The 116,915-nt window shown below is 39.3% G+C and overlaps 1 protein-coding gene across 1 annotated transcript; it reads right to left on the bottom strand.

Annotated features, from left to right (window-relative positions):
- Window positions 1–12,572: 12,572 nt before the first annotated feature.
- CEP162 (centrosomal protein 162) lies at window positions 12,573–105,602 on the bottom strand. Its single transcript, XM_068985367.1, has 26 exons — window positions 105,509–105,602; window positions 96,655–96,766; window positions 92,600–92,746; window positions 92,090–92,270; window positions 90,814–90,881; window positions 78,459–78,574; window positions 77,323–77,353; window positions 73,511–73,627; window positions 61,404–61,595; window positions 60,774–60,855; window positions 54,377–54,659; window positions 53,260–53,521; window positions 49,965–50,098; window positions 49,482–49,709; window positions 48,802–48,942; window positions 44,239–44,351; window positions 42,218–42,323; window positions 36,876–37,002; window positions 35,861–36,024; window positions 34,515–34,619; window positions 30,293–30,505; window positions 28,523–29,172; window positions 24,712–24,853; window positions 23,514–23,612; window positions 18,154–18,288; window positions 12,573–13,160 (listed from the first exon to the last, which is right to left on the bottom strand). The coding sequence occupies exons 1-26, from the start codon at window positions 105,563–105,565 to the stop codon at window positions 12,957–12,959; spliced, it is 4,209 nt and encodes a 1,402-aa protein (XP_068841468.1). The 5' UTR covers window positions 105,566–105,602; the 3' UTR covers window positions 12,573–12,956.
- Between the last annotated feature and the right edge of the window lie 11,313 nt (window positions 105,603–116,915).

Genomic DNA, 116,915 nt, shown 5'->3' with positions numbered 1-116,915 from the left:
GAGGAGGTGATCCGATAATTTGTGGACTTTTGACTTTGTATTCACATGAGGCTGGAAATACCCAAAATTATATAAACTAGAGGCTGCCCCCTGGTTCTTGTTATAACATTCCCCCAGGTCTGTACCTCCCACTCAACCCTTAATTGAATCCAGCTTATGTCAGGAGCTTGAATATCTCCCAGGATATCAGGAGACCTGATATGGTCACTGTGGCCAAATTTATAGTGCTTTGCTAAAACAACTCAAACCTGGAGACAGCCCCCACACCCCATGCCCCAAGATGAGTACCTTATATGACAATCCCATCCCCCAAATGTATGGAAGGTTGTCAGCTGAGTAAAGGGAAGTGCCTTCTGGGTCCCTGTGTTAGTGTGACTGTGATTGGTCACACTGCTGTGTCATTGGCTAGTGAACAAGGAGAATGCTATTTGCCAGGCTGTCTGTTTTCTTGGCAGATGTGTGGGTGATGGTTGTGTGGCTAGTGTGTAGCCTTTGAGTTGGGTTGGTGAATGGGTTATAAATACACCATCAACAGACATTCCAGGTGGCTTGGTGCAACTCAAGACTTATTTCATGAAGGAATTAAATCTGCACACTGTTTTGGAAATGACTTTGTTTTGCACAGTCATGTTGCATGCCTGGCCAGCTACTAATCTCTGGGTGGCATTTTCATATGGACTTTTGTTTACCACCTGTCTTGCTTAAACTAAAAAATAAATACATTCATTGCACCATAATTTTCTCTGGTTCTTTGTTTTCACATGTCCAATTTTTCATTTTATTTAAAAACAGCTCCACATTTATAATGCCTCCTAATTTCTGTCATCTCTAGGATCCTAGTGAGTGGTATGAGTCATGTAACAAATTTCTTTTAGGATTTATTCCACCAAAAGAAATCCCTTTCCCATAATGTCTTTTGAGGAAAATAGTATTCTTTAAGACTCAAAGCATGGGACATTTCTTATACATTCTTGCAAAAAGAAACTTCCTGTTTTCACTAAAGAGTGCTGATTTTAATGGCTTTTATGAATGTGAATATTATTATTCATAATTTAAGTAATTGAATCTAAATCACTGTTATCTATTACTAAGATGCAAAACTATTTAAGTGGCTTTTTAGTTAAAAGTAGATTTATTAGAAGACTGACGGATATTTAAAAGATAGAAAAATATCCATGGCTGTATACCATTGTTCTTACTGACTGAATGTAAGGAATGGTGAAGGGTCTAAGATTTGAGCCCTCTTTCAAGCTTACAAGTATCATGACACAGTTCTGTGGAAGCTGGCAGAAGGCACAAGGCTCCTGGGTCAGAGACAAAGAACTTCATGGCGGCATAGCAAGCAGCATGTGCTTTGTGTTCAGGTTGGTTCCTGAGTCCATTTGCTGTTGTAACAAAGGACCACTCACTCAGTGACTTAAAGAAACCCACATCTATTCTCTTACAGTTCTCAAGTGCGGAAGTGCGAGATCAGTGACAGTGGGCTAGAATCAAGGTGTCATCAGGGCTGTGTTCCATATGGAGGCTCTAGCGAAGGATCCATTTCTTGTCTTTTTCAGCTTCCAGAGGCTGTTCACATTTTTTGGCTTCTGGCCCTGTATCACTGTCACCTCTCTTTCCGCTTTACCTCTCTGTCTCTGAACATCCTGGCCTCTCTCCTATAAGAGCTTTGTAATAACGCTGGATCACCCACAGTAGTCTCTCATCTCAAGATTCTTAATCACATCCACAAAGTCCTTTTCACCATGCAAGGTACTATATGCATAGGTTCTAGGGATTAAGAATGGACATGTTTGGCGGGGGGAGAGCATTATCCTACCACATTCTCCTCTGTGACCCCAAAGATTCATGCAAAATATATCTGTCTTACCCCCAACATCCTCTAAAATCTCAATAATTACATCATCAAATCAAAGTCCAATATTTAGTCTATATAGTATCAGCTCAAGGGTCCCAAATAGCATCACCTTATTCATCTAAATCAGGTATGGCTGAGACCCTGGGTAGGATCCAAGACATGAAAACAGCCTAAATGTCCATCAACAGAGGATTGGATAAAGAAGACGTGGTATATTCACACACACATGTACACACAATGGAATATTACTCAGCCATAAAAAAGAACGAAGTAATGCCATTTGCAGCAACATGGGTGGACCTAGAAATTATCATACTGAGTGAAGTAAGAAAAGGACAGATATCATATGACATTGCTTATATGTTGACTCTTAAAAGATGATTCAAATGAACTTATCTCAAAACGTAAACAGATTCACAGACTTAGGAAGCAAACTTATGATTACCAAATGGGAAAGATGGGGAGAGAGATAAATTAGGAGTTTGGGATTAACATATATACACTATTGTATATAAAATAGATAATCAACAAGGACCTACTGTGTAGCACAGGGAACTTTACTCAATATTCTGTAATGACCATTGAATTTTATATGTAAGATCTAATTTATTTATATAAGTTATGTTTAGTTCTTTAAAAAATTGATCTTTTATCTTGATATCCTGATTTCTATTATGTTTTTTATGATTTATGTTTAATGATTTCATCAAACTTATTTTATGTTCTCTTTTAGATTGTTTCATAATTTCAGACTCTGGAATAGTGATCATCCTGGCTTTGAGGATTAGCTACTTCTTCCTCATGCCAATTATTTACTTCTGTTTTTTGTCTTGTGTATATTATATGCATGGATGCATGGGGAGCATAGTGTGAGCTCTTCAGCATGTATTGTTTTTTCCTATGGTTATCTCACACATTCTAGCTTACAAAAGTTTCCCTAGAGAACAATTTGTATTGCTTATCCTAAGGCCCCAAATGATTTGATCAATCTGAAATTGTTAAGATTTTGCTTGAGAATTCCTGAATCATAAAGAGAGTATATCCATTTGAATTCCACATCCACATGAAGCATGGGCTTGGAGTTTAGATTTTTTATGGGAGACTTTGATTTTTTTCCTGGAGATCCTGGCAGCACCAATTGCTTCATCTTTTTCCTGTGTCTGCATGTAGAGTTCATTGAGTCTCCCTTTCAATGAAGAGGCAGCTCTTTTATGCAGGGAGTTTCCCAGGTGCTTCCCAAGTGGCTCAGTGGTAAAGAATCTGCCAATGCAGGAGACACAGGAGATGCAGAAGACTCAAGTTCAATCCTTGGATCAGGAAGATCTCCTGGAGGAGGGAACGGCAACCCTTCTTGCTTGGAAAATCCCATGGAAGGAGGAGCCTAGTGGGCTACAGTCCATAGGGTCTCAAAGGGTCAGACACGACTGCGTGATTGAGCATGCAAATCCGGGGGTGGTTCTATAAAGGAAGGCTCTACATCTGGTGTGAACTCCCCTTTTTATTTCTAAATGGACAGTGTAGCCCTATTCACTATGCAGATTAAAACCTCTTTCCTCCAGGGTATTGTGGCATCAACTTAAAAGCTTGCTTTTCTGGCTTTAAGTGTCCTTTTTATTAATACATGTCACCTGCGAACTTCTCCTTCATATTTAGCTCTATATTATTTTTATTGTATTTTATCCAGGATAACTATTAATAAAAATTTTACTTAAAAGGGATTCAAATTAGTTTAGTTCACCTTGTGTCCAGAACTGAAAGCCTCAGTTCTAGAGTATGAGCTTGATTCTTCTTAAAAGTACACGCCAGCATGTTTCTCTGGTGAACATCTTTATGTTGTCATCTATTTACCCACAAGTTTGCCTATTTCCTTGGATATATTAATGGAATTATTTTATAGTTTTTATTGTTATCTCTTTGCATCATCTGTGAGTTTGCATTAATTGTTTAATGTTTCTTATTCTCGTATTATCTATCATACAGTCTTGACACTTTTCACATCTAGAAATTTTTGTTACATGGCAGACATTGTGAGTGAAAAATCCTTTGATGCATCGTATGTTATCTTCTGTGAAAGAAATTTCTCCCCTTTCTTCCTATGAGCCAGCCAGAGTGAGGGGCTATCATCTTACTCCAGTTGAGGCGAGTCAGGACTGAACTTTTTTTCTTAAAACAGCTTTGGGGTATATTTGGCAAAATAATTTTCACATATGTAAAACATACAATTTAATTCATTTGACATAAGAATATCCCCAAGAAACAATTACCACATTCAAGACAGTGAACACACCCATCACCCCCAAAAGTTTTCTGTCATTTTGTAATCCCTCTCTTCCCATCTCTTGCCCTGGAAACCACTGATCTGCTTTCTATCACTGTATATTGGCTTGCGTTTTCAAGATACTTGTATGAATGGATTCAAGCAGTATCTACTCTATTTTGTCTGACTGTTTTCATTCAGTGTAATTATTTTGAGATTCATCCCTGTTGTATTAGTAGCTTATTATTATTATTTGCTGAGTAGTGTTTAAAGGAAAGGAAAGGAAAGTGAAGTCGCTCAGTCATGTCCGACTCTTTGCGACCCCATGGACTGTAGCCTACCAGGCTCCTCTGTCCATGGGATTTTCCAGGCAATAGTACTAGAATTGATTGCCATTTCCTTCTCTAAAACATTTGAAAGTGAAAGTCACTCAGTGGTGACTGACTCTTTGCAGCCCCATGGACTATACGGTCCATGGAATTTTCCAGGCCAGAATACTGGAGTGGGTAGCTTTTCCCTTCTCCAGGGGATCTTCCCAACCCAGGGATTGAACCCAGGTTTCATGCACTGCAGGCAGATTCTTTACCAGCTGAGTGCTGAGTTATTGCTGAGTAGTTTATTGTGAGTAGTGTTTGGATAGACCATAATTTGTTAATTAATTCTCTTGTTGATGGATATGAGGTTATTTATAATTTTGGCTACTATAAAGAAAACTGCAGTGAATATTTGGTTACAAGTCTTTCTATGGACATATGCTTTTATTTTCTAAAGCACCTAGAAGAGGAATATCTGGGTCATATCTTAGATGTTTATCTTTTTAAAGAAACTGCTTATCAGTTTTCTAAAATGTTTAAATGTTACTGTGAATTCCTTGTAGTTTATATGAATTCTTATTTATTCACTTATTGATTTACTTCATTGCCAACATTTTGCAAGGTCAGTCTTATTAATTTTCTAGTATGTGTGTATAATAGTATCTCACTGTGGTTTTTAGTTGCATTTCACTAATGACTAATAAGCCCCCCTGGTGGCTCAGATGGTAAAGAATCTGACCTGCAGTGCTGGTGATCCTGGTTCAGTCCCTGGGTTGGAAAGATCCCCTGGAGGAGGAAATGGCAGTCCACTCGTTTCTTGCCTGAAAAATTCCATTCAGCATCTTTTCATGTGCTTATTATCCGTCTGGATATCTTTCTGAGGGGTGTTGTCATACTGGGGTGTTTGCTTTATTATTGAGTTTTGAGAGTTCTTTATTCTCAATATAAATTCTTTTTCAGAGTGACTTCATTTCTCCTTTAAATGGATCATACTTCTGGTGTTATAGCAAAGAAATATTTGCCAAACCCAAGTGATAAAAGTTTAATCCTATTTTTTTTAGAAGTTTTATAGTTTTAGATTTTCTATTTAGATCTGTAATCCATTTTGAGTTAATCTTTGTGTACATAGAAAAGTATAGATTGAAATTCTTTTTTGTTTTGGCATATGGATACCTAATTGTTGCAGCACTATTTGTTGAAAAAAAATCCTTTCTCCACAATTGCCTTTGCACTGATACTGAAAATCAGTTGCCCATATATGTATTGGTTTAGTTCTGGACCATACTTCTTGATTACTGTAGCTTCAAAAATTCTTAAAATCAGATTGTTTAAGTCCTCCAACTTTGTTTTTCTTATTCAAAGTTGTTCTGGGTACTTGGGATCCTTTGCATTTTTATTTGAATTTAGGATCAGTTTTTAAATTCCCTTCCTTACATACAATTCTACCAAAATTCCACCCATTTCTTTGATCATCTCCAAAACCACATTTTCCAAAAAAGGCTTTCCAGATCCCAAGCGAAAGGAGTTTCTCTTTCTTCTGTGCACCATTCACACTTCATCATACTTTTATTTCACTTATTCATATTTGGCTACATGTATTTGTCTGATCTCCCCTGCCATATAGTAAACCTCTCAAGATCCAGGAATCTTGGCTTTGTTCCCTCTGTCTGCTGAAAACCTAATTTTATACTTTGCAGGAGTGAGTCTGACACTGAGATGTCTGTGAAGACATCTAGCTCATTTCCTGCCTGTTGTCAAGTAATCTGACAGATTTAGAATAGTTTTTTCTATTGTTACCTCCAAGATGGCTCATTCTTTATTATTTCTATTGATACTAATGCAATTTTAAAGAAAAATAAGATAATTGTTTTCCAAATATCAAATATACTATATTTGACTTGTGGTGCTAGTTATATGCAGCTTAACAATTGTCTTAACAATCTACTTATTGTTCACATTCTCCCTATTCATTGAACTTTTGGGAAAATGCTCATCCATAAAGACATCAATGATATCTTTGGCTGCCAAGGGCAGGGGTACCTCACCTCAGACCTACTGTGTTTCTAGTGGTTCCCTCCAATCCTACTCTAGCCCTCCACTGGGGGAACTGCAGTTAAAAGCCTGTTATTTCTCAGGAAGAGTTTCTGTAGGAAGTATAATCATGTCCTTTTTATGGGGATGTTCAGTCTAGAGATTTGGCAGCAGAGGAATAGGTTTAACTTTCTTTGTAGAGCCTAAACTTTTCCGTACTTATTAGGAACATATACAATGAGGAAATTGTTTTAGCACCTAACAAATTAGCAGCATAATGATATGCTTGGGAAAATTAGCTTTCCTATTACATGCAGGCATTATGTTGGTGTGACAGTCACCTTAGTAATGTTTTCTCTGTAAGCAATTTAAGATTTAAGACACTGAAGAAAGGCTTTTTGTTTTCTTCCTTAGTCTTTTCACATTCATTGCATCTGGTGAGATCATATGAACCCCATTTATTTGCAGCCCAGCACTAATCTTTTTCAAAGGATCACATGTTTGAAAGGATAGTACCCAATTCACTGGAAGATAGAAATCCTTTTAGAGTTTTGTCCTAGAGTAAAAACTTGGTTAGTGGTTAAAGAAAATTCATATTAAAATCTTAAATACAATGATATAACATTTCAAAAAATGATGAACTTAGTTGATTCCATTAAACACTACAGCAGTTAAGCCTGTTTCTGCAGCATACTTGCAAAGATTCCCTCTTGATCAGAGTCCTTGAGAGGCCCCTGCAATCATTGTCAATATCATCATTATCGTTATGGATTTGATTCCTTTAGAAGATTCTAGGAAAATAAAGAAATGGGTAGGGGATGTGTGTGTGTATATACAGTGAGAACAATGATCAGACATTTGATGTAGGCATGGCAAACGAAGGAAGTGGTGGGAACGAGACGATCAAGGAGGAAGGGAGCAAACCTGTTTGAAGATCAGCAGGTTGGTATGAATAAGGGGAGTGTGGTGGGCAGAATAATGTCCCTCCCTTCCCCACAAGGTAGCCAGCTGTGAAAATGTTACTGTACATGGCAAAGGGGACTACAGATATTTTAGGGAAAAAATCCAAGAGGATTTCTATCTTCTAATAAATTGCCTTTTAAACGCATGATGCTTTGTTAAAGATTAGTGCTGGGCTGCAAATAAACAGCGGAGAAGGCAATGACACCCCACTCCAGTCCTCTTGCCTGGAAAATCCCATGGGCAGAGGAGCGTGGTAGGCTGCAGTCCATGGGGTCGCTGAGGGTCAGACATGACTGAGCGACTTCACTTTCACTTTTCACTTTAATGCATTGGAGAAAGAAATGGCAACCCACTCCAGTGTTCTTGCCTAGAGAATCCCAGGGACGGCGGAGCCTGATGGGCTGCTGTCTATGGGGTCGCACAAAGTCGGACACGACTGAAGTGACTTAGCAGCAGCAGCAAATAAACAGGGTTCATATACTCACCAGATGTAACGAATGTGGAAAGATTAAGGAAGAAAAAACAAACACGCCATTCATAAGTGTCTTGAGCCTTACATTGCTCACAAGAGGAATCATTACCCAAGGTGAGTGTCACATAAACCCTGAGTGTGATGGGAAAAGGGGATCCTGAGAGGAGATGGTGAGAAGAGTAGCCTGGATTATCCTGCAGGGGGGCCTAATCTAATCACCTGGGTCCTTAAAAGAGGAGAACACATCCCAGCTGAGCTTAGAGTCAGAGGGGGACATAATCTTGGAAGAATATACCGAGAGGATGCAAGCTTGCTGGCAGTGAAGGTGGAGGAAGTGAGGGCACAAGCCAAGGAATGTGAGTGGCCTCTGAGAACCAGAAAAAGCAAGGAAATATTCTCTCCTAGAGCCTCCAGGAGGAGCACACCCTGCTGATACCTGGATTTTAGCCAGACGAGAACTGTGTTGGATCCCTGACCTCCAGAAGGGTGAGGTGAGAAATCCATGCTGGCTGAAGGCATTAGGTTTGTGTAATTTGCTACAGCAGTAGTAGAAAACTAACTTAGGGAAGATCTGTGTAAGAGGTGGAGATGGTCTGATGGAGAGGGAGGCTGGGGTGAGGATTCTGGTGCAGGGGGATCACGGGGCGCTGAGGCAGAGCTGGCAGTGCTGTCTCGCAGACTATTTGGAGTGAGAACATTGGAGTAGAGGAATAGAATAAACCTCTACCAGAAAAATAAGTGAAACGGTGACAGGGCTTCTGTGGTGGTGGATGTGGGAGCGGAAAAGGACAGATTGATACGAGCCTTATTTTGAAGAAATTGGCTACAGGTTTAATAACTCCACACTGTGGAGTTAGTCAATGTATAAACTGAGTGTGCGCGTCCTCTCAAAATTCTCATGTTGAAACCCTGTTTCCCAGTGTTAGGAGGCAGGGCCTTTGGGACGTAAATAGGATTAAGTGAGGTCCTGAGAGTGGATCCCTCCGGAATAATAGAATCAGTGTTCTTATAAGGGTCTCAAGAGAGCTTGTGTCTCTCTGCCCTCGGTCATATGAGGATACAATGAGAAGTCTGCTGTCTTCCAGTGAGGAATCACCAACACCCTGATCTCAGACTTAGCCTCCAGAGCTTGAGGAATATGCTCGTTGTATTACGCTACCCAATTTATGGTAATCTGTTACAGCATCCCAGGTTGACAAAGATGGTCAAGGATGCCTTAGAGTTTGGAACTGACTGGAGAATGTTGAAACCCAGGGCAGTGGGCAACTGGTTTCAGGGAGAGATGTAAAGGAGTTGGTTTCAAACACAATTGACTTTCTGAGGACACTGGGTAACTTGGGCAGGAACTGGGAACAGGGGCTGGCACCCAGGAGAAAGGAACAGTAGAGATGCAGACCCAGGGTTACCCTGCTGGTAGCAGTAGTTGTGCTGTACGAGAGTAGCTGTGATCTCTGGGGGTTGACGGGAGCAAAGGGTTGCAATGTAGATGAAGGTCCAAGGACAACAGAAGGTGATAAATTTACTAAGCCCCTATTATGTGTGAGGAACTAGGCTCCTATGAAGGTTCTGACCCCAAGTCAGGGGAGTAAGCACCTGCTTGATCTCATGAGTGCTCCTTGCGCATGGCCAGGATGATGAGCAAAACAGGTAAGATGTGGGCATGCAAATATCTTTGGTCATTTACACTTCCTGACGCTGATGGGAAAAAACCAACCAGGATCATCAGTCCACTCAGGCTTCTCCAATGAGCAGGCTCAGTTTAACCCTTTTGTAAACAGTTCTTCTCTAATGACTTTTACCTGCCTCACAAATCCAAGTTCCTTCCAGACCTTTCTCCAGGGAGTTACATATGCCCTCTGCATCAGGTCTTCTTACTGTAATATCAATTACCCTATGGCAGGGGACACTGGAAGGCCACCGAAAGGGTTTATGTTCAGGGCAGGCTTCCTGAGACTAGGTCACTGGGTCAGATTCCTGCCGTGTTCTTGCCTCTTCATTTCTGTGCTCCAAGGAGGCACACCTGGTACAATTACCACCGCCCACCCTTTTTCCCACGAAGTCTAGCCTCTTGCTACTGAATTTACTAACAACCCATTTTATTCCACTGATGGAACGTGGTGCCTTTCCTCTGTAGGACCTGATTATGCTACTCTTCAAATGTATTTCTTACGACAGTCCTATAAAGTAGGCCTTGATGGGAAAAATTCCTATTTGCACTATTTAGGTGATCGTGATTGAAGCTTTCAACAAACCCAGACCTACTTTGCTTTCAGTTCAGTCGCGTCTGACTTTGTGATCCCATAGACTGCAATGTGCCAGGCTTCCCTGTCTATCACCAACTCCTGGAGCTTGTTCAAACTCATGTCCTTTGGGTCAGTGATGCCATCTAACCATCTCATCCTCTGTTGTCCCCTTCTCCTGCCTTCAATCTTTCCCAGCATCAGGGTCTTTTCCAGTGAGTCAGTTCTTCGCATCAGCTGTCCAAAGCACTGGAGTTTCAACTTGAGCATCAGTCCTTCCAATACTTTGCTTTAGAGAGGAGGAAATAGGTTTGGACCAGGAACTACTAGCTGGACAGGTGCTTTACAGTCCATGGAATTCTCCAGGCTGGAATACTGGAGTGGGTAGCCTTTCCCTTCTCCAGAGGATCTTCCCAACCCAGGGATCAAACCCAGGTCTCCTGCATTGCCGGTAGATTCTTTACCAACTGAGCTATTAGGGAAGCCCATTCATCGCTAATGGGTTCTTCAAAGCAGGACAGCCATTGAATAACGTTGAATGTGTTTAATCTTGGATAAATTAAAATGACTTGTTAAATAAGGTGCCTGTAGATTTTGAACCTCCCCAATTAGCACCCTTAGGTTTGGCCACCATCTTCTTGGTATTTAGTCACTGATTTAGAATTTTTCCAGTATGGAATGGAACCCTAATATTAAAGCCTGGATTTCTGAAGGTCAATGGGTAGAGCTAGTTATGGAATACTGTGGGCTAAGTAATAGATCTGATCATAAACCTCTCTGCTCACACAAAAGCAATGGTGTGAGCAGCAACCTTGAATCTTGAGCAGAATCTTGAATTTTGTCCTTCCTGGAGGGTCAGCAAGCCTGTGGATGCAGGTGTCTTATGACATTGTGAGGGGATAGAACTGGTGGAAGAGAACTGATAATCTCTGGAGTTTGAATTTTCATAAAAGCCTTTCTTTTTGTCAAGATGGTGTAAATGTGTCCACCTGTGTTCTCATCCTAGACCCTCAGTGCAAAAACTAAGGGCTGAGATATTGTCTCTGAGGTTTCTGGTTGTAACTAACAGTTCTGATAGTGCATACGGACCTTTACTCTGTAAATGAAATTGAAGCTGTCACATGTGCAGCTTATTCCAAAACATGGAGTCCTCATCAAAACAGGATGTACCTTCTCTGGAACTGATAATGTTTGATGTCTGTACTACTTGTGTTTCAGAATCAGCCATGCTTGTGCTTAGAATGAGTAGCCCATGGAGAGTCAGTCAAAAAGACAAAGGGAAGGTACAGTTATAAATGAATAGGTGTGCAGATAAAAAGTATACAAAACACACTCAAGTAATAACCAAAATAGTTTATAACTTACAACTCTTTCACAAAAAAAAACAGCAAACTATAATTAATGCTTTCTACCCTCAGGAAAAGGACATTACAAATGCTGGACATCAAGACATTAACTGTATTCCTTATATTTAATTTCCACATTTCACATTTAATACCTATAAGTTTGCCAAGTTCTACTTCACATGTCCTTTATAAAATACTTCACTTTGTAATGATTATTGTAGAATTGCCTTGCTGGCATGTGGTCACTGGGCACTTAGAATGTGGCTGGTTCAAACTGAGATGTGCTATAAATGGAAAACTTACCTGATTTTGGAAACTTAGGATAAAAAAAGAATGTACAATCCCAATTTTTATATTATTTTAGATATATTACATAAATTACCAAAATTCATTTGTTTCTTCTTCCCTTTTTAAATGTGGCTATAAAATGTTTAAAGTGACATGGGGCTCACAGGATCCTCCTATTGGACAGCAGTGAGCCAGAACATGACGCAGGATACAGCATGCTTGGGGTTGGTGCATGGGGATGACCCACTGAGATGTTATGGGGAGGGAGGCGGGAGGGGGGTTCATGTTTGGGAACACATGTAAGAATCAAAGATTTTAAAATTAAAAAAATAAAATAAAATAAAAAGAACATCTGAAAACAAAGCAGCCACCAGGGAAAGACCCAGCTACAGCTTTCATGTACCAGCATCTCACGTGCCTACTATCTGCTTTTGAAATGGAACTGTGAAGTAAGAGAATAATCTGGCTACTTTTATGCATGCTTTTAATTTCTTTAGTGAACATATATTTCCTTCTTAAAGGAAGTAAAAATGTTACATTCTGTTTATCACCTTAGAGTTACGAAAGAGGGACTGGCATTTGAGACATTCACACACAGTGAATAAATCAAATTCCCCTATTACTTGTGATATATTCCTTGCACCTTGTATCAGGTACAAAATGAGGCACCTAGAGGTAGGAGTGGAAATCTGGGAGAACACGAGAGCTCACTACCTGTCCGCAAGTTTCAACTCTAATCAGAATGAACCTGAGGCACCATTACACTGGTGACTGTCTGAGCCACTGTGCTCACACTGCCCCCCGTTTCTGTGAGAAAGAGGAGCTGTTCTTCTGGGTGAGAATTAGAAATACACACCTAGTCAATAATGGCCAAGTATCTGCAATTTTGTTTTCCTCCCATAGCTGGTGTGTAAGTGAGGCCTTTTGCAATAAATATCACCCATTCTATCATCTGCCATAAAGGGACTTGTCTGTAAATTATTTAAAATGTTGATGACTAATTTTTTCCAGTAAAATACATCATTAATGCTGCTCTTATTTTCCCCTAGCTGGTAAAATATGATTTATTTTGAAATGTTGTTGTGTTCCAGCAACATACTGGAACACTTTTTTCAAAAGCCTCCTTCTATAGGGACCCCAACCATCTTCAGGCCTCTCTGTGACGTCACGTGACATGTGAGTTTCTACTAATACTCTGGTGCATTCACTTCTGCCAAAGCAACTGGCACGACCACCCCCTGCTGGTGCAGCTCTCGGAGAACATCCAAGATCGAATCTAACTCCGTTCGGAACTTGTCCAGCTCCCGATTCTTCAGCTGTGCAAGTCTTTTCCATTTCTCAATTTCTTTGTTTTGCTCGGTTTCTACTACTTGGTGTGTCTGCTGTATTATCTGCAAATTAAAAATACCACATTACTGTTAGAGTTTATCATGGGGGTAGTGAGCCTCGAACAGCTTCTAGGAGCTCAACTGGGCCAATGCTGACAAGGGTAATCTGGCAAGCTATGTATCAGAGGGGATGGGGCAGAGGGAGAGGAGCCTTGCCTAACAGGCCCCACTGGATCAATAAAGGCTTATAAGCAAAGAGTAAGTGGGAATTTTAGTATCTAATTCTGATAGGGAGTTAAGTTTAAAGTTTTTCATTTTAAGCCTGGGTTGGGGGCAGGGCAGGATACCATTTAAAACATTTAATACTCTGGAATGAATTCAGACATCCCTAAAATCCTGTTCTTAAGAACTGTACTTGAGATGCAATCAAGACAGTTTTAATGCAATATGTCAACACTAATGAATCATACGTTGACACCTATCACGTGCCAGTCTTGGCTTTAAGTCTTACATATGTTAACGTTTAATCTTGTAACACACTAGGAGATATTCTATATATCCATCTTCATTTAACAGGTAGGGAAAGAGAGTCACAAAAAAGTAAAAAAAAAAGAGGCCACTGAAGGCAGAGTTAGAATTCACACACAGGCAGGCTGGCCCCAGGGCTCCTGCTCTTAACTACCCATACTAGACTGCCTTGTTTATGCAGATCAGTGTTTTTCAGCTGTGAAATAAGTACCTTGTCCAGTACCTTACAATACTGTTCTTATAATTTTATTAATAAAATACCTTACCAGAAGGGAAATGTTAATCACAGACATTACAAACCACACAAAGCTAGACATAAAAAAAATAACTGGTTACGGCAACAAAACCAACAATGTTTCCAGACATTATACATCCTGAACCTCTGCAAGAAAAATTTTAATTCTGCCTGGCTGTAGAATAATTATTTCATAATTTATTAATGAAATAAAAGAATTTGAGACATTGTATAAATAGGTGCTTGAGTTATGGGGAATACAAAATGCTGTATGAATTTTCAATCCATTATTTTGATGTCGCATATATTAAAACTTGGCATTTAATGATTTGTCAATTATATTCAGACATAACTGACATAACATTGTACAAGTTTAAGGTATACAATTAAAAGACGCTAACTCCTTGGAACAAAAGTTATGACTAACCTAGACAGCATATTAAAAAGCAGAGACACTACTTTGCCAACAAAGGTCTGTCTAGTCAAGGCTGTAGTTTTTCCAGTAGTCATGTATAGATGTGAGAGTTGGACTATAAAGAAAGCTGAGTGCCGAAGAACTGATGCTTTTGAACTGTGGTGTTGGAGAAGACTCTTGAGAGTCCCTGCAAGGAGATCCAACCAGTCTATCCTAAAGGAGATCAGCCCTGGGTGTTCATTGGAAGGACTGATGTTGAAGCTGAAGCTCCATTACTTTGCCACCTGATGTGGAGAGCTGACTCATTTGAAAAGACCCTGATGCTGGGAAAAATTGAAGGCAGGAGGAGAAGCAGACAACAGAGGATGAGATGGTTGGATGGTATCACCGACTCAGTGGACATGAGTTTGGGTAAACTCTGGGAGTTGGTGATGGACAGGGAGGCCTAGCGTGCTGCAGTCCATGGGGTCACAAATAGTCGAACACAACTGAGCAGACAAATACTCTTTTTGATATGTCCCCATGTGGGTTTGACTTGCATTTCCCTCATAATTAGTGATGTTGAGTATCTTTTCATATAGCTGTGGGGCCTTTAAATATCTTCTTTGGAACAACGTCTATTCAGATCCTTTGCCTAGTTTTTAAATTAGTTTTTTTTTTGCTATTGAGTTGTATGAGTCACAGCTTGCCTTTCCATCATGTTGATTACTTCCTGGGTTGTGCAGATGCTTTTTTAGTTTGATGTGGTCTCATTTGCTTATACAGTTTATTTTGTTGCTTGTGCTTTAGGTATCACATCCAAAAGGGATCTATGACAGACACGTATCAGCAAACTTTCACCCTGTGTTTTATTCTAAGAATTTAATGGTTTCTGGTCTTTAATCCATTTAGAGTAATTTTTGTGAATGGTATAAGACAGGGATCTGGTTTGTCTTTTGCATGTAAATATTACATTTCCCAAGAACTATTTATAATGAAAAGTGTCTTTTCTCCACTGAGTATTCTTGGCTCCCTTATCAAATATGTATACATGGATTTATTTCTGGGTTCTAGATTCTATTCCTTTGGGTTATGTGTTTGCCAGGACCATACTGTTTTGATTACCTCAGCTTTGTAATATAGTTTGAAAAGGAAATGGAGATACCTCCTGCTTTGTTGTTCTTCCTTAGGATTGCTTTGACTCTGGTCTTTGTGGTTCCATACAAATTTCATAATGCTTTTTCTGTTAGTATAAAAAATGCCACTGGAATCTTGACATAGATCACAGTGAATCTACAGATGGCTTTGGACATTTTACAGTATCAATTCTTATAAATCATGAACACTGAATACCTTTGTCTTTAATTTCTTTCATCGATGCCTTATAGTTATCAACATACAGATCTTTTACCTCCTTGGATAGATTAATTTTCAAGTATTTTCTTCTTTTTGATATTATTATAAATGGAATTATTTTATTCTTCAGATAATTTGTTGTTAGTATATAGAAGCAGTACTGACTTTTGTTTTGTATACCAATTTTGGTATCAGAGAACTTTACTAAACTCGCTGACTAACCAGCAGGTTTTAGGTAGACTCTTTATGATTTTCTCTATATTAAATAATGTCATTCACAAATAGAGACAATTTCATTCTTTGCCTGACTGCTCTGGCTAAGGCTTCTAATACTATGTTGAGTAAGAGTGTGAGAATGAGCATCCTTCTCTTGTTTCTGATCTTAGAGGAAAAGCTTCCAACTTGTCACTATTGATTTTGATGATAACTGAAAGGCAACCCACTCCAGTATTCTTGCCTGGAGAATTCCATGGACAGAGGAGTCTGGTGGGCTACAGTCCATGGGGTCACAAAGAGTTGGACATGACTGAGAGACTAACACACACACATGTGGTCCTGTTATATATGGCCTTTATCATGTTGAAGTATGTTATTTTTATACCTAATTTGTTGAGAGTTTTTATCAAGAATGGGTGTGTGTGTTAAATGTTTTTTCTATATTGATTGAGATGTGTGTGTGTGCTTAGTTGTGTCCAACTCTGTGCAGTCCCATGGACTGTAGCCTGCCAGGCTCGTCTGCCCATGAGATTTTCCAGGCAAGAATACTGGAGTGGGGTGCTATTTCCTACTCCAGGAGATCTTCTCACCCAGGGATTGACCCTGTGTCTCTTGTGTCTCCTGCATTGGCAGGAAGATTCTTCACCACTAGTGCCACCTTGGAAGCCCTGCCTAAGATGATATGATTTTTATCTTCAGTTAGAATCTGAAAAAGAGTATGTGTATATGTATAAATGAATCACTTTGCTGTAAACCAGAAACTAACACAACATTGTAAATCAACTACTCCAATAGAAAACAGAACAGAACAATGAAGTCAAAAGATTGCTCTAGCACCACATATAGTGAAACCTTTGCATTTTCTAGTGGAGACTTGCTTCCTAGATTAGTAGAGATGTTTGTAAGAAGCTACATGGTAGTAGTTTTTTTGGTCTTGTGGTTTTTTTTTCCAGAACTGAAATTATGGAAGAAATTTAGTATTTTCAGTCAGGTGTGAAAGGGACCCTTTAAACCTGTGGTTTTCCTTGCTATTTGGAAGCTGCCCTCAGTTCTGAGTTTGCAATTTTATTGGAGTAGTTGATTTATAATGTTGTGTTAGTTTCAGGTGTACTGAAAGTCATTCACTCATACCTATACAAATATTCTTTCTTTTTCAGATTTTTTTTCTATATAGGTTACTACAGAATACTGAGAAGAATTCTCTGTGCTATACAGTAGGTCCCTATTGGTTATATATGCAGTGGTGTGCCTACGGTAATCCCTAATTTATCCCTCTCTTATATCACATTTCCCCTTTGGTAACCATAAGTTTGTTTTTGAAAGTCTGTTTTGTAAATACGTTCATTTGTATCATTTTTTTAGATTCCACATACAAGCAATATAGTAAGATATCTTTCTCTGACTTGCTTCACTTGGTATGATAATCTCTAGGTTCATCAGTGTTGTTGCAAATGGTATTACTTTGTTCTTTCTCATGGCTGAGTAATATTCCATTGTATGTATGTACCATATCTTCTTTATCCATTCCTCTGTTGATGGACATTTAGGTTGCTTCCCTATCTTGGCTATTGTAAACAGTGCTGCAATGAACACACGGGTGCATGTAGCTTTTTGAACTATGGTTTTCTTCAGATATATGCCCAGGAGTGGGATTGCTGGGTCATATGGTATTTCAGTGTTTAGCTTTTTAAGGAACCTCCCTACTGTTCTCCAGAGTGGTTGTGCCAATTTACATTCCCAGTAATAGCACGTGAGAGTCCCCTTTTCTCCACACCCTTTCCAGCACTTACTGTGTGTACACTTTTTCATGATGGCCATTCTGGTAAGAGGCGCTATCTCACTGCAGATTTGATTTGCATTTCTTTGGTTATTAGTGATGCTGAGCATCTTTTCTTTCCTTTTTGGCCATCTGAATATGTTCTTTGACGAAGTATCTATTTAGATCTTCTGCCAATGTTTGATTGTCTTGCTTTTTTGATACAGAGCTGTATGAGCTGTTTACTGAAATGACTTAAATATGTAACATGGTTTCCAAGAGTTCTATTCCCAGGGTAAAATGCCTATCTTTTAGGCATTCATCAATAATTAAGAACATAATACAAAAGCTGTTTCTCTATTTTTCTAGATATAAGGTAAACCAATCTTCAGGTATTTGAGAATTAGTCTTATTTTCTCTTAAAAGCTATACATTTATTTATAATAAAACCAATATATGATGAAAACATTCTGAAAGAAGTAATCTGTTAGGGATGACAAAAACATAGTAAACTGGAAGTACTTAAATGTGAAGAACTGTACAAATATGTAAATGTGATTTACTAATTTACCTGCTGAAGCTCCTGTTCTCTTTGCTCATGTCTCATTTCCATCTGTTTGATTTTCTTTTCTAAGACCATAAAATGTTTCATCTCCGGTGTATGATTTTCTTTGGCTTCTCTCAATTCTTCCAAGAGTTTTGTAATCTAAAGTTGAGATATGGGGCATTCATGTCAATGTACAGCAAAACCACTACAATAATGTAAAGTAATTAGCCTTCAATTAAAATAATTTAATTTATATTTTAAAAAAGAGACATAAAATAAATGGGAAATTATAACAAGGAAATAATTCATTTTCCACTGGCAATCATTAGAAGTAAGAACATTCACTGCATATTCTTTGTATAAAATTTCTTTAGACCAGAGCCTTCTTGTTAACATCAAAGGTATCTGGAGTTGTTAGAATAATAGCTTTCATTTCTTTAGTCCAGAAAGTAAAGGCTCATCCTAGCCCTGAACTGACCTCATATTTGAAAAGGTTCCAGATGAGTGGACCACTTTCTCCCTCCCAGGTATGCAGGCTGGCTGTAGTGCTCAAAATTAAGTTGGGCACTTTCTTTGATGTATTCAGCCTTGCTACAAAGTATATGTTAATAGTGTGACTACTTTTTGGATTAAATAATACATTTAAAGCACACAGAGAGTTGAATAAATATGTCAACCTCCTATAATTCTATTCGTAATTCTCTTCTAGTGCTTATCATCTTCTAACTTATAATGATTCATCCCACATGGGAACATACACATATGAACAGAGATAAGTAAGTGCTGAACTCCTTCTGTGCTGGCTGTGTCTTAGGCTCTGGAGTGCACAGACCCTGTCCTCACAGAGGTGACAGTCTAGCACAGCACCTCCTTTTTCACGTCATGGACCAGAAAAAAAAAAGGTAAAATTTTTATGGCACCAGGGAGTGAAATGGAGGTGATATGAGGGATCTCTATATTGCACTTCATAAAGCAATAGCACTCTTTATACCATATAATTACAATAACCTGCCAACTGTTATCAAAATGAAAAATAATTAACAAGCAAATGAAAATGGATAAAGTTAACAATCATGTTTTACAAGCAACCATCTAGTACCTAAAAACACCAATAATACTTAAAAAAAAAAGAACCAATATACTCTTCTGAGGTTAGTTTAAAAAATGTGAAAATATAAGCAAATTAAATCAGTTGCAAATCTAAATAGTTTAAATGTAGGCCATCCTGGATATCACCAGTGACCAAATAAATAAACAGACCTTAATGGGGATGACTTACAGAAAGGCTGGGAAGATGTTGTACGTACCACACCATGGTGGGCAAAAAAATCTTGTCTAAAAACAAAATTGTAAAAAACAAACCCCTGCAAACAAAAACTACCCCAAAACAAAACAAGCAATGATTATTGAACTAAGAAAGTTGTCAGAGGCACTGTCATACATGTATTAGTCAAATATCACTTCATCCTCTACAAACATCTTAATGATTGAAAACTGACTGAGTTTGTTTTTAGACTGTCTTTCCAGTCACCATTATCTTGTGACCACAGGTAACCCATTCTGGGTACACCAGGAAAGTTCTAGTCTAGAGGAAGGAGCAGGTGAGTGAATGACATGATATGCTGCGGTGCAGAGACATGTGTGCACAGTAAGGTGGTGAGTGAGGGACACGTATCCTGAAGGAGAGGTGGCCGCAGGATTCTCAATCGGAGGCAGGTGTGTCTGAACTGAGTCTCAAAGGATAAGCAGTAATGAGTTATGGCAGTATGGTGGGCTGGGCGCTATGCTAAGTACTTTACAAATGTTGAGTCAGCTGATCTTTTTAATCAGAATTTATATTTGTTTATGGTCTCATTACCCAAACAAAATATAAGCTCCATGCTGGTGCTGCTGCTAAGTGTCCAACTTAGCTTTCAGTCGTGTCCAACTCTGTGCGACTCCATAGACGGCAGCTCACCAGGCTCCCCCGTCCCTGGGATTCTCCAGGCAAGAACACTGGAGTGGGTTGCCATTTCCTTCTCCAATGCATGAAAGTGAAAAGTGAAAGTGAAGTCGCTTAGTTGTGTCTGACTCTTCGCGACCCCATGGACTGCAGCCTACCAGGCTCCTCCGTCCATGGGATTTTCCAGGCAATAGTACTGGAGTGGGGTGCCATTGCCTTCTCCGGATAAGCTCCATGAGAACTGGGATTTTGTCTTTGTTCTCTTCAGTTTTCCTAGCTCCTACAGCTGTGCACAGCAGAGAGTAGGTGCTTAACGATTATCCATGAATAAATCAATGGAGTCACCTCTCAAAGATTAAACATTTGTTTGTAAATAACATAAATTCAGAGACTTGGTTCTAGACAAAGAATAGAGATAACGTTCCTTCATTTGTACCTCTTACAAAGCACCTTTAAGAGTATAATTAAAGTTGAGTCTTTAAAAAAATTCTTATGTTTTAGTGAATTTTTAGTGAGTATGTCCATTGGAGGCAACTGGATACGTAAGGAAAGACGCATGATCAAAAGTGTTTCCTGCTTTAAAACACACACGCACGCACACACACACACACACACACACACACACACACAAACACAAATCTCAATATCCCTGGGACCAAACAACATCCAAAATGTATACTGTCTAAAGTTCTTATCATATCCACTTGCTAAATAATCCAAACACCTAAAAAAAAAACAAAGGTGTGAGGTTAAAAAAAAATGCTTCCTGCTACTTGAACACTACAGAAAACCCTGGCAACAACCTGAATGTCCAATGACAGGGGACTGGTGAAAAAGTAAAGTAACCGAGAGCCTTGAACCTGGAGCCAGAGGCCCTGAGTCCTATGCTGGTATTTCAGTTATGGCCTGGTAACCTCAGTTTACTTTAACCACCTGATGAGAGAACCAACTCATTGGCTGGGAAAGATTGAAGGCAAGAGGAAAAGGGGACAACAGAGGATGAGATGGCTGGACGGCATCACTGACTCAATGGATATGAGCTTGAGCAAACTCAGGAGATAGTGAAGGACAGGGAAGCCTGGCGTGCAGCAGTTGATGGGGTCACAAAGAGTCGGACGTGACTTAGGGACTGAACAACCACCACCACCTCAGGTAAGTTATTTCATTTTTCTTACCATCAGTTTCTTCGTGTATAAAATGGGAATCACAGTATTGACTCTTTTTGAGTTATTGTGAGAACCACACGGAACACTTAAAACAGTGCCTACTGCTACTGCTACTGCTAAGTCGCTTCAGTTGTGTTCGACTCTGTGCCACCCCATAGACGGTGGCCTACCAGGCTCCCCCGTCCCTGGGATTCACCAGGCAAGAACACTGGAGTGGGTTGCCATTTCCTTCTCCAATGCATGAAAGTGAAAAGTGAAAGTGAAGTCGCTCAGTAGTGTCTGACTAGTAGCGACCCCATGGATTGCAGCCTACCAGGCTCCTCTGTCCACGGGATTTTCCAGGCAAAAGTACTGGAGTGAGGTGCCATAAACAGTACCTAGTATATAGGAAACCCTTAATAAACAGTAACTATCATTATTACAATTTTGACTCCTATTATAAAATGTAGGTTCAAGTAAACATTTAGCCATACAGTGATCATAAGCCACCCCTGGTACTGTGGATACAGGCTAGGAAATAGCTTCACTTAGGTATGGAAATCAAACTAGAAATCCCGCCCAACTATACTCTATCAGTGGCATCCCTCTTGCCCCAACTTCAGAGCTCAGGCAGTGGCGCTGCCCATAAACAGACCCTGAAAGCAAGCCCAACGCAGCCAAGGATACGACCAGCAGACACACCCAGAGACCCAAGCTGAGCTGACTGGTGAAGAACCATCTCTGCCAAAGCAAACCTGACTCAAATGCACAGAGAATCAATGTGGGAATCAAGGGTCACAAAAAAATCCGGGTAAATATGACACTATTAAAGGAACCTAAAAAGGTCCAACAACTGACTTGAACTATGTTGAAAAAATTGAAATTACTCAGTGTTTTCTTATAGCTCTATGAAACTGCTTTAAAAAACAAGCAGTCAAAAACCAGAATTCACCACTTTTGATACATACACAGAGTGCTTTCACTCAAGGCCATGGTGCAGTACACGACAGCAACACATTTCTTAAACACCCAGAGAATCCAGTCAATATATGAGACAACGATTTTCAAGCATTGGCTAATAGCAGTGCAGGACTGCAATTCATGAGAGAGGGGAAACAAACAAGATGAGCTCTATGGCGACCTAGTGTGTTGGCTGGAGGCAATTTTGGAGTCACTAGAAACAGTAATCTGAGTAATTCCTGGAGCTTACACAGGCTAGAAACGGTTCATGTTCCCACTGGCCTGAGACGAAATGGTTCATAACACACAGGCCATCAGAGAGGACCTTTAGAGGGTTATTAGAGGTGGGATAAATAAGCTCTGTAAAACAGCTATTGTAAGTACAGTCCATATCAAAAGGCGGATTGTCATTAGCTTTATTCAGGAAACGAAGTGATTTCCTTAGTCTTCTAGTTAAACACCTTGGAAATCATGCGTTACAGCTTTTCTATTTTCAAAATATTTAGCTATTTCCAAACTAAGAACACGGTAACTTGACCAAAATTGATCTTCCTCTTCATCTGGCAAACATGAACACATATTTCCTTTTACTGCTTTCCTAAAAATGTTACTTCAGGTCTGTGAGGTTCTGTAAGTTTATTACTTATACAACAAAGTTTATGTATATTTTCAACAGTGAAAAGTATACAGAGTGTTCAACTACAGTCCTTCAGCTCCTAGAACAAGATGTTTAAGTGGATAGTTGTGTGACTGTGGAGTAGTTTACATTAATTTTTCCATGATGCAATTCAGTTTTAAGTTTTGCTTTTATCATGTGATTTAATAAGCCCTCGAATAATTTTTTAAAAATGATGTATAAGCTTCAAAGAACAGAATGCACAGTTTATCTGACTTTTCATACTTTCTAGAATCAAAAGGATCTCAGAGTAGTCAAAATGGTGAGTTTCCAGAAAGCCCTATTTCCTGTAATGGTATTGTTCTTGATGATCCAGCATTACTGTCATAATGATTTACTTACCTTTTTCTTAACTAAATAATCTTACTACTTTTTGCAGAAATGGCCTTAACTATACAATTTTACCTCCTAAAAAATCAAAACAACCAAACCAAACCTGCCCCATTTCCCCACTCCCCAGAAAATCTTAAAAAATACAAACATAAATAATTTAATTGATATTTGAGCTTCATATGGGGACATATTAATATCTTCTTGACATGACAGACATTTCTGAGTTATCTCCATTTGTACATTTAAATTAAAAAATTATGCAGGACTCTATGATTGAAATGGCTGAGAAGCTTATGTTAGCTAGCCCAATACTTTGGCTATTTCTTACCTCTTTTTGTAGGATTTCTTCTCGAACTTGAGAAACTACAAGAGACTCTTGCTTACTCTGCAGCTCATTGACTTGATTTTGAAAATGTTTTATAAGTACCTAGGAAATTATGTTAGCAGTACTGTGTTAGTCACGTTTTTCCATGAACATTTGAAAAATATAGGAAAGTGAACTAATGACCTTTGTATGTGTTAAACAAATTAAAAGGATCCTATTTTAAAATTGCCTGAATCTAACAATAGTGTTTTTACATAAAAGAAAATTTACAGTAATTTCATATCTCATATCTTGTCCATGCTTAAACTTCCACAACTGATGGATTTCTTTTTAATGAAGATGCTGTTAAATTATTATGGGTGGGAGAGGTGGTCATGAGAGAATTATTTCATGAAGTCCCCCCTTCTACCCAGCTTGGTTTTTAGAATTAAAACCTACAAAAAAGATGAAGAGCACATGGAACATTCATATATTCTTCAACTTGAATTATCCACTGCTAGTGTTTTGCCATATTTGCTTTCTTTTCCTTTTTCTTAGATACCTCATTTGAAAGTAAGTTGAAAGTTCTGTTTTAATGATTTTTTTTCAATTTGCGAAAGCCACAGAAGACAGGCCACATAGCTGACACTGGTAAATATCAGAAGCTGACATATATACTATCCAAGAAGGACAACACCCTTGAGCAAACGCAGATGAACTGTCAGCACGCCCTGTCATAATTCTCAGACGACTATGCTTCATATTGACTAGAATTATGTGCATGTCTCTGTGCATTACTTTATCCCCCATGCCTGAATGGCTAGGAAACATTATTTAATGCAAAACAGGAAAGAAGAGTGACTTGTCAGTTTGGACTTCGGGTGAAGGGAGATGGTTCAACACAGGCTCAAGTGCTAAGGTCCTAATCACATTCAATTTATCCCTGAACCACTTATTACAACCTACTTAGGAGAAAGACTATTTGAGAAATACAGGGACAAAATTGCAAAAACACTTATTTTGATGTATAACAGTAAAGTTGAATAGTTAAACACATGTATGGTAAGGGTGTCAACTCCTATTAAAAAAAAAAAAGCAATGATAATTTCTCATTTCTATCACCAACCTCAAGCAGTGAAGTTAAGTACTTCCAGATACACTGGCAACGATCTTGAAAAAAAAAAAAATCACATTACAGTCAAAGTTTATTAAAGTCACCTACCTCCTGAGTTGCTATTTTACGATTTAGTTCAGCTACTTTGGAAAAAGAATTTTCAACTGCATTTTGGCAAAGGAGTTTCTCTACTTCCCTCTGATAAGATGCTTTCAGAGATGTGATGTGTGCTGCAGTTTCTTCCTTGAATCTTTAGAGCAAATTAAAGAAAACCACACATAAAAGTGGTTCTTCAACCTCTAATTCAGTTAGCCTATAAACAGTATAAGCCTGGAGATTAAAGAAGCAAACAGAGAGAAGGCACCAGTATCTACTGCACTGTGCTCGGTGCTTTGGACATTACTGCCTAGGAATTCTTACAGCCACTCCATGAGCTTGCTCTTATTTACTCAGTTTTATAAAGGCAAACTTGAGTGCGGGAAAGAGTGATACGTCTGCGCTCCTAGGTCAGTAAATTGTAGAGCTGGGGTTTGAGCCCAGCAGAGCTGGACACCACCACCAGCCTGGGGCACTCTGAGAGAAACAAAGGCTCTAAATGTTGTCTGGATTTAAGGCAAAGAGCTTGTTATTTTACCTTTTAAGATAAATTCAGATTTATTGCCCCAATTCTTTAGATTCTCAAATGCTTTGTCTCTAGGCAACACTCACCAGTTTTTGGCCCATGCATAACTTCACAGCTAGCTCCAGGTTGTGCGAATAAAATGATCTTTATGGTAATTCTTAGGACATAAGGTAGTCTGAACCTAATTGGACCATTAAATGTGAGAGACTGCTCATTTGTCTCTGTGACAAAATTTATGCATTCAGCGGCAGTTCAGTAAATGGCAAAGTTATGACTAAAAAGCGGGACATTTCTTACAGATAAACATTTCCTCTATTATTGGAAAAATTATTAAAAAATGACACAATTTTATTGAAAGCAGATATTTGGCAATCACTGTTGATACTTATTAATATGGCAATTCCCAAACTATAAACAAACATATCAGTTGCTTATTTGACTATATGAATACTTCTTCACTGAAACACTGTTATTAGGGTCCTAGGACAAGCATAAAAGTCTAAAGTACCCATGATATAACTGAACTATAGTAAAAAACAGCCAAAAGAAGAGAGGTTACTTTTCACGTCTCCAGTTCAGAGCTATCTAAGAAACAGACTAACAACACTAAAAAATTATGTCTAGGAAAATTTACAGGAAAATCTGAATTTTAAATTATCTTTGGAGATGTCACATTGCTGACAAAGGTCCAGATAGTCAAAGCTATGGTTTTTCCAGTAGTATTGTATAGATGTGAGAGTTGGACCATAAAAAAGGCTGAGCACCAAAGAACTGATGCTTTCAAACTATGGTGCTGGAGAAGACTCTTCAGAGTCTCTTGGACAACAAGGAAATCAAACCAGTCAATCCTAAAAGAAATCAACCCTGAATATTCATTGGAAGGACTGATGCTGAAGCTCCAATACTTTGGCCACCTGATGTGAAGAGCTGACTCATTTGAAAAGACCCTGATACTGGGAAAGATGGAGGGCAGGAGGAGAAGGGGATGACAGAGGATGAGATGGTTAGATGGCATCACCGGCTCAATGGACATGAATCTGAGCAAACTCCAGGAGATAGTGAAGGAAAGGGAAGCCTGGTGTGCTGCAGTCCATGGGGTCACAGAGAGTCAGACGTGACTGAATGACTAAACAACACGATTCTTTTCAACTGGCTTCATTACTACTACCATATTCAGGACAAAGAATCAAGGTTTCAATCTGGAAGTGATACGACTGCCATGATGGCTCAATCAGATGTGGCTGCCTAACAATCAATAAGCATTTGTTAGGTGCTTCTTCTGCTTATTCTCCCTGCACTCTGCCAGGTCCTATCTCTTCCTTCATTCAGGCACTCGCTACTCATTCTGATGCTTCCAACTCTGCGTTCCTTAATTTAGTCAGGTGTGTGTGTGTGTGTTCAGTCATGTCCAACTCTTTGCAACCCCATGGATTATAGCCTGCCAGGCTCCTCTGTCTGTGGGATTTCCCAGGCAAGAACACTGGAGTCAGTTGCCCTTCCCTTTTCCAGGGCATATCCCAACCCAGGGATCAAACCTGTGTCTCCTGGAGTGGCAGGTGAATTCTTTACTATTGAGACATCTGGGAAGCCCTAGTCAAGTGTATTGAAATTCTAATCTCTGAAGGGCATAATGTTATATATTCTCAGTATGTTGTATAACTTCATAATTAGTATGTTACTTCACAAACATTAAACTACACATGTTTTATATACTCTAAACCTTACGTTGAACTTCATATTCAGACCTATTATTGCCTACAAGTTGCAAAAGTATAATCTTACATCAGTTCTCAAGAAGCTGTAAGGTGGTGTATGACAGTGCTTTCTTGGTACATAAGTTATACAGGAGTTGGAGGTGGGAGCAGGAAATTTCTAAGAAGCTCTGGGTAATATTTTTCCTAGAAAATGAAACATGAATGAGCAAAAGGCAGGGAAGAAACTTGGCAAGTAACACAACTCTTGATAGAGCATGATTAGAATGGTGATGGGACTTGAGATGCCAGGGACAGAAATTTAGTCTTGATGTTTGAGGCGAGTTGGGAGTCACTGGAGGACAGTGATTCAGACACAGGAGTACTAAAGAATATTAATGATTTTTAAGCAAGATGATCAGGGGAGGCAGAAACTGAAATCGGGGAGATCAGGGTGGGCCAACTGCCTAGTAAACCAAGCGTGTCACACTAATAAAAGGAGGAAGAAAGCAAAATAAGTATTATAAGGAAGCACCCCACAGACTGTCAACCCAAGGAATAAAGGTGGTAAAGCTGGGCCTGGAAATTGAAAACGTACGGTCACAGACACAGACAGGGATGCTGGAAGGGGGGATTACTTTACGTGCAAAAAGGAGAAAAGAAAAATTGAAATACTACTGATTCCAAGAGGAACAATCCAACAAATTTTCAGATTTAACATCTGAACTCAGGGAAGAAAATAAGACTTGAAAAGTAAAATCTAGGAGTCAGGTTCATAGAAGCCATAAAGAATGGATGAGTTTAGCAAAGAAGGAGCAGAGAACAGACAGTCAAAAGCCAACTTTGTAACAAAGTCAGATTTTTGAGGCAGGAGAATGAAAAAGATTCAGGAGTCATTTAAAAGCAGCAGAAAAGGAGCTTTAGTGAGAGCTGGTACGTCATGGAGACTGAGAGGAAACCCTTTCAGGAAAAGCAGTGCAATCCACACTGTCTCCACTGTGTCAACGGAGAAAACTCCACTGATTGAGAAACGTTCTCCAGAGACCAACATCAACAGTGTGAGGATGAGACCATGCTTAGAGCAAGCCAGGCGGAAATACGAGGAGGGGCGACCTGTGGGAAATCTGGTCCTGAAAGGCAGAAAGAGGACAAGAACTTGGTTTGATTGGGTGAAAAAGATGTGAGCCTGTAAGAAGGCTCAGGGGAGAGAGACAGGAGAAGACTGGGCAGGAAGGATGGGGTTCACATGAAGATTTCAGTTCATGAGAATCTCAGCTTGCAACAGGTAGGAGATCCAACCCTTAAACAGATCTACACTTAGCCATGTTATACAGCTTCTTAAAATTTGTCTTGTGAATTTGGTTCAAGGGGCTTCCCTGGTGGCTCAGATGGTAAAGAATCTGCCTGCAATGTGGGAGAACCAGGTTCGATCCACCGGGTCAGGGAAGATCTCCTGGAGAAGAAATGCCATGTTATACAGGTTCTTAAATTTTGGTTTGTGAATTTAGTTCAGGGTCAAACTAATTACCCAAGGAAATACATCTTAAGATTTTTAAATTTTTCTCTCTATGTCTCTACATACTGACAAATTCTTTTTTTTTTTTACCTTTTCATGGTGTTTTCAAATTGATTCACTGTAGCTTCAGATTTCATCTTCAGCTCATTCCCCTCCACAGTTAATCTTGCCACTTCATTTTTCAATCTGCAGTTTTCTTGTAAAACCTCTGAAACGTGGGAATCAGTAAAAGAATGTGGTTGGTAAAGTTTGCCCTCTAGGGTTCCAGAGGAGTCAGCATTTCCTTTGCCAGGGTGCAAACCATCTTTCTTCACCCTTTTGGCAGTCATTTCCTCTCGAGCCTTACAGTGCTGGTTAGAGAGCATCTTTCTTCTCTCCTTCTGAAGCCGCTCCACAGTTTTGGAAAGGTCCTGTATCTCTCTCCCCTTTGCAGCCAGCTCTTCATTGAGCCTAACCAGTTTAGCTTTAGAGTGAGCCTGTTCCACCTGGAACTCTATGGACTGGAAATCTTTATCATCCTTCTCAGTCTTCTTGAGTTCCAATTCAGCATTCTGACGTTTAAGAACATCTATTTCAGCTTCAAGGTTTCTTATGGTAATCTGATGGGCTTCCTTAATATCATCCAGTTCCTTCTCCAGTGCTTTAGCCCTTGAGGAGTTGTCCTGTTGGTTCTGGGCTGCCTCCTTCAATTTGCAAGCAAGTAACTGCTCCTGTTCCTCCAGTCTCTGCTCATACTGAATCTGCAGAAAAGAATCCATGCAACAACAGACCGCTGCTAAATGCTTCATTAGTTACCGAAGCCCTGAACTTTCCCAGGCTCTGCCTTTTCCTTCATTCAGAGACCCACCATATATTCTGATGCCTCCAAATCCATGCTCCTTGAGTCAGTCATATGTGTTGAAGTCCTAATCTTTGATGGGCATTCCATTACATATTCTCAATATATGATTATATAATTTCATAATGCTGTATGTTGTTTCATAACATTAAATCACACATTTTTGTATACTAAAACTTATTTTCAGTCTCACCATTACTGTGTACCCTTCTCTATGCAAACTGACAAACTAGTCTCCTGAGGATAAACAGGCAAAGCAGCCGGGGATACTAACGTCTATAAGAAATAGCACATTTTCAACGGCTTAACATCAATTTAGACATTTCACCTAAGTCAGACTAGAATTTGCATACTAGAGCTAAATTAACAAAATAACCTAACAGTCCAGGCCAAGGAGGGAGGCATGATAAGAATTTTGTTCATTCATTCAATGAATATTTATTGAGCTACAACTGCCGGCACTGTGTCAGATCCTACAGATAAATTCAGTTCCTGCATTCCAACAGTTCATAGCCTGGTGAGAGAGACATACCAAGTTTCAATGTCCTGTGGTAACTGGTAACGGGCCTATGAACACACGGCAGAGGGGATGAGGTACCAGAGTGTGTCTGGAGGCCTTGAGGGAGGGGGAGAAGACAGCAGAGAGAAAGCACATTCAAGTTCAGCCTTGAGGGGTGTGTGTAAATTTGGGGATAAGTGGAAATTGGGCTATTTCAGAAGAAGGAAGAGCACATGCGAAGGCAACTGAACACTTGATGTGCACTGGGAATCAGAAATGAAAGGAAGAAGTGGCCAAAAATGAGCAGGGGCAGAAGTGGGATGAGATACGGACTGGAAAAAGGAAAAAGTTGGGAAAATTTAGACAGATCAAAAGGGAGGGGTTGGAATTCATTTCTCTATTTGGTCTCTGCACCACTCCCCACTGCCCTACCCCAAGACATACTCTTCTGTCTCATTCTAAGAAGCTCTCAGCTCCCATGGCACACCTCAGAGCCCACCTCCATGGCTAACCTGGCACTTACCTTCATTTTCTGAAACTGCTGTTCCATGGTACGAAGGCTTTTCTTTGCTTCTTCATCTCTGCCCTCCAGATCAGCTTCTAGTTTTTTTATCCTTTTTTCCATAAACTCCACTGTATTTCTATCTGCTATATCACCAGCTGCTGATGCAGCCAGTATTAAAGCTGGCAAAGAATTGGGGTATCGTCTCTTTAGAATTCCTTCCATTTCCTTAACCTAGTGAAATATTGTAGTATGCATTTAAAGTCACAGATACATTAAAATTAAGCAGTTTAATGCACACATTTAGATTATATTAGCCATGTTTAGATTTCAAAGAGATGTTTATATCACATCTCAAGACTGAATCAAATGTACAGTAACACAAGTTTCAAATTTCTAATCTAGATTATCTGATTAAAAAACACTAGAGTATAATGTCTAATTTGATTGATTAATTTACAGAAACCCTCTTATATTTATTTGAAATAGATCTTGTGACTTCCTATTATACTCCTCAATCTAAATCTCTACCTCACTGGTAAAACAGGAAGAAAACAATACTGATTTCATGGTGTTCATGCAATTAAGTGAGGATTAGATGACATTTATCTCAGTGACGAGCAGAGTGGCCAGCATGTGAAGTGGGCCTGATAATGGTTTTATTATGATCTGGTCTCAAAAACCACCTTTCCTAAGGCAAAATAGATTGCTCAAAATCCTGTTCCTAGACTATCAGTCCTTCAGTTCAGTTCAGTTTAGTCGCTCAGTCGTGTCTAACTCTTTGTGATTCCATGAATCGCAGCACACCAGGCCTCCCTGTCCATCACCAACTCCCGGAGTTCACACAAACTCATGTCCATCGAGTCGGTGATGCCATCCAACCATCTCATCCTCTGTCGTCCCCTTCTCCTCCTGCCCCCAATCCCTCCCAGCATCAGGGTCTTTTCCAGTGAGTCAATTCTTCACATGAGGTGGCCAAAGTATTGGAGTTTCAGCCTCAGCATCAGTCCTTCCAATGAACACCCAGGACTGGTCTCCTTTAGGATGGACTGGTTGGATCTCCTTGCTGTCCAAGGGACTCTCAAGAGTCTTCTCCAACACCACAGTTCAAAAGCATCAATTCTTCGGCGCTCAGCCTTCTTCACAGTCCAACTCTCACATCCATACATTACCATAGGAAAAACCATAGCCTTGACTAGACCGACCTTTGTTGGCAAAGTAATATCTCTGCTTTTGAACATGCTATCTAGGTTGGTCATAACTTTCCTTCCAAGGAGTAAGTGTCTTTTAATTTAATGGTTGCAATCACCATCTTCAGTGATTTTGGGGCCCCCCAAAATAAAGTCTGACATTGTTTCCATTGTTTCCCCATCTACTTCCCATGAAGTGATGGGACCAGATGCCATGATCTTCGTTTTCTGAATGTTGAGCTTTAAGCCAACTTTCTCACTCTCCTCTTTCGCTTTCATCAAGAGGCTTTTTAGTTCCTTTTCACTTTCTGCCATAAGGGTGGTGTCATCTGCATATCTGAGGTTATTGATATTTCTCTCGCCCATCTTGATTCCAGCTTGTGTTTCTTCCAGTCCAGCATTTCTCATGATGTACTCTGCATAGAAGTTAAATAAGCAGGGTGACAATATACAGCCTTGATGTACTCCTTTTCCTATTTTGAACTAGTCTGTTGTTCCATGTCCAGTTCTAACTGTTGCTTCCTGACCTGCATATAGGTTTCTCAAAAGGCAGGTCAGGTGGTCTGGTATTCCCATCTCTTTCAGAATTTTCCACAGTTTATTGTGATTCACACAGTCAAAGGCTTTGGCATAGTCAATAAAGCAGAAATAGATGTTTTTCTGGAACTCTCTTGCTTTTTCCACGATCCAGTGGATGTTGGCAATTTGATCTCTGGTTCCTCTGCCTTTTCTAAAACCAGCTTGAACATCTGGAAGTTCACGGTTCACATATTGCTGAAGCCTGGCTTGGAGTAGGTTCTTAAAGGTAACACCATTTGCAAAGTTAACAGCAAATATTTCCATACCTGAAGACTGCTTCCACACTCTTAAATGTACACAGATATGTACATCGATATGTACATAAATGTACACAGATGTCAAGTGGAATATATCCAGATATAAATACTGATAATTTCATCTGCAAAATTTTCAGTTTTGCTTCCTCTGGTATTAAAAATCTAGATTAGATATAAGCATATAAAGGTATACACATATATATATTCATTATATGTATATTAAAAAGAGACCATATTTGCCAGAAAACAACAAAATTCTATAAAGCAATTATCCTTCAACTAAAATATAAATTAAAAAAGAAACTAGTTTTTAAAAATAGATTTAACATGTCTATAATTAATGTATTTATTTAAATGTTAAGCAGTGTTTTCAATCTGATTTTGATATTTTAAAATGTATACTACATTGCTGGTGGAAAACTAATTTTACTTCTATCTTCTTTAATCTGGCTTTTTAATATTCTTCTTTGGTCACTGTTATCAGTGTGGCTCTATTACACAATTAAAAAAAAAATCTCACTGGAAATTAAACTACTGAATATACCATTAAATAAGCATGAATGAATGCAGATAACCTGAAATTTTCACTATTAACATGCATACAATTAGCCCCACTTTTCCTTATGTACTATTTAGAAAAAAGGATGTTTTATTCTATAATCTATTTTAGAATGCAACTCAAAATGATTCTGAATATATTGTGATATACCTTGATTATAAAATATATATTAAGAACAATCATTAGGATAGAAACATCTGCTCATGGGAAGAGAATAGGATTTGAAATGCACCTGTAGCAAACTATACAAAATATTAATGCATAATATGTTAGAAAGCTCTAATCCGATAAACCAATAAATTTTTAATGAAAGTGCTAGTAAAAGAGGGAGGTTACTTTTATAAATGTTGCACTGCTGTCAATATGGGTCACCATTTCAAACACTAATTTTGTTTTTAAGCTGTTTAATTTTTTTACTCTTATATGTTTGGTTCCACAGTATTCTCTTAAAATTAAGTCATCTAGTGCTGAAGTGGTTCCTTTGGTCTTTTCTCGCAATTCTGGATGGCTTCTTCTACGTGGGCTAGTCTAAGTCTTAAGCACTGGGGGAAAAAAAGTCAAACAATCCTGGACTATAGTTATTTCAGAATATTTCTAGCTCTTCAAACCACCTCCTTCCTCCTTTTGTGGCCACTGAACCAAACTACCAAATCATACCTTTTAATCTAACAGGTCCGGTAAAATTAACAAAGTTAATTTTTTGCCCAGTTTTCCTTCTTCTTCTTCTTCTAAAATGGGGATAATATTCAGCCCAGCAATGACCTCACAGTTTCAGGTTTGTGATGGAATAATAGCTGTGTATCTAAGTGTCACAACTACAGCATGATGTGTCCTTATGAACAGGGCTGAAGTTCTAATTTTGTTTTAATATTTAGTTATGAATACAAACACTGCATTACAGATGGTTTTAAAAACTTAAGGAAAAGTTAATTAGTATTCCTGCTTACAAAATAACTATTTCAATGAAAAGGAAAAAACTTTATCCTAATAAGCGTCACTATACAGTTTTTGAAAAAAGTCTCCCAGCCACACTGACTGTGACATGAATATTTCTAAGTCCAAACAGTGACAGAGGAGCCTGACGGACTACAGTCCACAGGGTTGCAAAGAGTTGGACATGACTGAGTGTGCACACACACAAACAGTGTGAGCAAGAGCTCAAAGTTGTGGCCAGCTCTCTGGGAGGCTGGATGTTTGGTTTCCAGAGCATCCCACAAGACTTCCCAAGCGCTACTAACACACTCCCAACTGAAGGGTCTCCTACCCTGCCCTCCTCTCTCACCTATCCTTCTTCAGGAGAAAGGACCCTAGCTCTACACCCCGAGTGTCAAAGTTCTGTTTCTTTCTTCCTGGATGTCAAACAGAGTTGCGATGCAAACAACCTTTCATCAGTAGATCTACCACCTAACGAGACACATGACTTTAAAAATTTCTTTCTTCATAGAACTGCAGATTATATAAAATGATTTTGTTTCCTGCTTTTATTGTTACTTTGAATACTGTATTCAAAGTTGAAAGCAGAGGCAGTTCTATATTCAAATGAATGAATAACACTAAAAGTTTGCAAGCTGACTACACTGTATAGAAACTTCTAAAACAAAAAACAAAAATGCACTGTATATAAAATATCTTCATGAAAATTTACCCTGAACACATACCTGTCGCTCTAGATCCTGAATTTTTTTGGTATCAGCTGCTTTTTCTTTTAAACGTATCTTCTGCTGGATGGATGGGTTTCCAGATTCAGCTTTCAGCTTCTCAACCTACCAATAAGGAAAGACCATGTTAAGAAACATACGCTTGAAACACAGCAGGGAGACCTCAAGAGGGAAGCGTGATGGGAGTTCATTTCAGGGCGCTGTGCTGGAGACACAGAGAGCAAACAAGACAAGCCAGACGCCAGCTTTCATGGGGCTTATGTCCTAATGGAAGGAGAGCTCTGATGAGCTAATGAAGTAAATCAGTAACTTCTGAGCATAACAAGTACTACAAAGAAAATAAAGTGAAAGAATGAGAAAGAAAGAGTCAGGGGGGCAGGACTAGTAGCTATATTAGATAAAGAGGTCAGAAAGATCTTTCTGGGGAGTAGAAATCAGAGCTGAAACAAACAGTGAGACATGGGAAGAATGCAGGTCAGGTCTCTTCAGGCCAAAGTGACAGCATGCTCGGGAAGCAGAGGGAGGTCTGCTGTGGTTGGAGGAGAGTGACTGGGGAAGGGCAGTACAGATAGGGCTGGAGAGGCAGGGCGCATCCAGACCACGTGGGGAACCTCACAGGCTGTGATAAGGAGCTTGGATTTATCAGCATGCCCTGGTAATCGGAGGGGGTGGTCCAGGTACTGGTTCCCAATCCCCACAGATACTCAGATCCAAGGATGCTCAAGCTCCTTGTATAAAATGGTGTAGAGTTTTCATGTAACTCCTGTAAACTTTAAATCATCTCTACATTGGGCTTCCCTGGTGGCTCAGATAGTAAAGAATCTGCCCACAATGCAGGAGATTCGGGCTCAATCCCTGGGTTGGGAAGGTCCCTTGGAGAAGGAAATAGCAAACTCCAATATTTTCGCCTGGAGACTTCCATGGACAGAGGAGCCTGGCAGGGCACATACAGTCCATGGGGTCGCATCAGACACGACTGACCAACTTTCACTTTTTTCCTGTATACTTTAAATCATCTCTAGATTATCTGTAATACCTAAAACAACGTAAATGCTATGAAAATAGCTGCCACTGTGCAGCAAATTCTGCTTTTAGACATTCTGTTTTCTCTGAATATTTTTAATCCATGGTTGACTGAATCTGCTGGATAGGGAACTTGCGGGTACAGAGAGCTGCCTGTATTCTTAATCTAAAATAGACTACACAAATAAACACAAACCAAAGTCCACCCGACCACTGTAATTAAAAGAATTTCAAGCATATTGATTCAATGACACGAGCCTATGAAGAAGTGTTGAGGATAACAGGGGTCATCTATAGAAATACATTCTGAAATAATCTGTTACCTCAAGTTTCAGCTTCTCAATTTCTTCATTTGCTTCTTTAAGCCGAACTGCATCTTTATCTAGAAGTTCCTGATTTTCGGCATACCACTGTAACCTTTTTTGCAGACGACTGATTTCTTGTTTATGGGTTTCTTCTATAATTTTTATTTCATATAATTTTTCACCTATAAGATCAAGTAATTCAATAACTCGATTATAATTTTTCAAAATGTGGAAATAAACTAAATTAAAAGATTTTAAATGAAAACCAATGCCTCTCTAATGCAAGCACTATTAAGAAAGAGGCAAAAAACTTGTTTTTTTGTAAGGTTGTGTCCACTTTAGTGTATTAGTGAAGGAGGATGAAGACTGTGCTCATAGTCCACATCATCAAACTTGTAGCAAAGCTGGCATGTAGAAATTCTTGATTAACAGTTTTTCCAATGACTTTCGTTATAAAAGTAAAGTCGTTTCTATGAAAATAAATGTAGAATTCTGGGCCTCTCCATTTCTTTACCTATGAATCTGTCAGGACCCAGCTCAAATGTCACTCTTCTCTGAAATCCTCATTAGCATCCTCATGTTTATTTCTAACGTTAAACTTTTCTGCTTTCTTACTTTACTCTCCTTTGTTTTCCCTGGTGAGGTATGCCGTGTCCGTCTGTGTGTTTTCTACAACATAGTACAATGTTATTTGTTCGTTTGGCAAATATTTGAGAGCATATGTTTCAGACTCAGAGATAAAAAGAGGGACCATACCCTGAAAAGTCACAGTCTACCTGAGATGACTATAAACAACTAAGTATGTGATGCCACAAATTCAAAGTAATCCATGATTTTCTTTGATCTTGTAATCATTGATGCTAAAACCAATCAAATGCACATACCTATTAGTAACTAATATTTTAAAAGCTTCTAAAATTATAATACACTTCAAGGAATAGCATTTTGATTATACTATCCAACTGCTATTACTTAACTCAAGATGAGAACAGTTAAGAGTATACAGGTGAGACGTCTCAGTTCAGACTTTTACCTGTAGCGTAAGCAATCTGGTCTTTGGCTTGGTCTCTCTCTTTCTTCACTTTTTCCAAGTCTACTTCAAGAGCTTGTTTGTCCTGCTTTAGTCTTTTGATGTCTTCCAACAAACTGTTCTTTTCTTTCTTGATATTCATAAAAATACAGAAGCAAATTATTTCCAACCACAATCAATTGTAGAATAGTGTCTCTTTCACCCAATTCATCATAAAGATTGTTAATTGTTTTTCTTAAATTCCAGCTTGATTTTATCACTATTCCCCTTCCAGTGATACAAGCTCCCCAGAGCCTCCGAGCATCAGTTTTCATCACTTCACACAGCTTCCAGGCCCCTTCCAATCTCTTTTCTTACTGCTCCTGGGTTTCCCCACCCTCCTCACCAGGCTGCCTCTTCCACCCTCAGCACCTACAATCTGTTCTCCCAGGAACCAGAGGAACTGCCTTCAGGAGTCAGTTAGTATCGTTTCTTGGTCTGAAACTCTCTGGTGGCTCCCACCTCTTTTAGGGGAAACCTACAGCTCTTACCATGACCTTCAGCGTCACAGAACCCAGCCTTGCCCACTCCTCGGATGCATGGCCTGCATCTCCCCCTCCCACCGCATGCCTACAGAGACCTCCTAGCTGTTCTCTGAACCTGCCCAGCACGTTCCTGCCCCAAGGTATTGGCCCTTAGTGTTCCCTCTGCCCTCAGATAGCCAAGTGGCTCGCTCCTTCACTTTATCAGGATTTCTGCTCAAATGAGGTCCCAGGAAGGCCTTGTCTGGTCACTCTAAACTAGCAACCCCCACCCTGGTCCCCAGATGTACGGCTTTACTTTCCTCTCACGCACTCATCACCACCTGACATATTATGTATTTACTTGAAAGCAGAACTTTATTTTTATCATCCTTGTATCACAAAGGCAAAAACTATGCTTGACACGACAAGTTAAAGTCTCAATGTGCTGTACATGCCATACTCAACGGCCCTTACTCCTAGCTTTGACAGAGTCATATTTACCTTTCAAAGTGTAGTTCAAATGAGGCTCTCCCTGATAAACCCCACCCATGCATTCCCACAAACTTCCAGTGTGCCTGGAAGTACAGCATTTATTACTCTGTTTCATATGACACTGATCTGTATTACCTGCCTTTTCTCTTTATTAGGCTGAAAGCTCTCTGGGGATATCAAGACTGATTTTACTACTTGTTTACTTTATGGCACTAAGCACATGGCAGGTACTCAGTTAGTGCACACTCAACTGATAACTACTGAAGAAATTCCTGTATTCAAGGTGGTACATTTGGTACCACCTTGTTCAGTGCCTAGAGGAGAATTCTTAGAAACTTTGTATCATACTACCTTACAATTTAAAATCCAGGCTTATGAAGAAAATAAATCCACCCCTAAGGCCTTGTATTAATATAATCATGGTTTTAGCGGCATCATTTCACTGTTTAATCTTTTGTGTGATCTTCTGTGGATGTCTTTTCAGGAGAACGCTGAGTTTCTTCAAGAATTTACTGTGCGGACACTCGGAGGCCTCTGCTTATCTCTCTGACCCTCTTTCCCATCACTCTTGTCCTTACTCACCCACTCATTCCTCAGAGGCTTCCGAGGCACCATGTCCCTGTCTGGAAGGCTCGGTCTTTGTACAGTGAGTGGCTGCTCCTCCTCAGCATCTGACGCAGACACTACTTTCTCGGGAGCGCCTCCCCACTTGCTCACCCACACTGCTGAGAGCTGCCTAACCCCTGCCCTGCCTACCACTAGTCTCTGTTCTTATTTTTCTCAAAGAACTTAACCTCCATGTGCACCTATTTCTTGCTCACTTATTATCTGTCTTCCTTGGTTGAATACATGCTCCTAGTGAGCAAGGTACATGCCTGTCTTGTTTACCTGCCATTTTCCCACAGCCAAGAAGAGTTCCTAAGTGATTGCTGAGCTGCAGTCAGCCTCATCCTCCTCCTCATCATGGGAAACTAGAAGCAAAGGGCTCAAGATCTTTGCTTTCAGTATGTGCCCATCCATAGTTTACAAAGAACTGGCTCACATTTTACGACTATACTGCTCCTGCTGCTGCTTCTAAGTCACTTCAGTTGTGTCCGACTCTGTGTGACCCCATAGACGGCAGCCCACCAGGCTCCACTGTCCCTGGGATTCTCCAGGCAAGAACACTAGAGTGGGTTGCCATTTCCTTCTCCAATGCATGAAAGTGAAAAGTAAAAGTGAAGTCGTTCAGCCGTGTCCAACTCTTCGCGACTCCACGGACTGCAGCCCACCAGGATCCTCCGTCCATGGGATTTTCCAGCCAAGAGTGCTGGAGTGGGCTGCCATTGCCTTCTCCACGACTACACTAATGGGTATTAATTTTTAAGTAGGTTTGACATGAACATTATACTACAGATTTATCCCAGTATGACTTTTTGATCTAAAACTATTTAAACTCAGAAAACCAGAGTGAATGAAAATAAACACATAATGGCATTCCATCTTTTGGTATCTGCACAAATAACCACATCCCCAAATAACTTTTATCTTCAACTAACACTGACTTCTTTGAAGGTGTTCCTGCCTTTGGTACTTTCACCATGATGGGCTTGGATGTAGATTTTTACTTACGTATCCTGAGTAGGACTCACTATATTTCCTGAATTTGAGAATTCATCTTTCATAATTTTAAGAAAATTCTTGGCTACTACTTTATAAAAATACTTAATTACATATTATAGCATCTCTTATTTGTTATTTTCTATTTCTCTATTTCGTGTGTTTCACTCTAAGTTTTCTTAGATCTATCTTCCAGTTGACTACTTTCTTCTTAGTTATATCTGATCATCTATTTAACTTATCTACTTATTCTCTTTTTCTCTGAATTTCCCTGGTCTGTTTTGTTCCTTCCTCACATTGAATTTCTCACTTATTCTGTATATTTAATCATTTAAAATCTATTTAATTTACAGTCTACTCAATAATCCTACTGGGGTTTTAATCTTGTTTATTAAATCACCCCATGCCTACTCATGGTGGGCTGTTTCCCTGGATTTTGTAATTTTGCACTGCAAGAGTACTGTCAACATGATTTAATCTGTAGCAAAACTGTGTGAACTGGGTTAAGAGTGGACACCCTTAAGAGTGTTTTGCACGTGTTTCTTCTAGACACACTTAAGATGACTGCTGACTGAGGATCATTTTATGGTGTTTTTTTTTTTTTCCCCGATTGAGCATGACCCACCCTTGAAAGTGAAAGTGAAACTCACCTAGTCGTGTCCGACTCTTTGCAACCCCATGGACTGTGTAGTCCATGGAATTCTCCAGGCCAGAATACTGGAGTGGGGAGCCTTTCCCTTCTCCTGGGGACATTCCCAACCCAGGGATTGAACCCAGGTCTTGCACATTGCAGGCAGATTCTTTACTGGCTGAGCCACAAGGGAAGCCCAAGAATACTGGAGTGGGTAGCCTATCCCTTCTCCAGCAGATCTTCCCAACCCAGGAATTGAACTGGGGTCTCCTGCACTGCAGGCTGATTCTTTACCAACTGAGCTATGAGGGAAACCCAACCCACCTTTGAAGGTAGTGTCAATTCAAATACTAAAACACAAATGAAAGGAGAAGGGATGACATCTATACTGAATAATCAATAAAGCACTGAGAAGATAAGATCTTTTCCCCTTCTCTTTCTAGATACCAAGCTAAGAGAGAGCAGCTTTCTCGACATTTCAGTCCCTTCTGAAAGTGGGTGGATTTTTTTCCTAAAACACTTTTTTACTGAAGGATATGGCCCTGTGAAGTCCTGGGGTCCTATCTCCACTTTGTTGCTCAAGCTCAAGGTTCCTGGTTACTGAGCTGACAGCCTAGGAGCAATGCTTACTGCTAGCTCTGTATCCCTGTTCTATTCTGACCCCAGAAGTTCACTTTAGTTTCTTGGGAGTTGGGTTATGTAATTTACAAGATATTAATTATATTTTAGCCAGCATGTTCTGGTGATTTCAGTGGCAGTTTTGGTTTTCCATTTGTTCAAAAATGCGTCCAAAACCGCACTTTTAAAAGGTCACTAATAACAGCCTTCAAATGAAATTAATGCTGTGGTTTAAACCTTATCATGCTTTCCCAAGCCTTCATAAGCTACAACAATTTCTCTCTTAACTTGCTAGTTTTTGAGGCCCACTGATAAGTGAAGGTGTCCAATCATTTATTCTTTCTATTTATCTGCTTGCCTATCTAATCATTCTGTACCCACATGTATCTTAAGGAAGTTCTCCAATGGGTTCATCTTTGAAGCTACATTTCATATACTACAAAAACCTGTCAAACATCAATTACTGAACTATGGCATGTTTAAATTTCTGTGTAGCCTAACTTTATGTAATAAATTTCTAATTAGAAAGTGATATGCAGTTGGAATTATTCTAATGTGCATAATCGTTGAAATAGATTCGAAGTACTTAATGGGAGGGAGTGGGGAAAGCTAACTGCCCTTCCACAGGCGCTGTCTGTGGCAGTGGTTCTGAGTGTAACAGTGACTGGTGGGTGCTACAAGCATAGTTCTTGGTGACAGGAGTGATAAAAATCAAGCAATGCATGACACTGTTCTGCTACAGACAGAAATAATCTGCCCTAAATTCTCAAACTTTTCCCATTGGTAAACACTGCTTTAGGAAATTCTAGGCCATATGCTTTATAGTACAATTCAGTAAAAATAAAAAAATTATGTAGCAGATATTGCATTTCACTGCTCTGCCAGGCATATCAGATACAAATTCTTGCAGATATAGTCTCAGCCCCTCATAAGTGTACAGCCCACTTAGGAAGGCTGAGGAAAAGTCAACTCACTTTTTAAGGTGAATGATCACTTTCAAATTGTTTTCCTATTTCAGCCCTCCATTTTCAAAGAGTTTGTTTTGATTTGTTTTGAAGTTAGGTATGTACATGCATGCATGCTCAGCCACTTCAGTCATGTCCAACTATTGGTGACCCAACTATTGGTGACTGTAGCCCCTCAAGCTCCTCTGTCCATGGGATTCTCCAGGCAAGAATACTGGAGTGGGCTGCCATGCCCTCCTCCAGGGGATCTTCCCTAAATAAGGCTCTGCCTCTAACACGACTCCACATGATAAATGCCTGATGAGAGGCTGGATAATAAAAGATGCCTTCTGCAACCAGTATCACACTGTTTCCTCTATATTGAGGTTACAGGTATTTCAACGCTAATCTTAGGTATTTCCTAGTTTTTAATTGGTATGAAATTTATAAGCAGATTTATTCATAAGTTACAAAAACAAATGTTTCTTTTTTTCACACGTAAGGATTTTTATAACACACTTTCCTGTTGCTAATGGTTAAAATCCTTATGTACCTTACCTGTGCCGCCCGTAGTTCTGCTAACAGATCTGTAAAATTTTGATTTTTGGTGGGCTCTGAATCTTCAACTGCTTGAGACAGGAAACGACTTCTGTGCACCTGTTCTCTGATTTATTTTGAAAATAAATACATACATGTTTACAATGTCCTCCTTTCAGTACAAAATATTCGATTCTTAAAAATTAAAAACTCCTTGCACATCAAAACTGAGTCTCTGAAGATAAAACAGTTCATTTGCACTAAAGAATACAATACTGAAATGTTAGAAGCGGAGTATACTTTAAGGGAAATGTTTATGTATAATCTAAAAGAATTGAAACTCTAAGAGTATTGGTGTATTTGTAATAGAAAAATATTTCTTGCCAATTTTCAGAAAAAAGAAAATCAATGTCTGGGAAAGACTTACTGCATTGCATTTCCCCTGTGGGGTTCTGTACTCCTTGTCATATCACTCTAGATGCCTTTCTGAGAAACACAAATTGCCAATCATACCCATGGAAACTAACAAACAAAACCAAATACAATCTACTATTGGTTCCTTCAAGTCAGTTTTTCTTTTTCCAGAGAACATTATACAAGGAGTTTAGGAATCTGTATATGATCATCTAAGTCTAAAGAAACCATTTATTCCATTGTGGAAATTCATTTAGAGCCTAAGGTTTGGAGCCAAGAATAGATCTTCCCTTTTAGAAGCCAAGCAATATAAGATATAAAATTTTACATATTTTAAATAAATATAATTGTTTTATTGAAGCATATAAATATTTTATTGAAGCATCTGGGAAGAAAGCAGATGTAGAAGCCCTGAGGCATCAGAACTATGCAGATTATTAGCTTTGGCATGGGGGTCACACTTACCAGGAGAAAGGGGTGACCCTCCAGTTTATACAAAAGTGCCCTCAACTTGCCAACCTGTGTACTTTCTAGCTTTGTCTGCTACAAGGTGTGCCTTTTTCTACTGTGCATGAAAGATCAGTGTGAGCTAACAGCAGCCTTGTCTCTTATGCCCTAGATTATCTTACCAAAAAATGGAAGTAGTATGTAAATAAACATAATGTACATGACATTCACAGTCCAAGACGTTTCTTCGGACAGTAGTTCTATCTGAGATTTCAGGTGTTTAGGTGAAATGATGCACAGCTGGCAGTCACTTCCTAAAAGAAGACAGAACCCTAGCCTGCCCATGTTTGGTGGTTTAGCTCCTTCACTTAGTGTATTAAAGATGGACACAGCGACATCCCAAAGACCTTACAGTCTGCAGTATGACTGGTTCCTAAGTGACACAGCGCTCTGTCAGCCTGCCATGGTATGTTTGTTGTAATAACTCCCAGGTTCTCTTTCTCTGCAGAAATTTCCTTGCCAAACAGCAGCTCCTGCCCCCTGCCCCAGAGTATACCCACGAGCTGCTTCCTGGGGCCCACTTCATCCAGTGACAGACTGCCTTGAGGGGTTCAAAGGGCTGTTCTCCACTTGACTCAAGTAGGAACCAACTATGTAATGAAATCTGTTCTCCTGCATGTCCTGGTGAGAGTGGAATGAAGCCAGCCTCCAGCCAAAACCCAGTCTCACTGATTTTCCTGCTCACCATCCACCCCCATCCTCACCTCATCTCGCTTCTCTTGCCCCTTCTCCTAAGAGTTATCTTCCAGGAAAGCACCTCCACAAAGATCCCCATCTCAAGCTCTACTTGTATGCAATCTGACCTAACACAGTAAATAATACTGTAATTTATTATTATTATATTATCTAAGTATCTCAGGTTTAAAAGGAATAATTCAGTTTCCTGAAATCGATGTGAAACTCCAATACCAATCTATTAAAAATACTAAAGTATGTACTGATTATTGAACACCAAAGAGAATCCACTGAATATGAAAAATCTAAAAGTTACAAAACTGTGATTAAATCAGTGTACAACTTCTAAAATTTCTAAGTATAACTAAATGTATTATTAATATAATAATAAAATGCTTAGAAATAGTCAAAGTATATTTGATCTTAAGAATTTAAAAAGGACTTACTTTAAGGCAGCTAATTCACTGAATAAACTCTGGTTTTCCTTGAACATTTGCTCCTCATTTTTCTTGTTTTGTTCTTGGAGATCTTTTACTTGATTATACAATTTTTCATTTTCCTTTTTATAAACAAAAAATTACATTTTAGTTAAAAACCAGTAGTACTATAGTAAGTGTATTTGCTTGTAAAAGCTGTATCCTTTAAGCAATTTTAAAGGCTTTTCTTCAGTTTTTGAGTAAGCAAAATCTTTTTTAACTTTTTGTCGCAGAAGAAAATCTGTAAACCGAGACAGTTCTTTCTAAAATGTTCAAAATGATTAGTTGAAAAAAAATTCCCAAAGTCAAGAGCCCATCAGAGTAATGTACTGCATTTCACAGGAGTAGATAGGCCAGTGACTGCAGGAAGAACCATATCCTGACTTGTGTGCTGTTTGGGGCTGTTTGCATACTCTTTTTCCTGCTTTTGGCCCACCTTTCTGCAGTAAGGTAACTGGACGTAGCCACAGTGGGTATCCATGTTTGTTTCTGGAACTTTATGTGAGCAGGGAGTTAGAGACTGGGTGCTTCCAGAAGATCAGGGCAGTGAGTGTATAGACTAGAACCCAGTACAGCATCTGGCTTGAGTGAAAGAGGGACTCAAACAGTGAGGATAGTGGGGAAAGTACCTATCTGTGCTCAGATGCTCTGGCTTATTAACCTCTTTAGAATCAAGAAACTAATGAAAACCAAGGACCACTGAGGATCTCATGAAAACCAAGGACCACTGAGGATCTCATGAAAACCATGAACTGTCTCACCATGTCTGGCCCAGTGCCTGACACACAGTTTGTAGCTGATTTTCAGCAGAATTAATGAAACTCAGAAAAACACATACATACATAGACACATCAATTTCATGTTATCTTTATGGGAGTGGATGGTTGGCAAAATCATAGGCCTGTGAAATCCTCCTTTAAAACCTATGCTGTGTATATAGCAAGCTCAGAATGGCAGGGAGGGTTTGGAAGGTTCTAACTAACTCCAGGGTGGGGCATCCTGCAAAATCCATACTATTTCATTTATAGCTGGAGTATCTGGGGACTTCTCAGGTGGTTCAGTGGTTAAGATTCTGCCTGTGTTCCCAACACAGGGGCCCTGGGTTCAGTCCCTGGTCAGGGAACTAGATTCCACGGGCCGCAATGAAGAGTTCACACGCCACAACTAAAGATCACACGTGCTGCAGAGAAGGTCAAAGGTGCTGAGTGCCCCAACTGAGACCAGTGAAAATATAAATAAATAGTAAAAAGAAAAGCTAAAATTTCTGATGTGGTAATGCTTTCTTTGGATGTCCCCAGAATGAAAATGCTTGTTATTGTGAGGCTGGATGCTTAGGTTACAGTTGTCAAAAGAGAAAAAAGGAATGAGACAGAGGAAAAGGATAGAGAAGTTAAAAAAAAAAAAAAAGTGGTAGGGAGGAAACTAAGACAAGTCTCATGCGGCAACATCGCCAAACCTGCCCCAGCTGACTGTCAACACCACCAAGACTCCATTACCACAGAGAACAAATGTATGGCTTCTGCAGAACACACACATTTTCTCTCATTTAATTCATTTTTTATTTTTGCTCTCAAGGCATTGGCAATTGATTTCAGATTTACAGTTCTCAATATAGCATCAAAACTAGCCAATATTATCTATGGAAAAAAGAAAGATCCCCTGGAGAAGGGAGTGGCAACCCGCTCCTGTATTCTTGCCTGGAGAATCCCAAGGACAAAGGAGCCTGACAGGCTACAATCCCTGGGGCTGGAAAGAGTTGGACATGACTCAGTGACTAACAGTTTCATTTTCAAAGGAAAAAAAGAGTTTCTAAGGAAATCTGACTATTAGAATGAGTAACAGGCCAACATGCACTAACTGGTTACTGTGTGGAAGGCAGGAAGAGGTTGATCTGCAGTCTTATTTTAATTTCACAACCATTGTGAGACAGGTATTATTATCCTCATTTCACAGATGAGGAAACTGCCTGACAGAGGTAATGTGATTTGTTTTGCCAAGAAAATGCACTAGTCATAGCAAACACGCTTTTCCAACAACACAAGAAGACTCTACATATGGACATCACCAGATGGTCAACACCAAAATCAGACTGATTATATTCTTTGCAGCCAAAGATGGAGAAGCTCTATACAGTCAACAAAAATAAGACCAGGAGCTGACTGTGGCTCAGATCATGAACTCCTTATTACCAAATTCAGACTCAAATTGAAGAAACTAGGGAAAACTGCTAGACCATTCAGGTATGACCTAAATCAAATCCCTTATGATTATACAGTGGAAGTGAGAAATAGATTTAAGTGCCTAGATCTGATAGATAGAGTGCCTGATGAACTATGGAATGAGGTTCGTGACACAGTACAGGAGACAGGGATCAAGACCATCCCCATGGAAAAGAAATGCAAAAAAGCAAAATGGCTGTCTGGGGAGGCCTTACAAATAGCTGTGAAAAGAAGAGAGGTGAAAAGCAAAGGAGAAAAGGAAAGATATAAGCATCTGAATGCAGAGTTCCAGAGAATAGCAAGAAGAGATAAGAAAGCGTTCTTCAGCGATCAATGCAAAGAAATAGAGGAAAAGAACAGAATGGGAAAGACTAGAGATCTCTTCATGAAAATTAGAGATACCAAAGGAACATTTCATGCAAAGATGGGCTCGATAAAGGACAGAAATGGTATGGACCTAACAGAAGCAGAAGATATTAAAAAGAGGTGGCAAGAATACACAGAAGAACAGTACAAAAAAGATCTTAACGACCCAGAAAACCATGATGGTGTGATCACTAATCTAGAGCCAGACATCCTGGAATGTGAAGTCAAGTGGGCCTTGGAAAGCATTGCTACAAACAAAGCTAGTGGAGGTGATGGAATTCCAGTTGAGCTGTTTCAAATTCTGAAAGATAATGCTGTGAAAGTGCTGCACTCAATAGGCCAGCAAATTTGGAAAACTCAGCAGTGGCCACAGGACTGGAAAAGGTCAGTTTTCATTCCAATCCCAAAGAAAGGCAATGCAAAAGAATGCTCAAACTACCACACAATTGCACTCATCTCACATGCTAGTAAAGTAGTGCTCAAAATTCTCCAAGCCAGGCTTCAGCAATACGTGAACCGTGAACTCCCTGATGTTCAAGCTGGTTTTAGAAAAGGCAGAGGAACCAGAGATCAAATTGCCAACATCTGCTGGATCATTGAAAAAGCAAGAGAGTTCCAGAAAAACATCTATTTCTGCTTTATTGACTATGCCAAAGCCTTTGACTGTGTGAATCACAATAAACTGTGGAAAATTCTGAAAGAGATGGGAATACCAGACCACCTAACCTGCCTCTTGAGAAATCTGTATGCAGGTCAGGAAGCAGCAGTTAGAACTGGACATGGAACAACAGACTGATTCCAAATAGGAAAAGGAGTACGTCAAGGCTGTATATTGTCACCCTGCTTATTTAACTTATATGCAGAGTACATCATGAGAAATGCTGGACTGGAAGAAACACAAGCTGGAATCAAGATTGGCGAGAGAAATATCAATAACCTCAGATATGCAGATGACACCACCCTTATGGCAGAAAGTGAAGAGAAACTAAAAAGCCTCTTGATGAAAGTGAAAGTGAAGAGTGAGAAAGTCGGCTTAAAGCTCAACATTCAGAAAACAAAGATCATGGCATCCGGTCCCATCACTTCATGGGAAATAGATGGGGAAACAGTGGAAACAGTGTCAGACTTCATTTTGGGGGGCTCCAAAATCACTGTAGATGGTGATTGCAGCCATGAAATTAAAAGACACTTACTCCTTGGAAGAAAAGTTATGACCAACCTAGATAGTATATTCAAAAGCAGAGACATTACTTTGCCGACTAAGGTCCGTCTAGTCAAGGCTATGGTTTTTCCTGCGGTCATGTATGGATGTGAGAGTTGGACTGTGAAGAAGGCTGAACGCTGAAGAATTGATGCTTTTCAACTGTGGTGTTGGAAAAGACTCTTGAGAGTCCCTTGGACAGCAAGGAGATCCAACCAGTCCATTCTGAAGGAAATTGGCCCTGGGATTTCTTTGGAAGGAATGATGCTAAAGCTGAAACTCCAGTACTTTGGCCACCTCATGTGAAGAGTTGACTCATTGGAAAAGACTCTGATACTGGGAGGGATTGGGGGCAGGAGAAAAAGGGGACAACAGAGATGAGATGGCTGGATGGCATCACGGACTCGATGGATGTGAGTCTGAGTGAACTCCAGGAGTTGGTGATGGACAGGGAGGCCTGGCATGCTGCGATTCATGGGGTCGCAAAGAGTCGGACACGACTGAGCGAATGAACTGAACTGATAGAGCAGGTAGTGAAGCAAAATCTAAAATCAAGATTTTTTTGAATCCAAAACCCAAGCTCTTAACCACTTTAATTCTCCCCATAAGAAATGCCCAGACTAGTCAAATTATTACTTCCTTACATTGCCATTACCTGTCAAATGGACACAGAAATATTTTTAAAGGCCTTATTTTTAAAATCAAAGAATCTCAAGACAAACTTAACTTTGTGTTGAAGAGCCATACCTGCTGATATCCTTGAAGAAGCATCTCTTGTTCTTGTATTTCTTTTTGGATTTGCTTCAATTTTTCTTCAGTGACAGGATCAGTTGTTTCTCCCAAATGCAGCCACCTGTGTTTTTTCTTTGATTCTTCAAAGCTACTCAACTTAGAGAAAACGCAGGTATTGTTTCATTTGGGGAAGAAAATGATACAGTGAGAAGTGAGGAAGAACATCAGAAAACACCAGGTGTATAGACATAAGACTGTCTTATAAGCACACTAGAATTATCATAGCACCAACTACAATTAATTTACTACAGTGATGCTTTGTACTGATGGTTCTGATGGTGGAAGTAACTCAGAAATGCTACACAGTGTTACTTTCCTGAATCTAGAACTTCTATAGCTTTCTTTCTGAAACTGTTGTCTTCCCTGAAGGTCACAGTGAACCAAGTGATAAGTTTTCAAAAAGGACTGCTAACAAGAAAACTATCAAAACGAACCAATTTAACTTTTGATTTCCCCTCCAAGGATTTCATGTAGGCTCTTTTGTAAGGAGGCATTGTCAGGAACCATGTTCACGTTTATGCAGCAAATATATCAAGTCAAGAGGCCCCAGGGACAAGAAAATAACAATGCATTTAGCAAGGAGTTCAAGTTCTTTTTAATAAATAAAAGGAGAAATAGGACAATGTGTCTAGTACCTTGGCTTGAAGAATATAATTGTCTTGATTCAGCCTGAAGAGTTCCTTTTCCTGTTGTCTCTTTAGTTCCTCCATCTTATTTTCCAGCTCTTTCTCCTTTTCTGAGAAAGTGACTTTAATTTGTTCAATTAGGGCTTGGGCACCCTTCCATTTTTCCTCTGCTTCCTGAACTCTTTTAAACATAAGCAATTCTGTCTCCTTGTTACCACCATGGTATCCTGAAGAATCCTTTTAATGAAAAGCATTACTTCATTATATAGAGTTACATAGTAGATTCAGCATAGGTGGTTAGGGGAAAAAAACCCACAAAGAATAAAAATGACACATTTAACAATATTCTACTAATCAAGAAGATCAATACATGTTCAATAAAAGTGATGAGTATCCGTCAACACAAATTTCAAATATTTCATTTTTTACAATTGCTTCAATATATATAGAACATAAAACAGTATGAGTATTATTTTTAAATTTAATACCTACATTCTGAAACTGAACACAGGAGTCAGCTTCTGTGGGGCCCTCCGACGACTTAGGAGTAGCCAGCCAACTTTCAGTTTGGGGAGCTGGTTTACCCAAAGATGCAGGCTTGATCAGCTTTGTTGCAGGTAAGATTTCTAAATATTGTGAACAATGGATAAAAGCACCACAAATACAAACCATGTTGAGTGTGTATTCAGGCAATTATTTAACAATAAGTACTAATACAATGAGGACACCAAGACAAATGAGCATCTCAAAGGAGGCTAATGCCTAACAAACACTGCAAGGCATCTGTTTCATTGCACTTGAATTTCAGCCCATAATCAACATTCTATTCAATTTGACACAGAACGCTCACTGACCCAAGATTCATATTAAATGACAGTCCTCAATAAATGTGAGGAGAATGTGGATTAAGGTAATTTCAGGTTTTATTATTTTTCAATAAGTTATCATTTTAAATAGCAATAGCAAATAGCAATAGCAAATAGAAGTATTTAAACAATGAATCAAAGAGCAGCTGGATAATGAAATATTTCAGTTCAAAGTATGCTTTCAAAGCACAATTTTTATAAATAATGTGTATCAATATATAGTATCACTGGAATAATATAAATTTCACGCTAACCTCATAACAAGTAGTTTAAAATCTGATTAAAAATAAAATGATAAAACTGCTATAATACACCATTTATTAAATTAGAAAACATGTGGTTTATACACACACACACACATTCAGGTCAAATTTTCAGTTTTTAAGGTACCTTGTAAATCTTACAAAAAGAAGAAATAATTATAAGACTAATAAGTTATTCAGTTCATAATAAAAAAAATTAACAGAAATACCAAGAAGAGATCCTCAGGCCCATATTCTAATATTACAGATTCTGAACTGAATACTGCATAAACATGTACTTGATTGCCTTAGATGTAAATGAAACATCTGAAACTTAAATAATTTCTTCAAGATGCTAACTTTTTAAATGCAAGGTTGACTTTTTCATTGAAGTTAAAACACATGGTTATTGAAGATTTGGAAAACATAAAAAAGTCAAAAGAAACAACAAGTCCCCAATAGGACCTCACCCTGAGATTTCCTTCTACTCTCTTCCAGGCATGCCAGTTTTTCTCATATAGTAGTAATCATATTTAATTGGACTGTGTGTTGTGGAAGGTTTTCTGAAGAAAATTTCTTACACTGTTCATAAAGAAACAGTTTGAGTCATTGTAAAAGCAGGCATTAAACCTTCCAAGTCACTGGAGGTCCATTAACATGGCCAGTGGATGGTGTGTGATCTGCTAGCGTTGTGATTCTTCCAAGGACATGGCAGTCAAGAGTGACAAGTGGTTCTTGCTCAAGCTGCAGTCAGCCACCGCTTTGATGCCAGAATTGTTCTTTCCTGAGTTCTTAATTTTGGTCTCCCTAAGTAATTATTTTCAGTAACAGTTCATGGACAATATCTTTTTTCTTTATACATGAAAGAAAATTTACTTGGATATAAAATTCAAATGTGAAAAGTGCAGTGTTTGGAACTTATGAGCCCTTCTTGAAAAAACAATGGATTAAGAAAATTTAGTCAAATAAGAAACCAATCAAAATAATTCTAGAAAGTGATGGCTAAGGGACTGGTGAGAAGCATTCTGGTCCTTTAACAGCCAGAACCAAGACTAACACTCAAAAGCTGTGGGGAATTAGTTGCTAGAGAGAATATAATAGATATATCTTGAACAAGTAAAAATAAAACCAACAAAAATGAGCAGCAGGGATGTGAGTGGGGGTTTTATTACCTCATATTTCATAGAAGGGAAACTGATAATGTATAGAATTGAAAAATGTAGGTAAAAACAACAACACAGTTTTGGCAACCTTTCAGGGGTTTTCATAGTCTATTTTATTAAAATGATCTTCTGGGATATAATATTTCTTTGGAGGAAGTTTCTTTTTCTTCTTACCGATTTAAGTAAAACTAAATCTAATATTTATTTTAAAAGAACTTATGAAGTGTGATCTATTCTTATAAAATGTTTTGTTTGCTCGTTCACATGCTTGCCTTTCTTCTTCCTTCTAGTCATTTCACATAAAAGTAAGAGAAAACGAGACCCCAGATGTCTTAGAGGAAGGGACTAGAGGTCCACAGGTTGAGAACAGCAGGAAAGGATGCTTTGTTAAGCCAGCAATTACAATTCTGTGTCTCCAGAAGACCCGCCCTGACTGCTGTTCCCCTGCTGACACGGGTCAGCCCCAGCCTTTCCAGCTTACATGCCTGAGTTTCTGCAGTGAGTATGCACAAGCATAGACAGAAGAAAAGAATCTTTGACGCTGAAAGAATTTTAAATACAGTCAAAGTGGTCCTGAAATTGACAGTTGCAGGGAAAGGCAAGGGAAAACACTAGGCAGAAGCAAATTTTCCAATGAGGTTATTTCTCCTCTGACAACTATTGTTACCAGGTCACAATGATGGAACTGGTCACCTATTCGATTTAATCACACAGAAAAGGACAAAATGTTTCTGGCTCTATTGCTCTCCCTCCCCCAATGAAGTCCAAAGGCAACAGAAATGTGGGTCTAAGTCAAACATCTCTATTTCTTTTACTAGCATCATGGGCTTCTAAGTGGAAAATTACCCTTGCCTACTGCCAACATATTAAAAAATGACTGGATTAGGAAATAACTAGATTAGGAGGCACTGTGATGAGATGCGGGAGGAGCAGGGGGTAACAGAGGATGAGATGGTTGGATGGCATCACTGACTCAATGGACATGAGTCTGAACAACCTCTGGGAGTGGGTAATGGACAGGAAAGCCTGGTGTGCTGCAGTCCATGGGGTCGCAATGAGCTGGACACGACTGAGCGACTGAACTGAACTGAACTGAACTGTGACGTACAGAAGTAGGCATTCTGTGATCCAGAAAACATGTTGACTCTCCAAGTCTATACTGAACAAATACCCAGGTATTTCTGGATCAACCTTCATCTGGACATTGCCACTTGATTCTGAATTAACAGCTCTGCTCTGGCAAACATTTTGAATATTACAAAGCCAACCAGATGAGAAGGAGTTGGATTCTCCTATCTTATACTCACTTCCTATACTTTCTGGGTTTCTTTCAGGAAGACCTAGAACTAACGATGAAAAACCTCCTGAACTCAATAGAATTGAATCTTTCAGAAATGCAATGTAATACCTTCAAATTCATTTTTTTCTATTAATAAGGAAAGTTCATTGAAGGAGAAGGGAAACAAGGAAAGCAGAGAACAAGGAAAATAATATACTATAAGCATAGAATGATTACCTTTTTTCCTGCTTTGATTTGAGGCAAGAATTGATCTCAAATTTTTGTTCTTCATGATGTCCTTTGAAGTTTTCTTTTCAAGATTAGAAAATGTCTTGAATGGTGAACTGGGTTTGCCATACCCTGAACTCCTAACTGATGCATATAATCCACTCTGGGGTTTTCTTTTAAATAAAGGAGGTGCACTTTTGGCCTTCTTGTATGGTAGCTGTTTACTAGTTACAGTCCCTTCTTCTCCAGAATCGAGTTGAGATCTTAAAGTCTGCATACAAGTACAAATTCTTTAGTACTTAAATAAACTTCAACTACAGTTGCAAGTAAGATTAACAGGTAGCAAAATCATAGTGATAACTAAAGAACATAATTCACAGAAGGCAAACCATTATATTAAAGTTCTCTAAATTAAATTCATCAGAATTTTAATATTTGGAACCAACATTTTCAAAATCAAGAGTCAGACAAAGCAAAATAATAAAACAAAATAAGCCTGCCAAAAGCAACGAATGAACATGGAGGAAAGCAGAGAAGAACAAATTTTGAAATGACAAAAATCTTTTTTCTCCAGATCTCTCAATGTAAAAGTTTATTAGTACCCTGCCTTATTCTATAAGGTGATATAGTTCATGGTAAACACATAACTCAAAACTGTAAAATAAAAATGGAATGTTGTGGTCGTGGTCTGATTATATATAATCAGAATAAATCAAGAACAGAGAAAAAAGGAACAGTGGAATGTAAGTTTCTCAAGAGCCGTGAACAGCGTGTATACGAAATGTCAGCTTACCTACTTTTGTAGAACAGAGACTACTAGATGACTGTAAAGCACTAGAATGATGAGTACACGTAATTTTCTTCTGCTACTCACACTCTAGACTGTGCTTACTGAAAAAAGGAAAATATGAAGAACGGCTTCTAAAAGAGAGCTAATGCTACAGTGGTAGTTTTAAATTTGGGGACTGCAGAGTGCTATTATAGATACTTCTCAAAGATGTCCAGGATTTACGTGGAGGTCACTATGTAATCGATCCCACTAGCTTAGGAAATACATACTTCTCAACAGTATTTATGTAAGTTCATTTATCAGAATGTCAAATCAATTCAAATTATAAAAACTTACCTTATTTGTTTTGTCATCCTGAAGTAATAATGAAGGACCAATAGATATTTTTTTCTTCAAAATATCAAGGTACATTTTATCCATTTGTTCCTGCACAGGATTTACTCTTGGATAGGTATTTTCTGTAACTTCATTTGTTGCCTTTTCTAAAACTACATTCTCTTCATTTTTGTCCAAAAATTGGCTCACAGTTTGTGGTTCTTGAGATACAACATTTGGGTTAATCTTAAGGGGTAAAGGGCTAACAAATTCAGTTTCTTTATTCTCAGCCAGTTTCTTAGAGCTATAAAACAAAACAGGACACAGAGAATGAACCCTATATAAGTCCTCAAATATCAGTTTTATTAATACGTGTATATACATTATATTAAAACATATTTACATTAACATATAATATTAAATATCTTTAATATTTGTAAATGTTTAAATTAGGTTATTAAACATATTATTTACAATTCTGGTTAAGACAGTAAACTTACACAGCATCACATAATTGTTTAAAATAATAATTTCAATGCAGCATAAGGGACTTCATGGTTGACTCTGAGACCTACTTCAAAGGAAAGACAAACCAAACAACACTGAGATTGCTTTTGTTCAAGAAAAATTTAAAAATGAATTTCTAAATGGCCTTTTTGTAATATAGCTCATAACGTTAACATGCATTTTAGGCAGGAAAAATATTTTATACATTTCTAGCTTCCCTGGTAGCTCAGCTGGTAAAGAACCCTCCTGCAATGCAGAAGACCGTGGTTCAATTTTCAGCTGAGGAAGATCCCCTGGAGAAGGGATAGGCTTCCCATTCCAGTATTCTTGGGCTTCCCTAGTGGCTCAGCTGGTAAAGAATCCGCCTGCAATGCCAGAGACCTGGGTTTGATCCCCTTGGTTGGTAAGATCCCCTGAAGGAGCGCATGGCAACCCACTCCAGCATTCTTGCCTGGAGAATGTTCATGGGAGAATCTCCATGAACAGAGGAGCCTGGTGGGCTATAGTCCATGGGGTCATAAAGAGCCAGACATGACTGAGCAACTAAGTACACACACTGAAGAAATAAAGAAGTAACCTGATTATCATCATAATTGTTCCCTTTTCTTGCTGTGAACCGAATGAACTACATTTCATCACTGCCTTCAGTCTAGATGGGGCCAGACGCTAGTTCTCGTCTTTAGAATGTGAGTGCTATGATGACAAGAATCTAAAACAGGAAGCTTAGTCGTTGGGTTTTAGGTGGCAAGGAAACTGATACAGAGGCTGGAGAGGTAACAACCCGTGTTTTATGGTAACAGAACGTTTGCTAAACTGTCACCTACAACAGTTTATAAGGCAGACCACACGGATACCCAGTCGAGGGTACTAAGAAAATGGTAGGAGAGAACAGGCAGTTTTTAAGTGCCAGCTACCACTGACTACTTTTGACAAGATATTATGAGAAAAAAATAATTTCAAGATAGAATGGATTGGTTTGTTAAGAAGAAATCAGAGGGAACAAAGTCTGGACATTTAAGGTGTCTTAGGTTCACTCTCCGTGTCTAAACTCAAACAGTAAGATTCAGCATTACAAGATTCTGTGAACAAGCAAGATACCAATGAGAGCTTCTTGGTTGAAAAGAGTGACTCAGTCCCTTGGCAAATATATATTCTAAGTGTCATCTTCAAACTTAAGGTTATTGTTCCTAATAATATATTCAGACAGCTGCAACTGAGAGAGAAAAAAACAGAGGGAATAAGGAAGCAGACATCAAACAGATCTAAAACCTTTGTCTAGCAAAGAATGTTAAGTGTAGTTACTGGCACAGCGGACTAACTGGAACCAAGTACATCAGAAGCCTAATAAACTTTCTGAAGGAACTGTAATGACAAAGAAACCACAACTCTACTCAAAAAAAGAAAAAAGGCTAGAGACTTGTTTGGGAGCCTTAAAACCACCTGCAGGCAGAAAGTAGATGGAGAAACGAGTGCCTCCTCCAAGAAGGGCATATCCTCCCACTGAAAACCACTTCAGCTGAAGCCAATGGTGATGAAATACAAGACAAATTCTTCAAGGAGTGGAAGCAAGAGCTATATGAAACAGTAGAGTTACTTGGTAGTTCCGCCTTAAGAGGAGAATCATGGCCTAATTAAGGAAAATTCTTTACAAGGTCTTTCAGTGGATTTCAAAGTTGCATTACTGATGGCTATATTTTCTTCTCATACTTGTCCGTTCTGAATGGGAAGGGTGTGGGTAAGGAAGTAGTAACTTCTCTTTTTAATTCATTGATTAGCAGACAATGAGGAGCTACATTCAAACCTGACGGAGAGAAGTGTGCTTCACCAAGAAATACTGGCCTTTCAGATGGATACAGTCCTAGATGAGACTTTGGGCTATTTGCTGGGGAGGAGCTGAGTAGGTCTTTGTGTGAAGTAGGTCTTCCTATGAAAAGTGGAATGGATATTTCACAGAAGTGGAGATTCGCTAGATGCCTACCAAATGCATTTACTTTCTTTCTGGGTACACAAGTAAACCACATTTTCCACTCCTTTTGGACCTTGTTAGCTAGAGGTGCTAGTTCTTACCAATAGAATATGGACTAAAGTGATGTAACATTTCTGCTGAGGCAGTTAAAAGGAAGTGCCATCTTTTTTCTCTCCTTATAGACTCTTTACATGAAGCCAAGAGAAACTTAAAGCTGTGTGCTGATGACTGAAACAGCCTGGGTCCCTAAATGACTGTGGACGACAGTCCCACCCAACTCCACTGAGACACACGGAATTATGTTGTGAACAAGAAATTCATTTTTGATTATGTTAAACTACTAAAATTTCAAGGGTTTTTTTTCTGTTGTTATAGCGCCTAGAATTACTTATCCTAGTTTACTATAAAAAGTTTTTTTGATAAGTATACTAGGATTTATACTTATGCCTTGAATGTAAGTACACTTTTTTCAGCTCTTAAACACAAATGCAAAACTCCATACTAGAATTCACATTACTAAAATGGTGCTAACTAGAGCCAGATATCCTGGAATGTGAAATCAAGTGGGCCTTTGGAAGCATCACTACAAACAAAGCTAGTGGAGGTGATGGAATTCCAGTGGAGCTATTTCAAATTCTAGAAGATGATGCTGTGAAAGTGTTCAATATGCCAGCAAATTTGGTAAACTCAGCAGTGGCCAAAGGACTGGAAAAGGTCTGTTTTCATTCCAATCTCAAAGAAAGGCAATGCCACAGAATGCTCAAACTACCGCACAATTGTACTCATCTCACACATTAGTAATGTAATGCTTAAAATTCTCCAAGCCAGACTTCAGCAATACATGAACCATGAACTTCCAGATGTTCAAGCTGGATTTCGAAAAGGCAGAGGAACCAGAGATCAAATTGCCAACATCTGCTGGATCATGGAAAAGGCAAGAGAGTTTCAGGAAAACATCTGTTTCTGCTTTATTGACTATGTCAAAGCCTTTGACTGTTTGGATCCAAAATAAACTGGAAAATTCTGAAAGAGATGGGCATACCAGACCACCTACCTGACCTGCCTCTTGAGAAATCTGTATGCAGGTGAGGAAGCAACAGTTAGAACTGGACATGGAAAAACAGACTATTTCCAAATAGGAAAAGGAGTACATCAAGGCTGTATATTGTCACCCTGCTTATGTAACTTCTATGCAGAGTACATCATGAGAAACGCTGGGCTTGAAGAAGCACAAGCTGGAATCAAGATTGCCGGATATGCGGCAATACCAGATACGCGGACACCACCACCCTTAGGGCAAAAAGCGAGGAAGTGAAAGAGGAGAGTGAAAAAGTTGGCGTAAAGCTCAACATTCAGAAAACTAATGGCACAGTTCAAAAGCATCAATTCTTCAATGCTCAGCTTTCTTTATAGTCCAGATCTCACATCCATACATGACCACTGGAAAAACCAAAGCCTTCACTAGACAGACCTTTGTTGGCAAAGTAATGTCTCTGCTTTTCAATATGCTATCTAGGTTGGTCATAATTTCCTTCCATGGAGTAAGTGTCTTTTAATTTCATGGCTGCAATCACTATCTGCAGTGATTTTGGAGCTCCCCAAAATAAAGTCTGACACTGTTTCCACTGTTTCCCCATCCATTTGACACTAAGTGATGGGACCAGATACCATGATCTTAGTTTTCGGAATGTTTAGCTTTAAGCCAGCTTTTTCACTCTCCTCTTTCACTTTCATCAAGAGGCTTTTTAGTTCCTCTTCACTTTCTGCCATAAGGGTGGTGTCATGTGCATCTCTGAGGTTATTGATATTTCTCCCGGCAATTTTGATTCCAGCTTGTGCTTCTTCCAGCCCAGCATTTCTCAGGATGTACTCTGCATAGAAGTGAAATAAGCAGGGTGACAATATACAGCCTTGGCGTACTCCTCTTCCTATTTGGAACCAGTCTGTTGTTCCATGTCCAGTTCTAACTGTTGCTTCCTGACCTGCATATAGGTTTCTCAAGAGGCAGGTCAGGTGGTCTGGTATGCCCATCTCTTTCAGAATTTTCCACAGTTTATTGTGATCCACACAGGCAAAGGCTTTGGCATAGTCAATAAAGCAGAAATAGATGTTTTTCAACTCTCTTGCTTTTTCCATGATCCAGCGGATGTTGGTAATTTGATCTCTGGTTCCTCTGCCTTTTCTAAAACCAGCTTGACCATCTGGAAGTTCATGGTTCCCATATTGCTAAAGCCTGGCTTGGAGAATTTTGAGCATTACTTTACTAGCATGTGAGATGAGTGCAATTGTGCGGTAGTTTGAGCATTCAGTAACACTACCATAGCCCCAAACAGCAATGATTATGTGAGCACAACTGCCCTTTAAAACTATTAACTAGCACTGCAGATCCGTGGAAGAATCTAGACTTAGTATTCAAGTAGATGGGCTTCCCTAGTAGCCCAGTCAGTAAAGAATCTTCCTGCAATGTAGGAGACCAGGGTTCAACCCAAGGTCAGGAAGATCCCCTGGAGAAGGAAATGGAAACTCACTCCAGTATTCTTGTCTGAAAAATCCGATTGACAAAGGAGTCTGGCAAGCTACAGTCCACTGAGTCACAAGAGTTAGACATGACTTAGCAACAAAACCAGATGTTTTAGTATAAGCTACACTGAATTTTGTCTCAACTAGCACAAATGTAGGAAAAAGACCAAGAAATCACTGCAAGTGGATTTACATGATGAAGATGGAGTTCAAAGAGGGGCTCAAAAACTTGTTTGTTAAAACGTAAATGAACAAGTGAATACATGAACAGATGACAGGCTTTTCACAGAAACATTTTATGGAGATAAAAACCCGACAATCTGAGTATGTTCCGGGGTCATGGCCATGTGATCTTGAGAAATTAATTTAACCTCTTTAATCCCGAATTTCTTATCTATGAAATGAGGATGATAATGGACTAGACTTCATGGAATTGCTATAAGATTAAAGTCTGATAGGTAAAGAGTTTGTACAGCACCTAGTCCACAGTAAGCACTTGATTAAAATGTTAGCTGTTATTGTCATCATTGTCGTCTGGCTCCTGTGAGAGCTCTGCCAGTTACGTCTGCTTACTTCGGGTGCATCACTTGAATGGTGGGGATAAAGATGCTGACCTATTTGTTCTGAAGATCTCACGAGATACCAGATGTGACTCTCCTGGTGCTGCATGAATGCCAAGCTGTCATATGACAAGGTGACTGGGATGATTCTCTGTGCTGGTGAATGACAGCCAGGTCCTGAAAACTGTCATTACAATATGCTGGAGCTGGAGATTTTTGTGAAGCCCATTTCTCTTGTGACCCAAGATCTCACCCTGGGAGATGACAGCTAGTCCGTAACTCAGTGCAGAATTTACTGGTTTATAAAGAAGCGAGTAGATGACTCACATGCAGAATAAAATTCATGTTCACTCTCAGTGTTCGAATCAGCTGTCCCTGAGATATTTAGAGCTGCAGGGATTTTATTTTTCAGTGAAAAGCTTTAAGACTACCCATCTAATGGCAGCAACTTTTTAGTAGCAATTGTTTATTTTTTTATTTTAGAACTAGATGAATTTTGATAAACTGAGTAAAGATTAATAGGAAAAGAAAACAGGAATGACTCACAGGTAGACTCATACCAGCTACCTGTTAATCATTCACTAGGAATGGTTCAGTTCCGTTCAGTCGCTCAGTCACGTCCAACTCTTTGCAACCCCATGAAATGCAGCACAACAGGCCTCCCTGTCCATCACCATCTCCTGGAGTTTATCCAAACTCATGTCCATTGAGTTGGTGACACCATCTAACCATCTCATCCTCTGTCGTCTCCTTCTCCTCCTGCCCTCAATGGGAAAGTGATAGAACAAATGATTCTAGAAGTTTGCAGTGACAAAACAATAAACAAACAAACCAGCCTGCATGATCCATTCCAAGAAACTCATACCTGACAGATTGTAAATCAAAACCACTGACCCCAAAGGAATCTATTCGGATAGGCTTCATCAGCTCCTCTACTGTGGGCAGATCTGAGGGAAGAAAAGTTAAAACAGCAACCAAAAAGGTTATGGAAATTGCTTACTTTAACGCCTAATACCACCAAAATCACATTTTCTCTGATTGACATAGTTAACAAAATGATACGTATAATAATCCCAGGTTCCCACTGTAAACTTATTTGTACCAAAAAAACTTTGGTATTTATATTTGAAATATATATCTACTTTCATTCCCTCTAAGTATAGGTGTATGGATATATCTACAAACATTATTTATTTAGTTGATCCCCCCAAACTGTTCTCCATTAAAAAAAATAACAGTATATGTTCATGGAAAAGTATAATAAAATATGAAAATAATCAAGAGATTTCTTAATTTGGTCAAAGCATATTAGAGGAGGAATTAAAATTTTAACCTATTTTTGATGCTAACTTTATAGTTAAAAAGGTAATTCCCAGATTTATTTAAACAAACTTTTAAATTCAGATACTGAGAAATCATTACCACAGCCAATTGTATTTAAATTATATCATACTGAAAACAGTTCAGAGAGAGGCTCAAACAAACACGCTTTTACCAGACTCTGTAGTAGAGATGTTTTTAGAGGACCCTTCATTTTCTTGAAGATGATCTTTTGTTGAGCTCTTGGTATTTTCTGCTGCATTGCTCTCAGTTCTTTGTTCATCTGCATCTCCCAAAGAATGGGCTATGTGACAATAAGCCTGATGTAGAGCTTCAATGTCACTATTGCTTTGTCCATAAGAAATACCTGTTGAGATAAATGTAGTCTCTAGTATAACCACACAAATACATGAGAAATATAGAACACTAAGTTCACCCCTTAATCTGTTAAGCATGATGAACAAGGCTGCAGGAAAATGCTAACATGATACAGAGTGAAATACAAACCTTAGTAATGGGTGGCCATAGCCTGCCAGCGTGAATCTCAGCAGGCTCAGGGCCTCTTTCAGCAGGCTGAAACGTGTTGACAGGCTAACTGTAAAAACATCTCTGCCTACTATCCCTATACAACCTCTCTGCACTGGAGAAAACTATTTCTAAATTTCTCAAACTGACACAAAAAGTTTTCAAGGATTCTGTCTCTCCTCTGCTCCACGCACCCCCACCCAGCCTCTCTTATTTTCCTGAGCCACCAAACATCTAGTATTCTTCATTTGTTCAACTGAAGTTCAGTCCTCTAACTTTGCAGTCCAGTGTGTTCCAAAACCCTGCTAAAGCTGCTATAATAAAAAGAAAGTAACTTCCTAGTAGACAAATCCAGCCTTAACTTTCTTCAGCCTGAAAACTTTTCTTTGCCCTGTGAGACACGTGGCCCTACTCCTTCCCTGGGGCCTGTCTCCTTTGTATAACACGTGGCCCTGCTCCTTCCTGGGGCCTGTCTCCTCTGTATAATATGTGGCCCTGCTCTTTTCCTGGGGCCTATCTCCTCTGTATAACACGTGGCCCTGCTCCTTCCCTGGGGCCTGTCTCCTCTGTATAACACATGGCCCTGCTCCTTCCTGGGGCCTGTCTCCTCTGTATAACACGTGGCCCTGCTCTTTCCCTGGGGCCTGTCTCCTCTGTATAACACGTGGCCCTGCTCCTTCCTGGGGCCTGTCTCCTCTGTATAATATGTGGCCCTGCTCTTTTCCTGGGGCCTGTCTCCTCTGTATAACACGTGGCCCTGCTCCTTCCCTGGGGCCTGTCTCCTCTGTATAACACATGGCCCTGCTCCTTCCTGGGGCCTGTCTCCTCTGTATAACACATGGCCCTGCTCCTTCCTGGGGCCTGTCTCCTCTGTATAACACGTGGCCCTGCTCTTTCCCTGGGGCCTGTCTCCTCTGTATAACACGTGGCCCTGCTCTTTCCCTGGGGCCTGTCTCCTCTGTATAACACGTGGCCCTGCTCCTTCCCTGGGGCCTGTCTCCTCTGTATAACACGTGGCCCTGCTCTTTCCCTGGGGCCTGTCTCCTCTGTATAACATGTGGCCCTGCTCTTTTTCTGGGGCTGTATAACACCTTCTTGTTCTCACTGCTCTGACGGCTGCTTTACACCTTCTGTGGTTAATAGCTCATCTCAGGGCTCCATCATCAGCTCTCTTTTTTCAAACTTCTCTTTTTTATGGGTGTGTGGGGGGGGGGCGTGGGGGGTGATGGATAATTTCATTAGCACCTTTTGCTTAGTAATTGCCTATAAACATTTGACTCCCAAACCTGTGTCTTCCGTTTAATCTATCTTCTATCTCTTTTCTGAACACTGAACTTCCTAACAGACATGTAGACTGTTCTGTAAGCAAATCACATTTAATACATCCTCAAGCGAATTAATTACATTCCCCAACAAAAGCTGTTCTGCTCCCAGTGTCTGCTGCTGTGGCTGTGGTGTGATCAGTCACCCAGTTATCCAAAACAGAGAACCTCATCTCACAGTTCACTTTTCCTTCCCTATCAACCTCCTTCTCTTCCCATCAACTGATAAACTCTGGAGAAAAGAATTCAAAGAATCTAATGACAGTGACGATCTAAGATTTTTATGAGTATCTTCCTAGTCATTTTGTACTTTTCATTATTAACAGTAGAATTTTCAAAATTAGAAGAAATAAAAGCATTATAGACAAGTAGAAAAAAACAAGAGGACCAGGGTGATCAGAGTCCTGTTCTCTTGATACCTATAACCATTAATTAATGCCTAAAGATAAAAGAGCATATATACAGCCTCCTCTTTCTCTATATAATCTGTAAATTGCATAGTATAAAATTCTGAGGAACTAGTTTCAACTGTAAATGTCAGAGGGTGCCAAGTATCACACGTGATTATGTAAGAATGCCTTACAATGGAAGAGCTTTCCACCTGCTGCTTCAGGTCATCAGGTCACCACTGCTATTTGGAGCCTGTCCAAGATGTAATAAATTTGCTTAAATAAACTAAAAACAAAAATGTGAAGAAGGAGACTTCCCTGGAGGTCCAGTGGTTAAGAATTCACCTTGCAATGCAAGGGATGTAGATCTGATTCCTGGTCGGGGAACTAAGACCCCACATGCTGCAGGGCAACCAAGTCCACGTGCCACAACTAGAGAACCTGAGCGCTCTAACTACTGAAGCCTGCATACTCCAGAGCCTGTGCACCACAGCCAGAGAATCCGTACGCCACCACGGAAGATCCCACAGGCTGTAACTAAGACCCAATGCAACGAATAAATAAATGGATAAATACATTTAAAAAGTGGGGGATACCACCAGTTCGGAATCACTAACAGTTAAGTGGCTGAAATGTTCAGCAGGACTTGAGGAAAACAACCTTGCCTGCTAAAATAAGCCTATTTTTTCCCCCAAACCATCTATCAGACTCAAAGGGAGAAGATAATTAATTTTTATGAAGAAATGAAAAAGGCAGAAGACATTTTCCCTCCTCTAGAGAAATACCTGGACGCCTAAGTATCTGCTGAGTATGCATGAAAGAAATGATCCCAATGGGAAACAGCATCACAGTACTGAATGTGCATACCTAATTTAACAGGCATGAGGTGACAGGAAGAAGAGGTTTTGGCTTAAACTAACAGCTGAGCAAACATGTGGAAAAGCAAATTACCTAAAAGTTAAAAATTTGAAATGAAAGATAGAGAAGCATTAGATGCTGCTCAGAAAACAGAGCAAGGGAAAGGTACTTGTCTCCTAATTTGAATCATTAATCCAACTGATATTAAAAATAATTTCAGGGTCATAGATGTTGACCTTTTTTTAATATATACATATTTTGTTGAAGTACAGTTGTTTCAGATGCACAGCAAGGTGATTCAGTTATACAAACACACATATATTATTTTTGAAATTATTTTCCTTCATAGATAATTATGAGATATTCATTATAGCTCCTTGTGTTATACAGTAAACTTTTGTTGCCTATTGCATTATCTATTTTTTAGACTCTTTGTGACCCCATGGACTGTAGACCACCAGTCTCTCTGTCTTTATGACCCCATGGACTGTTGCCTGCCAGGCTCCTCTGTCCTGGGAGATTCTCCAGACAAGAATACTGGGGATCTTCCCAACCTAGGGATTGAACCCAGGTCTTCCACACTGCAGGCAGATTCTTTACTGTCTGAGCCACCAGGGAAGCCCTTTAATTAGAAATTTAACATTCTATTCATACCAAGTCCAGAGAAGGCAATGGCACCCCACTCCAGTACTCTTGCCTGGAAAATCCCATGGGCAGAGGAGCCTGGTGGGCTGCAGTCCATGGAGTCGCTAAGAGTCGGACACGACTGAGCAACTTCACTTTCACTTTTCACTTTCCTGCATTGGAGAAGGAAATGGCAACCCACTCCAGTGTTCTTGCCTGGAGAATCCCAGGGACGGGGGAGCCTGGTGGGCTGCCGTCTATGGGGTTGCACAGAGTTGGACACGACTGAAGTGACTTAGTAGCAGCAGCAGCAGCATACTAAGTCAAACAAGTGGAATCAAAATGTCATAATTTTTTTAGTTAGACAAAAATTCATAAGTTTTCTAATATATATATGTATTTATAGATTCGTATACAAAAGCTTTTCTACTACACTTAAAGGCTTGAGAAAGAACATCAAAAAAAAAGAAGAGATGGAAAAATTGGAGAACATAAACTAAATGAAATGGGAGCACTGAATATGAAATAGAAAAAGTGAAACACACTAGATCAAAGTAAAAGATCATCATGTTGTTTTTAAATACGACTGCTCATCAGAAACATATCTGGAGCTCTGGAGAAAGAGAGTAATACTTGAGCATTTGTATTTTTCAAAAAATTTCAAGATAATTCTGATATGCATCTGGATTTTAAAAACTGATTACAGGTTTTTCTATTAGATCCTACTTTTGGTGATAAAGAGTTCTATTATTTTTCTGTTGACCAATCATGATACAATGGTATTAAGTAATAGTTACATAATCACAAGAGTAAAAGATGTTTATCAGTTTTCACAATCAATAGCCAAACAAAAAATAAAAGATAATTACAATTGCAAGCCATAATGAGAACACGATTAACTTAACAAAATAATTACACACAATGGGGGTGTGTCAAGCAGAGTGATGTGGTAAATGGAAGTGCATACATTCACGTGTTTTCATCCAGTCAGTCAGTCTATGTCTTGGTTGGTGCATTTAATCTATTGACATCTAAGGTAGTTATTGATATGTATGATCCTATCACCATTTTCTTAATTGTTTTGGATTTACTTTCTATAGGTCTCTTCCTTCTCTTGTGTTTCCTGCCTAAAGAAGTTCCTTTAGCATTTGTTGTAAAGCTGGTTTGGTGGTGCTGAATTTCTTAACTTGTGCTTATCTGGAAAGCGTTTGATTTCTCCATCAAACCCGAAGAAGTCTTGCTGGGTATTCTTGGTTGTAGGTTCTTCCCTTTCATCACTCTAAATATATCATGCCATTCCCTTCTGGCTTGTAGAGTTTCTGTTGAGGAATCAGTTGATAGCCTAATGGGAGTTCCCTTGTATGTTATTTGTCATTTTCCCTTTGTTGCTTTTAATAATTTACCTCTGTCTTTAATTTATATCAGTTTGATTACTATGTGTCTTGGTATGTTTCTCCTCGGGTTTATCTTGCCTGGGACTCCTCTGTGCTTCCTGAACTTGGCTGACTATTTCCTTTCCCATGTTTGGGATGTTTTCAGCTATTATCTCTTCAAATATTTTCTCAGGTCCTTTCTTTGTTAAAATCTTTTTATGCATTTTGCCAGAGTTGGACTGTGAAGAAAGCTGAGTGCCAAAGAATTGATGCTTTTGAACTGTGGTGTTGGAGAAGACTCTTGAGAGTCCCTTGGACTGCAAGGAGATCCAACCAGTCCATTCTGAAGGAGATCAGCCCTGGGTGTTCTTTGGAAGGAATGATGCTAAAGCTGAAACTCCAGTACTCTGGCTACCTCATGTGAAGAGCTGACTCATGGGAAAAGACTCTGATGCTGGGAGGGATTCGGGGCAGGAGGAAAAGGTGATGACAGAGGATGAGATGGCTGGATGGCATCACCAACTCGATGGACATGAGTTTGAATGAACTCTAGGAGTTGGTGATGGACAGAGAGGCCTAGCGTGCTGTGATTCATGGGGTTGCAAAAAGTCGGACACGACTGAGCAACTGAACTGAACTGAACTGATAAGAGAGAAAAAGGGCTGGCTTCTTGCATCTATTTCATATATTACCACAAGTCAAAAGCCCACTCTATTTTCCACTTTAAGAGGCAGGGGAGTGTTAGAACCTACTGGGCAGAGGCAGGGGTCTGGCTGTGAAGCAACACTTTCCTCCTGTGACTGCTCCAGGCATGCAACCGTGGCACAAAATGGTCCCTGCCCTCAAGACAAACGAAAACAAGCAAAAGGCTAGATCTGACCATCATTTTACAGTTACCAACCTTTCTAAGACAGTAAAGCACAAGTTTCATGAACAGTATTATAAAAAAAAAAGAGATAAAAATCTTTGACAATGTATCACCTAAACTGAGCCTGCTTAAGGCTGGAAGATGCATGGTAAACAAAGGAAGCTGCTGATACTTTCAGTTCTTAATATAAGTTCACACTCTGATTTGAAATTTTTCCAGTGTACTTTTGTAAATACTAGGTAAATTTAATACTTCATAGCCAAAAGGTATTTATGCCTTCATGCTCTTTAGTATAATTTGACTATTAACTGTATTGAAATAAAAAGTGATAAGAACCACAGAGCTGCTACTTCTCATTGAACTGTAACAGTATGCTAGGCACTATACATAATCTCAATTGATCATCAAATGATGTCATTTTAAAGAAGAGGAAACAGGCCTTGAGGTATTAATTGTCCCTTGTCACCCAGCTGGTAACTGGCAAGGCTGGAAATATGAATCCAAGACCAAAGAAAATAATGTCATACTCTTTACTCTTCTAGTACCTGATTCACCAAATTATTTCAGAATCAAGAATATTTAAGAAATAAGACCAAAAAATTTTAATTTTATATAATTTCTGAGATCATATTAGAGTTTCTATTTCCAGCAATATGTTTTTTATTTCTGAGTTTTATTATAATGTACAGCAGAAGTTTTCAAACTGCTCTGATTTTCATTCAGAGAAAATCATACGTTCCACAGATGCTTGAATTTTCATTTTAAAATATGAAGAGCAGAGTGATAACTCTTTCCTCTGGCTTTGTTTTCATGCATATCTTAGAAAAAAGTTTCTCTGGCCATCCTGTATATAAATGAACCTCCTATAATGTATCACTGAATAGAAAAGCTGTAGGTCTACACTTGTCTTTTAAAAGAATCCATATCTACTTACTGAAAACAGTTTATGCAGACTATCAGAGCACGTATGACAAGCGTTTAAATAAAAACAGTTATAAGACTTAGGAACATGGGCCCAGCACATGCTTCCATCACTGCAGAATATTCAGTCAGGTAACAACAAGTAAACTAGTAATGTTTTGATGGAAAACTTCTGTTGCAATTTTTTGTGGTTGATTTAACTTTGTAACTGTTATATTCACACTTAACTGTTATATTCACATTTTAAAATGGAGGTAAATGAAACAAGACAGTGGTGATTCTTAGAACGGCAATGACTAGAAATAAGAGATGTGAGTAGACTTTGAGGTTTTGATCATGCTTTGTTTTTTGATCTGGGGCTGATTACATGAATGTGTTCAGGACTTGAAAATTCATCAAACTGCACTATGATGATACATGAATTCTACTACACGTATATTATACTGCCATAAAAAGGTATATTATACTGCCATAAAGAAATAAAGAGTAAAATTAAAATGCAAGCAGATGTTCAGAGTTGGCTAGTGATTTACCATTTCTATTGCTCTTTTTTTGACTAGTGTCTGGGTTGACTTAGTTGATCATATTGGTCACCTAAGACTTGCAAAAGCAAGCTGAAAAGATCCCATTTGCACTTGTTTATGTGGCAAAACAAAAATATTTTTATATTATACAATAAAAATATATACAAACATACTGGAAATTTGATGATATAAGAATGTAACAAGTATCTGTAACATTTAATTTTTAAAATTTCTAAAGACCATTACTGTTCTCACTACTTTTTAAAGTAAATGTCACAAATGTAAATATTTATATTTACACTGATAAAATACATTTTGTATCTATATAGAGTACTACCTAAGATTCCACTTGGGAGGCAGGTAACAGTTCCACTGCTTTAACAAAGTTTGAAAAGCCACTATCTTAAAGGTCTCCACAACTTTTAGTCAAGTCTAGATAGGCCTACACATTTCAGAATTTCAGGATGTGATCCAGCTTTTTCCTACCCAGAAGGAACTATGGAAAAGCATAAAAACAAAGTCTCACTTCTCCTACATATAGCAAATTTAACAGAACTGGGTTGGGGGGAGCACAGGAAATTATTTAATATTCATCTCAGTACCATACTTTGTATCAACAGCATTTATTAACAAGTACTTCTTTTAAAACACACTTTACTCAGCCTATTGGCATAAAGTGTCACCATTAGCAAGTTCAGACTATTTAATTTGTTAAAAAAAGGTAGAAAATGTGAGATTGAAAATTTTATTGTTGATACAGCCTACCAAAACTGAATCAAGAATAAACAGATAATGTGAACAGACCAATTACTAGAAGTGAAAAGGAATCTGTAATTAAAAAAAAAAATTCCCTACAAACAAAAGTCCAGATTGGATGCCTTCACTAGGGAATTCTAACAAAGATATAAGAAAGAACTTATACTGATTCTTCTCAAGATCCTCTAAAAGACTGAAGAGGAGGGAAATCTCCCACAGTCATTCTATGAAGCCACCATCACCTTGATCCAAAACCAGACAAAGACATTACCAAAAAATAAAATTACAGGCCAATATCTCTAATGAATACAGATGCAAAAACCTCAACAAAGAATTAGCAAACAGAATCCAACAGGACATAAAAAGGATCAGACGCCATGATCAAGCTGGATTCCTCCCAAGGTCACAAGGATGGTTCAACATACACAAATCAATCAATGTGATACATACGACACATCAACAGAAGACAAACCATATAATCATCTCAATAGATGCAGAAAAAGCATCTGATAAAATTGAACATTAACTCATGATCAAAACTCTCACCATTGTGAGTACAGAGAGAGCATAAATCAACACAATAAAAGCTATTTATGACAAACCCACAGCCAAAATAGTACTCAACAGTGAAAAGCTGGAAGCCTTCCAAATGAAATATGGAACAAGACAAGGATGCTCTCTCACCTCTTCTATTTGACATATTTTGGAAGTCTGAGTCACAGCAATGAAACAAGAAAAAGAAACAGAAGGGATCCAAACTGGAAGGAAAGAGGTAAAACTGTCATTACATGTAGATGACATGATACTCTATATAGAAAACCCTAAAGACTCCACACAAAAACTGTTAGAACTAATAAATGAATTCAGCAAGGTGGCAGGATACAAGGTTGCAGAACTCTGTTGCATTTCTTTATACTAACATGAAGTAACAGAAAAGGAAAAAAAAATCCCTTTCAATAATGCATGTAATAAATACCTAGGAATAAACCTGACCAAGGAGCTAAAAGATTTACATGCTGAGAACTATAAAATATTGATGAAGGAAATTAAAAATGATTTAAAGAAATCGAAAGCTACTCCATACTCGTGGATTGGAAGAAACAATATTGTTAAAATAGCCATACGACTCAAAGCAACTTACAGATTTAATGTGATCCCTATCAAATTACTCATGACATTTTTCACAGAACTAGAACAAATAATCCTAAAATTTATATGGAACCACAATAGACCCAGAATTGCTAGAACAAATATGTGAGGGGAAAAAAAAAAAGTAGAAAGCATACCTTCCAGACTTCAGACAATACTATTAATCTATGGTAATCAAAACAGCATGGTACTGGCATAAAAACAGACCCATGGATAAGTGGAACAGAATAGAGAGCCCAGAAATAACCCCCCACACCTGTGGTCAATTAATTTTCAACAAAGGCAAGACTATACAATGGAGGAAAAAAATAGTCTCTTCAACAAGTGGTGTTAGGAAAGCTGGTTGCTAAGTCACTTCAGTCGTGTCCAACTCTGTGTGACCCCATAGACGGCAGCCCACCAGGCTTCCCTGTCCCTGGGATTCTCCAGGCAAGAACACTGGAGTGGGTTGCCATTTGCCTCTCCAATGCATGAAAGTGAAGTGAAAGGGAAGTCGCCCAGTCACGTCCGACTCTTTGCGACCCCATGGACTGCAGCCCACCAGGCTCCTCCGTCCATGGGATTTTCCAGGCAAGAGTACTGGAGTGGGGTGCCATCACCTTCTCTGAGGAAAGCTGGTTGGTGTCATGCAAATCAATGAGATTAGAACACACTCCCACGCCACACACAAAAATAAACTCAAAATGGCTTAGAAAGTGAAAGTGAAGTCGCTCAGTTGTGTCCGACTCTTTGCGACCCCATGGACTAGTAGCCTACCAGGCTCCTCCCTCCATGGGATTCTCCAGGCAAGAGTACTGGAGTGGGTTGCCATTTCCTTCTCCAGGGAATCTTCCTGACCCAGGGATTGAACCCGGGTCTCCCGTATTCTAGGCAGACGCTTTAACCTCTGAGCCACCGGGGAAGCCCTCAAAATGGCTTAAGACTTAAAATATAAGATATGACACCATAAAACTCATGGAAGAGAATGTAGGCAAAACATTCTCTAATATAAATTGCATCAGTGTTTTCTTAGGTCTCATAAGGCAAAAGAAATAAAAGCAGAAATAAGCAAGTGGAACCAAATCAAACTTATAAGGTTTTTGAACAAAAGGAAACCATAAACAAAATGAAACCATAAACCTACAGAATGGGAGAAAATTTTAAACGATGCACTGACAAGGGCTTAATTTCCAAAATATACAAACAGATCAATAGAAAAAAAAGAAAAAACCACAATCAAAAATGAACAGATGTAAACAGCCATTTCTCCAAAGAAGTCATACAGATAGCCAAAAGGCACATGAAAGTGAAAGAAAGTGAAAGTGAAGTTGCTCAGTCGTGTCCGACTCTTTGCGACCCCAAGGACTGTAGTCTACCAGGCTCCTCCATGCATCCATGGGATTTTCCAGGCAAGAGTACTGGAGTGGGTTGCCATTTCCTTAGAAATGCTCAATATTGCTATTAGAGAAATGCCCAAGTCAAAACTATAATGTGATATCACCTCACACCATCATGAAAAAGAATGACCATCATGAAAAAGTTTACAAATAATAAATGATGGAGAGAGTGTAGAGAAAAGGGAACCCTCCTACACAGTTGGTGGGAATGTAAGCTGCTGCAGCCACTATGGAGATCAGCATAGAGGTTGCCTACTCTTATTCCTTGGAAGGAAAGTTATGACCAACCTAGATAGCATACTGAAAAGCAGAGACAGTCCTTTGCCAACAAAGGTCCATCTAGTCAAGGCTATGGTTTTTCCAGTGGTCATGTATGGATGTGAGCATTGGACTGTGAAGAAAGCTGAGTGCTGAAGAATTGATGCTTTTGAACTGTGGTGTTGGAGAAGACTCTTGAGAGTCCCTTGGATTGCAAGGAGATCGAACCAGTCCATTCTAAAGGAGATCAGTCCTGGGTGTTCTTTGGAAGGAATGATGCTAAAGCTGAAACTCCAGTACTTTGGCCACCTCATACAAAGAGTTGACTCATTGGAAAAGACTCTGATGCTGGGAGAGATTGGGGGCAGGAGGAGAAGGGGACGACCGAGGATGAGATGGCTGGATGGCATCACCGACTTGATGGACATGAGTCTGAGTGAACTCTAGGAGTTGGTGATGGACAGGGAGGCCTGGCGTGCTGTGATTTGTGGGGTCACAAAGAGTCGGACACGACTGAGTGACTGAACTGAACTGAACTGAAAAAACTAAATAAGAGTTACCATATGATCCAGCAATCCCAACTCTTGGGCGTATATCCAGAAAAGATGAACACTCTAACTCAAAAAGATACATGCACTCCACTATTCACAGCAACACTATTTACAAGATTCAAAACATGAAAGCAACCTAAGTGTCTATCAATAGATGAATGGATAAAGAAGACGTGATGTGTATACACACACGTACATGCATATGCACTGAAATACTACTCAGCCATGAAAAATAATGAAATAATGTCATCCGAAGCAGCATAAATGAATTTAGAGATTATCATACTAAGTGAAGTAAGTCAGAAAGAGATAAATACTGTATGACAGCCTTATATGCAGAATCTAAAAAAATGAGACAAATGAACTTATTCACAAAACAGAAACAGACCCACAGACACAGAAAACAAACTTCTGGTTACTAAAGGAGGAATAAACTAGGAGTTTGGGATTAACAGATACACACTACTATATATAAGACAGATATAAGGACCTACTGTATAGCACAGGAAAACTATATTCAACATCTTGTAATAATATATAACAGAAAAGAATCTAAAAATATATATATATATACACACATCAGTATGTCTACATATACACACATATATAACTTAATCATTCCTGAAACTAACACTTTATAAATCAGATATACTTCAATAAAAATGTAAAATTTTATTGATAGTTATTACATGTATTATTATATATCATATATATTTTCCCCAGAAATGAAGTCAATTAGTCACAAAATATTATATGTTTAGAGACTAGCTATAGTTTCTCATTCTTACCTGTTCCAATCATTTCATTATCAGTCATATCTGACAGAGCCTTTGGCTTAGTTTTTGTTCTATCCTGTTCATCAAGGTTGACTTCTGCAACAGAGTCTAATGAATCAAGCAGCACTACTGGAATAACATAAAAGAAAAATGTTAGGAATATAAATAAGCTTGTATGGTTCTATTAATAAAATACTTAAATCATACGCAATCTGTATAAAAACAAAGATAAATGTTTACATATAAAGAATATATAATTATGTACCTAGAACAAGAATGACTTTCTTCTTATATACAACAGAGTAGGCTTACATCAAAACTTATCTATGCTTAAATACAGGTCTAATGTACCTTTATATGTAAAAGGCAAAGGGCTGAGGAAAAGAGGAAAATAACAACAACAAAAAAAGCCTTTTTCTCAATTTTATTGACACATAGTGCTGATTAAAAATTGTATATATTTGAGATCTATGACTTGTTGATTTGATAAACTTATACACTATAAAATCCAACCAGTCCATCCTAAAGGAGATCAGTCCTGGGTGTTCACTGGAAGGACTGATGTTGAAGCTGAAACTCCAATACTTTGGCCATCTGATGCGAAGAGCTGACTCATTCGAAAAGACCCTGATGCTGGGAAAGATTGAGGGCAAGAGGAGAAAGGAACGACAGAGGATGAGATGGTTGGATGGCATCACTGACTCACTGGACATGAGTTTGGGTAAACTCCAGGAGTTGGTGATGGACAGGGAGACCTGGCGTGCTGTGGTTCATGGGGTTGCACAGAGTCAGACACGTCTGAGCAACTGAACTGAACTGATACACTATAAAATAATCAACCAAATCAAGCTAATTAACATCTATGTACCCATTTTTGTGTATGTGATAAGAACACTTAGGATCTCCCTGTTGAGCGAGTTTCAAGTATACGCTAATTACAGTCAACACTGTTGCACATCACATATCCATAACTTACTTGTACCCCTTAACCAACCTCCATATGCCCCAAACCCAGCCCCTGGTAACCATCATTCTACTCTGTTTCAAGGATATTGACATTTTTATATTCCACATATAAGTGAAGGTAAACAGTATGCATCTTTCTTCATCTGCTTATTTCCCTTACTGCAATATCTGCACATATATCCATTTTGTTGCAAATGGCAGGACATTCAAGTTCTATCCATATCTTGTCTGTTGTGAATAATCCCACAATAAACATGACAATGGGGCTTCCTAGGTGGCTCAGGGTAAAGAATCTGCCTGCAAATCCAGTAGACACAGTAGGTTCGATCCTTGGGTCGGGAAGATCCCTTGGAGGAAGAAATGGCAACCCACTCTAGTATTCTTACTTGGAAAAATCCCATGGACAGAGGGGCATGGTGGGCTACGATTCATGGGGTCACAAAGAGTTGTACACGACTTGGCAACTGAGCACACACACAAATATGGGAGTACAGATATCTCTTCCAGTTATATATCCAGAAGTGGGATTCTGAATAATAAGGTAGTTTCACTTTTAATTTTTCAGGAACCTCTATCCTGCTTTCCATAACGGCTGCACCAATTTATATCCCTACCAATAGTGTACTGAAGTTCTGTTTCCTCTGTATCCTTGCCAAAACTTATTGTTCCTCTTTTTGATAATAATCATCTAACAAGTCTGAGGTGATATCTCATTATGGTTTTGATCCGCATTTCCCTGATTAGTTAAGTTTAGTAATTTTTCATATACTTGTTTGTCCAGCTGCATATCTTGAGAAATGTCTATTTGGGTCCTCTGCTCACTTTTAACTTTTGTTGTTATTGTTACCAAGTTGTGTGAGTTTTCTGTATGTTGTGGATATTAATCCTTTACCATATATATATATAGTTCATAAATATTTTGCCCTACTTTATAAGCTGCCTTTTCACTTTGCTGTTTTCCTTTGTTATGTATGTTGAAGCTTTTTTAGTTTAATTCAATCCCATTTAGCTATTTTATTTTTCTTGCTTGTGATTTGGGGATCATATCCAAAAGATTATTGCCCAGTATAACATCAAGCAGCTGTATTCCTATGTTTTTCTTTTCATTTAAGCAGTTTCTGATCCTATACTTAAATCTTTGATCCATTTTGAGTTGACTTCGTATGTGGTATGAGATAAGGATCCAATGTCATTCTTCTGCATGTGGACACCTAGTTTTCTAAACATGAAGTACTGAAGAGACTATCTGTCCTCATTTTATATTCTTGGCACCCTTGTTGAAGTTCAGGTGACCACAGGGGCATGGACTTTTTGTTTCATTGGTTTTATGTCTGTTTTTACACCAGTACCATGCTGTCTTGGTTACTATAGTTCTGTAATACATTTTGAAGTCAGGGAGTGTGATGCCTCCATGCTTTGCTCTTTCTCAAGCTTGCTTTAGTTATGTGAAGTCCTTTGTGGTTTCATAAAAACTTTAGAATTATTTTTTTTCTGTGAAAAATGTCACTGGAATTTAATAGGAATTTCACTGAATCTGTAGATCACTTTGGATAGTATGGACATTTTAACAATAGTAATTCTTTTAATCTATGAGCACAGAATATTTTTCTATTTTATTTTAGTGTTCAATTTCTTTCCGATTTTTATAGTTCTAGGCATAATTTACCTTCTTGATAAAATTTATTCCTAAGTTTGTATTCTTTTTGATGTCACTGCAAATATAATGGCTTATTTGTAGTCTTCTTGAAGAATATTTGTCTAGCTTTTGTATCAAGGTGATGCTGGGTCTTACATTATGAGTTTAAAAAAATTCCCTCTTTTTCTGTTTTTTTAAGAAGAGTTTAAGGAGGATTAACATTAATAATCTTTGTGGTTTTTTTTTCCTTTGAGCAGAATATTTTATTTTTTTTTAATTTTAGTTTTACTATATTTTACTTTACAATACTGTACTGGTTTTGCCATACATTGACATGAATCCACCATGGGTGTACATGGGTTCCCAATCCTGAACCCCCCTCCCACCTCCCACCACATATCATCTCTCTGGATCATCCCCGTGCACCAGCCCCAAGCATCCCATATCCTGCGTCGAACACAGACTGGCAATTCGTTTCTTACATGATAGTATACATAACATTAATAATCTTTGAATGTTTGGTAAAATTTATCCATAAAGGCATTTAGTCCGGGCTTTTTTTATCAACCCACTGGGCACCAGCTTCACCAACAATACCTTTGTGCAGCCCTCCTTCCTCCTCAAGATGCTGCAGGACAACGCCTCTGTCAATGTCTCCTACCCAGCACCTGGGGACTGGTCTGTGGCCGCCCACCTGCCCTCCTCCTCCCATAAGATTGAGGTGAAGGTAAGGGCACTCCCTCTAGGGATGGGGGACAGCACCGCCCATTGCACGAATGACTGGTCCCTGTTATTCACCTCCTTAGGGCCAACATTGCTCAGGGCTCTGCTGCCCAGCCCTGCCTCCCAACCCCAGGCTCTCTGGGCCAGCCATGTCCGCTCTGGACCAGTCACTCCCACTCAGTCCATCCCTTCCTCTCTGGGCCAGCCCCTGGTCCATCCCTTTTCCTCTGGGCCAGCCCCACCCCTTCGGTCCATCCCTGCCCCTCTGGGCCAGCCTTGCCCATCTCTTCCAACCACCTGGTTCGGGGTTTTTAAAAAACATATATCCTTAAATACAACAGGAAGAATTTAAGATAGGCATAAAGAACATATTGAGAAAATCTATAAATTTTAATTCACCAGAAATTATTTAAAAACAGAGACAGTAATTTATCCAGTATTAGATAGAGTTCTGAACAGACTGTTTATCTACAAAATTATGAATACAGATAATATTTACCATTAGCCAGCATGCCAGTTTTTTCTTCTTCCTAAATTAAAAAAAAAAATTATATGATTTGAAATTGAACTTATATGAAATGACTACACTGCAAAGAGTAACAGAACTTGAAAGCCAGCACTTTACCCCATTATGAAAAGCTCAAGAAATACGCTTTCTGGATTTCTTTTACCATGCTCTTCAACTGACAATTCTCTAAGACTAGACAAATGTAGTAGTGAGAGAACTTCTACAAGTCTCTTCAGAACCCTGGTGATTACCAGCAATTAATTTAGGCCTTTATGAGCCCTGTTTAAAGTACCTGATGTCATCTGTTCATCTACCTTGCTGCAAAATTATCCTCTTTATTGAATTCCAAGATAACATCACTAGTTTATAACAGCAACTGTCTACTCTTAGGTAGCTTCAAGGATAAGTTCTATCTGGCATGTCTTGGTAAAAACTGAGTAATGAGAGAATTAGAGTACAATATCCCTGAATATGAACTGAATAATTTAAGTGAAGTGAAGTCGCTCAGTTGTGTCCGACTCTTTGTGACCCCGTGGACTGTAGCCTACCAGGCTCCTTCCTCCATGGGATTGTCCAGGCAAGAACACTGGAGTGAACTGTCATTTCCTTCTCCAGGGGATCTTCCCAACCCAGGGATTGAACTGGGGTCTCCTGCATTGCAGGCAGACGCTTTAACCTTTAAGCCACCAGGAAAAATAATTTAATTGACTATTAATTTAATTTACAATCTTAGCCCAGTAAGTTTCAGACAGTAACATCACTATTGGCATAAATAATAGGGAGGGAATGTCTCACAAGGACAAGACCAACCAAAGAAAAGTACAGTTTAATATACCTGTTTAAAAACTAAGATTTGAGATTTTAATGAAATTTCAATTTTCAAAGTTTAAAGAAATTTCCCAAAAGAAATCTTTCAGAAAACCATCAACTGCCATGTATTTCATTAAGATTAAAATTGACATCCTGAGTTAAGAAAGTAGCTGAGTATTAAGAGACTTATAACTTTACAACAGTGAGCAAGACTATAAAGAACTCTGTATTTCGAGCTCTTTTTAGAGCAACAGTCAGTAGTCAGCTAAGGTAATGAAAGAAGTTTCCAAACTGTCAAAAATATAATTGATACATACCTGTTTGGGTACATTTGTTTTTTCTGATTGGGAATTTTCTTTGGACTTAGTCTCTCCCTTAGGAGTCAAAGGTGCATCAGTATCCTCCTCCTCTTCAAAATCATCACTATAATTTTCTGAAGAAAAAAGTTTTTTAAAAAAACACAAGAATCATAGTCAAAAAAGTCAAATTCCCAGGAAAAGACTGTTGATTTCCAAAAGAAGTCTGCGTACGAGTAATTTACTTAAACGTTAGGAACACACTATTTTGAGGAAAAGATTGATGAGAATTCAATTCTTAAGACTTGGGTGGGCTTTTTTTGTACTTTCAAGTAGTTATTAGTTTTACTTTATTATATTTTTATATAATATTTTATATTATTTTCCAACTAAAATTTTCTACAGGTGTTCAAAATATTATATATTTCTAAAACAAATTGCAGTTACTTGATTTTTAAAGATACAAATCTCAAATTGCTTACTTCTAAAAGGCAGCACTTTCAAAAAATCTAGACTTGCTTAAACAAAGGTTGGATTTTACTTAAGTTGATTTTTTTAGTCTTTACAGGTATTTCTAGTGTTACCCTTAAGCAGCACTTATGAAAGCTCTATCTCTGACACCTCCCTCAGGAAAATACTAGCCTTAATGACCTTCACTGTTTCCCAATCCTAGGCATCTCTCAGCTCAAGTCCCAAATTATTATCTCAATGACTCTGCAGCAAAGGTCTGTCCAGTTAACATGATGCTATCAGGCTTCTTAAGATGAAGATGGGCAGAAACTGTCTAGCCAGGATCTCATCATCAATTTTTAATTGGTTGTCTATAGCCCTCCAGTTGAAGGACTGACTGAGATTTGTGGGCTGCAGAACAAGAATGGCCTTTTCAAAACAGAACTGACCATTTATAATCTTATTTGTATTTTAAAAACTAGATCATGATCACAGACAGGATGGCCTGATGGGCGAAGACTGCAAGAGGTTTGAAGAGTCTGCTTCTGGAATGACCATCTTTTAGTCTTCTCTTTGAATGGAGATTAACAATGGAAGTCTGAAACTGAGTAAGTTAAACAGAGATGTTCCCAGTGAGATCTACCTACAGAAATATCTCCATTTCAGTTCACAGGTATACAAGGGTGGAAGAACATGGGTACCGTGACTTAGGTAGATAAACTAGGTTGGTTGGTTAGTTACAACAATATCTATATTCTGAGGCTGAGAAGCTCACCTCTATTCTTCTATCGGAAAAGGAACTCTGCCTAGAATTTTATAGCATCAATAGACATAATTTAATTCACATAACAGTTACAGAGAAATTACCTTGTTATTAAATTCTAGATGATAGGACCAATATCAGATGATTAATATTCTCATATTCTAGTGGGAATCACTGAATTTTAAGTATCTCAGGAGTTAGCCTTGCTTAAGTAAAAATGATGAACAAGGAGGGAAGACATATGGGAGGGTATAGTAAGTAAGTAAGTTTCAGTCGCTCAGTCGTGTCCAACTCTTTGCCACCCCATGAACATGCAGGCTTCTCTGTCTATGGGATTCTCCAAGCAAGAATACCAGAGTGGACTGCCATCCCCTTCTCCAGAGGATCTTCCTGATTGAGGGACTGAATCCAGGTTTCCTGCATTGCAGGCAGCTTCTTTACCATTTGAGCTACAGGGAAGTCCTCCAGGAGAGTATGACATGAACTTAAACAACTACTTGGGATTCAGGAACTTTCTAAAATCAATGACGTAGTGCTTGTGTCACCTCAAAGAAGCAGTACAGAAACAGTTCAGATACTGTGGCATAGTGCTTGTAGCATGACCAGAGCCACAAGACTTGTATTCAACTTCTGATTCTACTATTTTTCAGTTGTAGAACCAAAAGCAAGTCACAAACTCTTTGCCTCATGTTTCCCAGCTATAAAGAAGGAACAATATTTATTTCAGAGAATTGCTGAGATTTAAGAGTTAGTGTTATATAATATGCACTGTATGTTAGTCTTAGCCATTATGTTGAGCAGTGATACTTTATCTTTGTTAGTATTATCCAAATATTATCCAGAGTAATCCAAGTCTATGCCCCAACAAGTAATGCTGAAGAAGTTGAAGTTGAAAGGTTCTATGAAGACCTACAAGACCTTTTAGAACTAACACCCAAAAAAGATGTTCTTTTCATTATAGGGGACTGGAATGCAAAAGTAGGAAGTCAAGAAACATCTGGGTAACAGGCAAATTTGGCTTTGGAATACGGAATGAAGCATGGCAAAGGCTAATAGAGTTTCGCCAAGAGAACACACTGGTCATAGCAAACATTCTCTTCCAACAACACAAGAGAAGACTCTACACACGGACATCATCAGATGGTCAAAACCAAAATCAGACTGATTATATTCTTTGCAGCCAAAGATGGAGAAGCTCTATACAGTCAGCAAAAACAAGATTGGGAGCTGACTGTGGCTCAGATCATGAGCTCCTTATTGCCAAATTCAAACTTAAATGGAAGAAAGTAGGGAAAACCGCTAGACCATTCAGGTATGACCTAAATCAAATCCCTTATGATTATACAGTGGAAGTGAGAAATAGATTTAAGGGCCTAGATCTGATAGATAGAGTGCCTGATGAACTATAGAATGAGGTTCGTGACATTGTACAGGAGACAGGGATCAAGACCATCCCCATGGAAAAGAAATGCAAAAAAGCAAAATGGCTGTCTGGGGAGGCCTTACAAATAGCTCTGAAAAGAGAAGCAAAAGGCAAAGCAGAAAAGGAAAGATATAAGCATCTGAATGCAGAGTTCCAAAGAATAGCAAGAAGAGATAAGACAGCCTTCCTCGGCGATCAATGCAAAGAAATAGAGGAAAAGAACAGAATGGGAAAGACTAGAGATCGCTTCAAGAAAATTAGAGATACCAAGGGAACATTTCATGCAAAGATGGGCTCGATAAAGGACAGAAATGGTATGGACCTAACAGAAGCAGAAGATATTAAGAAGAGGTGGAAAGAATACACAGAAGAACTGTACAAGAAAGATCTTTCTGACCAAGATAATCATGATGGTGTGATCACTCACCTAGAGCCAGACATCCTGGAATGTGAAGTCAAGTGGGCCTTAGAAAGCATCACTACAAACAAAGCTAGTGGAGATGATGGAATTCCAGTTGAGCTATTTCAAATCCTGGAAGATGATGCTGTGAAAGTGCTGCACTCAATATGCCAGCAAATTTGGAAAACTCAGCAGTGGCCACAGGACTGGAAAAGGTCAGTTCTCATTCCAATCTCAAAGAAAGGCAATGCCAAAGAATGCTCAAACTACCGCACAATTGCACTCATCTCACACGCTAGTAAAGTAATGCTCAAAATTCTCCAAGCCAGGCTTTAGCAATACATGAACCGTGAACTTCCAGATGTTCAAGCTGGTTTTATAAAACGCAGAGGAACCAAAGATCAAATTGACAACATCCGCTGGATCATGGAAAAAGCAACAGAGTTCCAGAGAAACATCTATTTCTGCTTTATTGACTATGCCAAAGCCTTTGACTGTTGGATCACAATAAACTGTGGAAAATTCTGAAAGAGATGTGCATACCAGACCACCTGACCTGCCTTTTGAGAAACCTATATGCAGGTCAGGAAGCAACAGTTAGAACTGGACATGGAACAACAGACTGGTTCCAAACAGGAAAAGGAGTACATCAAGGCTGTATACTGTCACCCTGTTTATTTAACTTATATGCAGAGTACATCATGAGAAATGCTGGACTGCAAGAAACAAGCTGGAATCAAGATTGGCGAGAGAAATATCAATAACCTCAGATATGCAGATGACACCACCCTTATGGCAGAAAGTGAAGAGGAACTAAAAAGCCTCTTGATGAAAGTGAAAGTGGAGAGTGAAAAAGTTGGCTTAAAGCTCAACATTCAGAAAATGAAGATCATGGCATCTGGTCCCATCACTTCATGGGAAATAGATGGGGAAACAGTGGAAATAGTGTCAGACTTTATTTTTTTGGGCTCCGAAATCACTGCAGATGGTGATTGCAGCCATGAAATTGAAAGACACTTACTCCATGGAAGGAAATTATGACCAACCTAGAAAGCATATTGAAAAGCAGAGACATTACTTTGCCAACAAAGGTCTGTCTAGTCAAGGCTATGGTTTTTCCAGTGGTCATGTATGGATGTGAAAGTTGGACTGTGAAGAAAGCTGAGCACCTAAGAATTGATGCTTTTGAACTATGGTGCTGGAGAAGCCTCTTGAGAGTCCCTTGGACAGCAAGGAGATCCAACCAGTCCATTCTAAAGGAGATCAGTCCTGGGTGTTCTTTGGAAAGACTGATGCTAAAGATGAAACTCCAATACTTGGCCACCTCATGCGAAGAGTTGACTCATTGGAAAAGATTCTGATGCTGGGAGGGACTGGGGGCAGAAGGAGAAGGGGATGACAGCGGATGAGATGGCTGGATGGCATCAGACTCAATGGACATAAGTTTGAGTGAACTCTGGGAGTTGGTGATGGATAGGGAGGCCTGGTGTGCTGCAATTCATGGGGTCGCAGAGAGTCAGATATGACTGAGCGACTGGACTGAAATGAACTGAGTATTATAGCTTATGTTTTACTTAATCTGAATTAAAAGTTAATAAAGCCAAATATTATTTAAGAGAAGTACTAATCTAATGTGCACTTTTTAGAACTACATTTTGTTGGCACTTAGTAACAGAATAGTCTGTAGGCAAATATTACTATCTAACATATAAAAGACCAATTTCAGGAATTTTTTTGAAGCAAGAAGGAAATGCCACTGGTAGACACAGAGAGAAATCAGACAGACAAGAAATAAAAGGGAGGAAAACAATGAATCAGCAATTTCTAAAAGAAACAGTAAGGGGAATTAAGTTCATATAAAAAGGACAAATAAAACCCAGTTAAGATGGTGGTTCTCATATGAGGAATATCAGAGATAATAATATCCACCAGCTCTTTCACACTGTTTGGAAAACAATAAGAATATTAATTTTTATTTTTTATTTTCTTGGGCTCCAAAATCACTGCAGGTGGTGACTGCAGCCATAAAATTAAAAGACGCTTGCTCCCTGGAAGAAAAGCTATGACAAACCTAGACAGCATATTAAAAAGTACAGACAGTACTTTGCCAACAAAGGTCTACATAGTCAAAGCTGTGGTTTTTCCAGCAGTCATGTATGGATGTGAGAGTTGGACCATAAACAAGGCGCAGCATCAAAGAATTTATGCTTTTGAACTATGGTGTTGGAGAAGATTCTTGAGAGTCCCGTGGACTGCATGGAGATCAAACCAGTCCATCCTAAAGAAAATCAGTTCTGAATATTCACTGGAAGGACTGATGTTGAACCCGAAACTCCAATACTTTGGCCACCTGAGGTGAAGAGCCGACTCATTAGAAAAGACCCTGAAGCTGGGAAAGACTGAAGGCAGGAGATAGGGGATGAGAGAGGACGAGATGATTGCATGGCATCACCAAAACAATTGACATGAGTTTGAGCAAGTTCTGGGAGATGTTGAAGTACAGGGAAGCCTGGCATACTAAGTCCATGGGGTCTTAAAGAATAGGACACAACTGAGTGACTGAACAACAACAACAATTTTTACACTTCTGATCTGTTTGACTGGAAGACACTGCACATTCATCTTTAGGGATTTCTACTAATATACTCCATATCTGCAACTTTGAAAATATAATTTGCATAAATAGAAAATAAGCAAACAATTCTTGATGCAAAAGATCTAAAAGATACATTCTGGAGATATTTTTTCCTTCTCTGTTAGAATATTTGGCTGATAAGTTTTAAGTATGATGCAATCTAGAGATTTTCAGTTGTACCATGTTGGATTTCGAGGACTTTGTAAATAATGACTATATGCATACTCAGTTGTGTCCAACTCTTTGTGACACCATGGACTGTTACCCACCAGGCTCTTCTATCTGAGTAATTTTCAAGAATACTGGAGAGGATTGTTGTTTCCTATTCCAAAATAAAGCATAAAACGTATAAAGTATATGAAACAAATGTTTTCAGATACTGGACAATCAGCAGTGTAAAAATATGATTCTTAAGAAAGAAAAGTGAGCTGAGTCTACATTTACTAGAAGGTACATACATCATGGAGTGCTAAGCAGGATCAGGGAGATCAGGACAGTCTTACTGTGTTAAGAAAACAGAGATAAGAGTCCTGAAAAGACAAGGTAAGCTGCAGGCAAGTGATAAAGGAAGGAAGCTGAGCTGGTAAAGAGTCTGGTGGGAATGCAGGAGACCTGGGTTTGATCTCTGGGTTGCAAAGATTCTCTGGAGAAGGGAATGGCTACCTACTCCAGTGTTCTGGCCTGGAGAATTCAATGGACCCTACAGTCCATGGGGTTGCAAAGAGTTGGGACTCCACTGAGCGACTTTCAGAAACAAAGTGCTAGAAATCTACAGGGGACCCCCTTGAGTCTCTCCTGTAGACTAATCATTTAAGTGTAGTTTGACCAAAGAACAAGTGGGACAAATTCCATATGTTGCACAGGGAAAAGTGATTTTGAAGGTCTAACCAGCTTGAGTGGAAAAAATCCTTGTTGTTCAGTAGGTGCATCCACTGAAAATATCAAGAGGGCAATGTCTCAGTAACAGTGTCAAACTCTGCTAAAGTAAGGCTACTCTGGACTTCCCCTAACAAAGCAGAAGACAAGCCCTGAAAAGATCAACCATTCAGCCAGAACAAACCTCAACACTGTTGAAAAGAAGAAAACAAAATTCAAGATTCATTTCAACAATGTAAAAATCTACAACACATTCAACACTCGATTAAAAATTTACTAGAATTACAAGGAGGAGAAAGTCACCACAACTAGAAGAGACCGAGAAATAAAGAAATACTCGGATCGCAGAATACACTCAGTGTTCAGGACTTGAAAGCAAAGAACACGAAGAAATATACTAAAAGAAATGAAAAAAGAAAGATCCAAAAGAAACTTCTAGAGTTAAAAACAATAAATAACAAGAGATTAAAGGGGAAAAAAGATTAATGAACTTGAAAACCTAGCAATAAAACTAAAGCTGAGAGGAAAAAAGCTTTAAAACATGACAGTCTTTGACCTATGGGACAAAATTTAACTTTCTAACATATTTGCAATTAGGATCAGAAAGCAAGGGAAGCCAGACACGATTCTGAAGAATTAATGGCACAAACATTTACTTTGATGGAAACCATAAATTAACAGATCAACTGATGCTCAACCAGCTCCAAACAGGATAAATGTAACAAAAGCACACCAAGATCATCCTAACCAAATTGCCACAAAACTGGACTAAAGAGAAAAATTTTCAAACAGAGGGAAAAGACACTATATACACAAAAATCACATAATCACTCATGAGACGACTTCTCATGAGAAACGTCAGAGGACAACAGAAGGAAATTATTAAAGTGCTCAAAAAAAATAAATTACCTACAATTTTGTATCAAGCAAAATCGTTCTTCAAAAACAAAGGCAAAATATACTTTCAGAAACAACACTTGAGAGAATTAATTCCTAGTAGACCTGCACTATAAGAAAAGCTAGAGAGGTTTTACATGCTGAAGAAAAATACCACTAGGTAGAAACTCAGAATAATAGTAGATCACAACTATTTGAAAGCTGCTAAGAGAACAGATTTTAAAACTTCTCATCACAAGAAAAAATAATTTTTTGCAATTATGTATGGTGACAGAAGGTGGCAAAGGCTAATAGAGTTTTGCCAAGAGAACGCACTGTCATAGCAAACACCCTCTTCCAACAACACAAAAGAAATAACATGGACATCACCAGATGGTCAATAACAAAATCAGATTGGTTATATTCTTTGCAGTCAAAGATGAGGAAGCTCTATACAGTCAGCAAAAACAAGACCAGGAGCTGACTGTGGCTCAGATCATGAACTCCTTATTGCCAAATTCAGACTTAAATTGAAGAAAGTAAGGAAAACCTCTAGACCATTCAGGTATGACCTAAATCAAATCTTTTATGATTATACAGCGGAAGTGATAAAAGATTCAAGGGATTAGATCTGATAGAGTGCCTGAAGAACTATGGACAGAGGTTCATGACACTATACAGGAGGCAGTGATCAAGACCATCTCCAAGAAAAAGAAATGCAAAAAGGCAAAATGGTTGTCTGACAAGGTTTTACAGATAGCTGTGAAGAGAAGAGAAGCTAAAGGAAAAGGAGAAAATGAAAACATACCCATTTGAATGCAGAGTTCCAAAGAACAGCATGGAGAGATAAGACCACTTCCTCAGTGTTCAATGCAAAGAAATAGAGGAAAACAAAAGAATGGGAAAGACTAGCAATCTTTTCAAGAAAATTAGAAATATCACAGGAACATTTCATGCAAAGATGGGCTCAATAAAGGACAGAAATGGTATGGGCCTAACAGAAGCAGAAGATATTAAGAAGAGGTGGCAAGAATACACAGAATAACTATACAAAAAAGATCTTCATGACCCAGATAACCAAGATGTGATCACTCACCTAGAGCCAGACATCCTGGAATGCGAAGTCAAGTGGGCCTAGGAAGCCTCACCATGAACAAAGCTAGTGGAGGGGATGGAATTCCAGTTGAGCTATTTCAAATCCTGAAAGATAATGCTGTGAAAGTGCTGCACTCAATATGCCAGCAAATTGGGAAACTCAGCAGTGGCCACAGGACTGGAAAAGGTCTGTTTTCACTGTAATCCTCCAAAAAGGCAATGCCAAAGAATGCTCAAACTACCACACAATTGCACTCATCTACACACTAGCAAAGTAATGCTCAAAATTCTCCAAGCCAGACTTCAGCAATACATGAACCATGAACTTCCAGATGTTCAAGCTGGATTTAGAAAAGGCAGAGGAACCAGAGATCAAATTGCCAACATCCAATGGATCATCAAAAAAGCAAGAGTTCCAGAAAAACATCTACTTCAGTTTTATTCACTATGCCAAAGCCTTTGACTGTGTGGATCACAATAAACTGTGGAAAATTCTGAAAGAGACGGGAATACCAGACCACCTGACCTGCCTCTTGAGAAATCTGTATGCAGGTCAAGAAGCAACAGTTAGAACTGGACATGGAACAGACTGGTTCCAAATAGGAAAAGGAGTACGTCAAGGCTATATATTGTCAGCATGCTTATTTAACTTCTATGCAGAGTACATCATGAGAAATGCTGGGCTGGAAGAAGCACAAGCTGGAATCATGATTGCCGGGAGAAATATCAATAACCTCACATACGCAGATGACACCACCCTTATGGCAGAAGGTGAAGAAGAACTAAAGAGCCTCTTGATGAAAGTGAAAGAAGAGAGTGAAAAAGTTGGCTTAAAGCTCAACATTCAGAAAATGAAGATCATGGCATCCGGTCCCATCAGTTCATGGCAAACAGATGGGGAAACAATGTAAACAGTGACAGACTTTATTTTTGGGGGTTGCAAAATCACTGCAGATGGTGACTGCAGCCATGAAATTAAAAGACGCTTGCTCCTTGGAAGAAAAATTATGACCAACCTAGACAGCATATTAAAAAGCAGAGACATTACTTTGCCAACAAAGGTCTGTCTAGTCAAAGCTTTGGTTTTTCCAGTAGTCACGTAGGGATGTGAGATCTGGACTATAAAGAAAGCTGAGCACTGAAGAAATGATGCTTTTGAACCTTGGTGTTGGGGGAGACTCTTGAGAGTTCCTTGGACTGCAAGGAGATCCAACCAGTCCATCCTAAAGGAAATCAGTCCTGAACATTCACTGGAGGACTGATGTTGAAGCTGAAACTCCAATACTCTGGCCACCTGATGCAAAGAACTGAGTCACTGGAAAAGATCCTGATACTGGGAAAGATTGAGGGCGGGAGAAGGGGACGACAGAGGATGAGATGGTTGGATGGCATCATCGACTCAATGACATGAGTTTGAGTAAGCTCCAGGAGTTGGTGATGGACAGGGAAGCCTGATGTACTGTAGTCCATGGAGTTGCAAAGAGTCGGACACGACTGTGTGACTGAACTGAACTGAAGGTGACAGATGCTAACTAGACTTATTATGGTGAACATTTCACAATGTATACAGATACTGAATCATCATGATGTACACCTGATCTAATAAGTTATATATGTTAATTCTAACTTAATTTAAAAACAAATTTTAAAGATTCCTTTCAAAATAAAAAGTAAAAAAATTCACTGGGAATGGTAACTATGTGAATAAGTATAAATATAGACTTTTATATTATGTATAAGATTAATAGTCTGTTATAAGCAATAATAATGTTGACCCAAAGGCCACAGGTGTGAAACCTTGCACCACAGAAGGACACCTCCGAAGCTGACTGAGCCCCTTTGTAACCTTGCCAAAAGCACTCTGATAATCACTATCAAGCTTCCTGACTCCCAATTACGCAAAGATGCCCATTCCAGTAAGCAGCCTACAGCACCCCAACTCATCACCTAATGCCAACCATCCAGCAAGAATTCTGTCTTAAGGCTATAAAAATTGGCTATTAACCCACAAAAACTGTCGACTCCTCCATCTGTCAGCCCACTGTTGCTTGCTGTACCCACTTTATTTCTGCTCTTTGTTCTTAATAAATTCACTTCCTTCTGAAATGCTATATGTCTGGAAATTCTTTTCCAACCTGCGCTCAGACTGTCTGAACACTAATACTGCTGTACTGTGCGGTTTTAAGAGATATAGAAGAAAAATATATGCCAAAAATGGCAAAAAGGCTGGGGGAAGTTTACTACTGTTAAAATTCATATAAAGTGGCATAATGCTATTTTAAAGTATGCTCTAATGAAGTAAAGATGCACAGGCACAGCGTGAATCATAAGGCAACTATAAAAAAAATACAGCTAAGAAGTACAACTAACAAGCCATAAGAAGGGTTAGGATGGAATGCTACAAATACTCAACCCAATAAAATGTAGCACAAAAGCAATAACAATAAAAAGATGGAAAGAAACAAATGGCAAAACAGTAAATAACCATACCAATGAATATCTTTCTGCAAAGGGCAGAAACATTTCAACCAGAAGTCTGAGATTGTCTGACTGGATATAAAACTAAAACTCAGCTATACACTACTAAAAGAAAACCATTTAAAATATTAAAATACAGACACATTTAAAGTCAAAAGACAGAAAAAGATGTATCTCCCTAACCATGCTTTGAAGGTATTTATCCTGGCTGTACACATTCCCTGGGTCCTGGGACAAAAATTCCTTTTTCTGTCTTCCCAACAGGTCCACTATCCACTCCCAACAAACAAAACAGTCCTGCTCTTACAACAATTTCTTAGTAGCTCCATTTGTGACACAGGCAACTCACTCTACCTGATCAAGCTCTTTCCAATATAAGAGAAAAATAATTAAAAATAAAATTGTATTATCAAGTGAAAATGAAAGTCGCTCAGTTGTCTCCAACTCTTTGCGACCCCCATGGATTGTAGCCCACAAGGCTCCTCTTCCATGGAATTCTCCAGGCAAGAATACTGGAGTAGGTTGCCATTTCCTTCTCAGGGGATCTTCCCAACCCAGGGATCAAACCCAGGTCTCCTACATTGCAGGTGGATTTTTTACCAGCTGAGCCACTAGGGAAGCCCTCTCTTATCAATGTCTTTATTAAAAGCTATATTATCTTTTCAGCTGGGAATACACACCGAGGAAACCAGAATTGAAAGAGACACGTGTACCCCAATGTTCACTGCAGCACTGTTTACAATAGCCAGGACACGGAAGCAACCCAGATGTCCATCAGCAGACGAATGGATAAGAAAGCTGTGGTACATATACACAATGGAGTATTACTCAGCCATTAAAAAGAATACATTTGAATCAGTTCTAATGAGGTGGATGAAACTGGAGCTGATTATACAGAGTGAAGTAAGCCAGAAAGAAAAACACCAATACAGTATACTAACACATATTTATGGAGTTTAGAAAGATGGCAATGATAACCCTGTGTTCGAGACAGCAAAAGAGACACAGATGTATAGAACAGACTTTTGGACTCTGGGAGAAGGAGAGGGTGGGATGATTTGGGAGAATGGCATTGAAACCTGTATACTATCATGTAAGAAACGAATCAACAGTCTAGGTTTGATACAGGATACAGGATGCTTGGGGCTGGTGCACTGGGATGACTCAGAGAGATGATATGGGAAGACAGGTGGGAGGGGGGGTTCAGGATTGGGAACTCATGTACACCCGTGGCGGATTCATGTCAATGTATGGCAAAACCAATACAGTATTGCAAAATTTTAAAAATTAATTAATTAATTAATTAAATTAATTTTAAAAAGGGGGAAAAAGCTATATTATCTTTTCAAATAGTGTAAATTTTAAAACCACTGAAATTACCTGCCAGTTCTTCATGTTTTGATTCATGCTCATGTTTATCTTCACTTAGCTCCATATTAGCTTGATTACTAGAAAATATTTAATATCACACATTAATAATGTATTTCCATGCAATCTTTTGTGAATATTTTTTTAAAATCTCTTTTAATAATACATATTTCTTCTTAAGTACTCTTGTTCTAGCAAAAGCTGCAAATCTGGAAACTATGAAGGCAATGTTTTAAAAATGAAGGATCTTACAAGCCTGAAACTGCAGCCACTGAAGAAATATGGGGTTCTGCTTTTGTCAAGAGAAAGTCATTTTGTTTCTGACCCAAGAATCCTTGTTAACTGTCAGCCTCCATAAAACCACAGTTTAGTTTGCAAGTAGGGTAAAAATCTCAGACCCTACATAGTTCATGACAGTCACTGCTTTGTCCACTGTCTGTAAGAACTAAGCATCCTGAGGAGACCAGGCACTCTAATGACCAGAGGTATGAGTTTCCTAACCCTTAATTTAATTGTAGTTTGGTGTTCTTAAAACCTTAAACTTGTAATCTGACTTCCATTTATAATTTTCAAAATTAGATGGAAAACTTAAAACTGAGGATATTAAATATATCAGGTCTCACAAATCTTGAGAATGCCAAAGGTCTATGGCATGCACAAGGCACCAGCTCAGTAAACTAGTAGAATTTCCAGGATAAATGAGGTTTCCTGAGAATCTTTAGGGTGAACCATATACAAAGGTAGGACACCAACCAGATCTGTCTTTGCTCCCTGGTTCCTCTTTCCCTTTTTGTTCCTACCTTATTTTTAAAAATTTTGACCATACCACACAGCATGCAGGATCTTAGCTTCCCAACCAGGGATCAAACCTGTGTCCCCTGCAGTTGGAAGCATAGAGTCTTAACTACTGAACCATCAAGGAAGTCCCTCCCCTGAGTTTCTAATAGCTACCTGGACTCACTTTGTAGAAGATGCTTAATAGATTACCTTGCTGGTTAGGTCTATTCAACAATATGCTGTTTACCTCAAAAATATATCATGCATGAAATTTTAGGTATCTAGAGGCTCAAATACAAATGTATTCCAGTCAATATATATACCAATCATATTCTACACACTCATAAAGACACAAATAATCAAAATAATGAACAGAAAATAGAATTTAAAAAGATTTAAATTTTGCCTGTTATAATGTTTACCCTTTAATTACATGCATATACTAGCTTTATAAAAATATAGAAAGACACAAAAATTATTTAATGATTTGTTTATATTGTATTTACATTACCTATGTAAAGCTTTAAAATGTATAGAGTCATTAGAATCCAATTCCTTATTTAACCTTGAATAATCAATGGACGATGTTAAGCCTTTCTCAAGCCTGGCAAAAAATTGTTCTTTTTCCTCTTGCTCTTCTAACGTGTCCAGTCCCAATCCAAGAACACTATGATTGAGCTCAGAAACTATCTCTAAATAGAAAGCACAAATATATTTCATTAACATATACAATTTTAAAGAAATTAATTTTAATGCTGCATTTATTGAAATTATATAGCAAAACTTAAAAAAAAAAATCTTTATTTACCTATTCTTTTACTACCAAACATAGATTTGTTTTCATAATATGTAAGGTTATATGGATTCTCCAGAGGTGTAATTCTAAACCTTCTGGGAAGATATTAAATCTGTCTACACACTTCAGTGAAGGCTCCAAGAGAGCTAAGAGTTAATTTTTCTAAAAATTCTAATTATAAGCATCATAATTAACCTGTCAACTTATATCCCCCACAATTCTTACCATTGGCCTCTAAGCTGTCAACACTCAAGATAGAGGTTCCACTGCTCTTAAGAAACTGAATCCTTTCAGCAGACTCTTCTTCTGTTTCCATAACAGGCTGAGAAGTCTTCTTTGTTTTCAAATAGCTTACATTTGTCCCAAATGGTCCTGGGATGGGATTTAACATAGTTGGATATTTACATTAAGAGTACTGTGTTGACCACTATGCCAACGTAGTAATACTGTTATACCAGCTTAGACTTGTTATGCTATTATATGAGTTATACCAGCTTCCCCAGTGGCTCAGAGGTTAAAGTGTCTGCCTGGAATGCGGGAGACCAGGGTTCAATCCCTGGGTTGGGAAGATCCCCTGGAGAAGGAAATGGCAACCCACTCCAGTACTCTTGCCTGGAGAATCCCATGGAGGGAGAAACCTGGTAGGCTACTAGTCCATGGGGTCGCAAAGACAGGACTGGGCGACTTCACTTTCACTTTCACACTAGGAGACAGCAGCTAAATCTGCTCTATGAAATAAAAATTAATCAGATGAAAAATTCACAAAAGGAAAATTATAATTCTATTTGATTGTGTGAATCTTACCCAATGGAAGATTTTAAAAATTTGCATCAAGACTTTAAAAATTAATTATTCTGAAGCACAAGTACTTAATACATAAACCATGCCACTTGAAAGATATCTCCTGCCTTCCATGAAGGAAGGAAGGGAGACAACTCCAGGCTGCGGAACAAGGAGGTCCAAGGGTCAAAAATGGGAGGGCAGGCCACATGCAAGAATGCAAAAAGGTCAGTGAGGGTAGTCTGGGGGAAGTAACCCTAAGGCAGGAGCCAATCGTCGGACCATGCTCATCTTCACAGGCTGGGGAAAGGGTTTTGCTCTTCATTCTAAAAGCACTAGAAAATACTGGAAAAGTTATACAATATCAAATTTTCTTTATCCTAGCAGTATATAACTGTTGTAAAAAACTGATATATGGAAAAAATAACTATAATGTCTGATATAAAGACTGAGATTAGAAAAACACCACTTTTGCTTAGAAGAAAGCCTTATCAAAATAAGTTACAAATTCTGACTTCAATTTCCTACTTGGTGTCCTACTGGAAAGGGTTCAAAATCAAATTATTTTATGGCTCTGTGTGAATAATGGTTTTAATGGGTCTCATAATAACTTCAACACAGAGAAAATCAGATTTCAGACGAAAATACGCATGCCAAGGTAGGAGTGCTGTTGAGGCATCTGTCCAGGGGTCTAGCTGGGCTCTGAAGATGGACTCAGGGATGTAACCCACACTAACCCACCTCACAAGAGACTAATACAACCAAAACCAAGATCTGATTCAATTATTTACAATGAAGAGTATAACCAGTAGACAGAATTATACAGTTTCACCTTCTCTGCAGAACATTTTGTCTTAATGGCAATTGAAAGAGAAAGCAAAATTATAAGGTAGAATTGGCTCAATGTTGATGTTTAATAATGTCTCTTTAAGAAACGCATTCCTCTCAAGACGGGTGGTTCAGTTCTCCCTTAGAAGCATCTACATTCTTGCTGGTCGGAATCATATTTTATCTTTGTATACTAGTGCCAAATACTCAGATGGTAATATGAGCTCAGTAAATGCTTGTGAATGAATGAGGGACCAGGTTATGCCCTTGGGTAGAGAAACCTTCTCCCCTGTGTTTAAATGGACATTGTCAAAGTTTCCTTTCTAAGTATCCTTTGCATCCCTTACTAATCAAATCCACTGATTGATACATTCTTTTTTAAAAAAAATTTAGTCTCTTTAATTAGGTTACATTAAGTGTTGGTCTAGGACTCACTCTTTTCCTTTAGAGTGAGTTTGCATAAGTTTGCATACCCCAACTCTAATTCACTACTTTCTAGGAGAGAGATTTTAAAGCTAATTAAGTCTCAAATTTTTGTCAACTATTTCAATAGCACTTAATCATATAATATCCTTTTCAAACACCAATACGGGGAAAGATTCTAAAACAAAAAATTCTTCATATACAAGCTTTAGCATTGTGCATGACTTATAGATTTATGAAAAAATACACTGAATTTTTCAATAAGACAATTCCTTACTGTAAAGTGTTAAAAAGAACAGAGAAATGACTATTAAATTGTAATATTTACTTATTAAATATTTACTATTTAGTGTTGAGGGTCAAGGAGTACAAGGAAAAAGAACTATAGAAATCCTATCAGTTCATAAAATAGTGCTTAAAGATCCACAGTTTCTGTTATCACAGGTACTTAACAGAGGTAGCCGGGGGATCCTTAAGAATTTGGCAGTATCATATATACTAGCTATAATGCAGGAAACAGGCAAGGGAGCGATTTTTGCATTGTAAAATGTGACCAGGAAAAGTTCTGGGAGAGGTATACGCATGTGCTAGACAGGATCAATAATGAGTGCTTTACCATTAAGACAATGGTATTTGTTTTTTTTACTGTTATTAACAGACAGTGATACCAAAATCAACAGGTCTATTAAAATCTTCCAAATGCAATGACATTAATACATTGTCAGAGTAGCTTATTAAATCACCTTAAATCAATTTACCATTAAATGTAGCATATAAATATACCTATATTATTCACCATCTAAAACTAAGTAATTATAGATTATTTGAATGTAAAACAATCTGATACTGCAGAAATACAGATTCTCAATATATAACAAATATAAAGTTATATAATATGAAAATCAATGCAAGCTTAAAATTCACTATTAGTATTTTTTTCCTTATATATTTATATTGAGTTGGCCAAAAGGTTCATTTGATTTTTTCCAAAAAATGGCTCTAATAGAGCTTAGTTGTCTTTAACTTCATTAGAAAAAGTTTTGTTAGATTATATTGTGACAGCTGGCATATCAGGGTGCATTAAAAAAAAAAAACCTTACCAAAACTGGTGAATTGTTGCGTATCCATTTTAATACTAAAGATGGAAGAAAAAGGAACATATTTGGTGTATCATACTTTATTATTTCAAGAAAGGTAAAAATGCTACTGAAACATAAAAAAAGGTTTGTGCAGTGAATGGGGAAGGTGTCATGACTGATCAAACTTTTAAAAAGTGGTTTGTGAAATTTTGTGCTGGAGTTTTCTCACTGGATGATGCTACATGGTCAGGGAGCCCAGCTGAAGTTGATAGTGATCAAATCAAGAAACTAATTGAGAACAATAAATGTTATACCATGCAGGAGACAGCTAACATACTTAAAATATTGAAGTCAAGCACTGAAAATCCTTTGCACAAGTATGGTTACATTAATCACTTTGGGTGCCACATAAGTTAAGCAAAAAAAATTTCCTGACTGTATCCACATGCAATTCTCTACTGAAACATAATAAAAATGTTAAAATAAATTGTGATGGGTGATGAAAAGGGGACACTGTACAATAATGTGGAACCAAAGAGATTGTGGGGCAAATGAAATGAACCACCACCAACCACACAAGACTGGTCTTCATCCAAAGAAGGTGATGTTGTAATATGGTAGGGATGGAAGGAAGCCTTCTATGATGAGCTCCTTCTGGAAAAACAAACAATTAATTCCAACAAGTACTGATCCTAGTTAGACCAACTAAAGGTAGCACTTGATGAAAAGCATCCAGAATTAGTCAATATAAACCATATGATCTTCCATCAAGATAACACAACTTTCTTCAACGACCAGGCAAAAATTGATATAGCTTAGCTGGGAAGTTTTGATTTATCCGCTGTATTTACCAGACTCTCTTAATGGAAAAAAATTTCAATTCCCTGAAAGACTGTAAAAGGCACCTGGAACGATTCTTTGCTCAAAAAGATAGTTTGGGGAAGATGGAATTACAAAGTTTTCTGAAAAATGGCAGAAGGTAGTGGAACAAAATGGTGAATATGTTGTTCAATAAAGTTCTTGTTGAAAATGAAAAAATGTGTCTTTTACTTTTACTTAAAAAACCAAAGGAACTTTTTGGCCAACCTAAACAGCACAGTAAGAAAATCCAGAATCAAAAGTCTTGTCTGCCCCCTTGTGGTCAAATAATTTAAAATTAGCAGTATTTACCACCACTTTCAAATTCATCTTCAGTTATCCACCATGGCACTGTATCTTTCTTCTTCACTTCTTTAGGTTGTCTAGGTGTTTTATTTGAATTTTCAAAGGAATCATCTGAAAGCTAAATCAGATATAAGCTACTGAATTTCATATTCAAGAATCCCAGATTTATCACTGAAAATGTTTCTCTTAGATCTTGATAATTAGTGCTTGTCACAATGATTAATAAACTTTATTTCTTATTAATAAAATTTATTTTTCCTTTGCTACCCTTTAGGTCCAAATCTTACTACAGCCATAAACTCCTACTCTAAATCCAAACTACCTCCCTTACTCTCAGCCAGTATCTCTCTGACTGAGAAAATGAAGACCCTACAGTCAAAACCACCCTTCTTCTCACTCCCTCCACTCTACCACTCAACTCACCTGTTAAGACACTGATTTCCTCTCTCAGAAGAGAAATTCTTTTCTCCACGCCAAGGAGAACCTGCAGAGGGGCCCACTTCCCTGCTCACCAGGTTCTTACCAGGTAATCCTACTGTATCTCTCTCTCACTCCCTCCTCAAACTCCCATCCCTCCTTCCCTCAGGTTATTAAACCTGCTCCTTGCTGCATCCCCAGGGCCAAGCACAGCACCTGGCATAATCGTAGGATAAAAGAATGAACACTCAAGTCTCCTCTATTAGAAAAGGGCTTCCCAGGTGGTTCAGCGGTAAAGAATCCCCCTGCCAATGCAAGAGACGTGGGTTTGATCCCTGGGTCGGTAAGATCCCCTGAAGAAGGAAATGGCAACCCACTTCAGTAGTCAAGCCTGGAAAATTCCTTGGACAGAGGAGCCTGGCAGGCTACAGTACATGGGATCGCAAGAGTCAGACTAAACAACAAATTAAAAAGCAAACAAAACAAACAGGAGAGAGAGGCAGAGGTCCTTAGTCCTGCATCTCCCTTTCAGTCTACCCATCACTCTTCTTTTATACACATTCTAACTTCTCAAGGTCATTGCTAAACTCCTTAAAATCTGGTACCCATCCAAAACAACTCTCCTCAGTCACCAAAGACCTCCGAAATCCACAAATAAGGAACCACCATCAGCGGTCTCCTTGATAGACCACAGGATTTGACAGTGACCAACTCTCACTTCCTGAAACTCTCTTCAAGTTCACTGTACCACCTCCTCCAGGTTACACCTCATCTCTGTGACCTTTCCTAACCAACTCTTCTAGCTTTTGGCTCTTCTGCTCTTTCGTTAATACGAAACTTACCCAGAACTCTGCTCTTAGTCCTTTTTACCCTCACTTTAACACAATTCTTCTGGAGAAGAAACTAACACTTATTAATGACTTGCCTGCTCTATGTCAGGATCTATACCCAGGTTATCTCACTCTTCAAACAATCCAGCAGAGATTTACTGATGGGGAAGTAAACTCAGAGAAGTTAAGCAACTTGCCCAGGTTGCTACTGTCAGTAAGTGATAACAGAGCTGGGGTTCAAAATTGGGTTTCCCTGAAACCTGTCCACTTTCAAAGACACTGTATGGTCCCCCAACTAGGGCAGTGGAATCACTTTTTAAATTTTTTAGATGATTACACACACATTTCCACCTGCCAAGCAAACAACTCTACTTCAATGACTTGTAAGAAAGCCATTTAAAATTGTTCAAAAAGAATTCAGTCTTTCCTGACCACCAGGAAGGAAGAGGGGGAGAAAGAAAGAAAGAATACTCTACTCTATCTGAATTTTCACTGGATCACTTTCCGTTCAGCCTTAAACTTCACTGTCACCCTGAAATGTCCCATTTCTCTCTCCTTTCTGTCTCTCCCTGTTTACCCAACTCTGATAACCTGCCTCAGATTCAGTCATTTCCTCCTAAACTCATGGCTATGTAAGGGCATGAAAGAAAGACTGCAGGTTTTTGGAGCCAGAGAGATCTGAGTTCAAATTTTAACTTCAAAATAAGTTAATTTTGTTTATACATCTAGAAAACAGGCAAGGTAACACCGACCTTGCAGGGTTGTGGCAAAGATCATAAAAGAATGGAGAATGCCCGGGAAGGCACTGTCTAATGCACAGAAGGTATTCTCACTTTTGACAATCTTCCACATTGCTTTCCGGCTACGATCATAAAAAACAAAACACAGAAGCTGGCTCCCCCGTGAACAACAGTGCTGCTGAGGATATGGAGAAACTGGAAGCCTAAAACTACTAATATACTGCTGATGAGAGAGTAAAATGGTGCAGCCACCTAGAAAACAGTTTGGCAGTTCCTCAAAAGGTTGAATGTTGAGGTTAAACCACATGACCCAACATTTCCCACCCTCTGCTATATACACAAGAGAAATGAAAACATATACCCACAAAAATTATATACAATTGTCATAGCAGCATTATTGATAATTGCCAAAAAGTATAAAGCACGCAAATGTCCATCAACTGATAAGCAGGTAAACAAAATGTGGCAAATCCATACAATGCAATATTATTCAGCTACAGAAGAGGAATGAGGTACTAACAGATGAGACAACACGGATGAACCTTGAAAATGCTAAGTGGCACAAGCTATAAGAAAGATCCATATGAACTCGGGTAGGAACAGAAGAAAAGAGATCAGGTCAGGGCCTGTTCTCCAGGGAAGGGATACAGAGAAGGAAGGGGATTAAAAGGCTCAGAGACCCACGCTGGGGAGTCAGTGTCTAGAACTACATATTTGGGGCACCAGCCCTGGGGTCTAACACTGGGGACAGGAGCCCCCTTAGCTGGTTAGAAAGCCAGTGACAACAGGGCTGTAAGAAACCCAAACTCCGCTTGTGAGGAGTGTGCACACACTTGCTTACTCCCAAAACAAGGTGGAGGAAGCAGACGAAGCTGCACGGAGCTCTGGCTGCCGTCCTGTAACCACCCTGAAACAAGCCAAACCCCTACTCCAGCCCCGCTTGCTCCAGCTCTGCTCCTCTCTAGGGAAAGATGACAATGCCAGGAGAAGGAAGTGTACACACAGGGAACAGAACCAGCTGGGACCCGACCCTCAGGGTTTCTGCTCCAGCAACTTGGGACCTGCTCCCACTCTCATAGGGTGGTGTTTGTCACTGAGCAGAGAAGGAGCCCTGGCTGACACCTGGCTCTGACTTGAGCACCTTCATCTCTAGTCCCATTGCTTACCAAAATGATAGCTATCAGCCCACCCTAGATAAAGACATGACTCCTGTTTACATCAGATCCAGCTCTCCCATCAAAGCCACAGGGCACACAGACTGTATAGGGATGCTCCTACAAAGGGACACTCCTTCAAGATGGGGATAGGTAGCTATTTCACCTAATTTCATAGAGATGGAGAAAGTTAAACAAAATGAGAAGACAGAGGAATATGCTTCAAACAAAAGAACAAAAACTAAAACAGAGATAAACAATTTACCAGATAAGAGTTCAAAGCATTAGTCCTAAGATTAAATTAGAAAAAAGAATAGACGAACACAGCAAGAATTTTGACAAGAAACTAGAAAATATAAAAGAACCAATCAGATCTGAAGACTACAACTATAATGAAAAACACACTAGAGCAAATTAATAGCAGAATTTAGAGGACAGAATAATCAAACAGGAAAAAGAAAAACAAATTAAAAAAATGAAAACAACTTAAGGGGCCTCTCAGACATCATCAAGTATACCAATATTCATATTATAGGAGCCCCAGGTGGAAAAGTCAGAGAGAAAGGAGTTGAAAATCTATTTGATGAAATTATGGCTGAAAACTTCCTGAACCTGAGAGAGAGAGAAGTCGCTCAGTCATGTCTGAGTCTTTGTGACCCCATGTACTGTAGCATACCAGGCTCCTCCATTCACATTTTTCAGGCAAGAATACTGGAGTGGGTTGCCATTTCCTTCTCCAGGGGATCTTCCCAACCCAGGGATCGAACCCAGGTCTCCCACACTGCAAGCAGACGCTTTACCATCTGAGCCACCAGGGAAGCCTCTAGAAGAACCTGAAGAAGTAAACAGATATCCAGGTACAGGAGGCATGGAGAGTCCTGAACAAAATGAATCCAGATAGACCCACACCAAGACATATAATAACTGAAGAGTTATTAAAATGTTAAAAGTGGAAGAGATTATTCTAAAAGGCAACAACAGAAAAACAAAGGGTCACATACAAGCAAACCACCCCTCCTCCCCCTACCAAGCTATCAGATGATTTTTCTGCAGAAACTTTGCAGGCCAGAAGAGAAAGACATGACATATTTAAAATGCTAAAAAGGAAAAAAACTAAAATCTAGGAAACTCTACCCAGTAGGCTTATCATTTGGAACTGAAGGACAGATGAAGAACTTCTCAGACAAGCAAAGACTAGAAGAGTTCATCAATACTAAACTGATCCTAAAAGAAATGTTGAAGACTCTTCTCTCAGTGGAAAAGAAAATGCTATAAGAAGCAAGCACATATAGGAAAGGAAAAATCTCACTGATTAAGACACATATATAGTAAAGGCTGTGAACTAACCACTTACATTATCACAAAGATTGAAAAGAAAAATTGTATCAACTGTAACTACAATAAACAGGTAAGGGATAAAAAATGAAGATGTAAAATATGACCCAAAACACAAAAACACAAAATACTGGAGAGGGGAGGAAAAAAATACAGATCTTTTAGAATGTGTTTGAACTTACAACGGATACACCAACACTACAGAGAAAGGAACACAAGCATATCACTAAAGAAAATCATCAAACCACAGGGAAGAAATAAAAAGGAGAAAAGAACAGAGAAGTAGTACAAAACCCCAAAATAAGCAATAAAATGGCAGTAAGAACAAACCTATTGCTTGAAATGTCAATGGACTAAATGCTCCGAAAGACATAGGGTGGCTGATTGAACAACATCAACCAAAAAAAGCCATCTATAGGTTGCTTACAGGAGACTCAATTCAGAGATAAAGACACACAAAAACAAACTGAGAGGTTGCAAGAAGTTATTTCACACAAATGGAAACAAGAAAGCAAGGGTAGCAATACTCATATCAGACAAAATAGACTTTATAACAAAGCCTATAACAAAGACCCAGGGCATTATATAATGATAAAGGGATCAACACAAGAGGATACAACAGTCATTAAAATATATGCACCTAATATGGTGACTCAGAAGTAAAGAATCCACACGCAATGCAAGAGACTTGGGTTTGATCCCTGGGTCAGGAAGATCCCCTGGAGAAGGAAATGGTAACCCACTCCAGTATTCTTGCCTGGGAAATCCCATGGACAGAGGAGCCTGGCGCATTACAGTCCATGGGGTCGCAAAAGAGTCAGACATGACATAGCGACTAAACTACAACAAATATATAAAGCAAATGTTAACAGATAAAAATGGACAAAAATAGTCTCTCTGTGTGTTAAAAATCACATCAAAAAGAAAAAAATACATAGGAATAAACTTAACCAAGAAGCTGAAAGACGTGGTTGTTGTTTACTCGGTAAGTCATGTCTGACTCTATTCCATGGACTGTAACCCGCCAGGCTCCTCTGTCCACGGGATTTCCCAGGCGAGAACACTGGAGTAGGTTGCCATTTTCTTCTCCAGGGCATCTTCCTGACCCAGGGATCAAACCCCTGTCTTTTACATTAGAGCTGGGTTCTTTACTACTAAGCCACCTGGGAAGCCCATGAAAGCTATACAGTCTGAAAACTATAAAATAAAGATAAAGGAAACTGACTGTGATACAATGAAATAGCAAGATATCTCATGTTCATGGACTGGAAGATTGTTATTAAATGTACATACCACCCAAAGCAAGCTACAGACAATGTATACCTATCAAAATATGCATGACATTTTTCACAGAACTAGAGTAATCCTAAAATTTATATGAAACAATTAAAGGCCCTGAATAGCCAAAGCAATCTTGAGAAAAAAGAATGAAGCTGGAGGCCCTGAATAGCCAAAGCAATCTTGAGAAAAAAGAATTAAGCTCTCTGACCTCAGACTATACTAGAAAGCTCCAGTAACCGCAACACTGTGGTATTGGCACAAAAATGCCACATCCATCAATAGAACAGAACAGAGAGCCCAGAAATAAACCTATGCATTTATGGTGAATAAATCTACAACAAAGGAAACAAGAATATACAATGGAAAAAGTCTCTTACTGAAGTAAGTAGTGCTGGAAAAACTGAATAGCTCCATGTAAAACAATAGTTCTCACATCATATACAAAAACTCAAAATGGATTAAAGACCTAGCATAAAACCTGAAACCATAAAGCTCCTAGAAGAAAACACACTTTGTTATAAATCATAGCAGTTATTTTTTTAGGTCTATCTCCTAAGGCAAAGGAAACAGAAGCAAAAATAAACAAATGGGACCTAATCAAACCTGAAAGCTTTTGCACAGTAAAGGAAACCATTGACAAAATGATAAGAACCTACAGAATGGGAAAAAACAATCACATATCATATGTACAATAAGGGGTGAATATTCAAAATACATTAATAGCTCATGCAACTCAATAGCAAAAATAGAGCAACCTCCCCCCTGGCCCCAAAACCCAATCTGATTAAAAAATGGGCACAAGGTATACACATGGCTAACAGGCACATGAAAAAATGCTCAACATTACTAATCAGGGAAATGCAAATCAAAACTCCAAAGAGCTATCACCTCACACCTGTCAGAATGGCTCTGTGCATGCTCAGTGGTGTCTGACTCTGCAACCCCTGTAGCCTGTCTGGTTTCTCTGTCCAAGGGATTCTCCAGGCAAGAATACTGGAGTGGGTTGCCATTTCCTCCTCTAGGGGATCTTCCGGACTCAGCAATCAAATCCAGGTCTCCTGCGTTGGCAGGTGGATTCTTTACCACTGAGCCACCTGTGAAGACCATCAGAATAGCTACAAATAGCAAATGCTGGTGAGGATGTAGAGCAAGGAGAATCCACGTACACTGTTATTGGGAATGTACATTGGCGCAGTCACCATGGAAACAGTACAGAGGTTCCTCAAAAGACTGAAAACAGAAGTATCATGTGATATAGTGGTTCCACTCCTGGATATATCTCTGGCGGCAAAAACACTCATTCGAAAGATAAACGAATCCCAATTTTTCATAGCAGCATTATTTACACTACCAAAGATATGGAAGCAACCTAAGTATTCATCAACAGATGAATGGATAAACAAGGTGTGGTATATATGCATATATGTCCATCCTAAAGGAGATCAGTCCTGGGTGCTCACTGGAAAGACTAATGCTAAAGCTGAACCTCCAATACTTGTCCACCCGATGGGAGGCGGTGACTCATTTGAAAAGACCCTGATGCTGGGAAAAATTAAGGGCAGGAGGAGAAGGAGACGACAGACGATGAGATGGTTGGATGGCATCACCAACTCAATGGACATGGGTCTGGGTGGACTCAGAGTTGGTAATGGACAGGGAGGCCTGGTATGCGGCGGTTCATGGGGTCGCAAAGAGTCAGACACAACTGAGCTGAACTGAAGGTGGAATATTACTCCACCATAAAAAGAATAAAATTTTGTCATTTGAAACAATACGGATGGACCTGGAGGGTATTATACTTAGTAGAATAAGTCAGGGTTAACAAGTACTATATGTTATCACTTCCATGTGGAATCTAAAAAAGGGTAAAATGAATGAATATAGCAAAGCAGAAAGCAGACGCTCAGATATAGAGAACAAACTAGTGTTACCAGTGGGAAGAGAGAAAGGAGGGGCAAAATAGTGGCAGGGGTAGGGATTAAAAGGTACAAACTACTGTGTTTAAAACAAACTACAAGGATATATCATACAGCACAGGGAATATAGCCAGTATTTTATACCTCTAGATGGAATACAATCTATGAAAACAGAATCACTATCTGAACTAGTATAATGCTGTACATCAACTATACTTCAATTAAAAAAACACAGCCATTATGTCACAGACCATTCATTCTTATGGGAGGCAGAAAACAGACCTAAAGAAGTAAAATAATGAATGGTTATAAGTGCAACATGGATAATTAAGCACATGGTATACTAAGAAGGAACCTGATGGCTACTTTTTCTTTCAGTGGGTCAGTAGGAAAAAAACCTCTCTCACATAGGATTTTTAAGAAGAGATCTTCACCACCCAGGTAAACAACAGAAGAACAGACAGCATTGGCATGGAAAGTGAAACGTCAGTCATGTCTGACTCCTTGTGACCCCATGGACTATACAGCACGCCAGGCTCCTCTGTCCATGGGATTCTCCAGGCAAGAATACTGGAGTGGGTTGCCGTTCCCTTCTCTAGGGGATCTTTCCCACCCAGGGACTGAACCCGAGTCTCCTGCATGGCAGGCAAATTCTTTATCGTCTGAGTCACCAGGGAAGCTCCTAGTACTGGCAGAGGGAACAGCTAGTAGTACAAAGCTCCTAACATGAACTGAGTTGGCATATCTGGAGGAGAAAAAAGGCATGACTGGAAAATGGGAAGGAATGGTATAAAGTCAGTGAGGTGGACATACCCAAAAGCACTAGGGCTGTGCCAGCCCCAGGAAGCAGTCTGGATTTTATTCTCTACGTGATGGGTAGGAATAGAGTGTTTTACATTGGACAAACAGAGTCTGATTTATGTCACAGACCATGCTGGCTGCAGTGTGATGAAGGACCGCTGGGACAGGGAGTAGGAGCTGTTGCAGTAGCCTAATGAGATAATGGTGCCCTGGATTAGGATGGCTGCAGTGAAAAGGGAGAGAACTAGAGGGATGATAGATATACTCTGGAGACAGGTGACAGAGCCTGATGACTGACTGACTGTATCTTACAGGTGAAGGGGAAAATTGAAGAAATGAGTTTCTGGTGAGATAATTTACAATATAGCTTCTAAAAATATACTTACTTCCTTCATGAACTGTTCAAACTCTTCATCCAGCTCTTCTTTGGAACAGTGGGCCATTATCAATACTTTTCACTTTCCAAAGTAAACATTCTGAAGTGTTTACAACATTGGAAACACTAAATGGCAAGAGATAGTAAACATCCTTTAAGGAAATCCGTATTACGTCAAAAAAACAGGCAGACTTGAACTTCAGACATTTCTTTAAAAAAAAAATACTGAAATATAGTTAATTTACACTGTTATGTTAGTTTCAGCTGTTCACTTACAGTTCAACATAAAAAGGAAGGAAAAAAAAAAAGATGGGCAGAAGACCTACATAGGCATTTCTCCAAAGACATACAGATGGCCAAGAAGCCCATGAAAAGATGCTCAACATCACTAATTATTAGAGAAATGCAAATCAAAACTATAATGAGATATCACCTCACAGTAGTCAGAAAGGCCACAATGTCTACGAACACTAAATGCTAGAGAGGGTGTGAAGAAAAGCGAACCCTCCTACACTACTGGTGGTAATGTAAATTGGTGTGGCCACTAGGAGTGTTCTCCATAGTGTGAGAAAGGTATGGAGGTTCTTTATAAGAAACCAAAAATATAACTACTGTCTTGCTATATCTCACTGTCCGTTCCCTGAACCCAAGGTAGGCAAGTCGCCAGCCATAAGCTGGAAGAAAATTCAAGGAACCCTAGGAACTGCAGACATAGTCTCTCCTGACTGACACAGCAGTAGCAATGTATTCTGCCATGGTTGACCCAGCAGACACAGCCATAACCTGGCCATAATGCAGAGGCAAGAGCTTTCCAGGTGGGGCTTATATAAGTTACCTGCATGCCCACTGCTATAAGTGATCTCAGCTCTTACATGTATTTACAAACTGTGGGGTGAGGGCGAGAGGCCCTGGGGTGAGAGGGCCTGACCACTGCCAATTTCGCCAGTTTGCTCTTTCCCTACAACTACCATATGATCCAGTGATCCCACTCCTGCACAGGCATTTCTCTTATGATTTAGCATATACGTACAATCATTGACCAGTAAACTGAATGAGAGATTCCTAATTCATTAATAAAATTGATTTAACAAGCAGCTTTTACAGTGTCCATTATACTTGAGTTCAGAATTGCATTTTCATTCTAATATCCAATGATTAAAAAGTGGTCTCCACAATATTTCCTAAATCTATGCCTATCTGTGAGTGTGTGTGTATAAACATCTCTTAAACCAGGGCTTCTCAAGAAAACTTTTAAAAACTAGCATATTCAAAAGACTTTCCCTTCTGCAAAGGAAAAGGCGGAGTTCTGTAGTTTTATCATTCAGCTGATTATCAACCCATATTTAGAAGTTTTGCAAAATACACTGTTCCTGACACTGGGGACGCTTCCAGATACAAATTTCTGGACTGAGTTACTAAGAATCAGAATCTACCTAAAACAAAGTGGAGTACACAAATTTGAACAAATTGAGCATCTTTTGGAGGGAGGGAAGGTCAACAAAAACTATGCAATGGTGACGCGCAACGCTAAACTCTTTCCAGTCTCCCCTCATGAATCCAACGGCGGGTCTGCGTCAACTTAGGGACTGCAACTCCTTGAAGCAGCTCCGACCCCAGCTTCCTTTCGTAGAGGCGGGAGGTGTGGAGACTTGGTCAACACTTCGGCCCACCTGCGCAGTAACACCTCCTCCCCGTCTTCTGCATTTCGGTTCAGCTCAGGGTGGCGGCTGTTAAGCTCTTGGCCCCAAATTCTAGGTTAAAGGCGGATCCCGCCCGCCGAGTACCCGGCCCCAGGAAACGCGCGTTTGGCGGCCGCGATAAGACAAAGGCGCTCGCAGTGCAGTCGGGGCGGAGGTGGGGAGTGACCCGAAACTCAAGGCCCCAAGAAGCAGGTCTGAGCACAGTCTGGACGCTGCTGAACCGAGCGGGAAACAGGTATCCACGCCTCACCTACCTTTGCTTCCGAATTCCGCGCTTTCCCGGAAGGTCCAAGGTTGGGGGGCGGGGGAGCCAGTTGCCAGGGTTACGGACTGCAGCCGCAAGCCTCTGGAGTCACATGATGCAAGTTGGTCACGTGGCTTGCGGACGCGGAGGGACTGTAGCTTGCGTCTTCTCGCCTCCACGAGCGCAGGTTAGGGTGGTCGTGGCTTAGCAGGAGGTCTGGCGGGTGGGAGCCGCTGCTGCTGCACCGTTGGAGACTCTGCGGCCCTCCCTGTGCTCTTTGGGGTGGTGGATGTACGACAGGGTCGTGAGCGCGGGAACAGGAGTGAGGCATGTGGCGGGTCCGCCCGTGGCTTCCTGGGAAATGTAGTTTAGCTCCCCTGGTCCTAGAATTTCAGCGTTTCTCACCGCTTCTCATCTCTTCCAAATCTTCTCTTCCCGTGTTATTTCAGCCTTCTGCTTTCCAAGAGGCAACCTTGAAAAATATTGAGTGATTTCCTTCATGTGCAACGCCCTGCGTGCGCGTTGTGAATGAAACTCTGTTTTCAGGACAGAGCTCTGTTTTCAGGACAGGGACTCTGTTCCACCATCTAGTGGACAAGAAATTGAAGATACACAGACACACCCCAAGCCCTACCTATTAGTAATATCAGAGCATCTCTGTGGTTTCCCACTATTCCTTTGCCCCTGTTCTGTTGCGGCATCTTACAATTATTTTCTTGCATTTTACTTTATTTTTTCTATTTCTTCCTCTAAAAAATAAAAACAAAGCACGTTGGAGTTTCAGAGGACAGTATTTAGGATATAAAAAGAAAAATCAGCATCAATCGAAAGCATTGATGCTGGCAGACATAAAGGCCTCATCGGGTCCTGCCTGAACTTTTCTTTCAGCAATTGTTTATTGTAATACAAATGTGTGCATGCCAGGAACTGTGCCCTATGATAAGGACTTGAATATTATGACAGAGATTTTAAGAAGCTGTTGTTTTATTGAGCACTTAAGTTGCTAGGAGCTGCACATGGGTTACTTCACCTCTTTACAGTCTAAAAGACAATTCAATTAAATCTATATTTTTGTTTCTAACAAGTGCTGAGTGGGTGAAGACAGTCATAATCTCTGCCCTGGTGGAGTCTTTGATCTAGTGGAGCAGATAGACAAGTGACTGGAAAATTGCAGTTTTGTACAAGCACAGCTATTGTAGGAGAAGTAGGGTGTGGTTAGAAGACATTAGAAGATCCCTCAACCCTTGGGAGATGGAGAAAGCTACTTTCTCTGTGAAAATGATGTGTTTCCTTTTTATCAATTCTTGCTGCCCTCTACTCATCCTTCAGGGGTTTAGGTTTCAATTTAGCCTTCATTTCTTCTAGGAACCTTTCTCACCCATCCTTATTAGGAAGCATTTTGCAAATTAGGCCTCCTTTACAGTCTTTCACCGGAGAAGGCAATGGCACCCCACTCCAGTACTCTTGCCTGGGAAATCCCATGGACAGAGGAGCCTGGTAGGCTGCAGTCCATGGGTCACTAAGAGTCGGACATGATTGAGCGACTTCACTTCCACTTTTCATTTTCATGCATTGGAGAAGGAAATGGCAACCCACTCCAGTGTTCTTGCCTGGAGAATCCCAGGGACAGGGGAGCCTGGTGGGCTGCCGTCTATGGGGTCGCACAGAGTCAGACATGACTGAAGTGACATAGCAGCAGCAGCTGCAGCACAGTCTTTCACAGATACCTATTAGCCTCAGATCTTCTTGGCCTCATTTTTTTACTCTAGCTGCAGCTGCTGGGACCACTTCCAGTTAGGCTGTCACTAGCTACACACAGGTCTAACTCATCTGTGTGCCTGCCTGGAGCCTGCAGTGTGGACCTCTGGCTTTCTGATCCATGGGGCTCCTCTGACTTGAGGGAACCCACTCAGCACTCAATACTTGAAGCTTGGAAGTATGCAGAAATTAATCTCTGTAGGTCTAAGCTTAATCAATGGGGGTTGGAGCTGATGAACAAATGATTTTCCTTATTGACCCTGGACAGAATTGATACTCATTTCATAAGACTAAAAAGAGTGTCCTCTGTGATCCAGAGCCAGTTGTTCACCACAGAGACCAACTTGTTAGCACATTCTTGTATTGGCGTTCCATCCTGTGACCCTCTTTGTTCATCGCTACTGTTACTTGGTAATCCATTTCTGAATATTAATAGATGACTCTTATGCAAAGCTGTGTCTCATGTTCTGCTTTCAGGCAAACATTAGGAAAGATGGATAGATCACAATTAACCCTGGAAAGGGGATCATTAAGATGGTATTTAGGAGCTGGGTAACTCAGCAGTCAGATGGCAATGAAAATTCCACTGCTAATGGGAAATGGGTTGGTGGCAACCATTGAAACACAGCTCCTCGTTTCTCATATGAGGTTGGTTGGGCAGAGATACAGGTGGAAAGTGAGAGTTGACTCATATACTTACTGTTATACCTGAATGGTATGGTGGCAGTGGGAATTATAAGGATGGCTGGATTTTTATTGATTTCTTTGGATTCCTTGAAATAAAGAAAATAACTGCCTCAGGTCAGCCAAAATCAATTCAAAGCACATCATAAATGGCAAGGACCTCTATGAGCATTTGAGGAGATCATCATTTTCTTCAGCATAAAGTGCAACAGAGAATGAAGGCACAGTCTCATTGTCTATCTTGAGTCAGGGCCCTCATATGAGAAAGGCAACTCACAACATGACACTTGTCCTCTTCAGGATCCAGCCCTGCCACAATTCACCATCTCTGTGCCAGTGACTCAGGTCAAGCCTCAGAATCTGAGCATGGAAATATAATCCTTGTTCTGGGAGAAAATGGTTTTCAGAAAGGGCGGGTCCCACATTATACATACTAGAAAGGAACCAGGGGAACATATGAAGGAGAGGCTCTTTGGAGTGTTGAACTGATAAGGAGGATAAAATAAGGCTGTGTAAGGATTTATGGACATGGGAACACTCACTCATGCCTTGGAGTTCAATGTGCAAGTGAGAACACCTGGTGCTGGTCATTTGCTGCTAGGACGTTTCTGTGAAGCCTGCATGTGCTAATGGCCAATAGGCAGATGAAGTAGAGACGCTGAAATTGCTTTGGCAGAGTATTATTGAAGATGTCAGGAGGCTCACAGAGCTGGGAATATTAGAGTAGTTTTGTTATGTGATATCTACACCCTAGCACCTGACTTTGCTCCTTAGGAGGACTCATAGGACATTTCCTTCAGTAAGGCAAGAAGAAATTCATTGGTGTAAAAGGACTTGGTGATTTCTGTCCTCCACAGGTCAGAGTTTTTAACAGGAGATGCTGCTGTGGAACTAGTTTCCCCAGTGTCAGTGTGGTTATGAGATTTCTCACTGCCAGTAGCAATACGAAACTGTCAAAGGAAAGATGGTTGTAATTACTGAAATGGGCAGAATTCTGCCATACCAATGAGGTTGCCTTGACCTACAGAAATCTGTGCCGATAACTAATACATCATGGTGTTTTGAGGGATGAGATTAAGTGGACAGCTGATTGAGTGATTACTTGATATGTGTGTATATGTTTGTGTGTGTGTGTTAGTGTGTAACAAAGAGATCTTGTGAACAGAGTACTAACATCAGATATCACAATGGAAAATCCAGATCCTTCACCCTATTTCTGGATTTATTTAGTTTCAATAGATCTAGTTACCAAGGGTTCAAAGGGAGGGTGAGTGCCCTTGAGGAAGTATGTGTAATGTAATCAGATTGGTTATAAACATTCTCACTACACTTCCACAAAGGGCCTTATGGCCATTTATCAGGGCCACCAGAGGTCAAAGTAAAAGAGTTCCACAGAAATTATCACCTGATCACTCTGGGATCCTCATTTGAGTAATTTGGCTCCTCACTTGTGGATCATCAAGCAAAAGAGAATTAATATGTTAGTACATTTGTAAGACTACGTGCTCAGTCACTCAGTTGTGTCCGACTCTTTGTGACCTCATGGACTGTAGCCCACCAGGTTCCTCTGTCCATGGGATTCTCCAGGCAAGAATACTCTAATGGATTGCCATTTCCTTCTCCAGGGGATCTTCCCAACCCTGGGATCAAACCCGCATCTCTTGCATCTCCTCCATTAGCAGGCAGATTCTTTACCACTAGTTCCACCTGGAAAGCCTGTTTGCAAGGGTAACCTACCCTTATTAACACAAAGAGTTTGAATCACTGCCATATGATGGAGGCAGGGAAAAATATCCAACAGCTTGACTAATGCATCTCCTCATGTTTTGTGACAGGTGATCATGATGAATTGCACTTACAGCAACTATGCCCTGAGGAAAAGTGAAAGTGTTAGTTGCCCAGTTGTGTCTTATTCTTTGTGACTATATGGACTGTAGCCAGCCAGGATTCACTGTACATGGAATTCTCCAGGCAAGAATACTGGAGTGGATTGCCATTCCCTTCTCCAGAGGGACTTCCCCACCCAGGGATTGAAACCTAGTCTCCCACATTTCAGGCAGATTCTTTACTGTCTGAGCCCCCAGGGAAGCCCTGATGAAGGCAAGCAAATCAAACCTAGAGGAAGAAGGTCTGGATCACTCCAGGCAAACAACCTTAGGTCAGCTGAGATACTGGCCATGGTGAGAGAGATTTAGAATCAGTGGTAGAGAAGAGAGATAATGACTATAAAGCTTTGAGGACCAACTGTGGCAGCAGGGACTGTAGCTTGTTCCACAAACCCTTTTGCAGAAATCGTGGCAGGCTAGCCTCTGGCAGGAGACTTGGTGACAGATTCGGAGTTAATAGAGAGAAAAAGTGAATCTGTGTGTTGCAAAGGTCCTAGTGCATCAGCGACCACTTTGTATATCACCTAAAATTCACTTGGCCCTGCATTCTACTGAAGTCACTGTTTCTACAACCAGTGCCCATTGACTTTCACCAGCTTCATGAAGGTGCCACTGGAAAGTGCCTCACCTCTGGCCGAGGTGTGAGCCTCTTGCTTCCTTTCCTGAACATTTTCTGGCAAGAAGTATGGGTGTGGAATGCCCACTGAACTACCACATATGTGTAACATACAAGTGGTATGTGGTAATCAAAGTCTGAGGGCCACTAAACCTATGAAGGATGAAAGTGTGAAAGTGTTAGTTGCTCAGTCCTGTCCGACCCTTTGCAACCCCATGGGCTGTAGCCTGACAGGCTCTTCTCTGTCCATGGAATTCTCCAGGCAAGACTACTGCAGTGGGTTGCCATTCCCTTCTCCAGGGGTTCTTCCCGACCCAGGGATAGAACCCAGGTCTCCTGCACTGCAGGCAGATTCTTTACCATTTGAGCCACCAGGGAGGCCCTATGAGAGATGAAAGCCTGTTGAAAAATCATTCTCTATTTTTTTTCCCCCAGTGGAGCCACAAGGCATGCAGGATTAGTTCCCCTAATAGGTCGAACCCAGCCCCTGGCAGTGGAAGTGCAGAGTCCTAACCACGATGCATCCAGGAAATCCCCCTTCAATTTATTTCATGGGTTTCACTGCAGTCTTTTAGAAGGCCTGTGGAATCCAGGATAGGTTGACCGTGGTCATTTTGATAATGCATCCTTTTTTCAGCTCTTCCTTCCTGCCTGTTTTTACTCCCTAATTCATTATTCCTGGGCTCTGGGATCAGGTGCATGGATGTAAGTTGCTTCAGTTGTGTCCAACTCTTTGTGACCCCATGGACTGTAGCCTGCCAGAGTCCTCTGTACATGGGATTCTCCAGGCAAGAATACTAAAGTGGGTTGTCCAGAAATGCAAATCAAAACCACAATGAGGTATCATTTCACACCAGTCAGAACGGCTGCTATCCAAAAGTCTACAAGCAATAAATGCTGGATAGGGTGTGGAGAAAAGGGAACCCTCTTACACTGTTGGTGGAAATGCAAACTAGTACAGCCACTATGGAGAACAGTGTGGAGATTCCTTAAAAAACTCGAACTAGAACTGCCATATGACCCAACAATCCCACTGCTGGGCATACACACCGAGGAAATCAGAATTGAAAGAGACACGTGTACCCCTATGTTCATCACAGCACTGTTTATAATAGCCAGGACATGGAAGCAACCTAGATGTCCATCAGCAGATGAATGGATAAGAAAGCTGTGGTACATATACACAATGGAATATTACTCAGCCATTAAAAAGAATACATTTGAATCAGTTCTGATGAGATGGATGAAACTGGAGCCTGTTATACAAAGTGAAGTAAGCCAGAAAGAAAAACACCAATACAGTATACTAACGCATATATGTGGAATTTAGAAAGATGGTAATGATAACCCTGTATGTGAGACAGCAAAAGAGATACAGATGTCTAGAACAGACTTTTGGACTCTGTGGGAGAGGGTGGGGTGATTTGGGAGAATGGCATTGAAACATGTATAATGTCATATAAGAAACAAATTGGCAGTCTAGATTCAATGCAGGATACAGGATGCTTGGGGCTGGTGCACTGGGATGACCCAGAGGGATGGTATCTGGAGGGAGGTGGGAAGGGGGTTCAGAATGGGGAACATGTGTACACCTGTGGTGGATTCATGTTGATGTATGGCAAAACCAATACAATATTGTAAAGTAATTAGCCTCCAATTAAAATAAATGTTATATTAAAAATAAATAAAAATAAAAAATAAAGTGGGTTGCCATGCCTCCCTTCAGGGAATCTGCCCAACCCAGAGATCAAACCCATGTCTTTTAGTCTCCTGCATTGGCAGGCTGATACTTTATCACTAGCCCCACCAGGGAAGCCCTCTGGGGTCATGTTCCCAGATAAAGTACCTTTTCAGGAGTAACTCAGATTGAGACAGTAATCTTATTAACTAAGTTGAAGTAATAAAGAAATCCAAATAATTCAGGTCTTAATATGCAATCATGCTGCCTTATTCATGTATAGACAGATTTAGGAAGAGTAATGGCTTTGAAAATTAAAATAATTATTTCAGCTTATCCAAACTTTATTCCATTTCCATTTGACAGCTAGTTGTCATAATAGTAAGTTGCTGCACCATTAAAATGTTCACTCTGCTTTATAAAATACACGCATACATGTAGAGATTTATAGACTGAATAAGAGGAGTTTCTTATGCTTTGAAGTGGTGTGAACTTGTGCAACACTTTCTAGATTATTGAATAATTGATACCATTACATTTTCAAGGTAAATAAATATGAAAAGAAGGGAAAAGAGTTTCACTAACAAGATAAATGGAATTTGTGGCATTATTTCTGTTGGTATTTTAATGTCAGTTTACGTTTTCACCATCAGAGGTCATGAAAGAACAATGTTGAACAAAATTTGGCTGAAAAAAAACTTGTTTGATATCTGGACTGTAACATTCTTAGAAGGCTTTTTGCAAAAGAAAAACCACTATCTACTTTGTACAGAAAGAAAAATAATTCTTAACAATAAAATGATCTGATAGGTTACAAGAGCATGAGGCTCTTATTTGCCTCTGGTGCTCTCAAGTTTTAGTTTAAGAATAAAATTTTAAATGCAAATGTTGATGACTCCTTGTCTTGGGAATATACAGTGTTTAATTTCAGCTAGGTTTCTGGGGGGCCGTCTATAATTGACAAAAGAAGTATCTCACTTATGAAAAAGGAAGAAAATAAACAAAATTAAAGCTTAGACATGTTTAGAAGTACATTTGTTAGTACACATAGCAGCTACTTCGTAAAACAAAGTAAAGTCTGTCTCATGAACTTTGCATTTGAGAAACTAAGTTTGCAACAAAAAGAGCCAGCAGTCTGAACATCAAAGACCAGGTATCAAGTTAAGGAATTTGGCATTGTGTGTATGGGAAGATGCAAGCCTCTGGGCTCACTGAATTCATTCCTTTCTTATACACCTTAGCTCTCCGGGGCCAATCCTGTTTCCTTGCTCACCTTGCTTCTTCCATTCCCCCAGCTCTTCAGCAGTCACCATGGAAGGTGGCAGTGTCCTCTGGATTGCAGCTGTGGGAGCCCTCATTCACGTTTGGAGCCCAGAAATCGCTGATGGCTGTGACATTTCTTGTTTATTGATATGCAGGAGATATTTTCATTTCACACTAACAATGCACAATGTATCAAATATCTTATTGATTTAGTAAATTTTAAGTATCTACTATTGATATGTACTTTGTCTGTCATAGGTAGCATTTATTAATTTAAAACGTTTATTGCCCTAGGCAAATTATTAGAAATACAAAAAAATCAGTAAGTTAAAATAATTTTCATTGGTATCATAAAAACACAAGTTATCAGTTGTCATTGCTCTTTTTGGTGAGTAGTCATAATAAAAAGCCTCCTTATAAAATGATCATTAACATTTTTGCATGAGCATAGTTTTGTATGTTTCCAAAAATTCTGTGACATATGAAATGAATCACAAAAAGACAAAAACTGTGTGGATCCACTTCTGTGAGGTATCTAGCATAGACGGCTGCATGCTGGCAGAATGTAAAATGCTGGGCCTGTGGATTATTGAATGGGCAATGGGATTTCAATTTTTAAGGATCTGAAAAAAGCTCTAATGGTTGCGCAACAATGTGCATGTTCACATAGTCTACACCATAGTGTTGTGAGAAACACATGAGTTAAAGCATGTAAAAATTCTCATCAGTGATTGTATGTTATAATGCTCAATGTATGTTAGCAGTCCCGTTGTTTTTCATGAAGCACATCCTATGGTGTATGTGGTAAACAGTGATTTATTATCTATTATTATCACAGTGATTTAATATCTATTATTATTATTATTGGTTTGGGCTTCCCTGGTGGCTCAGATGGTAAAGAATCAGCCTGCAATGTGGGAAACCTGGGTTTGATCCCTGAGTATTGGGAAGATCCAAGAGGCCATGGCAACCCACTCCGGTATTCTCGCCTGGAAAATCCCCGTGGACAGAGGAGCCTTGCAGGCTACAGTCCATGGGGTCACAAAGAGCTGGACATGACTGAGTGACTAAGCATACAGTATTGGTTCTGGTTTTCTAATATAGTGTATGAAAGACATTTTTCTTTGTCTTTTCGAGTCCCAGAGGCCTAGCAACTATTAAAAAGCCTAATAAGTAATAAAAACAGAAGTCTGTGACTCACAGAGAAATAAATTTTTATGGATTAGTAGTTTTAACAGCCAGAACTTAGATTTCAGTGATGTCCATGCAATTGTTCCTTACCTCATTTCTGTCCTCTTCTTTGAGTCAGTTCTATCTTACTGGGTTTCATCACTCGTCTTCCAGCGGCTCAATTCTGGAAACCTCCATACTGCTTCTGTCTGAAATCATTCATTTGCATACAATGATCATTGGTGTGTGGTGTTTGAGGGAAGCAGATTAAAATCTGGAACATCTGAAGTTTTCACAGATTTTATTATTTTAATTCATGCTCCTTTCTTGATAAAAGTAATTGATTAAAAGTCATTCTTTCTATTTAAAAAAGTTTTTTTTTTTTAGATTTTTTTGTTGCTCATATTCCCTTGATTCT

Source organism: Capricornis sumatraensis, chromosome 13 (assembly GCF_032405125.1).
Source record: "Capricornis sumatraensis isolate serow.1 chromosome 13, serow.2, whole genome shotgun sequence".
Classification (NCBI taxonomy): Eukaryota; Metazoa; Chordata; class Mammalia; order Artiodactyla; family Bovidae; genus Capricornis; species Capricornis sumatraensis.
Note: the sequence above shows the minus strand (reverse complement) of the source record. Positions and strands in the feature narration are given on the sequence as shown.

Excerpts from the sequence above, each read along its gene's own strand:
- CEP162 (XM_068985367.1), bottom strand. The coding sequence starts at position 105,565 with ATGGCCCACTGTTCCAAAGAAGAGCTGGATGAAGAGTTTGAACAGTTC. Across the intron at positions 92,271-92,599 it reads TGACAGCTTAGAGGCCAATG|AGATAGTTTCTGAGCTCAAT; the intron begins GTAAGAATTGTG and ends CTTTCTATTTAG. Across the intron at positions 37,003-42,217 it reads CAGAACTACGGGCGGCACAG|AAAGAAAAGAACAGTTTGTT; the intron begins GTAAGGTACATA and ends ATGAATATCAAG.